At 43.3% G+C, this 144,179-nt stretch overlaps 1 protein-coding gene across 2 annotated transcripts; it reads left to right on the top strand.

The window, feature by feature from the left end:
* The first annotated feature begins 3,292 nt into the window (after positions 1–3,292).
* On the top strand, positions 3,293–95,220 carry LOC126260898 (terminal nucleotidyltransferase 5C). Of its 2 annotated transcripts, none has more exons than XM_049958350.1 (2): positions 3,293–3,592; positions 91,160–95,220. In XM_049958350.1, exon 2 carries the CDS (start codon positions 91,205–91,207, stop codon positions 92,474–92,476), a length of 1,272 nt encoding a protein of 423 aa, XP_049814307.1. In that variant the 5' UTR covers positions 3,293–3,592; positions 91,160–91,204; the 3' UTR covers positions 92,477–95,220. The 2 variants fall into 2 exon arrangements, with proteins under 2 accessions (XP_049814307.1, XP_049814308.1); XM_049958351.1 differs by lacking the exon at positions 3,293–3,592 and adding an exon at positions 87,252–87,538.
* The last annotated feature ends 48,959 nt before the right edge of the window (positions 95,221–144,179 follow it).

Raw genomic sequence — 144,179 nt, forward strand, 5'->3', positions numbered from 1 at the left:
GTATGATGCAGATGCTACAAGAATATTAGCATTTTTCGTCTCATTGGAAGTAAATTGAATAGACACACCTTCAAACAAAATAATTAATCGCACGACAAGTGCAGTAATTATTATGAAGTATTTTCCCTTGGATTACAGCCATCCGCAGTAAACAAAATTGGACTTCTTTACTACATTAACAGCATGACGGGAGGAATTTATTGTTGATTCTGTTTGATTTTTGCACTTTTGAGAAACGATTCCTCCAGAATGTTTTCGTTTGGCAAGAAGCTATCTGCATACACCTAACATAAATCAGTTAGGGACATAATTAACACATAACAGTACATAACAGAGATTTTCTGATTATCATGTTCGATCGATACATTCCTGTGCCCAACTTAGATGAATGCCGAAAGGGAAGTATATTTTATAAAAGGGAAATATATTTTATTGGAATTCGCGTTTGCGGAACTGTGGTTTGTTCATTTTTGACTGCGGGAGAATCAATATTTCTGAAGTTATTTGTCAGTATAGTGATGCCGTTTCCAAAAGTGTCTCCACATATAAGTGTTCTCTGTTAATGTCTTCAGCCCGATAATAAGTTTTGACTCAAACATTTCTGCTTATTACTGTAGGAATCTTGGTAGGTAAAACTAGTATCCAGCAAAAAAAAAAAAAAAAAAAAAAAAAAAAAAGAGGCTCTGAGCACTATGCGACTTAACTTCTGAGGTCATCAGTCGCCTAGATCTTAGAACTAATTAAACCTAACTAACCTAAGGACATCACACACATCCATGCCCGAGGCAGGATTCGAACCTGCGGCCGTCGCGGTCGCTCGGCTCCAGACTGTAGCGCCTAGAACCGCACGGCCACTCAGGCCGGCAGTATCCAACAATATAAGTCGTTTTTTTACTGATCTCTCCTCTCTATCTGTCTGTTTGTCTGTCTCACTCTCTCTCTCTCTCTCTCTCTCTCTCTCTCTCTCACACACACACACACACACACACACACACACACATCCACACACTTTTTTTTTAAACGGAGACCTGATAGCGTAGACACAGTCTGAAAAAAAACAGCTATTCGGTATTTTTTTATTTATAAACCTCTATAAGTGCGTCCAGAGTCATCCCAGAGTGTAAATTTCGTCTAAATGTCAAATGCTACCAAGTAAAAATGAATATCCATCCAAAAAGGGGGCAAATGAACCCTTTCGGTGTGAATTCCGGGTAAATGACATCATACAGTGATAAGAACATATACGTTGCAATTGTTATGTAGTTCAAAAATTTCGAAATGATCATCACTAACGGTGGAGACAGAGCAACACAGGCTTTTATTTCCATGGACAGATTTTCATGCAATTTAAGTTACGTGTATTATGGCAGGAAATTTGTGAACATGAGCCGTCCGCAATGAGCTGCAGAGATCTCCACAGATAAATATTTAATTTGTTCAGTCTGAAGATGGGGATTCTGCTATTCCCATTTATTTCCACGGTGGCTAAAATTTGACCGTTAATATGGTGAGATGGTGGAAATTTTGATAGCTTCATGTTCAACTATCTTCTCTCTTATGAATGGAGACATTTCAAAGCACGTATGATTATTATTGGATGGAAGATATGCACACTTCAGCTGAAGTCGTCCATATAAACATTAACTTCAACGCTCAGAACGCAGTCTTATCCGTCTGCATAAGAAATACATAATTGTGTGTCACGTTCAGTGGGAAACAGCTCTAACCGAATAAACATAATTTTTAAGTAGCTAAGTAGCTGTTAACTACAAAAAAAGACCTCTTACCTGAAATGCAACAATTTTGGTCTTAACTGCTGACATTTCGCAAGAGTAACTCTCAATTTTGTATGCCTGTCGTGCAGTACGGAGTAACGTGAGCAATAAAGAAAGCACATAACCCACCGTTATGGCATACAGTTAGAAATGAATCTAAAACAGGTGCAGAACCAATTCGACTCAGCACGTGAGCAAAGCTGCGAGGGAGCTATTCGTAATTGCGCGATAAACGACGAAATAGGTCTTACATTTTATGACAAATGACTCTGGATACATGTACTCTTAGGAAATATTCATTGCATGATTCGGATCTCTTCAAGTCGATGCTTAATTCACCCGTACGTGTTTCATGGGGCAGGAAGTTTCTTGGGAGGGAGGGGGGTGAGTCAAAAATGGCTCTGAGCAGTATGGGACGCAACATCTGAGGTCATCAGTCCCCTAGAACTAGAACTACTTAAAACTAACTAACCTAAGGACATCACACACATCCATGCCAGAAGCAGGATTCGAACCTGCGACCGTAGCAGTCACGCGGTTCCGGACTGAAGTGCCTAGAACCGCACGGCCACCTCGGCCGGCAGGGTGTGAGTCACTTACCCCTCCCTGTCTCTCGCTAGGCACGTCCATCATCTATAGACCTCATTTTATTAACCCTCACAGTATCAAGGGGGCGGGAGTACTTTATGCCCACATTTTGAAAATATTGTAATCTCATCAGTTACTTTATGTTTTAAAATTTTGAAAAAAAAAATTATTGTTTCTAATGAATTATTCTACGAGATTCCATATGTGTTTTGAAGTTTTCCTTTAAATTTAACCCAAAAATTTAGGTTTCAATAGCAGGTGTCACTTTCCCCAGTGAATTTCGTATTCAGTATTTCCAGGTTCAGGGCATTACCTACACCTCAAAATCTGTTTACAATTACTTGAGAGTAAAAGTCAACAAGTCAACTAAATCTGATTTAAATTTTTTTTATGGTGGTCATGAAGTCGGTAGTACACTTTACTGGAGGTGCGTTATTGCTTAGAGGTGCTAAAAGATATTTTCACATTCTGGGCCCTATTTACACATCAGTACCTCTTTAAAAAATATGTTGTTAATAAAATTCAGCGACAATTAACTTATTCTGTTTTTAATATTCTTAGGGTGGTCATAAAGTACCCTCTCGGTAATGCGTGTTGTGGAAAAAGCCCTGATTTTGCGAGGGTTTAACCCTACAAACGAAAATGATAGCTTAGTGATAAGACATAATTGTTTGATAGTCTTAAGCGAGTTGAAAAAGATATATTAACTCCTTTCGTCGGATTCTAAACTGATAATTGCACTCGGGAGCTGTTAAGTGTTAACCATCAAACAATCTTTCGAAGCGTTGCGTATCGAGCAGCTTCTGTTTCCAGAGATTGTTTGCGTGCGGATGCGCGCTGTCAGTGCTGCCGCTGGCGGTGCGGAAAGAAAACAAGGCGGCATCTGAGCGTCCCCCTGGTGGGGGCAGGCGCGGCGTGTTGAGTAACAGCGAGCACGACACGACGCCGCAGCGATCGCGTAGCCGCCACACTCCAGTCAGTCCGAACGAGGCTTCGGTTCAGGCACAGCCACATACAGTAAAGTACTCGAGCGCTGGAATCTAGGTGTCGCAGCTTTCGCTCTGTCATTTGCTCGCTGTTGCGGCGGTAACGAGTTGAGTGGTCGCAGCTGTCCAGTCCACAGTGTACGACGGCTGGCGCAGGATTGTGGACACACCCACAGGCATCTTCTTCACTGGCCGTTCGACGCTCTTATGAGGACATAGACGCGCTAGCTCACACGACCAGATGTAAGTGTCGCACGCTGAAAGCGCCCACGGTTGTAGATCTCGTCGCGGTGGTAGATAACTTGGTGTTTGCTCCACATACAGGCTCAAAGATAATTCTTATTACTTGTATTGGTCGCCAGGTAATGCAAGCATCGGAGGTCGTGTTGACGTAGTCTTCATTATGAAAACTCAGATCTGTCGTTATCTGTATCACTTTCACATTAATATTTGCAAACGTACTAATAAACTGATGTCCTCTAAATAAAGCGGTTGATATGTAGGTGGTCATGTTTCTTCAGTAAGTTTACATATAGCATAAATTTTCTTGCGTTGTATTAGAATGTGTTTTGCTCAATGTATTTGGGAAAGACTTCTACTCTATGTCTAGGGCATATGTGACCCAATGAAAGAGTAGGTGCAGCTTACAAATCAGGGTATTTAATTGTTTCAAATTTAAATAACACGTATCAGTGAAAAACAGCTATCTGTGGTCTTTGTAACTTTTTAAGCTTTTTCACTGAGTAAAATTCCTACACAATTTTCGGTTGGTAGCTTAGAGGTTGCTTAATTTAGAATAGTACGGACAGTTCTTTAATAATTCGACAGTTATCCTGGATCATTGGATATGATATGCCGACTAAAGAGGAAACCTAAAGACTAACTCTAAACTGGTATAGCAGTCGGGGCCCATTTTCACAGGCTGCGTTTGCCGATAGGATCTGATTTTCTATTTCACCTGTTGGTTTTCTTGGGTCTTGAAATTACAGCTCAGTGTTTCGAATGGCTTGCTCGTGCGACTAGAACTTTCCATCCGCAAGTTAATGCGTAAAATGCCTACAGAGAACAATACGGTAGGAAGACGGGTTACCAGATTGCGTAGTCTTTGGTGTACACATCGCACATCACAGCGCTGGACTTTGCTGTTGAGAGATGCCTTGTTGCAGACTTAATACAAATTTAAACACTTCTACGACAAAATAACAGCAGTGATGTGACATGTGCCTGTCATTGACACTGGAATAGTTTAAAGCAGGTGTTTAGTAATATAGTGGAAATTTATAATACTACTTAAGATGACGTGCCATTCCACTTGTATTTACTCGTTAGAAGTGTTATGATCCTCGCGGAATAACGTTTCTGGCATTTGAATAGCTGCTGGTAGTAAAGACAGCCCGAAGCGACGGTGATCTAGAATGTGGCAACTTTCTGCACTCCGGCATATTAGTCTGTACGAGAAACTAGATATACGAAAGTGATTATAAATCAGAAGCCTTATTTAAAGTGTTGCATTGAAAAATAATTCTAATTGTAACGATTGAACTAATAGTACAAGTCAGTTTACGAACTGACAGTTCGAAGCGAAATCGGAGCGCTGATCAGTGGGTATGTTAAAACAGATGAAAGCTGTCTTGCAGCATAAATACTTCAGTACTTAAAACTTAATAAGGAACTTGCTTTCCCTTACACAGAAGCGTATTTGTCAATGATTTCCTTAATGTCTTCCCTCGTATCTCTTATTGACGTTATGCTTTGCCTGTCTAATCTCATCCTACTTTATCGCAGTGGTTTCTAACGAGCTAATATTTCGTGTTTGTTAGATGCGATACGTATAAAATCTTCGGTACGATTACTAGTGTGATACGTATGACTGTAGAGTGGATAAGTTACCACCTTTGTCGATTGAAATGTAATGCGTAGTCCGTTTGCTGGCTTCTCCCTGCTGGTTAGAAGGGCAGTAAGGAAGTGTGGGTGTACATGCGGCAGTGGAATGAGCCGACGCTGTCAGCAGCGTCCTTGAGACCTGTCAGCGCTCTGATTACCGCTAGCCTTAAACCTGACAGCTCTGCATCTGTGGGCTGAAGTCTGCACACCGTATATGTAAAGACTCGCCGAACTGCCTTCTACCATTGGACCAATGCGGTCAGAACACGACAGACGAAATCGAAGCAGCTGCAATGAAAGTATTGACACAGAACTTGAGGTGCCAAATATTGAGAAACCATTTATTATATGCCAGATATAGTGCTTGGTGAACCACACCTTTATATTTAGATAAGTCATGCATTATATTTGGATCGCGTAATTCGTGCTCATCTTTAGAATTTGACATTTACTGGTACCATACAATGCAGTATTTTCTCCAGTATGAATGCATCAGTATTATCTGTAGCATTGCTTAATAGTTTCACGTTTAATACTGCCAGAAGATGTCTTTCGAGAGTGTACCGAGAATAACTATCGCTGCTTCTGCCACTGCAGAGATAACGAACTTCCGTGCTTGACTTCCTGTCGTTCGTGTAGGGCCTATCCGAGCTAGTTCCCTCGGTGTTGACGAGATGCTTATTCCAGCAGAAATAAGCTTTATAATATAGCTCACACACTGGTTGCGATTTTCGCAGTAGACTTGAACGTCAGATTGCTGGAAGACGGTCATAATCTTCAATGAACCGACAGTCGCACATAATCTTTGCCTTGACGGGACACGTGTCCTATATGAAGAAAACTTTAGAGGATCTAGTTCTTAAAGTATTTCTTGTCATAGCAGTGAAGTAAGCCTGATTCTTCTGTTCCATTCGTCGTAGAATCTCTTCAGGAAACGAGCTTCCCTTTAATTTCAAGCCGGTCGTAGGTTCATTACGTTAACGATTTCCGGAATAACCTATTATGGCACTTGACTGTTGTAAGATTTTGGCGCAAGTTAAGGCACGAAATATCGACTGTAATAAGGAATCCCAAAGCAGTGTTACTTTAATGCATTTCAGAGTTTGCCTGCATACTGTTGCGAGACTGCAAGCTATCTGTGCATTTAAAGACAAGCCATTGAGGAATATACACCTGATGGGAGCCATCAGCAAATTGTATGAATAGTAGGGTCACCTGGTACTCAGGTACCTTTGTCATGCGAGCTATGATAAAAACGCACAGGGAAGCGCATACAAGAGTCAACGTTCAACGGTAGATGGATGAAATGGGTGTAAGACTAGCTGGTTTGCCTTATTACTGTTCCGCGTATATATCCTATCGTCACATATATATCGAAACTAATAGAAATAGCAGGAATTTTACATATTAGCGCTTCGACTGAGGCTGTTTTGGGTCTAGCATTTTTTCCTAGAGGCGCAAAATTTTAATCCCATGTCATACCGAGTTACCTGTTCCGCAGCTTTCCTGTGTTACTTCAGGTGAACTTCGTGACCGTTCCTTAAATCATAGCTCTTAACTGTGTTAAGAGTGGGTACTTTCTTCCGTATTTTTAAGCCATTTCGAAGTTGTCAGAGGTATCGTGTTAAATGTGCGTGATTGGCGACTATTGACAAACGGAGTGGATGTTTGTTGCAAAGAGCTTTTTAAACTCCTGACGTGGTCGGAGTAAATAACATGCGATGTTGCCGCCGGTGATTAGCTGTTATGGCAACATCGGTGAATCGCCTGCGGTTTTCCTGTGCTCTTCCGAAACAGGAAGAGGCGTCGAGCGGCAGATGCAGGTGTCCGCTTCGTGCTCATCCTGTGCGTAGCTGCTTCGCTGTGTCGTGGCTGGTACGTTTAGTCAGCTGGGGGTAAACTCAGGCGGTTAGGTTAAAAGCTGTCTCCTGAGAAGTATTGGTCGCGGACATTGTACTTGAAGTGGGTAAGGCGTCCGGTCACCAGATTTCACTTACTGGTTGACACAAGTAAGATTTTGCGTTGGTGGTAAACGACGTTATAGCCCACGATTTTAAACACTTGCAGAACAGTGTTCTACGTAACTCATTTAAAGCCGTTGATCAACTGTCTCCAGGTAATTTGTGATTGTATTGCACTAGGACTCGCAAAGTGCGCTGTTAAAATAGCCAAATGCTCCGTGGTTCCACAGAAGACAACTTACTGCTGACTCATTTCAGCGAAGCGTCCTCTCTCTCCGCCGAGAGTAGATACACCCTCCGTCAGTGGTAGTCACTGTTGATGCTGCCTCGGTTTCCAGCCGTATTTTATAAAACTCTTCCAGCAAGAATAGCAGAATCTAAAAACATCAACTAACGTTGGGAGCGTCTTACTAGTATATTTTTATTCAGTAACAAACTAATATCAAGACAGTAATATCTTACTGCGTGCTTAATTTTGATTGACGCTTTTGAATTCCCCGTGAGCTTGTCAGAGGCAGTGGTATGTAGTCCGGTTACTGCAAGAGTAATAGGGATGAGTGGGAATATTGTCTTAAAGTGCTGACGACGCACGACTCTGCGCTAATAGTACCGATCTTCCACTGTGGACTGTCAGACGGAAGTAACATGGATTCGTGAATGCACGTTACGTAGACGGTTATGTGTCGTACATGTCCGTAGCAAGTAAAGTGAAATAAAATTGAGGTTAACATGATGTGATGAGAAGGAGACATTCAAAACATTTAGTAAACACTCTTGATCGTGTTTCATAATTGCAGTTACTGTCACAACGTACATAACCTATGTATGTTCCCAATCGGTAGTAAGATCGGCAGGAGAAGGCGTCCATGGATACTTTCCGATGTGAACAGCGCCACTGGTCGCTGAGAAATGATCAGACGATTTCTGATATACATCGTAATTTTCTGACTGAAAACAACCTGTTTTTAGTAAACTAAGTCGTCTGAAGTAAGATGTCATATTTATTATTCTTAAATCACTTGCACGAAGAGCAACAATTTGTAAAACCACACAACGTCTTTTCGCCTAAAAATTCATTTCATAGTTATTTCAGTTTGAGAGTTTCTTCTATGGATCACTAACGCAGGCATGGTGTCCGACCTGGAAAAAACTCCCGCCACACTACTCGACGGCAAAAAAGGGCAGTGTGTTCTATCTAATAAATTACTGCCTTACATTACGCAAAAATATTAGAGACCACTGACTTTTACTTACGTGTATGTACCCAAAGCTGTCATCCGCCATTCTATCCCTTTGACAATTTTGAATTAATAATGTTAAAATATTTAAAACCGTTCGTTGTACTTGGGCTGATACAAAGGTCTGATTCAAAACGGCGTGCTTCAGTCGCTAGGTCGTTTTACATAGTAAGGTATGAAGATGCCCAGAAAATGTGCCCGGAAATCAACAAAGAAACCATGATATGTTGCGATGTCATTGGCCGTTGTATCCGCTTAGATACAGAAAATTAGTAACTGTGTGTCTCCAGAAAAACGCACGCAGTTCCAATATATTACTTACATCAAATATTTTACTTGAAAGTCATAGCTTAAAATATGTAAATTCAGTGTTTAAGCCATAAGCTTCAGGCAGGAGGTATCGTCCTAAAATGTCAATATTGGCTCTTAATAAAACAGTTTGACGACCATTGCTATAGCTTTAGTGTTCTGTTAAAATGTACCAGGGAAACGCGGATTTCGAAATAATCAGGTAATTAACTATTTTATGATAACTAGGTCGTTTTGGCAAATGACTCGGACCTAGAAGACAGTTGATATAATTAGGGAGCATAAAATACTGCAATTAAAGCAGAAGGTTAGCTTTCTGGAAAGTACTAGACCTAAGTAGTCAGTTTGAAGAAAACTATCTGCAGGGAACTCCATAACACTAAAACCAACATGGATCAGGTTGACAGATGCTAGTTATGTCGGACTCATCGCAGTACCGTGACAGGTTCAGTAGTGGCGGCAGTGTATTGGAATGGGTTAGGTAAAGACAAAAGGAGCAAATGAACTGTAGTCTGATACATGTCTTTTCACGAAATGTATTTAGTATATATTCCACCAGTCGTAATAACGAAGAAGCCATGTAAATACAAAACTTGAAAATGTTCTTGGTACAAGTAGCAGAAACAGAAAAAATTAATAGATTGGTAACTGTTGTAACACATTAAATGAAATACATTGAGACAATACGTGCTAGTGGCTTAAGATGTTAATTGGATTTATCGAGTCGTTACTTCATAACTCTAGAGATACATTACGCAGATACCCAGAGCTCGTTGCAGTCGTGAGTTTACTTAAACCTAGATAAGACCGAGATGCCTTATCCTCCGGACTACGTCCTGTGTGATATCATCCGGACTATGCCCCGCATTTTCGTTAAGGGCTGGAGATGCCCGCTGCGCCCTCGTGCACGCCTGCTCAACAATCACCTTGTCGGCTAGGCTGGTAAGGCGTGGACAGACGGTGGCGGACAGCGTCCGCTGCGGCGACACGTGAGTGCCAATGATCGATAGTTTGCGATCGCCGTCACGTGACCCTGTTGCATGTGATCCTGGCGGATCAGGGCACTGACGTAGGCGGAGGTGCTACCTACGGAAACGTGCGGGAAGCGACCGGGCTTCCGATCTACGGCTGTGTGCGTTTACCGTGAAATTGGGTTAGTGGAGAGTTAAAGCCACGCGCTGGTCCGAAAGTGTAAACAGTAAACAAACGCGTTGCGCCGCAGACCTTGGCGGGAACGGCAATTCTTTGCTGCTATAGAGCTGCTCTGACCAAATGGCTTGATCATCGTACTACAACGATTTTTTAAGCTCCCGTCGTATTTAGAATCCTACAGTTACCTGATATTGTGTACAATGTTTTTAGAAAGATATTTGTAGATAATGTGTAAGCATATTGTGCTGTTACGCGTCCCATATACAGTATGGTATGTCCCAAGACAGAGATGCAGATACAGCTAGATAAATGTGATCGGAAATTCCTTAGATTATCGTTTGCTACTGTATCTATTTGAAAAATTCCTAGAAGCTTCACCGTAAAGCTATTAAATTGAATGAAAGGGTTTAGTTTTTATTTAATCGTGTCAGAAGCATCGTACATAAAATCAGAATGATTAACACATACATATCAAGTATATAACAAATACAAAATAGAATGAAAGTATACAGATATATAAGCAGGGTCAAGTAGTTTATTTTATGAAGTGTTAGACCAGAACCCGGCCACGTCCAGCGCTTCCGGAGTGGCATTCATCAAATCCTTCATGGTGCAGGTGCTGTGTCCAGTCACACAGGGTGGTTTGTGTCCAGTCACACAGCGCCGGTTCATTTGAGGCACAATTTGCGCATATTCTCTTTGGATCGTGTGACACCAGAGCGCAGCCTATTAAGAAATTTCTATGTCGTCCATCCTTCGATATGGCCGGGAGGGAGTTCCTCGTTTGGGACTAACCATTCCCCAAGGTGCGCGTTTTCTTCTCGCCACATTGCCAGCCTCACTTGCTGCGGTGTCCCGATGCTGTTTTCTGCTGTGTGCAGGAAGCTTTTTCTAGATTTTAGTGGAGCAGGCTGGTTGGTGTTTGTACAGCGGGTGGGCAGGTGAGGTCAACGCCTTTCTTTTCCTTCCTGGCCGCTACTTTCCTCCTAATATCTGGGGGGCCACGCCTGCCAGGCAGTACAATTTATCAGTCGGGGTTGGTCTGACAGCCTGTGATGATGCGGCAGGATTCATTAAGCGGTATGTCCACTTGCTTGGCGTGCCTAGAATTGTACCAAACTGGGCACGCGTACTCCGCTGTTGAACAGCACAAAGCAAGAGGTGCAGGGTTCAGTTACTGGCTTATTTTCGTACTGGCATGTTCAGAGGTAGTACAGGGTGTTCCAAAAAGAATATACGCATTACAAAGTATTATTTGGTCCAAACTATCGATCGCTGCACCTCGGCTCGGCTGCTGGAGAAGCAAATACGTAGTCTAGTTTACATTAATAGCCGATAGATGCCAGTTGTCTTCTGTTTTGCTGGTAACCGTCATAAGTTTAAAATAACTCCGCAACAGAAATCATTTTCTGTTCTCGAGTTTGCGACGTGCAATTCCGTGATTCCAGTGCAAAGACGTTTCATGCTTAGGTAACAAATTGATTCTCCGAATGGGTGGAACATTGGCAGATGGTATCGAGTTTCTATATACAGGATGTTTACGTAAGTCCTGGCCGCCCTTGTGTTCCTGAAGACAATGTTGCACGAATTCACTGGTTTCCAACGTAGTCACAGGATTTACACCCTCGGACTTCCCCCTGTGGGGTTTCGTTAAAGACAACGTTAATGTAGCACCACTCCCGCAGAACCTGGAAGAGTTGAAGAACCGGATCCGCACTGCCCTAACATCAGTGACTGACGTGGTTGCCAGAGCATGGGAGGAATTTGAGTATCGATGTGATATTGTTAGTGTCGCTGATGGACATATTGAACATCTGTAATCTGAACTTGAGTTTCGGTTCGTAAATGTCAGGTTTCATATTCGTATGTTTTACAGTTTAATAAATATATGCATTACAAATACGTATATTCTTTTTGAAAGTGTATATTACTGACGCTGATTCTAACCACTTTAGTTTCCCGAAACAGTTACAAAACACTTTCACACACAAATTTTGACGTATGTAGCTGAGCTTATTGACTTAACCAGATACCCCATTGGAACTAGATTCTGTATATTCTGCCCTCCAATAGCTCAGTTCAGTCTCCCAAGTCGGTGTAATTCGCTAGGATTGTTTCACGTCGTGGGTACTGTTACACTTAATACAGATCTAGCATAAATGGAGACTGATGAATAACTGTTTTCCTCAGATACCACGATTTACATTTGTACTGATGAATTTACTGTCATCAGATCCCTTGTCCCAATAGCAAGATATTAAATGGAACTCTGCAGGGACAAAACAGAAAGGAAACTGGCTGTCATTCTGGGAAACAGCGGTAGTCGATTGAACAACATTTTAACGAATGGCACATAGCTATATGGTATATTTCTTCACGAAGGAAGTAGTGAACTTCTACATAGAGGTAGTTCGCAACTGAAACAGCGAGAACAATGCAATACATAGTATCAGATGTATACTTAAAAACACTGGTTTAGTCTTATAAAATAAGACATTTGTCTTGTTAAACTTAGCAACTGTTCCCTGCTGTGTAATTGCATACATGCGTTAATTTCTGCTGACACTGAGGAGACATAATACTCTCGTTGGCCATATCTATGATTGCTCTAATGAACACAAGTATTTCACCCATGTTAACGTTTTATTTAGGGAACGCGTCTGTCAGCAAGAAAAGATACCTTTCTCACTAACATGAGATAATATTCTGACCATTAATTTTGTCTGACTAAACGGTACATAGCGAGTTCTGGTCCTGGGGAGTGCGTTGGAAACTGCCGCCTGGCCATTAACGATGATTCGTAGATTTTTAAAACTTTGGATTAAATGATTAGATTCTAAAAGTCGTCACTCTATCAGCGCCCATATTTGCTAGGGGTTGAGTATGACCGGTTGTTACATTTTCATTCTAAATTTAATCAGTTTGAAATGTACTACAGCAAGCAGGGCAGACAGATCTGCTAAGTGATTAGAAGAGCCAGGATAGTAGTACACGAGGACACGTCATTCAGGTAAGGTGCACATGAGAAATTACAGCAGGCACCTAACGCTACAGAAAGCCTCCTACCTGACACGAGCAAGACGGGCACGGGTACTAGCTAATACTGTTCCTAGGGTTCTTGTCAAGATACTTTTCGAGTCTTCAGACTAGAAAGGAGGCAGTTGCCGTTTGACGTTTGTGTGTGTGTGTGTGTGTGTGTGTGTGTGTGTGTGTGTGTGTGTGTGTGTGTGTGTGTGTGTGTGTGTGTTTGGAGAGAGGGGGGGGGGGCGGCGGAGGCAGGTACTTCGTGCACGCAGGTAAGCTGGTCTGATGTTGCAAGCGGCCAGCAGGTAGCCTGGAGATAATGCAGCGAGTAGACATATGTCTCGTCCAGTCAAGGGCCGCAGATCGCAGGCACTTGGTGCACTTACTAGATATTGCCGAGTAGCACCTGTAAAGTAATGCGGAATGGAGTGTTTATGTATCAGCAAGATGGAAACAAGGGGAGGACTACACGCTCAAAAGTGTACTAACGCAGAACCTGAGGCTGTGTACCTTGGCAGCAAAATGTTTCTGCAGTCTGTCACAAACGTGTCGGTAGTCTCAGAAGTTTCTTAGCAGTGATTTACGAAAAAAGTGTTCTTCTCAAGGCGGCTCGCCAACGTTACGCCCTCTTCCTTCTCCCCATACTTCTCCTTGCTTCTGTCTGATTATATATTGGTTGCAATCGGGCTCCCCTGGATTTCTCTCTTGTATCCTTCTGATGTCCTTACAGTTCGGTATTCAACTCAAGGGGGGGAAAACCTCTTGTTCACTCAAAGGAATGTCATTTGATTTCGCTTATTATCGTAATAATAGCATGTTGATCGAACCTGCTGGTATCAAATTTAGGAGAAATCGCCGGCCGCCGTGGCTGAGCGGTTCTAGGCGCTTCATGCCGGAACAGCGGTGCTGCTACGGTCGCAGGTTCGAATCCTGCCTCGGGCTTGGATGTGTGATGTCCTTAGGTTAGTTAGGTTTAAGTAGTTCTAAGTTGTAGGGGACTGATCTCAGATGTTAAGTCCCATAGTGCTTAGAGCCATTTGAACCATTTAGCAGCAATCATCTGAATTGCTCGTTTTCCTGTAATCAAACCTGGTGGGGATTCCAAACTCAAAAGCGGCTCTCAGAGTACGTCGCCCTAGTGTTACTAATGAAGTCTCCTTTAAAGATCAGCTACACCTTTCTAGAAATCTCCTAGTAAACAGCAGTCATCCTTATCTACAGCCGACTTTACATGGTCCTACGCCTAGGCATTAAATCCCTATGAACAAAGCAGTGCAGCACTAGTGCTGCATTCGAACATTCCCTAAATGAACATTTATCTCGGGGCGCTGTTACAGCCAGAGGAGCCTGACAGACATCGCGCTTACAAGACTTGGTGTTTGTTTCCGTGTTGGGAGGAGGAAATTTGAGCGGGCAGCGCGCAATGTAACAAGTTGGTGGCAGAAACTGAAGCCGGCCCGAGCAGAGGCGCCGTCGCGTCGCAGCGTACGGTTACAGAGCCGTTCACGCTGCCTTTCCTTTGTGGGTCGCCTCTTTGGCCAGCCGACACACCGTGCTGCTTCGTATCTGGTGTCGGGCCAGAGGCAGCGCCCCGCCTAGCTCTTCACTTGTGAGCGGTCTCAGCTTCCTCAGTCCTTACTCTTTCTCAGTATAGTGCGACGTACATAGTTTTGCATATTCATAAAGCTCATTGCAGCACTAACACTCGCCTCAAATCACGAAGCTTATGTGAAGCCGATTTCGCCAATGTTTTGTGTAGGATGCAAACAAACATTTGGAAATAAATTGGTGCAATGTCTTCAGCTCGTAAACTGTTCGAACAGCCTCAGTTAGTAACACAACCACCCAAAGAGCTTCAGCGTAGTACTAAGCAACATAGACCAATCAAAAACTTGAAGTTTGAAAGGTCTAAACAAGTTCGACCCAAAAATAAATGCCTGACTCGGAAAACAATTAACTGCCGAGAAACTTACTGGCAGATTAGAACTGTGTGCCGGACCGAGACTCGAACTCTGGACTTTTGCCTTACGCGGGCAAGTGCTCTACCAACGAGCTACCCAAGTAGGACTCACGCCCCGTCCTTACAGCTTTACTTCTGCCAGTACCTCGTCTTCTACCTTGCCCGCGAAAGGTAAGGTCCCGAGTTCGAGTCTCGGTTCGGCACACAGTTTTAATCTGCCAGGAAGTTTCATATCAGCGCACACTCCGCTGCAGAGTAAAAATATCATTCTGAATTAACTGCCGTTATCTGAAGTGGCTGCACTCGTAAGCAAAATTGGGAAGTTCTGAGCATTTCAAATTTTTTCAGAGGTTAAGGCGACGTAACTGGGAAACACAAATATCGTGATGTATTTTTGTAAGGCAGTGCAACGGCACTAAACATAAGCAGAACAGGTTACTGACGGGAAAAAATGCGAAATACTAAAGCACTCCAAAGTGTTAATGCTAGTTTCGTGAAGATAATATGAAGGGTGAAATGACAAACGTTCTGCACGTGAACTGGTAAACAGTCACGAATTAATACCTTGAAGGTGGCATAATCGGTGGAGAAAACATGATCATAGCGTAGAGCTTAGTAAGAAATTTGGGTTTCTGAGGTTTCTTTTTTAAAGTTACTGGCTTTGTGGCTGTGACCATCCAGCCATCTCCATAGAAATGTAAATTATGAAGATACGAATGTAAGACCATCACAGTCCTGAGGGACAATATCGCCTATCGGCCGGATATCTGACCCGAGCATCTTCGCTTATCAGTCCGCCACGCTAACCCCGTTTCAGGTTGCGTATGGTGATTTTCAATGTGGCAGAGACAATACTTCCACATCTAAATACCCACACAATCCGTCTGACGTCACATCCGTGAGGCACACGGGCAGATAACCGGTATTAGATCTCCGCAGATTTGCACTTGGGACTTAATGAACATACTTCTGTCATGACAGTACGGGGAGGAATTAAACGCACCGGTTTAAACAGCCGACCACCCTAATCAGTATTTTACGGTCACTTCGGATCTGACTTACGTATTTCTTTAAAAACTCTGTTGGGTGCACGGCAGGCTGAAACTTACGAAGCAGCACCTAGGTAATTAGTCGTATTTTATGTACCATATTCAAGAAACTGTTTAGATGCGCCACGTTTACTAGAAAAATGTTGTCTTAAACCCGTTGCTGAATGAAAGCTGTGAACGGCAGAACGATGTCAGTCGAGAATTGACATTGACTTCGTGTGGCACGAAGGATGGCTGGCGCAAGGTCATCCGCAGGTTTTGTCCTTGGTAGTACCTCAAACATTGTGATTCCGCCGACGTGACTTTAAACTGTTACTCGAGTACTCCCAATGCCGGTTGGCGTTCGGACAGGAATGCCAAAGCGTGCTTCTGTGGTTAAACGTCTTCACCGTTCACTTACTGCAAGCACTCGTGTCCACGAAAATACGCACTATTCCATCAAATTTTGACTACCAGCTGTGCTTACTCATACTGTTAACCCCTTTGTCAGGTACTCATAGCAGAAATTGCTATAAAAAGTATGCCTTATCACTTTCTCTAAAGATAGTCTATACTTCATTTTAATTAAGTATCCAGACGCAAACACTGTCATCCTAGGGTACAATATTACTTGTACGTAGATGAATTACAGCACGCGGATTTCACGCAATCTCCAGAAAATCTATATCTAGTGCAATTCAGTTACACGATTGATGCTTAAAATAGCACAGTGAGAGGTACACAAGTTTTAGATTACACAATTTTTCAGTGACATGTGTTCATTACTGCACAGAATTTAGTGTTCGCAGTTTATCATTTGAGTGATGTTTTGCAACATACTCATAAAAATTTAGTGAAACATTCTCTCTTCAGTTCTCTGTACGGTATTGTCCAGACAGTGTGGGCTATTAATGACCTGTAATAGTGTCGGAATTTGCAGCTAAATAGGTGAGCTATTAGTGCAGCACAGTCTCACCTTACAGTAAAAGAAAAACTGGTCACAACCAGTTGTTGGGAACTCTAATGTATTCTGGGACCACGTCTCAGAAACATCGTTCCGAAATGAATCTCACAATCGAAAACGATTAATGTTCATGCTAAAGGACAGTGGAATTAGTTCATTTTTCTGTAGCTATTAATCGTAATATACTTTAATATTCACCACATCCCTTCACGAAGCTTTCGGGTAATTAGTAACTGTCTTGCGCTTCTAGAGATCTATTCGTTACGATGAATACTATATTTTTGTTTGGACGGGAGCAACGACCATACCTTATCTGCTGAACGCCTTCCTTGCTTTGTTACATAACTTTGACCCTCGATGTGCTGTCAAATGTTCTTAGGCATCTTGAATTGCAGTGCTCGAAAAGTAGCAGTAAATGGAATTTGTCATGCTCTGTATTTTCAGAGGAACTTCACAGTTCTGAAAGAGGAAAACGTGGAAATCAGTTCGGCGGCGTTCGGGAATTGTTCTTCTGGTAACCTCACGTACTATCATTTCAGGAAAGTGCACGCGCTAAAATTTTATGTGTATCTATATATTTCACAAAAGTGATAGTTACGAAAGCAGACCCTCAGTTCCACAGATCACGACCCACACTTCTACATCATAAGCAAAAGTACAGAGTTTTATACGGAATTGCCAGACGCCCTTGTTATCCAGCACAGAAACGCTCTAGAGAAAAAATTTTCATCGTACTTGTCATTAGACGGTCGGTTAAACTGCTTAATTTTTGTGTTCGGCTAATACGAATTCCACTGAAATGCGTAAATATAGATGCTGTCTCCTTTAAACACTAGCCTCCGTTTTCCACTGACCTCGGAGATGAACAGTCATCTCTCTTTCGGATTCGTCTCCGGTATTAGACATAAATTGTTGGATGTCTATCTGTATATCTCAGAAATTTTTCGCATAGTACAAAACACACAAATATACTCATAAATATTCGTAAAAATCAGTTCAGTTAAAACGCACACAGATCTGAAGTAAATACGTTTTTAAATATCTAGACACTATCAGAGAAACAACCCTAAAACCCTTAATGGAGTTATCAGTTCACTTCTACTCCGAAAGTCGCCTAACGCTGTGTAAGTGTACTACGTGTAACACTTTAATTTCAATTTCCTTTCCAGTCATGAATGGATTGCGGAAATGACGTTTGTTAGCAGGCGTCCATGAGTGCTGGAGTTTCACAAATTTTATCTTCATGGACTTTCGCGTCATACACGGAGAAAGTAATATATTGACTTGTCTAGGAAAGTATGCACTAGGATCTTGAACAGTAAACCACACCGTGATCTAGAACGCCTTCATTGCAGCGTCTGCCGCTAGGATTCCCTAAGCGTATCTAACGCTTTAGTGCTCATTAAATGAACCTATCTCTACTAATCATGTAATAGTCTCGTTTTAAATATGTGCTACTAGCTGCAGATCGAATCACTCACACTTATAAACTTTCATTAGAGTGAATGAATGATCGGATGGCGTTGTTGGCTAGGAGGCCCCTTTCTGGGGCGTTCGGCCACCGTATTGCAAGTTCTTTTCAGTTGACGCCACTTCGGCGACTTGAGTCAATGATGATGAAAACGGACACACAAGTCTCCTGCCGGGAATCGAACCCGGGCCCCCTGCGTGGTAGACGGTAATGCTACCGCTACGGAGGTGGACTTTTTACAGTATTTACTCCACATAAAAAGTTCTTCAGTTTCGTACTGGGAGGTGTCATTGCACTGTAGCCGCGACCGAAATCTGAGCTATTGATGGGCCCAGTTTGAATTAAGGTCGTGAGCCCTACTTGGACCAGCGAGGAAACGTTAAACATACCACTACAAAACGAATAATTAATGGCCTTTAGCTATCCAGTGGCGTCCAATAAAATGAAAGGAGCTGACCAATGAACTGGAAAACGTAGTTAGCACACATCTGATATCTACTACCTGTAGTCAGTTGACTGCACCAAGATGTAGAGAACAGGGTTATTTAGTCTAAAAGTAAATATACACGTAAAATTTCAGTAGAAAGGAATAGAGTTCTTGGCTTCAATTAGAACTCGCGAAGTCTCTTTCGGTAACCGTCGCCTCTCGTTAGCTAATCGCTCAACTTTTGGATGGAGATCGGCCAGTTGGTCTACTAGGAAAACTAGCCATCCGAAGCAGTGGCGCGAGTACGGGCTGCATTAGAAAGCATGACCGAAGCAGCTGAGAAATGTCTCGCAGAAGCGACGTTGCTGCGCGACTCTCGCTCGGAAGTCTAAACTGCATACCTTGTGTATCGGGCATCTTGCCATCGCTGTATCGTTCTCTTCGGCAACATTCCACTGGTGTCAGTTCTTGCATTTCACACACCTGCAGTACTAAAAGCCTAGTAGTAGGCATGTTCTTGCTTTCTTCTGTTCTATCCCTAACTCTTCAATACAAACTATAGGTTCATCTTCGATCTCTCGTCGCCCATTCCACGACTGTGACGTTTTCAGGTATTTGCGTGTTATAGATTCATGTGGTTAATTTAGCGCTTAATTACTGTTAAAATTCTCTAGCTGAAAGGGATCTCACAGCATACATCGGTTAGCGTATATAACATACTAATGCCTAGAGAACACTGGTGTTCCAACGTACCAGCGTAGTTGTATGGGTCACCACCTAACGAAAACCTTACGTGCACCTGCAGGGTATGTCGGCTCTCTAAAGATAAATTTTTAGCGAATTTGAGAGAATGAACGGTTTACAAACAAATCTTTACTTTACAGTTTGCATTTGGTGCGCACAGTTCTTTGGCTGTGGTCAGCGCTGTGACTGCAGTACTAAACTTTCCTCATACTGGCAGTTAAAATCTACTTCTCTCCTGGCTTCGTGAAAGGAACCGGTAGCACTTGAACTCGTGGATTTAGTGTGCCGTGTGCTTACAGAATTGGGTGATAAAGCGGGAACATGGTCCCAATGTATCTTCCTTCATATCACTTTTGACAGGAGCCTGGAGTATTTTATCCAGTCAGATCCATGTCGATAGTAACGCCGGCAGATAGTCCTAAGTGGCTCATTGCAGTTAAGTCTGAAGCGGATCGCAGTTGAACAGACTGAGGAGATAAAGCGTAGAAACACTGCGAAAATCTTCCACATTCATCTGAAAAGGTACGTGGGAATGCTGCAGAAATGTTCCTCAGTATGTAACCCTTACCACAGCACTGATGCAGGAAGTGGAAAACACCTAAAGAATACGGCGTTTAGTCACTTCCGTTCAGAATGCACGTGAGCTTCACGGTAATACAAAACTTAAGTGGTAGACACTAAACGACAGTCGTTGTGAACCAAGGCTAGCGAAAAGAACACGAAAGTGAAATCAGATTAGCGCTCACGCGCAACGTTAAGTCGTTCTTCCTGCTGCGTCGTCCGAACAACACAGCCAAGATAAACGCACCGCAGTTGCCATGGTGATAGCTGGTGCCATTGCCATAGACAATCGCCACTTGCGCGAGTTCAACCAGCACCACGGGACAATTGAAGGCAGAGTACAACCCACCAATGACCGGACAACGGACAGAACCCTACTCGGAAGATGGAAGACCAGCTCTCGCCCACTTAGCGATAATCATCCAGGCCTGACTTAGAAAGGGCAAGTCGTATAGGGAACTCTTAAGTGAGCAGTTGTTGCAAATTGCACTTGCTGTGTATTGTGAAGTTTACCTACTGTAATTGGTACGGTCATTGAGGGCCCTTTTTGTGTTACATTACATGCAGTGTTGCAGATTTCATTGTTACAGGTCACAAAGATAAGTAAACCTTTGACTCAATTGTATGACTTTGTAACTAATTTGTTGGATTAGATTAGTACTTGTTCCATAGATCATGAATACGACACTTCGTAATGATATGGAACGTGTCAAATTAATAAAAGGTGTCTATACAAGATATTACATTAGACAAAATATTACATGACACTCAATAATTTTTTTTTGTGGAGGTTGGGAAATTATCCACTTACTATATCCAAAAATTCATCTAATGAGTAGGAGTTGCCATTAGGAAATTATTTTAATTTCCTTTTAAATGCTATAAGGCTATGTCAGACTTTCGATGCTATTAGGTAAGTGAACAGACTTTTGTGGCAGCATAATTTACCGCTTCTGAGCCAAAGTTAGATTTAACCTTGAGTAGTGAAGATCATCCTTTCTCCTAGTGTTGTAGCCATGTACAGTGCTATTACTTTTGAATTCGTTCGGATTGTTAATAACAAATTTCTTAAGAGTATATATATATATATATATATATATATATATATATATATATAATTGTGAGGCTACAGTAAAGATTTCTAGCTCTTTAAATAAGTGTCTGCAGGATCTTGGATGAGCTCCAGCAATTATTCTGATTACACGCTTTGGTGCAATGAACACTCTTTTACTCAGTTACCCCAGAATATGATGCCATACGAAAGCAGAGAATGAAAATAGGCGTGGTAAGCTAATTTACTCAGATGTATATCGCCAAAATTAGTAATTACCCTAATAGGATAAGTAGCTGAACTCAAACGTTTCAGTAGACCCTCAGTGTATTTTATCCAGTTCAACCCATCAATGCATAAATCTAGAAATGTTGAATATTCTACCTTAGCTACCGATTTATGATCTTAGTCTACATTTATTAATGGGATCATTCAATTTACTGTGTGGAACTGTATGTACTGTGTTTTGTCAAAGTTTAATGAGAGCCCATTTGCAGAGAACCACTTAATGATTTTCTGAAAAACATAGTTTACAATTTCACCAGTTAATTCTTGTCTGTCGGGTGTGATAGCTATACTTGTATCATCGGCAAAAAGTACCAGCTTTGCATCTTCGTAAATATAGAAGGGCAAGTCATTAATATATATTAAGAACAGCAGAGGTCTCAAGACCAAACCTTGCAGCACCCCATTCTTGATTGTTCACCAGTTCTTTGCAGAACCTTCGTTCTCCTATCCTGTTAGCTGACCCTGAGGCACAGCTGTGTAATAGTGACATGGAGAAATTACTAGCCGTGTACAGCACCAGAAGTCATTTCACGAACTCACAAGCTAGGCTTAACGCAGCAGTGGCAACTAGGCCTCCACAGCAGTAGTGATAAAGGTTTACAAAAGTTCCTGCATACCATTCCAATATGGAACGAGACTGGCACGATAATCAAAGTACCCTCTGCCAGTTACCTACAGAATATAGATGTGCAGGTAGGGATAGAAAAATACTTCATAGCCCATCGTATCCGGTACCGAACTTAACCCGAAAAAGTGTTAGGCGTCGTGACTCTACCTGGAAATTACGAAATGGAACCGTTTACCGTGGGGATTTACGAAAGCGTTCCGGATTGCGCTCGTGTATCGTCTACAGGCAAGGCGCGACCTCGACAAGCAGTGAGATACCAGCGGAGCGGAACTGACCGACGAGAGCGCGTGAAGGCCGTCCGATGCGATGGCCGTAGTTAAAACGACGGGACGGGAAGGGAAACACCGGCGCGCGCGTCATGCGCTCGCGCTCGGCGACGATCGCCAGCGTTCGGCAATCTCCGGCGGCGGCGCTGTATATGGCGACGTCCCGGATGTGGAACCGGTTGCTGGCGGCGTGGCCGTGGGCGGCCGGCCGGTTGCTCTCGCTTTCTGGTGCGGCCCGGACCGCAAAGCCTCTAGTTTTCCCTGTCGACCGCGCCGCGGTCGACCTGGCCCTCGCGCCGATACTCTACCATCGATTTTTTTTGGCTGTTACGAAATACCTTAAGCGGGACATGGCTAGCTCGGACGCTCTGCCGGGTGGCGTGGGCTGTCAGTATAAACACACCGCTTATTCACTTAACCCGTCAGCGCAGTGCGGCTTACGCAGTTCAGTTACGGCTTGCGTTACACACTTCGTCCAATCTAGCACTTGCAGCTGCATTCTCAACAAATTCTTTTCGCACATGGACTTTCGTGAGAATTTTCAGACATTTGCAGTTAACTCCCAATGTTATTCTATTACACAAACATCATTTCAGTGATTTTTATTGAAATTTTTATCCTGGACTCTTAACAAATGTTACTAACGGAGTACGTGAGCCTTGAGTTATGACGGGCATAGGTGCTTTACGTACTGTGCCCTAAGTTTTTCTGTTAGTTGTAAATGAACTTCCGTACGGCCAGTTATAAACCACAGCGTTTCCCACCACGAGAATGAACAAAATACAGATGCCAGTATCAAACTACCTAAAGTCTATCCCCTTTCTGTAGTGGATTTTTAAGCCTTCCTTCTGCTTTGTTTCTCCAATTTTGACTTTCGTTCCCATTGCTGCTGGTTTCCATTTTCGGTTTTTTACTGTTTCCTAAGTCACGGACCGGGCGCTAATGACCATAGCAGTTTTGCGCCCTAAAACCAAAACAAAACAAAACAAAACAAAAATACCTAAAAGTCTAGAGGAAAAAAGTATTCGTAGCGGTCACAGATAGAATCACAGAGCTCTCAATTTAAAGTTACCTCTACTTCCATGCTGAAACTCGTTTACCATGTTTCCGAACCAGAAACAAATGATGCTAGAATAAAATAGCTAGGTAAACAGGTTGAGAGGCAGCATCGCAAAAATTGCAGTATTTCTGCATTAAAACTCTCTACATAAAGGGCGACCCGCAGTTTCTAAACTAGACTAGTGTCTGTGTACAAAGGCAAAAGAACTGGTAGTTAATTAGTTCAGGGGGTTGATAGAAAAAGCGTGAACCCTCAATTAAGAGGTTGTTCACATTTCAGTGAGTTTCGTATGCTTCACTTGGTAGTAATGAGATAAATGTGCACTTCCACAAGGTACTGTCCAATAACCGTAGCATGTTTCTGGTATTTTCCTCGAATGTAACCAGACATAACGTGCATGAATTCCATCTTAAACACTATTCCCCTAAACGGACTTCCAAGAGAAGCAGATTTCACACCTCTGGTAAGAAGTTTAAAATGTATTAGGAAAATATTCCGCATTAATTTTCTCGACGTTGAGGCCGAAACGTCGGCTCTGCACTTCAGTTGTGATGCCCAAATAGAAAGATTATTAACTATGATGGCCAGGTGTCAAGTGTTGAACCTTGGTCAGACACACTTCAAGCTGATGAGAGCTCGATATACCGTTAATGGGCTAAGAACAAATCTGCATTACGTGCTGAAAAGATAGTATACGAAAACTCGTTGCTATGGCTAATATTCATAATCTTCCGATAGGAATTAGGAATTAAGAGTTACAGCGCAACAAGAAAAACGACAAACGGCTTTCATCCAATCCCTTCTAAAGTATCACCAAAAGTTTGGCATTGTAAAGACACCTATGGGTGTAAGAGACGTTTAACAAAAGTGTTAGTTCATCATTGTTTCTCTTTCGGCGAAGGCTGTACATGGAATGTAGAATAGTATTGGACTACGTTTGAAAGTCTTCAGTCTTCATGTCAAGCACAGGACCACAAAGACAAGGTGCTATACGATACACATGGTCCCACATACATTTACTTTAAAATTGAATGACGTGTAATAGATCTACGGAGGAAACTCCTTACGGCTCAGAAAATCATTGCATCATGAAACGGTTTGTCCCTCTCATAATTGCTTCCCTATACAGTATAAGCCCTATCGTAAACCTCCATGCGAAAATCCCGGAAGAACTTCTGCACCTTCCTCGCTACCGCCGTAGAAGTCTAGTAATCGATAGTATTTTGCACTAGAACCTTCCATTACATTCACAAAATAGTGAACTAGAGTTAAGAGCTTCTGCGGTAGCGCTTTTTTATTGTACTAGTAAAGATTAATTTAGAGATTTTCGAGACAGATCTGTACTACCGTTGAAGTTAGTTCTGCATAACAAATAAGGCTGATGTAACTCTTCAACGCCATAGGCAGAACGCAGCAACACGGTCTGTCGATACATTGAGCAGATTGGTATGTACTATTTCGCAAACTTCGGTTAGACGCTTCGCGAGAATCATTTTGTGGAAGATTTTTCAGTAACGTTATTAGCGACTGATAGTAGATCCTAACAAAAATTTCAGTTGGATCACGTTTGAATTCAGCCATTGTGTCGAATTGTTGGCGAATGGTCAGTACAAACAGCATCTAGTTAAACTTTCATCTCGTTCTCTACCAAAAGGCAAAAGCTGAACGATACACACTTATATATTCAGCAAGCTACTACATAGCATTTCGGGTACATCGTTCAAAATCATATATTGCACTTTCGTGTATTGACGGGGGGGGGGGGGGGGGAGGGGGAGGGGGAGGAGGAGGAGGAGGAGGAGGAAATAACGTGTATGGCCGTGAACACGCCCCAATCTCTAATCGTATTCGCACGATCCCTACGCGAGATAAACTGGTGGCAGAGCATACTGATAACGTGTATTTGAGGAAGATACTGCTATCTAGATTTACTCAACGGGGTTTCACGACAACACGTCGTGCTTCTCCCAAGGGTTTCAATTTGTTTACCGACCATTTGTTAAACTTCACTGTGGGCTGAGATTGTACCGGTTATGATCGTGGTAGCGAGTCCGTGAATTCGTTAGCTATTGTCATGAGAAGTTAAGGAATCTATACACCGGACAATACTCCAGTAGAGTTCGCACAAGCGTCTTGCTAATTTACATGTTCTGTACATTTCACCAGAACTCGTCTAGCAACTCCAAAGAACTCCTCACCTTCCCTAATATCAGGACGTTATCGTTCCATTTCATATGTTCTTTATATTACACTTACATACTTCAACGCTATGGTAGGATCAGAATGTTAATGACTGATCCTGTAATCGGATATCATCTCCGTTTCAAGCGCTCTGATCTATTCACGTTCAGACAAAGCAAAAACCAAAGCTCAGCGTTGTCATCCTGATACACCAACCGGGACGGACTGACTGACCGCCTTGTTATCCTCAGTCTATGGCGTCACCTGATTATTGTATGGAACGGCGTGGGATCAACACACCGCCTTCCCGACCCTTCTCGGCTTGGAGCTGTTATTTCTCATTAAAGCAACTCCTCAATGGGCATCACGAGGCTGGATGCACCCCGTACCAATCCTTCCACCAAGGTAGTCCCTGCATGTCTCGTTACATTTCCTTACTATTGTCAAAAGAGGATACTTTCCTTGTAGTATCGTTGGCGGACAACTCTATAGTGCTACTGATGGTAACTGAATCACTTCTATGTACCTGGAAAATATTCTGACGGGTATGATGTAACCCGCTACGAATTCCCTTCTGCGCAAACCTCTTGAGTAGTGCTTGCACCCAACTTCCTTATTTGTTGCATACGTTCCAGTTTAGTTTGTACAGTTTACAGCTACTTCTAATACAATGGAAGTTACTCGACGTCTTAAGGCTTGTCGTTTCTTCCTCTCCTTCTCGACAGTGCTGCCATATGTTCCTTGAAGATGCTGAGAACCTCGTCGTTCCACATCTAACCGTCCACAATCGTCGACATCCTTCCTTGTCGTAACTCAAATGCTTCGATTCTCTTCTTCCCGGTTTTCTAACAATCCATGATTCAGCCATACTTTCTCCATAAGCACAACTTTTAAGATACTATTCTCAAATTGAAAACCATGATTGACAATACTTCTCTTAGCTGGGAATACCCTCTTGGCCAGAAATGTGCTCTTCGCTTGTGATTATGGTTGGTTCGTCCGTTACGTTAGTTCGCTACCGAGACAAATTCCTTCATTCTATGTCGTGGTCACCAGTATAAAGATATTTACTGCTAATCTATTTCCTGTTAGTTTAGATGCTCTTGGGTTTACTGTCTGTACTTAATCGGCACTAAACTGTTCATTCCATTTAACAGGTTTTGTAATTCTGGACTTCATTTTACTCTGGATTTTAATCCGACGATTGAACCTTTATTCCCAGCATTACTTCATCACTGTACAGAGAGTACACTAGAGAAGAAGACGACGTCGTCCCTGTTCTAAACCTTTCTTACCCTGAACAAGATTGTTGTACTGTGTGGGCAAATTAGTGGCCTGAAGAACTGAGTTACAGGGTACAAAGAAACACGGTAGGGGAAAGGAAATAAAATACTAACCTGACTATAGCAGATGTTTAGTGGCCACGTTGGTCACTCTTGGCACTTCGATTTTGGTGAGCAAGCTGCTGAAGGCGGATCGAAGCTGGACTGCTGAAATTGAAGTCTCATCCGAAATGCTCTGCAATTGAAGACTGAGAGGGTTGTTGCTATGCACCTTAGAATTGAGGGTCCCCACACAAAAAAAAAGCTTCACGCGGACAGATCAGGGCAGCCCGTTAGGTTCACGACTAGACTGTGACCTCTAACAGTCAGGCGCGGAGATAGTGTAAACGTGCTCAGTGTCGGCCGGCTCTATGGACAGCTGCTCCATTCCGCTGGCAGTAACTGCAGGTATTCTCCTCTTCCGTTACTGCTGCCGCTCTTCCGGGCCACTTTAATCTGCCCCATCCCGTACATACTGTATATCACTACTTTTCCCTGTAGCTTTCACGAAATTTTCTCAATTCTAAACATCTTCCATTAGTTCATATTGCCGAACGCTTTTCCTTGTTGGACACAGCCAATAGCGTTGATTTCTCTTCAGTACTGTTTCCATTATAAAGCGCAACGTCAAAACGACCTCTGGTTCCTTTACTGTTCATAATGCCAAACATGGTTTAGTAACCGATCCTAAATTTTCTTACCCATCCTTCATATTATTAACTTGAATGCATGAACCGTTGAGTCATTGGTACAGTAATTGTTACTTGCCCTTGATATCTTCAGAATTGTGCGAATATTTTTCAGTGTGTCTTGTCTCACAAATTCTACAAACCGACTCCGGATAATCATTAAACATGCAGTAGTATGTTGCACTGGGACGTTAGCGTTAGTTCAGTTTTTCTGTAACACGGGAGCGTGCAGTATAACTTAATGGGCTCTAGTAGTCACACTCCTCGGGAAAAGACATTTGCGTAGGTAGTCCGTCTGATTGTATCTTCGTTGGAAGTCGGTACTGTGATAGTGCGTAACGGCTTTCGGAAATAGTTTCAAAATGAATATGCGGGTTTAAGGATTTGTATGATTCATTACATTGAGCTTACAATTATAAATACAGCAATTTAGTTTTGCTTGTATATTTGCGCGCAAAGGGACGAGCATTGAACGACAGTGACTGCAGAATGTGTCGAACAGCGCTCACGCGTAGCCGCATGAAATTGTCGGCGGGTTAGTCGTGAATTAGGAATTCGTGACGCATGTGTGGGGACTTACAAGGAGAGGGTTGAAACTGCGTCCTTACCGTTCGGAGTTGTTACAAGCTCTAAAACATACAGGCAACGGCTTATGTGCCAACAACGAAATGTTGCTGCCTGACTCTGGATTGAGTAGTCTTAAGTGATAAATAAACATTTCCCTAAATAGAATTGTAACGCAATTATTTGTGCATCTCGGGTCATCAAACCCCCATGAGATATAATGAAATTTTCACTCTACAACGGAATATGCGCTGATATGAAACTTCCAGGAAGATTAAAACTGTGTGCCGGAGCGAGACTCTAACTCGGGACCTCTGCCTTTCGCGGGCAAGTTCTCTACCAACTGAGCTACCCAAGCACGACTCACGCCCCGTCCTCACAGCTTCACAGAAGCTCTCCTGCGAACCTTGTAGAACTAACACTCCTGGAAGAAAGGATATTGCGGAGACGTGGCTTAGCCACAGACTGGGGTAGCTCCGTTGGTAGAGCACTTGCCCGTGAAAGGCAAAGGTCCCGAGTTCGAGGCTCGGTCCGACACAGTTTTAATCTGCCAGCAAGTCCCCATAAGATAGTTGAAATGACTCTGCTAAAATTGTTTTTCGTGGCATATCGCGGTGGAAAGTTAATCTGAATTTCTTTCTCCGTGAAGTAACTGGTGGTTTTTAAGTCGATATGCTAAAACTCTCTTCCCTTAGTTGGGAAAAGCTAAACCATAAAACTTCATTTGGCAGCAAGATGGTACGCCATCTCCTTGGCATAACTCCATACGTCATTGGTTAAACGACGTCACAGCTGGATTGCTCGCAAGGGGCCGGATGGCAGAGGTTGGTTCGCATGACCTCCGCGTTCACAGACCATACGATGACACAAGATTTTTACTTCAGAGGGTTCATAAGTATCATGGGTATGTACCATCTAATCTACCAGACTTCAGAAATCATTTTCGCAACAATTACCCCAGGCGCACTGATAAAAGTTCGGGAAGAACTCTCCTAAGACTCCATGTGACGAATGATGCTTACACTGAAGACTTGCAAGAAAAAACGGTTGGGTTTGGTCTCTCATTTGATGTATTACTGATGATAGTAGGTCGAGTGCAATAAATGCTACGAGTACATAGCCTTCAAACCTGCAGTCTTTCTCAAATACCGTATACAGTGTGCTACAGTTCATGATGGCGAAAACTTAGTACACCAGCTTAATTTTAGGCAGACAGCGGGACACGGGGAACGCGCGCGGGCTCGGGTTTGGCTGGGCAGCATGCACGGATCCGCCAGCGGCCGTGCCGTGTCCTTGCGTAGGCCACAGCGCGCTGCCTCGCTTCCTCGCCTCCTCGCGTCAGATGCGGTAATCACGCAGCGGCCTCATTGTAAACACGGCACAATGCCGCGCGCTGGCCCGCTCGTAACACCGACCGCATGCCAGCCGCACTTCACATGCCATGCGGTGCTTAAGCAGTCTTACGTATTCCGGCTGCCTGCGGATTTGCCACGTAACTGCCTCTGTGGGTGGTCCGGAAACAGTGCGCCGAAGTGCACGTGTCTTCAGTTAACGGCAGTGTATGGTAGTTAAAACGAGACTGCCCATTAGCATTACAGTAAAGACTTTATCCATGCCGTCAACAGCAGCTGTAAACTGTAGAGCAAACCAAAGACGGCGATTCATTGGCAGAGGACTTAGAAGGTGCAACAGGTCTACTAAAGAGACTGCTTACACGACGCTTGTCCGCCCTATTCTGGAGTATTGCTGTGCGGTGTGGGATCCGCATCAGATGGGACTGACGGATGACATCTAAAATGTACAAAGGAGGACAGCTCGTTTTGTATTATCGCGAAATGGGGAAAATAGTCAGACATGATACGTAAATTGGGGTGGCAATCATTAAAACAAAGGCGATTCTCGTTGCGAAGGGATCTTCTCATGAAATTTCAATCACCAGTTTTCTCTTCAGATTGCGGAAACGTTGCCACCAACCTACATGGGGACAAATTATCACTATAAAATGCTCACACAAAAAAAATTGTACTCTTTTTTCCCGCGTGCCGTTTCAGACTGGAACGATAGACAGCTTGAAGGTGGTTCATTGAACCGTCTTCCAGGCACTTTATTGTGAATAGCAGAGTAATCACGTAGATGTAGAAACTCAAATTTTCTTCCTGCGTTCTTACATTTTCTAATATTTCCATTATGACTACCCGGTGTTGTCCGCGTATGTATTCCCATTCTATTAGTTCCTGTTCTCCTCGCCCCCCTTCCCTGACCGTCTTCTTCTTCCCCCACCACCACCACCCCCCGGCTTTCTTGCTCCTCCACGTTATCACGCTCACGCCAATAGGAGACAGGTAGTTCTCACGTCTATAGTATTTAGTTCCATATTATAATTCTGTATCAAATTTGCAATCGTTCCAACGATGAGCTTTTTACCGTGGTTTTACTCACAATCACACGTCAAATGTTTTTGACATATATTTAACACGTTCCGTTCACGTCTTACACTTTCGCGCTGCATAACTTCAACGCCGCTCATTCTTTCTGACGTATTTCCTGAACCATGTGCTTCACAATGACATAATTTTGTAGCTACAGCCAGTAGTATGTTGCCTGTATGCCAGATACGTTGAGAATAGTTACGACTAAGTAATTAATTAAGCAAATTGTCGTTTCATGCGGCAGTTTTACTGCATGAATAGCGAAAAAGTAGTAAGCGATGAACTCTCATAGTTTTGTTGGTATTCAGCAAGACAGTTTATTAAAGGATTTGAAACTGTGTGAAATTTCTTGCTGGTGTCTCCAAGTTATCACATTGTCAAATATTGGATGACGAAAGTGTAGCTCTTCGCGCGTCATGACATACGCTGCTTTCTCGCCCCAACCCTTTTGTAGGATCAGCGGTTCTTACCTACATGGATTATTTGCAGGCAGTAACCGATTTTCTTGAAATCGGTCCAGTGGTTTAGGAAGAGAATTGGGACGCACGTACATCCATTTTTATAAAGTGTATGGATTTAGCAAATAGTAATTTCGCCTCCAGCAGTACCATGAACGCACGTAACTCCCCTCGTGACTGCCTGACGGACCATTTACCACAGTCAGTAGCCCAAATTTTGGTTGAATGCCCCCTTCTTTTGGCTCTGCGTGCTAAGTACAGACTCCCCCGCACTTCACCTTTGATGTTGGCTGACGATTCCCGGATGGTCGACCTGGTTCTCGGTTTCTTCCGGGAAAGTGGTTTTTATTCTCAGTTTTAAGGATTTTAATCTCTCTGGTGTTGGGGCATCTCCCACTGTAAGCAGTGTTGGGAGATTCCCAACTCCCCTCCCTGCCCGAGATCACCTTTTCTTCCCCTTTTACTGTTTTTATCATTTTTTTAAGGTTTGTTAGTCTCCTTTTCCCATACGCACTTCATCCTAGCGGTTGCACCTTTTAAGTCGCAGGTGGTCTTGCCTCTGCTGCTTCAGAGGTGGGATATTTGCTGCCTCTAGCATAGCGTTGGGGTTCGCTCTCTTGCCGACTTACCTCATTTTGTTTTCACCATTAACATGGCTGCCCTTTTACATTTTTTAGCCTTTCTCATTTTATCGTTCTGACTTTTGTGAGATATCACATTATGGGAATGGACCACATTTGAAACAAGGGACTGATGACTTTGCTGTTTGGTTCCTTCAATCCCAACCAACCATTTACCACGTTCGGCTAGTCGAAAAACCGTGTAGCAGTTAAATACGTCACCTCAGTTCGTTTAGTCGGTCTGCATCGAAGAGACGGTGGCAAACGTCTTTCCGACCGCTGCCACAGTGGAACAGACATTGCGATAGCTATCCAGGGTCTCCGAAGGGTCTTCCAGCGTCTCAAGCACCATCCTTCGAAGAACATTTATCTTCAAGGCAGCTTCACGCTAAGGCTTGCTCTCTAATTAAACACAATATGGCATAATGCAAGCGGCGTTACGTCTCCTCCTTGGGAGCGTACGGCTCCTTATCACAGGTATGGGCCAAAGTTCATAGTTGACTAGGCTGCTATGAAAAAAATGTCGTCCTCCATGATACTCCAGACGGTGCTTCTGTTCTTTCTGAACATTTTACGTCTGTACTCTGGAGACTGTGAAATGAATGGCAGAAGGTACATGCCATTGCATCAGTTAAAAGGGTTTTCTCACGTTCCACTCAGAGTGCGGAAAGAGTCACTGGACAAATGTCTATACATTGTAATTAACCCGATACTGTCCCCATACCTACGGTGGCTTTACGTAGGGATTGTATTGCATTCCTGGATTCATCATTTGGGGCTGATTCTTGAAACTTAAAGTAGTCTTTCTCGCAAAGACTCAGTGTGTGAAAGCTGTTCTTTCAGCAATTGACTCCCATGGGTCAAACCTGTGACCATTCGTGCTTCTGTGTATACGTTCAGTACCCCCGCTAGCCCGATTTGTTATGGATCTCCTGTGTAGGCGGATGACTTTCCTCTAGTATTCCACTTACAAACGAGTCTGCTACCTACTTTACCCATACGACATTTTGTCCCTATCAAGTCACATAGTCTTGTGCACGAGTTCAGATTGCAGTTGTGCTCCACTGATCAATTTAGATATGTTCCTCTTCACTATCTTGCATTTTAACTTCTCTCCCCCTCCTACCCCCTCCTACCCCCTCCTACCCCCTCCTACCCCCTCCTTACTCTCGTGAGTGAATAATAACTTGCTGTTACAACAATTTGTTGTAGTCTGACGGAGGGCAAGAGCTTGCCCAGAAGAGACTAGAGATATGAAGTTGATAAGCTGTCGATCGGTAAGTGTAGGGATGACGATCCAATAGTGTATTCCACAAAGACATAACCATTTCACTATTCTTTACTCGGTCTGGTTTTCACCCGACATACTGATTCCTTTCAATGTGCGTCGTTCTTTGGCGACACTTTCATGAAAATGGTACAGTACTTACTTTATAGGTATTTACAAACGGAGATGCTGACGTGGGATCCTTCATGTTGTTTTGCCAGCACTTAGCAAAACATTCAGATTTTTCCTCTTAATTTGCTAGTATTACACAGTGAAAATAGTGGTAACATTAAGAGCTTCATATAGACGGAGCCACCCATTCTCCACGTTGACGTTACGTGTGATAAGAACCATGATAATCTCCATTCTATTGTAATTTCTGGCGGTTGTGCTTCAAATGCGTTTTCTGGAATTTCGTGTACGGGTACATAGAGCTGGAAAAACCTTCAGATCCCATTTCCCAGATGACGTTACATCCGTTTGGATTATCTCTGGTCAGAATTAAGAAGCTGAGGCATCATGCTCTGTGCATTGTTCCTTGTGATACACGAGAAAACGGTAAAAACGTACAAATTTGTTCTGCCTAGACGAAAAGGTACGAAATAGGAAATCATCCTCGATATGCTGTTGTTAGATGGGCTTGTTGTAGTCATTCCAGAAGGTTAGCTATTAATTTAGTGAAATGAGTTTCCTTAAGCTTTTCCGTTAAGTTTTACCCTGTCACGTTTCGAAGGATTTGGAAGACGCTCATCAAACATTTACAAGCCGGAGATAATCGCCGTAACTCAATCAAAGCATAACTTATCTCGATCACACGAGAACTAAGTAATGCGTTTAGTTCGACTGAATAGAAATATGAAATAAAGTCGGCGAATAACACAGGAGTGGATGACTAAGAGGCGAAGAGTTCATAGTCATCTCAGATACGCTCCGCAGATGCAAATCTGAAACTTCGATGTCAGCTATTCATGTTACTGCTCGCTGTAGTTCATAAAGGTTGGCATGTAGCCAAAAATAGCTTTCCTATTTGTGATTGAGTACTCACGATGAACATTAGTTATTATAGATAACCAATGGTCCGGTCATTTTTGAGCTGTGTAAAATTCGTAGCGCTCAGTTGATCTTGTGGTCCAGTACTGATATGACTGACATATCTTCCACAGGTTCGGACGCCAAAAGATATACATGCACATAGTCTTAATGTGGTAAACAAAACATCATAATCGCTTATTTTCACGAAACACGGCATACTGATGAAGCCGAAGACCAAAATATATGTGAACCGTTAGCAGGCAGTAAGCTCATTTAGTTAAAAGACAATGTCGTAAAATTCCCATTTATTAGACAGATACAGAGGATGAACATCAGGGAAAGGTCAGATGCTTAGAAATACAGACGAGCTATAATTTCAGGCCACTGATCCTAGAGTGATTCGAATAGCGTTGTGATGTGCTGTTAAGGGGGTGGGGATGGGGGGGGGGGCGGCGAGCAAGCTTCGTCACTTCATACTTACGGTACAGAAATACTGTTGTGTATGTAAAACGAAAACAATGACAGCGGAATTTGGTATGAGGTAAAGCTCACGTACCTACATTCAGAAAGTTCTTTCTAGCGTATCTGGCGGTTTGTCAGAGCATCTGAAACGATTGTAAGAGTTACTGACCCATATAATACACTTTCAGACAGCGGTCAACCCCACCCCATCTCCTGAGAAGAACAGCATACTAATGTACGTAGACATTGGTATTGTTTCCCTTCTCAAAATGAAGGGAAGTTAGTCCTCAGCTTCGATGTCATAAAATCTGAGGAAAGAAGTGCAACTAAACATTTCTAGAAAGGTAGGTGTTAAATTTGCTGATGGATCAAACAAAAACTTCCTATGGAAAACTACAGAACCATCACAATCAGGAAGGTTATATTTTTCCCGCGTCGGAGCAAACACAGATAAGCATGAAATAAGGACAGCATAAAATTTCCTCTTGTATCATTAGCCTTGTCCAGTTTCATGTTCCATAAAAGGTTCTCACTTCCTGTGCCAATCTATCGTAATGAAACTTGAAGACTTAAATTCATGTATATATTTAAGTCTTCCTCCTAAAACTTACACCTTCCACTGAATTCTCTAGCAGCACTGGTAACTTCAATGTCACTTTCTCCTGTTCCTGTTTTTCTCCAGAGTTCTCCCATTGCCAATAATGCAAAAAATCATTCAGCTCATCAGTACACTTAATCCTTAGCAATCTACTATAATCTCAAACGCTTAAATTAACTTTCCGTGTCTTTCCAAACGCCGTAATACCCATCTGTAGACGGCTGTGCTAGTTTTTCACCAACACATAACTACGGCGCTATGTTCTTAAGCGAGGATTACTAGTTTCGGTAGGGTTAGTCTGCTTATTATGCCATAGTTGCTTCTCCCACTGAGCATTTTTTCTTAAAAGGTAGAACTCATTTACTTCGTCCACTACGTGGTTCCCGGTTTTGCTCATAGCGGATTTCCGCTGTTCATTGCTTGAGCTCGTCTTTCACGCACAATAGGTACTTGGTAACATTAGACTCTTCTTCAGAGGTCAGTAAAGTCCTCCGCAAATCTCACCATTGACATCATTTCACCCTGAATTTTGTTCCCACTATTGAACATTTATCTCCGTCATTACTTCTTCGACTTATAGATTGAACAGTAGGGGCGAAATACTATCTCCGTCTTACACCATTTCTAATCAGAGCACTTAGTTCTTGCTCTTCTAGTCTTATTGCTCTCTCGGTTCTTTTACAGGTCATATATCAACCGTCTGTTTCTCCAGGTCGAAAAATAACTAGAACGTGTCTAGATGGCGAACGAGGTGTTGCAGTGGTTGGCTCACTGGAATCGTATTCGGGAGGACTACGGTTCAAACCCGCTTCCGGCCATCCTGATTTAGGTTTCCCGTTATTTTCATAAATAGCTTCAGGCAACTGCTGAAACTGTTATTTCGAAAGTGCACTGTCGGCTTCCTTCCCCATCCTTCTCTTAATACGATGGGAACTAGCTGTTCTGTCCTCTGCCTTATATCAATCAACCGTGTCTAGATTTTTCTTGCCTTGCTGTCACTATGAGCGGCAACGTCAGAACTGCCTATAGTGTCATTACCTTTCCTAAGGCCAAACTGATAATGTAATAGACCCTTAATTATCCTTTTCATTCTTATGTACATGATCTTGTCAGAAACTTGTATGTATAACCTGCTGAGTTGATAATGAGAATGCTCGCACTTATCGCACTTCTCGGCACTTCCTATCTTCGGAATTGTGTGGATGATCTGAAAATCTGATGGTATATTGCCAGTCTCGTATTCGATGGACCAACCTGAACAGGTGTTTCCGTGCTGTTTCCCCAGCGATTCTAGCAATCTTAAAAATTATTTTAATCCTGCACTTTTAATTCCATTTCTGAACTTAATTTCCACTTCCTTCAGAGCTTCAAAGTTCAGGTGCAATAGTAGAGAACACGCCGTTTAACACAGTTTTTAGTCCTGGCCAAGACTTACAATTCCAGATGCTCGAAGGCAAGTTAGGTTGGTGGTTGCCCACACGAGGTTCAGTCGTATCAGCTCAGACTAGTAGTATAGTGACTTACGCACTCAGCAGATGTTTTCGTAAAACACTGGCCAGAGTGAGGAAGTGGAGGCAGAGCAGAGCGTCCGCAGCTAATTGGAGGTTGGCCGTGGCGCTCGCAGCCCGCGTTGGCTGCTGTAGGCCGAAGCCCGCGAAGCACCCTCGCTTGCCGGGCTTCCTCCACTGGCGTCACCACAGCACACGGCGCCAGCTGTTACAGACGCTGTCGGTACTGCCAACCTGCCCAACAACTCCTATAACGCATGGAAGCCAAATATATTCCACCCCGTGTAGCCTTGAAAGCATCGTAGTCAAGCGTATTTGCAGACGCGAATAAATGAAGGGCTAACATACTTGGCGAATAGTTTCATGGGTGGGAGGCAGTAGTCAAAGGCTCAGCATTCTGCCTAAAGTTACGTCTAATAATGCTGGGGATGAGACTACAAATACTCAGACGTTAGTTTCAAATTCAAATAAAATCAGAAAGTCTATCTTACCGCTATCCGCGCAAATGCTGCGTCATATCATCAGTTTGGCTTATTGAGGTCGTTTAAATTTCAAACTGCTGAATGACACATTTAACGTGTCACCGATGTTGATTATTTTAATAAGACAGTAAGATACATCAATGTTTTAATATCGCTTTGTCAATGGTTAGCATAGTGATATTGCATTTTTAGGACTAGCTGGCATGACCGCTCCCACCCCATCTCCTTGCATCCACGCTGCGTAATAGACTCTTTAGTTAAGTCAAAGCCGGTTGTTAAATTTCTCTGAACGAAGAGACCTCAACAAACACGCTCTTTAGAAAGAAGCGCTAATTAAATGAACATAAAACGCACAATATAGAATCCGTAAGATCTGTGCGATCAGCAGTTGTTAGTTACGAGCGACTTGAATGTGAACAATGACGTGAGCCATTCCGTGAAGTTAATGTTTTTCATTAAACAGCGAAAAATTTGTTGTGGCGAAGGTGAAAGTGCCTGAAGTTTATGAAAGTAAAGAACATCACTTAATTCCGTGTGATTAAGCCTAAAGTTTATTTTCTCTTAGACTCAAATGCTATAAAAGTATAGGTATGAATGAGGTATATCTCAAAGACCCATTATATTTACAAAAGATGCTGATGAGGACCTTCGTGTCATAAGTTCTTTGCTTGCCAACAATATGGCATGTTCTGCCTACCCTCACCCCTATGGTTAAAGCCAGTCTACAACCGAAACTCGTAACACTGCGGAGAATTTCCTTAACTGTAGGTAATTTGTTCCACATGGTATACCAAACAATTTTATTCTAGCAGTTACAAATTTGGTGTTTCACATCATCGCGGCATTGCCGATGGCTGTGCGCCCTATAGGTGACGCGAATTGGCGCAAGTTAGTAACTGCTATCCTTATGGTGTTCTGATTACTGCATCCGACTGTAAATTGACTAAAAACAGTCCTGAGAATGTTTCCAGCTTCATCAAACGTCTAGTACAAGAACTTGACACTGCTAACTGGTACTTCCACGACTTTCCTGAGGTCTGGTCTCCTCTCGCGTGTGGAGAAAACGGTCACTGCATCGACTGCCGATTGTACCTGTTGGAAATATTTTCATTTCCAGTGAAGACGGAAAAAAATTAAATGTAAATCATGTACTGATCAAGAAATGTCCCTCGACTTTTTCGTGATCACATGTCAGTGTTTGGCACAAATCTTGCCTAGACTAACTACGGAAAATTGCATAAACGTTAAATAATTGTTGGGAACTTAACATTTATCCAGCTGCTCTTCGTTAAACCTAAGGCTGCCTTCACTTCATACATCCAAATGTAAATGTATATCCTTGGTTGTCCTGTCAATCACGAAATAATCAATAAGTTACGAATTATAAATTTCTGTAACCGCTTAGGCTACTATGGGTATTAATATCTGAACTACAGGCCTACTTCAGCTGTACAGAAATTAAGTTGTCGGTAACTGAACATTTTACTAATGGTGGCTGTCTAGCTGCGATAGGCCTATAGTTCAAATAATTCTCCCAGCAGCATTTCTGGTTAGAAAAATTCATTATGTCCTTCAAAGTCGTGCATTACGCGCGGGCACAGAGGATTACAAAGTTAAGAAGGCATTTAACGTTAATACTCGATCGGAAAAACTGCAATTAGCACTCCACTCGATTGATTCCGCATAAATTTTACATGGTCACAAATAAGAGGATTGAAGAATACTTCCATGTTATTGCACAGCATATTTGTAGCCAGTATGCCCTTACGTTTGAGACCTACATCATTTTCCACTTAAGCCAATGTACATATATTACAATAGCTTCACTGACGAAAATAACTTCATATTCTCCTGTTCTGTTTGCGTTTTGTTCTTCTATCACACAGCTGAAGTTCCCTCTTCACACATTCTATACATTCCAAAACAAGATGGCCCAGCGTCCAACGTAAACGAAGGAATTGGTGTATTTAGCTACAGAAATCTGACGAAGAGCATAAAGCGACTACTTCAGCTACGTAACGAGCATTAATATACCTAAACTGTAAAGTGAGAGCGCCCACCGGACTAAGGATTGGAAAATTTCTCCGTAAAGTTTTAGCGTGTAACGTCTGCACATATCGCCATGGAAGTAACGAAATGAGTGCTTCGGTTCTAAATTTAACTTTTTTGCAAATAATTGTTGGGTTAATCAGCTGAAAGAAATGTGGGGTATTTGACATGAAATGGGAATATGCCTCTTCAATCACAAGCGTTTGGAAGAAGTAACTAGCTTCCCGTGTTAAAAGAATTTTTGCGTGTTACAGCATCTTCTTAGAGTTCAGTCCCGAATTGTGCCTACTACGTGTATCACGAACGCCTATACGGCCAGGGCACCGTAAAGAATACGTAGTCACCATTACGTGGTGGAACTAGGCGGAAAACCGCACGGTCTGAACACGACGTGTCAGCTCGTAGACAAACAAGCGGTCCTTGGGAGGAGTCTCTAAAATTATCTTTGCGGTCAAGGCCGTCGCGCCGGGCAGAGCGGTCCAGAGGCGTTCTGCAGGGGCTGAGCGGCTACCCGCAGCGCACACGCACAAGGACGACCGGCCACGCCTGCTATTCCGCCTATAGCACCAGCGCTCGCCACTTTCTGCTTAACTGTGCGACTGCGCCGGGGAAAGGAAAGGCGCACAGCAACTCGCCAAGGAACGCGCCGCTGTCCCGTTAAAGCTAGTTATCGCACATTAACATCTCGAAAGAGTAAGTAGGTAGCGATCAACGCTACAAGTGTTTCCGTGGAAACTTCAATCGGTTAGTCAAATATGTTCTTAAAATTGTTGTAGACGTAAGTCTTCCGAAAATGTGACAGATTTGTTACAGGCGTCACATAACGGAAACTCTAAGCATATCAGGCCAGCATGTGCAGCCAACAAAGTAGAGCAGGGCCCAAATCTACTGGATTCCGTAACACGCCCACCAATGACGAAACACCGCTCTTGGCTTCATTCTACACAATGGCGTAACATGCTTGAAAATTGTTACTGTTCCCATTTGAAGACTCAGTTGGTCTGTCATTGTGGCTCGTACGTTGATGGCAGATCGCGCTTGGGGCCTACAAATAACGTATTTCAGCCTACGTGGCCAGCGCATACCACTTCTCAATTATATCAGCTATGATTTTCATAACACGCTGATAGGGGACCTGTCAAATACTATTGTGACGGCTATATAGCTGCTGCACTAAGGAGTCACGAGCCACGTTAGACTGGACCGCCAATTATTCGATCTGCACGAGCGAATCCATAGCGGCTGCGCGCACGTGAGGGTGGGACTGTTTCCCACGAACACCTGCAACTCTGAGCCCGCCCACCACTGTCTACAGCCGGACAATGGCGGGCAAATACTGCTCCACACTGCCGTCTACCTATAACGGGTGCGTCGTGGCTAGCAAACCCACCGTACAGGTCTACTGTACGTTACCTATGGCCGGATGTTTTTGCTAGCTCAAGTCATTCTTGAAAGTGTCACTGATTTGCTGGGAGCAGCTCCGTCCCATTTGCATTGTCCATGCAGATACAGGTATCCCGAAATTACCTGAAATAGCATAAGGCGAATATCGGGATGGTTTTTTAAAGGGCAATGGCGATTGTCGTCCTAGTATCGCAGACAAGACGTTGTCCTAATCTTGCTTTTCTATACATACTGAACTGCTAGATTTTCACTTAAGATTACATCCAAGAATTGCTCTTCAGTGGAGAGAGAACATAGGAAATGGACACAGTGCCAAAACATCGTAATTGCCCACTGCGAGGTTGAATGCCTCCGGCTGGTGGTACGGGCATGTGAAGAAAGCAAAGAAAGCACTCAATCGGAAGAGACACGAATGGGCAGTCATTACAGCAAAGATACGGTCCGAAAATGCGGAAATGCACTGATAAGCGGTTTTGACAGAGGGCACATTGTTGGGGTGCTGCGGCTGGAAACGAGAATGTAGGAATGGCGACGCTGGTCACCTGTTGGCGTGCTAAGGAAACAGGTTGAAGGAAGGCGAAATAACGAGTATGGCACATGGTATTGGATCACCACGTCTCATCACAAAACGTGGTCGGAGGATCCCCGCTGTGTAACCTAGGATAGGCAGTGATATATGGCAGATCAAACGACACAGTAAAATGCTGGTGCAGGCAAGTGTTTCGGAGCACACCGTTCAAAGGCCATTGTTGAATTTGCAGCTCCATACGACCGCCACATGTTACTGTGTTGACCCAACATCGTAAGTTTCGGTTGCAGTGGGCATCGTCTTCAACGTGGGTCAATAGAAACGTATCGCCTGTCGAATAGCATTTTTGTTACACTAGATAGACGATTGGGCTCCTTACACGGCATTATCCAGACGAATGGCTACACGAAACTTCCATCACGCCACATATTGAGACCGGTGAGATCGAATTACGCTATGATGTACACTGAATTGAGTTTCCATGGGATCTGTGGTGGTAATCGAAGGAATCATAACAGTGAACTACGTGAGCATTACTGTGCACCAAATGCATCGTTTCATGCTTGAAGTCTCCCCCCTATAGCGATGACGTCTTCCAGCAGCATAACTGTGTTCCAAAGCTGCAATCGTGCTACAGTGGTTCGCAGGGCATTATAGTGAACTCAAATTGTCTTGACCAGCGAATGTGCCTGATCTGTACCACTGTAAAACACATCGGGCGTCAGGTGCGTGCTCGTAAACAACCATTCCGCAATTTACGGGAATTGCTTCACCTGTGCATAGATATCTGGTGTCGCACTTCAAGACTCCACAAAGGTCTTGCCGAATCCATACAAAGCAGAATCGCTCCTATATTGTTCGCGTAGTGCACCACTGTATGGAACCACTCTGAGAAATTAAACACCTTCCAACGTCTTGGACGGCTTACTCTAGCCTCTCTCGTCGCTAGGAGATACGCTGCGTATTGGGAACAGTCAGTTGTCAGTCATAAAAGTGGAGACCCCGAATCGCTCTGCGCGTACTGCAACCAACCATTGATAGTGCCCCATTTTCTGACTTAACGCAGTTGAGGTTTGTGTATGTTTGCAGTCTTAATTACCGGATTTTAGCAGATACAGAAAGAGCTGTAGATCGCTTTATACGTTTTATTCGTCGTACTAATACAAGGGAAATTTTTCAACCGTTTGAGCAGCCTCATTGGACGGGCTGCATCGTTTTTAGGCTCTGAGTATTGTAGACCACAAGTTCCTTCCATAATTGACCTTAAGTTACTACACGAGCTCTTACGTCCTCAGCACCAACGAAAAAACAAATCTCCTAGCTCCCCATCAGCACCGAACGCTGGGTTTGTGCCTGCTGGAAGCAAATTGGCACACATTGTGTCAAGCAGAATTTGCTGCATCCAGAAAATCAACGTAACACCAAAATTTGCCACAAACGCCAGTTCGGTCACACATTAGTAGATATCAGAGACGGCAAGGTAACTGTTAATTGGAAGATTCCTTTTCAGACGGCCAAGAGTATGTGAAGAAAAGAGATAACTCAGTTCCAAATAGGCGACGACATTGTTTGCTTATAAATGAAGCAGAATTGAAACGGCTAGTGGTATATCCGTACATTGTACAAAATCATTTAAACAGAAGTTCTGACCATTGTTGTGGTACGCCGATCGTTGGCGCGAAGCGTGTTACAACGCTCCACTTGAATAATACAGCGAGGGCCATTGAACGCAGCCCCGGTTTAGGTGTAAACGCGACAGCGTCGAGGAAACCAGCCGCTGGTTCGGGCGTCGTGACGTTTACGTTGCTGCGCAGTTGCAACGGCGCACCGCCAGTGCCCGCGTGGCGATCGCAACGCCATCGCGCGCCGCGCTCCTCCAAACTCTCCTCAACCTGCGCGTTCCCTCTCGCCTATTCACGCCCCCAGCCCGTGGGTGGCGACGTGTGACTCACAGGTCCCTCGGGTTTTCCTTCAGTCTGTAGTATGCTAGTTTCTTCACGACACTCATATTTGGTACCTTGCAAGTACTTCGTATTCCACGTGCTCATGTATTAGGCATGCAGTGCAGCAGGCAACAAAGGCGTAACGCCGCAACTTTGCGTAACCGTGAGGAGAAAAGCAGATGCCGTAGCACAGCAGAAATGTCCGTGATGTAAGCCAGATAGTATTTAGGACCCATGTAACGCGTTAAAATACTTCATACATTCAAGAAGTGCGTTCTAGGAAAGCGGTAACATAAAAACGTAACTTGCAGCGTGTATGTAAACACCCAGCCACTAAGATAAACGTACAGAAACGAAGGTACGTAAAGTTACACATAAATTTTAAGCAGCCAATCCCCTTGCGTTATTTCACGTTGAAGTTCCGTACGCTCAACAATGTAGACTAAATTTTAATGCCGGGTCGGACGTGAAGCGCAACAACTCGGCAGAACATAAACTCAACACTTCGTTGAAGTCCCCTGCAGAAATAGTGAGCCATGCTGCCTATACAGCCGTCCATAGTGTTACTGGCGTAGGTCGTTGTGCACGCACCGACGTCCCGATTGCGCCCCATAAATTTTCGGTGGGATTGATGTTAGATGATCTGTGCAGCCAGATAATTCTCTCGAATTGTCAATGTTCTCCAAAGCAATCGTGGCCCGATGTCATCGGCATTGTCATTGATTAAAATTCCATTGTTGGGAAACATGAAATCCATGAAAGGCTGCAAATTTCAAAGTAGCCTAACATTACCATTTCGGTTGAGTTGGACCAGATTCTGTGAACGCCGCCCACATCATTCTGGAGCTACCTCCAGCTTGCACAGTGCCTTGTTGACAACTTGGGGCACAGTTTCATGGCGGTGTGCACCACACTCGAACCCTACCATTAGCTCTTACCAACTGACATCTATATTCACCTGACACGTGGACTCACCTTAAGACCACTGTTTTCCAGACGTCTATGGTCCAACTGATACGGTCACGAACCTTGTAGAGGTTCGGCAGGTGACGTCGTGCTGTCAAAAAGGCAGTAGGATCGGGCGTCTGCTGCCATAGTCCACTAACGTCAAATATCGCCGCACTGCCCTAATGAAGACGTTCGTCGTACGTCCCACATTTAATTCTACGGTTATTTCACGCATTGTTGCTGGTATCTTGGCACTGACTAAAGCAAACGCCAGTTGCCGTAAGCCACTGCGATGTCCTTGGGGAGGGGTAATGCCTGAAATTTCTCAGCGCCCTCAAGACACTGGATCTCGGAAAACTGTTTCCTAACCATTTCCGAAATGGAGTGTTCCATCTGTTTAGCTCCAGCTACCATTCCGCCTTAAAGGTTTGTTAATAACATTCGTGCTGCCATAATCATGTCGGAAACCTTTTCGTCTTAGTACCAATGACAGCTTTTCCTATACACCATCGTTTTAAACGTTATGTACGCGATATTACCCCCATCTGTGTCAATATCACTATCCCAAGAGTTTTCACCTCAGTGTAAAAAGCTGTATGCAGTAGCTCCATGTTAGTCACTTGTTTCATTGAACATAGATGGTCCACTTCAGTCAACAAGCACAGTAGTAAGATTGTAGTTATTCGCAGAGAATGATCCATAGTTAATAATCTTGAGCTAGAGTTTGATCACTGCGTCTTGACAGTTACATTTGGCATTCTTAGTCCAGAAAGAGGACGCGACTACGCCAGTACAATGTGGGTGTTCCTGTAGCACCTGTGGTTGAACGTGAAGGCTATAAAGTTCTTCGTCCCAGAATTTATTTACCGCTACCGGTTTTATGCCGTCGTACTCCCTGCCTATGTATTTCGGTGTCGCTTCCGTTCCTGGGTTAACTAGTAATCAGAAAGCAGACAAACAGCTCTCATCAGAAATGCTAATTTGATTAGATTCTCTTCGCCATGAATTGTTCACATTGTTGTGTAATATTGTATTGTATTGAAGTAGCTCAAGTCTATGCGTTACCCTAAATTCAGGTCGTAATAATCTGATCGCCCACATTTCGGCGTGAAGAATCGCTCACTGTATACCAATAAACTCTGGTACAATTAGCTTCCTTCAGAAGCTCGTCCTGGATGGTGCGATGTTAAACACGCCGGATTGATAATCGGAAGGACGCTGGGGCAAATCTTCGTCGTGGTATTCGTACTAAGGATTTCTGTGACTTCTAACTCGTTTCAGCGCCAAGGTGGTTTCTGTGAAGGACATTGCTAATTTCCTTCGATAATATGCTGAGAAAACGGACACCTAGGCTTAGAGTATTACGAAAACGTTTCCATCAGAACTTACTCTGCTTGCAGGAAAATGTCCTCGCATGTTCCTCAAAGAAGTGTTGTTAGCTGTAGCTTCACTTTATGGTAGACGCTCACATCGTTTTGGAAGTACTTTATTCAGTCTGGGAAACAATATAGAGGGTACAGGATATGAATGCCAAAATACTACATAATCTAAAGATCGCTCGACGGTCATAAGTGTGAAGAACTTCAGTATAGACCCTGCGGGGTTAAGACTTCGTCGGCCCAACGCTAACAAGTGTCACTGAATGAAGAGATTATGCAGCCTGACCATGGAAACATTGGACTTACACTGCTTCCACGTGTGAATAAAGCATTCGCTATAACACTCATTCATCTTACGTTTAATCTTAAAATAGGTATGTAGGTGAACAAGCAAGGCAGTCAGTCATCACAAAGGGAAGAGCCCATATTCATCTCCTTAACTGCAATGTATTCTGCATTAAAGATTAACGAAGAACAGCAAATGCATTTTAAGCACTGAAATCGGGAAGAGAGCGCTGTCCAGTATAAAATTTACATTTTACCAAGCACTAAACACAGTTAGGAAAACGTAATCAGTGAAGCCCCTGTAACGGAGAAGAGAAATCCTAGCAGTGAGGGGCAACAATGGAGTCTCACGGCGCGTTACCTAGCCTAAAGGAGGCGGCTGGCTGTTGTCCACAAAGTCCTCTGTGATGGACGCGGGTGTTACTTGATGACTGTTTCAGGACACCGGCAATAAGGCGGAGTGAGGTTGCAGCGTCTTAGACTCGATACCAGCAAGAAAACAGCGGATTGTCAAGCTAGACACTGTTCTGTTACCTTAACAGGTTGTTGCTGCAAAAGCCATGTCTAACCAGCAGTTTCTGAGGAAACACTCCAGATCTGTTAGTTTGCCATTACCTGCACAGTCATAACAGCCAACTACCTCCAAGGAATGTATCCCAGCTTTCCTGGCGTCATCATTCGAACCAAAGCGCTTCTGTCACTGCTGTCTCGGTGTCTACCAATAAGTTCAATTGGAAAGGTGTTAGTTGAAAATTAACCTGCTTCAAAGCAACTCTTTAACAGAGGAATAATGCTACGTAATTTTAGTCTTATTTTCGTGTCACGGACAGTGCAAGAGGCAGTTTTTTATTCCAATTCCCTAAAATGTAATATCACAACATCCTGCAAAAGAGCAGTATTCTTCGCTGTGTGTTAAAGACTCACGAACCTCTCGCAACGTAGTTATCTCCGCACTCACATGAGCATATAGAGGACGTTGTATCATAATTCATATAATAGAAGGGCACATCATGCTGACAGTAGTAGAAAAAACATCGTTTCAGTCCATTTTGTTAGTGTGGGTTACCTACATCAGGGGTAGGGATGCACTTAAGGGTAAACCTATTCTCCTTAGATTGACAGGCGCTTAGTCTATTCTTCCCCCACCCCCTCCCAATTCCCTTCCCCCTCAAGTAACCTCCATCCTCACTGCTACAGGTATACTTTCAGGTCTGATTTATTGTAACAGTTCCTCACTCTTATCAATTTGACTGATTAAATTGATCAATTAACCTCTCACCCAGTTGTAGACCCTCTCCCCTCCTCCCCAGAAAATGGCGGGAAGTTCAAATTCCATCAGGAAAATGCAACACCACAGCTACCTCCACTAACCTAAGAAAATGGCGGTCAGATTACTTAAGTTATTGGAGGTATTGAAAGTGCCCTTTCCCCTGCCATTTTCTTAGGTTAGTGGAGGTAGCTGTGATGTGTCGTATTCTCCTGATGGAATTCTAACTTCCCGCCATTTTCTGGGGAGGGGAGGGTGTTCACCAGTGGGTGAGAGGTTAACTGATTGATCAATTTCAGTAGTAAATCAAATTGATCAGTGAGAGGAGCTATTACAATAACTCAGACCTGAAAGTGTACCTGTATCAGTGAGGGAGAGGTTTCCTGAGGGGAGGGAGTAGAACAATAAGTAGCTGTCAAAGGAGAAAGAGGTTTGCCCCCTTAGTGCAGGTTGCCTACGTCAGGAGCAGGTATGCACTAACAAAATGGACTGAAACAAAGTTCGTACTACTACTGCTACTGCTACTGATGTACCACTTTTGGATGTACCCCTACCTCAAATGCTAGCTGATGATGCGAAGCGAGTCGTGTGGTTGTATAAGTGACCCGAACAAATACAGCTACAGAGGACCAATGGACATATTCATTACCATAGTTTCAACACTGCATGTTTTAAACTCTCCACTGTAAGAACTGTCAATTGTTTTATTTCCAATGAAACATTCTCACTTAAATTCTTCCATTGCAAATATAAATTCTTAATTAGGTACTGATTTCTTTACAAAATAATGTTAAATAGTTAAATCATTTTAGAGCTTAATGGGTTTTACGCTTTATGGTAATGCTCGTCAACCAAGGGTCTTTCTTCAAAGAATTATCAGCCAAGAGTGGAACCCAGGCCACCCGAAAACAGGCTAGCAAGTGTCCACCACAGAGCTGTGTCGCCAACGAAATACCGAAATACGATGGTTGCCCAGAAAGTAATGCACCGCACTTTTCCTTCAATTCTTTGAGTATGAGAATTACACACAGGAAACAATAGTATTTTATCTACACATCCTATTGTCTCTCCTCCAGTGCGAAACAAGGGCGTGTATACCCTCTCGGTAACAATTCTTGTCCTGGTGACGGAGCCAGTGCTTCACTGTGCGAATCACCCCCTCCCCCCCAATCGTTCTCCAAACGTCTTTCACAAATGGCATCTTCAATGTATGACAAATCAGCTCGCTGCAACATGTTCAGTGTCAAAGCCATGCACGGTCTCCAAGACCGCTGGCAATCGGCGAGTTCCGCCGAACCGCCTTGTCAGTCACCCTCAGTGCCCAGAGACAGAACTACAGTCAGTCAACAGCTGATGCTCCATAGACTGTGCACAAGCGTTCGTGAATATTCCCCACAGTTTCTCTGCAGTGAGAAATTCAATGACGGCACGTTGCTTGTAGCGCACATCACCTACAGACGCCATTCTGAAACTGTCCTGCAGCAACGCTCTGTCGGAAGTGAAGGAAACTTGACGTACTCAGTCGGGAGACTTCAGATAATACGTACTTCACGTTTCGCATTCGTAGCACTGTTTTCGGTTGATAAAAAAATGGGGTGCATTACTTTCTGGGCAACCCTCGTAGATTCAGCTAATTAAAGGTGCCCGGAAAAATAGTCGAATTGCAACGAACAGCTTTGTCATAGTGACAGAAGCTCTGAACCCCATGGTCCAGAAATGGTCATAGCTGGACCTCTGATCCTTAACCCTGTGGACAGCTGTTAATGGTCGCTTTTTGGCATTTTCAGTCAGTCCTGAGGCTGCAAACACAGTTCATTGCAGTGCACACTCCCTACTGGTGTTGTCCTGCATGCATTTGCAGTCTCGAGACTGACTGAAAACGCCACAAAATTGACCATTAAAAGTTGTCCACTGCAATGAAATTCATGCACCACATGGTTAAATGAGAACCACAATTTAGCACTGAAAGATGAATGTACGGATTTAAACGGTGATGCAGGTTAGCTTGATCCATTAACCGACAAAGCGCTGGCCGGGCCAGTGGGCAGAGTGAGAATCCGCGGTGCAGAAAGGCACGGGGCACAGCAGCTGGACGCGAGGAATGGGGGTGCGGGCGAAACCGTGTCCGTCCGTCCGCGGTGCGGTGCTGCAACGCGCGCCCAGGCTGGCTGGCTGGCTGGCTGGCGGAACGGAATGCCTCGCCGGCCGAGCTTCGCCTGCACTGTTGGGATGGTGGTTACCTCAGCCAGCCCACGCCGGCCTAGGATCGGCGCAGAGAGCTTTCTAGAGCTCCGGGGGTGTCGCAGTGGGACAAGAAATACCTCGTGCCCGCCTGCCTGACCGCCGCGCAGGCGTCTGGCGCTATGCGGCGCTCCCTTAGAACACTTCACCGGGACATCCGTTACGCGAAAGTGCGAGGCGTGCAAATTATTACCGCACGATCACCAAACCATCGCGTAGCTCTTCGCGTGTTCATTGTTAATCATTACGACCTCTCTGTGATAAGGAACGAATAAATTTCAGTAATAGTAAAATTTTTGAGTGAGAAATGACATGGCTATTTGATTGTCTTAAGCTTGACTTGATTGCGTGAACATGCTAACCACTGGTTATCCGTGTGGGGGTCCTAGAACACGTCGAATTTCCCAAAAACCGTCGGCGACAGACCTAACGACCTGCATCAAAGCAGATAGTGTCTACATGCAGTCGAGATGTGAAGACGGCCTATTTCAGCCGAAATCGGTAATAAAGATTCGCACTTCTGTTCGTGACTTTCTCCCCTCAGTGCAAGAGGTCATCCAACATAGCTACGCACTCGGAACTTGTTACAATGAATAGTACACAAATTTTGGAAACTTTTCAAAACTTTCCACCTTGCGTATCTTTCTGCGACAGATCCTGTTTCCCGTATATCCGGCTTTTATTTTGGAGGGAGAGTGAGAAAACGGCTGGTAAATATACAATTAATAGTAACACCTTCAGTCGTGTGTTAAATGCTATTGATTTAAATGAAACATATTTCGGTGATACATTGCACCTCCATCAGGCCCATCCATTCGCAAAAACTGGACATGTAACTAATTCGAATACTGTCATAACGGGTATTAAAATCAAACTAGCAGTTCAGACATGCTCATACATGAAGTAGCCGCTACACAACTGATAGGTCAAAGTGCTGTAACACTGCTAGAAGTTGCCTGTAACGGGAATTTAATGTATGAGCACGTTACAGACACGTTCTTATAGACCATTGTGGCAGTGTGGGAAGTTCCTTATAGGTCTAGTGTTTGCCAATAGACGGGCCTGAAGGTGCACAGTGTAACCAAAAGCGGTCGCGTCTGAATAACTTCAGTACAAGACACGGCTGCCTGTGTTAAGATTCCCAAATCTTATGTCATTGGTACATTTGGAGTCAGGTGCTTAGACGCAGTCTTCCTTGAATTTTCCACCACAGTATGAGGTTTGGTATTAGTCCTATTCCATTCATGAAATTCCTGCTCCTCAAGATTCATAATAGAAATGACCGTGCTTCCATTAACAATTATTAATTACTCAATTTTTATTTTCTTGTTTTCTAAACTGGACCACATGCATCAAAAACTTACAATTCTATGTGCAGATCATCCAGATCATTTTCAATAAAATTGTAAAATTCCTCGGTGCCAACTCCGTCTCTCAGCCATCTCATAGAACACTCAACTGTTACTTCAGATAGAAACGGTTAAAGCCAGAACATGGAAATGTTACAGAGAATAACGATGAACGATTCAAAATAAAGTGCAGACTGAGAGTGAAACAGTATACAAAACGGAAGAAAGTAATTTGTTGGTCTAGAGGAACGTATCCAGTCGTAACAATTGAAATCCCTACACCGGAGTAGCGTACCATTGTGCCAGAGGAGCGAAGACAAAATAGCGCTGATAACCTCGCCTTTGAGCACCTGTAAACTGAAAAAACAGCAAGTCCCATGTCCACTTTACCAAAGGGCTGCGCAGTTTTATTACGGATCATCTACCGCTGTGCGAAGACGAGGGGTTTCAAGAGTACAAAGACTGTAGACACTATGCAGCAAGCAAAATAAGTTCTTGACTTTCTTCAGAGCTGATTCAGTTTTTCTACTGAACCCCCAGTTTCGTGGGAGAAAAAGACCAGAACTGAAAGCCCATGGTTTTTGTTTGGTTATTGAAGTACACACTCTTCACGCGCAAATATGAAGTTCAGTCTCAGAATAAAATCGGACCGATCATGGAAAAGTGTCGGAGCGTTTGAAAGGTACGACTACAATCCGCACACATTCAGCATTTCGGTTAGGGCTTGGCGTGTGAAGTGGAAAATTTCATTTCACTCACCACGTCAGTGTTGTACAGGCGACGGGCTTGTGACTTCTGGCTTCTGTCTGCTTTTGCGTCGGACGACGGGCAAGCTTTAAGCAGCCTGTGAGACTTACTTGCTTTTTCCTAGCGTAACCTGAAAGGTAATCGATAACGTGCTTTGACATAAGTATTAGGTGGAATGGCAGGCTTCACAAAATCAGAGTACTCTCCATGTCGTGCTGACTTCCATAAACGTAAGTTATTACTAAATAGTTTTTTAGTGGCTCACAGTAATTTATCTTGGGTATTATACCAAAGCACGCTCTAGGCATTTTACTTAAAGCTTAATCTAATCGTCCTCGACCTGTTGTAGTCGGCTTGTTCTGAGACGAAACTGTACTAACTAAAAGTTATTCTCCTGGTTCTCATATTACTTGGTCAGTCAGGAGGTAAGACTCCTTCCACTGATATTGGGCTCTATGCTAGTCTTTACGGTTTCGGTTGTCAGCATTCTCAGCTTACCATTGAACTAATGTGAACTACTCGGCTGGTCAAGACTAGTCTGCCGGAATATTTGGTTCGGTGTTCTCCAATCCACAGCAGCACGGTGTTCGGGGCGTCAATTGCACGTTACGTAAATCTGATTCTGTGCACTGCCACCTCTTTCATTTAAGGTGGTTTTACGATGGTTGTGGTCGAAGATGCTCCCCGGCACAGAGCAGAGATGGCACCACCTGCCACAGACAGCGGTGTGTCTTGTACCACAACAAAAGCTAAACTAGTTGTATCGTGTCTCACATTAAAAGGCTGCACGGAATACTTAATGTCTATTTATACTGCTACACTTCACATAAAAACATTGTACCTGCAGAGAAACGGTCCATCGTGAACGCTGATTTAACAGAACAGTACCTTCAGGCAGTTACTATTAAATGTATCTGAATATGAAACTGACGATGAAATAAGTGAATGGCCAAAGCATTATTCGTAACGGATGTAAGGTCAGCTGCTGTGAAGTGCACCAATAGGAAAATTCTTAGACATGACGAAACTCCATTTGCCGGAGGAAATAGTACAAACACACAAAGCGTCATTCGTAAAGCAGATCATGGCCCTTTACTTCATCTTTTACATTTTCCACTTAGATCGCTTGCCTACCAATGCAGCAGTGTTTAAACTGCTTACACAGGTTCTTTCGAATCAATTGATCACTGAACCACGGCTCGGCTGCTGCAACGAATACATTATCCAGGTTATTCATTGCCACTAGATGTCGTAGGTCTGCTTGCTTGGTTACCGTCACAGGTTGCAAAATGGCTTCTCTGCAGCAGAGATCATTTTCTGCTCTAGAGTGCGAAGTGCAATTGCAGGTTGAGGTACCAAACAGATCCTCAAAATGGATGGTACATCCACTGATACCTACAGTTAAGACACAGCATATGTACATAGAGGAAAGAGACATGGTGGCCCTCGTCAAGACTACAATGTCGTAAGAATTCAAACCGCTTTCCAGCCTAGTTCCATAAAATCAACTCTTCATTCCAGTCGAGAATTAAAACTGCCTACAATAATTTGGAGTATTCTTATTCAGTTGGTTACAAAACCAAAATAGTTGAATACCAAATGCTCTACGTTATGGCTGGCCGCTGTGGCCGAGCGGTTCTAGGCGCTTCAGTTCGGAAACGCGCGACTGACACGGTCGCAGGTTCGAATCCTGCCTCGGGCAGGGATGTGTGTGAAGTCCTTACGTTATTTAGGTTTAAGTAGTTCTAAGTCTAGGTGACTGATGACGTCAGGTGTTAAGTCCCATAGTGCTCGGAGCCATTTCAATCTGTCATGGCTACAAACGCAAACATGGGGTATTTTCTGAAAAGCGGCAGAATACTATTGGCAAGAAAACCTCCACCAACGCATCGTGTTAAATGAAGTAACTTTGAACCTTAGTGGAGAAGTAAACAAAATTTCGACTTCGGGACTACAGAACCCACTTGCACACACTGAACACGTAAGAGATTAACCCAGACTGTATCTTTCGTGCGATTTGCCGCCCATCTATTCACGGGCCATCCTTCGATTGAAACACGTTTAACGGTCAGCAGTAGTTATTTAGTTGGGTATTTCGGAGGCTGAACGAGGGAAGTAATTTTTTGAATAACGCGGCACCCTATCCCTAAAGTCGTAAAAGTGCGTGAATATCTAAATGGAGCTCTACAGAGCCGTAGACCTAAACATCCGACGACTTAGCACTTCCCATCTACATCTACATCCATACTCCGCAAGCCACCTGACGGTGTGTGGCGGAGGGTACCCTGAGTACCTCTATCGGTTCTCCCTTCTATTCCAGTCTCGTATCGTTCGTGGAAAGGATTGTCGATATGCCTCTGTGTGGGCTCTAATCTCTGATTTTATCCTCATGGTCTCTTCGAGATATACGTAGGAGGAAGCAATATACTGCTTGACTCCTCGGTGAAGATATGTTCTCGAAACTTCAACAAAAGCCCGTACCGAGCTACTGAGCGTCTCTCCTGCAGAGTCTTCCACTGGAGTTTATCATCTCAGTAACGCTTTCGCGATTACTAAATGATCCTGTAACGAAGCGCGCTGCTCTCCGTTGGATCTTCTCTCTCTCTCTCTCTCTCTCTCTCTCTCTCTCTCTCTCTCTCTCTCTCTCTCTCTCTCTATCAACCCTACCTGGTTCGGATCCCACACTGCTGAGCAGTATTCAAGCAGTGGGCGAACAAGCGTACTGTAACCTACTTCCTTTGTTTTCGGATTGCATTTCCTTAGGATTCTTCCAGTGAATCTGTCTGGCATCTGTTTTACCGACGATCAACTTTATATGATCATTCCATTTTAAATCACTCCCAATGCGTACTCCCAGATAACTCATGGAATTAACTCCTTCCAGTTGCTGACCTGCTATTTTGTAGCTAAATAAGGGATCTATCTTTCTATGTATTCGCAGCACATTACACTTGTCTACATTGAGATTCAATTGCCATTCCCTGCACCATGCGTCAATTCGCTGCAAATCCTCCTGCATTTCAGTAAAATTTTCCATTGTTACAACATCTCGATACACCACAGCATCATCTGCAAAAAGCCTCAGGTCATTCATGTATATTGTGAATAGCAACGGTCCTATGACACTACCCTGCGGCACACCTGAAATCACTCTTACTTCGGAAAACTTCTCTCCATTGAGAATGACATGCTGTGTTCTGTTATCTAGGAACCCTTCAATCCAATCACACAATTGGTCTGATAGTCCATAAGCTCTTGCTTTGTTCATTAAACGACTGTGGGGAACTGTATCGAACGCCTTGCGGAAGTCAAGAAACACGGCATCTACCTGTGAACCCGTGTCTATGGCCCTCTGAGTCTCGTGGACGAAGAGCGCGAGCTGGGTTTCACACGATCGTCTTTTTCGAAACCCATGCTGATTCCTACAGAGTAGATTTCTAGTCTCCAGGACAGTCATTATACTCGAACATAATACGTGTTCCAAAATTCTACAACTGAACGATTTTAGAGATATAGGTCTATAGTTCTGCACATCTGTTCGATGTCCCTTCTTGAAAACGGGCATGACCTGTGCCCTTTTCCAATCCTTTGGAACGCTACGCTCTTCTAGAGACCTACGGTACACCGCTGCAAGAAGGGGGGCAAGTTCCTTCGCGTACTCTGTGTAAAATCGAACTGGTGTCCCATCAGGTCCAGCGGCCTTTCCTCTTTTGAGCGATTTTAATTGTTTCTCTATCCCTCTGTCGTCTGTTTCGATATCTACCATTTTGTCACCTGTGCGACAATCTAGAGAAGGAACTACAGTGCAGTCTTCTTCTGTGAAACAGCTTTGGAAAAAGACATTTAGTATTTCGGCCTTATGTCTGTCATCCTCTGTTTCAGTACCATTTTGGTCACAATGTGTCTGGACATTTTGTTTTGATCCACCTACCGCTTTGACAAAAGACCAAACTTTCGTAGGATTTTCTGCCAAGTCAGTACATAGAACTTTACTTTCGAAGTCATGGAACGCCTCTCGCAGAGCCCTCCTCACACTACATTTCGCTTCGCGTAATTTTTGTCTGCCAGGCTTTGGCTATGTTTATGTTTGCTGTGAAGTTCCCTTTGCTTCCGCGGCAGTTTTCTAACACGGTTGTTGTACCACGGTGGCTCTTTTCCATCTCTTACGATCTTGCTTGGCACATACTCATCTAACGCATATTGTACGATGGTTTTGAACTTTGTCCACTGATCCTCAACACTATTTGTACTTGAGATAAAACTTTTGTGTTGAGCCGTCAGGTACTCTGTAATCTTTTGTCACTTTTGCTGAACAGAAAAATCTTCCTACCTTTTTAATATTTCTATTACGGCTGAAATCATCGATGCCGTAACCGCTTTATGATCGCTGATTCCCTGTTCTGCGTTAACTGTTTCAAATAATTCGGGTCTGTTTGTCACCAGAAGGTCTAATATGTTATCGCCACGAGTCGGTTCTCTGTTTAACTGCTCAAGGTAGTTTTCAGATAAAGCACTTAAAAAAATTTCACTGGATTCTTTGTCCCTGCCACCCGTTATGAACGTTTGAGCCTCCCAGTCTATATCCGGCAAATTAAAATCTCCACCCAGAACTATAACATGGTGGGGAAATCTACTCGAAATATTTTTCAAATTAATCTTCAGGTGCTCAGCCACAACAGCTGCTGAGCCAGGGGGCCTATAGAGACATCCAATTACCATTTCTGAGACGGCTTTAACCGTGACCTTCACCCAAATCATTTCACATTTCGAATCTCCGTAAATTTCCTTAGATGCTATTGCACTACTTATCGCTGTAAACACACCTCCCCCTTCACTGTCCAGCCTGTCTCTGCGATATACATTCCAATCTGAGTTAACGATTTCATTACTGTTTACATCTGGTTTCAGCCGATTTTCTGTCCCTAGTACTATATGGGCGTTGTGACCGCTTATTAATGAGAGCAGTTCTGGGACCTTTCTATAGACGCTCCTGCAGTTTACTATTAGCACATTAATATTGTTATTCCCTGTTGCATTTTGCCTACTCCTACCTTGCCGCGTCTCAGGAGGCGTCTTGACGGGCCTAGGGAGGGAATTCTCTAACCTAAAAAACCCCCATGTGCACTCCACACGTACTCCGCTACCCTTGTAGCCGCTTCCGGCGTGTAGTGCACGCCTGACCTATTCAGGGGGACCCTACATTTCTCCACCCGATAGCGGAGGTCGAGAAATTTGCACCCCAGATCTCCGCAGAATCGTCTGAGCCTCTGGTTTAAGGCTTCCACTCTTCTCCAAACCAGAGGACCGCGTTCGGTTCTGGGAACGATACTACAAATCGTTAGCTCTGATTCCACCCCGCGAGCGAGGCTTTCCGCCTTCACCAATTCCGCCAACCGCCTGTACGAACTGAGGATGAGCTCTGAACCCAGACGGCAGGAGTCATTGGTGCCGGCATGAGCAACAATTTGCAGTCGGGTGCACCCAGTGCTCTCTATCGCCGCCGGTAGGGCCTCCTCCACATCTCGGATGAGACCCCCCGGCAAGCAGACAGTGAACACTGGCCTTCTTCCCCGAACTTTCCGCTATTTCCACGGGCATAGCAATTCACGCCCTGTGGCTACTTGTGGCGTTGCATGAAGGACAGCGTTTAATGCACCAGCACCACCACAGAACATAGAAGAGATGAGAAACCGGATCCGTGCTGCCATAACGTGGACACATTTAAAATAATGTTCCGGTTCGAATTGAAAGTAAATTCCAGCTCATCTTTCACTTCCACTTATGATCCCAACTTCCCTTTTACATTGAGGTTTTCATTTGCGTATTTTGGAATATTCGTTCTGGCGTCCTTAGAATATGTTTATTCCATTTCTTTCTTATCTTAGAATGAGAATTTGAGTATTGACGAGATACTGTTCGTGTCGCTGGTGGTTGACATACTGAACATGTGTAACCTAAGCTCGAAAGATTCCTGTGTGTCCCAAGTTTGTGTCATATAAATTTAATAAATTTGTGCGTTAAAAATACAAATTTTTTCTCCAACACTTTATATAATGAAATTATTTTCAGCTTCCATGCACATTGTACACTTTTTCTTCGTCCACATACTCTCACATTCTTCGTTCTGAGATGCCTAGCTCCTGTTGTGGAAGACCAGCCATGTAGCAGTAAAATACAACAATGTAACAGCCGTTATTTTGATATTTTTTCCACTAAATTAAACTTCAGGGTAGTTTAACGAATGATACAAAGTACCACTCGTGCATGTATAACACAAGGGACCAATATTCGTATCTGATACCATAGATATCTGACCTTCACAAGCATAAATGCTCTTCGCAGCATAAAAGCTTATGAAGTTCGGATATCTGTTCCACGAGATATAAATATTGGTGCCTTGTCTTCGACAATGAGTGGCACTTCGTGTCAATCGCGCAACTGGCCTGAGACTGAAGTGGGTGGAACGTGCAAGCCGGTTGCTAATGAAAACAAAAGTAACAGTTGTTGGTAAAGTAAATCGCATAGCTTCGACCAGCCACTGTCTCAAGCTACTGAATCGCAGATAAAGCTAAATTTATGTGCCAGTAAAGTCCCTTAAAATTCCTCATCATTCATACGAAAATACTCCTAATATTAGTGATTAAAATTCTTCTGGGTATTGTGCCGCGTCATTACTAAAAAGAACAAACTAAAACCGACGTTTCGGCCCAACTGCAACGGCGTTGCAGTTCGGCCGAAACGTCGGTTTTAGTTTGTTCTTTTTAGTAATGACGCGGCACAATACCCAGAAGAATTTTAATCAGTATGACAGCGGCCGCGGAAGCCCACGTTCTCAAATCCTAATATTGCCTGTGTAATGTGACAAAATGAGATCGGTTGCAACAAGTGTGTGTTGACCTCGGGAGCGTCTCGTAGCCAGCCTGGAACAGTGGAGACACGTGGGTAGCTGGAGAACCGTCCTAGGCGGCAGGCGGTTTCCTTTTAGTGCGCGGGACGGCCCTGTGAGGTAACGGCGTTAGGGTGACCATAGCAGAGCGACCTGCAGGAAATCTGGACGGAAGGAGCAGCGCAGTGCCACGCTGGGCCCTGCCGTTCCCGCTGTGGCAACGGCGGGCGCCGGAGAGAGCGGCGTATTGCATAACGCAGCAGCGCCGCAGCCGCCGCCGCCGCAGATTTACAACATAAACACGGCCGGGCTTTATTCAGCAGCGGCCTGGCGCCGGTTACACGCTCGTTAATCACTTTCGTCGGCGCTGGCCGCGCGGAAAGGCACGGCTTTCGCGCCGGCCTCAGCTTTTTGTGCGCTCCTCTAGGACGCCACGCTGTCTCCCCATTGGCTGCTGTCGGCGAGTAGCGGGCCGTTAGACACCCGCTAAAAACTCCTTCCTCCGTGCTCGAGTTGAAGGAAAATGTGAAGCCTGTCCTGAGTGACAAGGAGTGACTGCTAAGAAATCGGTCCAAAAGTTTGCTCGTCGTGGGTCATCCTCGGTCGGAGGTTAAGTGGGCCGTTCTTCCGAGATGAAATCTGTAAAAGGGTATGCATTAAGTTCAGTGCGCGATTTGCAGGGGGGTGGGGATGGGGGGATTTCCCCCCCCCCCTCCTCTGGTTTATGCATCCCAACCTGGGATGTTTATTTCCCACGCACTGGAGTAAAACTTTACGTATAATTTAAATTTGCGGGGCAGAACACTGAAAGTTCTAAATACAGTCTAACTATTAATACTATTAATACTATTAATACTATTAATACTATTAATACTATTAATACTATTAATACTATTAATACTATTAATACTATTAATACTATTAATGTTTGCTTATTAATTTTGAATAAGTGTTATGTAGTAGATAAGCATTTCAAAACATTAAGAACTAAATGACAAGACGACGCACGCCACATTTCTGTAACATGCTATAATGTTGCAAGACGTCGCCCCAGCGTAAACGAGGCTTTTAGAGCCAGGTCTGTATTGTATGGTGGATGTGATGTGTTGCGTACGAAACTAAAACCTGCAATCAGATCCAAACGTCGTGGAGAACTGTGAAGAGGTGTCATCCTGCAGCAACATAACGATCGCCCACATTCTGCCAAACGGACAGCCGACGCAATAAAGGAGTTGAGATTCGAGGTGCTGGAACATCCACCATGCAGTCCAGACCTGAGTCCAAGCGATTTTCACATGTTTGGACCCTTAACGGAAGCACTACAGGGAAGAAGATTTGAAAGTGAAGAAGTCATTGCTGCGGTGCAAAATTGGTTACAGATGCAACCGATAAACGTATTTTCTGATGAAATAAAAAAACTCGTAAAACTTCGGGAAAACTGCATTGAAGTCGAGGGATGTTACGTAGTAAAATAACGCATGTTTCAGTTTCCTATCATCAGAATAAGTACAGCTTTTCACAATAGTACCTTTACTTTTTGGATTCCCCTCGTATACCTGTGTGTAGATTTTGTAAATAAGCTTCACCTGTAATGTACTTTTAAAGATATAACAAGGGATGGCTTTTCTGATAGTGCATACATGTCAATAGTGGGTTTCGGCATTAACATCTATTTATAAATAACCGTTCAACCTATAACCCGTATTCGAAGAGGTGTTAAAGTGGCATTGCACTAGTTTGGATTAGTGACATCGTTACGGGTGCGGGTGGAAGAGCACTGGAGAAGCTTACTGCATATGTACAGCAATCTCGCGAACTTCATCACCAGGCGCTCAAGGAGACGAGTGCTGGGACGATGTCAGGTCCGACAGTCTTCAGTGCTTACCCAGTAGAGATGTCGTCAGCATCTGGGCCAAGGAATCTGACGATGGGTCTGCGTAAAGTAGTGTACTGGAGTGTGGCACCTACACCACGAGGCTGATGATGGTCGGAACTGATTGAGTCCAGTGGGTCTGCCCTAGTAGTGGGCAGCGCAGCATCATCGCAGTATCATCGCGTATCACGCGGCTGATCAGGTTTCGCGGCGGCCGCTCCCCGCGGATGCCCTGGCAACAGCAAGTCAGTAACAGTAAAAGTAACAGAATCCGAACCGGTTCCCGCAGGCGGCGCGGCCGGCCGCTAAACGGCCTTGACACAAGAGAAATGAAACAGCCTTGCCTCGCCGCGGCTCGCAGGTCCCCTTCTAAGCTGTACCAGGAGCGGCCAACCGCGCGTTTCCACCGCGCCGGCCCGATCGCGCGCAGATTGTGCCGCCCGAGCTGCCAATAGGGGCGCGGCCCTGCTCACGGGGCTTCTGGTTCCTTCTGTAAACGACTGGGCCCGTGTTCACGAATAACGACTCGATCACGCAAAGTGAATGACCACAGTGAATCTTCTCCGTACATAGATGAAGAATCCTGTATGTGCTGAACAAAGTAACACCAAACTACACGAAAAAACGGGTAAGGAACACCGCTTGTGACTCTCTTCGAAGAGCGATCCAGCGGCCTTCTGCTATAAAAATCCACATCCGTACTGTGAACCAACTTCGGAGGGTATGGGTTGGTTCTTGATGCACCACTGTTATTTAGCCCTTCCTGCGGCAGTTGAGAATGGTGTGCGAGATAAACCATTATTGGTAAGTCAGTCTGCTCTAGAATACCTTGCTATCTTAGCTTTTGAGGATAAGATACCTGAACGTCCATTACAGGCAGTCAGCTTCTACCCGTGACGTCAGAGATCCCAGACGCCGCTACTTCACCCTTACGGAATGTGGTGACAATGACGTCACACATTCTGGACGCAGACCAGAAAAACTGCATTAAGGTGAATGCAATCTAAACAATTAGAACATGAAATTAAATGGACAACGCCGGGAACCGAGGAATTTTGGGCGTGGGCCAGACACCACCTCCAGTATAAAATAGGGAAGGCTGCTATCAATGGATCACCTAAATAACATTTGTAATAAATATCTTCAGATATTGCATTCCAAATTCCTTTTTCACTGTAAGTTGAAAAGGATCTTTTGGATTCACTGTAGTGGACACAGAAATCATAATCACTGTTAATGATTAATTTGAAAAACAAATTAATCGGCTCAATCAAGGGAACTGGTATTGTCAATTCGGCCAAGCAGTGTCCGTGAATGGGTTACATCGTAATAGTTGATAAATACTCAACACATCTGTGTTTATACTCATTTTATTTTTTCTAGTCTCTTTTTGGCATCTGAAACAGAGGAACATGCATTTTAAACCAAAGACACTAAAAATAGAAAGGTCTTCGTCAAAGGTTGACATTTGGTCAAATGTCAAAAGTTGGACTACTAGAAAACATCCAATGAAATCTAATAGTTCAATCTGCTTCATAGTGACCTCGGGTCTAACATAGGACAAAATTCGAGGTGGCCCATAAAAAGCAACTCACACTGGCTTGCTAAAGCTAGTTTCCGTGGATACCATGTTCTCTACATAGGAAATATGACAAAACATACAATTTGCTTATACTTAAAATCGTGGCAGCAGTAAACTGGTCACTACTACCATATCACTAAGACATTTCGATCATTAATACTAGTCATTTAAAAAGAGTACAAATTTCAACTTTCTTCACTGTGTCTCTGTGGGAAAAGTCTAACGGCTCCTGTTTGCTGATATCCACAGAGGAAAGGAGCCGGTTCACCCATGGCAACCTAACCATTACCCAAACAAAAGTCCAGTAAGCCAACATTACACTATAAAACTAACCTTAAAGCACATTAAACATTAGAGCGATGCCAATACCACACGTCGTCTCATTGAAACACCGTCCATTGCAAATACGGAGAGCAACCATTATAACACGTATCGCAAGTTGTGCGAGGAGTTAAAAGCCGACGACCGATAACGCACTTGCAGGTGAACCTGGAAATAAAAGTAGGGGGAAGCGATGTATTCGTTGACTTTCCTAGTGGCACCTCAAACTTTTAAGGCCTCCGCGATCACTTAATCAGAGGTAAACATTTTGCCTCCCAGGTCGATGGTAGGCGGAACGGTGAGTCAAATTCCGCGAACGCTGAGCAGTAGTGGTAGTGTGGGCGGGACCGTTGGCCAGAGAGCGTATGTTTCTTGGAATGGTGGGAGTAAGTGTCCCGTGATGCCTCGGCTGTGTCCCGACCGCCACGGGTTGACACTTAGTGAAACATTATGCTGAATCGCGAAAAGCGATATTACTGAAGATTGTTCAAAGATCACAGATTGCCAAAAATAATCCATCGCGTCAACCGTGCCGGCCACAAATTTGTTGGAAATGACTGTCTACCAATTTTCAGTGTGTGATGGTCTACATCTACCTGATTGCTATTCACAATAAAATCACTGGCAGTGTTCAATGAACCACCTTTAAGCGGTCTCTCTCTACTGTTCCAATTGAAACAACCCCTTTGGAAAATTGACTGTGCTGGTAAACTACGTTATTTGATGCACAGACAGCTGAGTAAATCTCAACGTACTCGCAGTTCTCTTTACTTCGCCTGATCACTAAACTGACATAATATTTTTTAGCGCAACGCAATCTGACTTCAAAGAAGCCCTACAAGAGAATGGCCATGACTAACAATAACCTATCTCTTTCATGAATCACTTACCTCACAAAAATCTGTTACTCGAAGTACTGCAATACAGCCATCGCCAATACTGCCAGTTACATAAAAGATTCTAACTACTGAAGGCACTAACTACTGATAGGCATAGTTAGCAGATGAAATATTTTGATAATCTATTTACCTTAATATTGTTCAAAAGTCATCACATCACATTACATGATACCCAGTGTTAAGAATTTACTGTCTCTCTCTTCTCCTCTCCTCTCTCTCTCTCTCTCTCTCTCTCTCTCTCCTCTCCTCTCCTCTCCTCTCCTCTCTCTCTCTCTCTCTCTCTCTCTCTCTCTCTCTCTCTCCTCTTTTTCTTTCTCTCTCTCTCTTTCTTTCTCTCTCTCTCTTTCTTTCTCTCTCTCTCTCTCTCTCTCTCTCTCTCTCTCTCTCTCTCTCTTTTTCTCCACACATCCACCAATGCTGGTGGCTCACCAACAGCCCAACGCTACGTGCTGTTCACATCCCACTGCCCAACACTACAATAGCGAATATTCCAACAATGAGTCTAGCCAGCCACAGACTGCACACACCACAGTCAGTGATTTTCATACAGAGCGCTACGTGGCGTTACCAACATAAAAACCTAAACAGCCTACTCACACACTCGAACGGCTCACAGGAAATCGAGCACTTGAATTTTTCTGTGCGAGGCTGGATTTCTTACTTTATCATATTTTCTCCCTATTTAAGTGGGTGCCAACAATGTTTTCGCAATCGGAGGAGAAAACTGGTGATGGAAATTTCGTGAGAAGATCCCGCCGCAACGAAAAACGCATTTCTTTTAATGATTGCCATTCCAATTCACGTATCATGTCTGACACTCTATTTCGCAATAATACAAAACGAGCCGCCGTTCTTAGACGTCATCAGTCAGTCCCACCTGACGCGGATCCCATATCGCATAGCAATATTCCAGAATAGGACGGACAAGCGTGGTGTAAGCACTCTTTAGTGGACCTGTTGTACCTTCTAAGTGTTCTGCCAATGAATCGGTATTTGCTTTGCTCTACCCACATTATCTATGTGATCGTTCCAATTTAGGTTATTTGTAATTGTAATCCCTAAGTATTGGTATTTTGCAACCTTCAGGTTTGGGTGACTTACCTCGTAATCGAAATTCAGCTGATTTCTTTTAGTACCAATGTGAAGAACTTCCACATGGTATACCGAAGTATTGAAACATGTTGAAATCGGCCATAACCAGAAATGAGGCGAAAGTCGTCGGCCTCATTGTGCCTAACGATAATATACTGCTCATATAGTGTAAAATATCCTGACACAGAGCATTGAAAACCTCTCCATAGCGTTTAACGTCGTTCAGCAGTACTATTATGTTGTATAAAACATACTCAGCACCATTCTGATTAGAAACGACTCAAGGCAGCTAAAATAGGTTATCACTTATCTATAACGTGTCGGTCACATGAAAATCACATCTCGGGCAGCTGCTTGGTTACTAATAATAGACAAAATTAAATAAAGAGTGTCTGAGGTTATCGCAGAGGTGCAGGAAACTATGCATGCCTTACTCGCCAACAAATATGGCAAAACCACGAAACGTCAAGAACACTAAAATATTTGCTAAAATTGGGGATACGTGCTTCAGAGTTTGACACCTTGCTTTCAGTGAGAACGCAACTGGTCAGAGACTGGTTTCTAATAATTATCATAAAGCTCGTCGCTTGCACCGATGTTGCGATGTGTGGCGCCACAGGGCGCAACTCGCGCGGCGGACGTCGGCTGGCGCGCCATGTGCTCCGCAACAGGTCTGGCAGGCGGTCAGCCGGAGGCGCGAATATCTGCCGCTTTCGTCAGCGCTCGCGCGCATGCGCGCCGGCAGATGAGACGTTACGAAATACCGAGCTAGCCGCCCCCTGCCAGCGGCGCCCAGTTCGCTCTGCGGCGTCCTCACCGGCGTTAATCACAGCCTGCCTACTACGGCCACGCTGGATTGCTTTAAAAACTAGGTGCCGGCAGCTGCCCGGGGACTCTCTCTCTCTCTCTCTCTCTCTCTCTCTCATATCCAAGGGGATTATCCCCATATCATGGTCCACTTTATTTATATGCTAATGTAAATTTCGTTTAATGAAACCATGTATAGGGTGGTTGTAATTAAAGTGCAGCTACTCGCAGAGGTCCAATCTGGGCTGTAATTATGGTACGGCAGCGAAACTCCAATGCGTAAACGCTGGACCAGATTACGCTGAAAAAAATGTTTTAGCCAGCCGGTGCGAATCTGGTGCTGTACATCTAATAGACGTCCCCGCTGCTCATACTGAACGAATTCTGCAACATTATCAACACTACGGGTTTCTCACTCGTTCGATCTTTCCTGACCGTGTCATGCTCTGTCCATTACATATGGAAACGCTTCCATACGTCTTTCTTTCTTTCTTTCTTTCCTTCCTTCACAACTCCAGATTTGCACATGGTGGCTGAAATGGGAGTAACTTTTTTCACCGTACATGTTCCGCATCAACGTATTAAAATATGTGAGAAGTTCCGCTGCCATACTGAAATTAAAGTTCCCGCTGTACTTCTGAAAAAGCTGTACTTAGATTGTAACCTTTACATTCTCATGTAGAACTCTTTGCAGTATTGCAGCTGTAACAAATGTGTAGTTCGCTCTTAACTTAAATAGGTTATAAATTTCGAAACGTTTCTTAGTCTCGTCAGCAAATCTGTCTTAGCTGGGTATCTATGCACGTTCAGCGTGCGAGACAATGCGAAGTACTAATGCGAATATTAACATTTCCGGGCAGATGCGGATGAGTTCTCTGCGGCATTAAACGTACTTTCCATTCCCTACCTGTAAAGATAAAGCCAGTTCATGACCCACTGGAGAGCCAGGGGCTTCACAGGCAAATGCTAGAAGACCAGGTATTGGGGCAAAGGAAATACGGGTTTATAGTCTGTAAGACATCCACTGGAACCATTTCTCACTACCGAGGGAAATGTTCCGGAAACCTTCGTCGCAACTGGTGGATTAGAAAAATTTCAGAGATCAGACTAAGAGTAGAAAAACCCACATTAAACTGATCACCACAACTGTGGTGACTAATTCATTAAATTTCAGAGGAAACCATTCTTACACAGTCAAACTGGAGCAAACAGTCTCTGATACTGTCACCTCAAGCCAGCTAATTGCTCCGTGCTCTGATCAACCTCCTGCTGAAGAAGTGAACGGTGACACTAAACTAAAAAACGAGATGACTGCGAGTAATTCCACACCTGCAGCCAAGAACTCAGTTCAGGATTTTAGATTTTTGGTATTGGACAAGTAATGCAACGAATGACTAATTCCAAACTTAAAAAGTGGTAAACACTTAAATACAGCTCATCTGCCACAAAAGGCACAAGACTTAACTCCAGCACTAGAAAGATGCCTGGCTCCTGTCAACCCCCCCCCCCCCCCCCCCCCCCAGTCATAGGATGCCGGAGCAGGCTCCGCCATCCTGAATAACAAAATGCATGATCCTATGTCTACTAGGCCAAGAATAACGAAAGAACAGGTGATGCAGGGTAGCTTTCTCCCCCTTCACCAATGTTAAGTGTGCTGCACGTTTGCCTCTGCAAAACACGTAACATAAGTGGTAAGCCTGCCTACATCGATTAGACGTATTGGAGTAATCCAGTGGTGGGTACAAATCGGAACACACACACAACTCGTGTGGAAGGTGAACCGAAGGAATTTATAGGGAGAATTGGAAAGTGTAGCGCATCTACAAAGACGGCGAACAGTTACTGGTACTCTGTAGTACTACCGTTAATGAAATCGTATAGGCCAGCTGAAAACAAGAGGTACTTCTAAATGCTAATTATGCTAATTACTACCACGAAGAAAATGTGATTTCGGTCTGTTTGAAATAAAAGCCCATAGCATGTCATTAAAGGGGCCCGAAATAAAACACCGCAGACTACTGATAAATCGGAGTATTCTGCAGTAATTAGTTCTCGGCAGCAACGGAAATGGGACAGCTGTCCTGTCAATCTGATCACTTAAACTGCTGTTAGGACTGCGTGACAGATGCCAGATTTTCACTGCTGCAGGAAATGTATTACCGCAGAGTACTCAAATTTATCAATTGTCAGTTATTTTGTATCGGCTTCTGGGAACGTGCTATAGTAATACGACGCGGGGTTCCCAGTGTACAGTGACTCTGCAAATCAGTAAATACAAAGAAATTGAAGACGTGCCTTCTTTAAAGGTGATCACCTGCCTGACGTAGGTTAGAGTAACTAAGACAAATATTTACTGGTTTGTATAATGCATCAGCTGCGCCCTTCTGGGAGGGTAACCACAAAGTCCTGAAAGGTATTCACTGATTCCGATGGGAATGACTAAAGGATATAGCCGTCTCATTATATGGCACAGCTTCAGGCACTCGTTATTGTGAAACTTCTAAATAAAATGAGGCTGGAGCAAACGAGACTCAATTTCTATACCGAAGTTACAGTAAAATAACACTTTAAAAGAGACAAAATATGCTTAAAAGCTGCTGTAAATAAGCTTGGAATATTGAGAGAAGTAGAGGATACTGGCTATTCGGGGTTTTGAGTTGTACACAGGTGCTGAAGTTAACTTCCTAAACTTAAAAGCACATTTCACATTGAAGCATCAAATTTTCCGCATAACTAACATCGCCATACCGAAGTACAGGATGTAAAATGACGAATAAGTGTCCCTGCCTGTCTCGAGATTTACTGGGGCTGGCTTTCTCTCCCTGTGCGCATTAGTGGCCCCAGTGCAAAATTGTGGAGGCACATGCAGTAGTAAAGGCTGTACCGTGTATGGATGTAGTGAAGCTGCTATCTTCCGAAAAGGTGTTCAGTACATTAACTGGAAAATACGTGTAGGATCAGTGCATGTTAAGAGTTGAGCTTACATTATAAACACTGCAGTTTTCACCAACAGATTACCTTAAGCCCGTCAAATGTGAAAGGAATGTCCCCAGTTCGATGACGGATTTGCCAGAACGCGGAAATATAAAGCCTTTATTAAATATGTGAATCCGTAACGCTTAAGACTGTCTTGCTGACATGTAAGAATGGTGGATTCGTAAGTGTGCAACCTAGTGCACGTCTGTATTATGTAGAAATTATTTCAATCGAAAAAAATACGTTCTTCTTAACCTAGAAAAGTGCTTAAGGTGATAACTGTTTGAGAGTGACGTCAGAGGGAACTACCCCTTTAGTTAAGAGTTAGTGAATGAGCGAGCAGGCACGCCATTAGTAATCCAGAAAATACTGAGAGGGCATACTTACCGGTAGTTCCAAAGACAGGTATACATCTTGGTAAGGTTTGTATTACAGTTTCTCATTTGTCCATGAACTTAATACTCCTAATACTCCTTAATACTTCTCATCAAGCAGCGTGCCCATGGGCTATCATCTCACTTGTGCGACTGGATTCGTGATTACCTGTCAGGAAGGTCGCAGTTCGTAGTAACAGACGGCAAATCATCGAGTAAAACTGAAGTGATATCAGGTGTTCTCCAGGGAAGCGTCCTGGGACCTCTGCTGTTCCTGATCTATATAAATGACCTGGGTGACAATCTGAGTAGTTCTCTTAGGTTGTTCGCAGATGATGCTGTAATTTACCGTCTAGTAAGGTCATTCGAAGACCAGTATCAGTTGCAAAGCGATTTAGAAAAGATTGCTGTATGGTGTGGCAGGTGGCAGTTGACGCTAAATAACGAAAAGTGTGAGGTGATCCACATGAGTTCCAAAAGAAATCCATTCGAATTCGATTACTCGATAAATAGTACAATTCTCAAGGCTGTCAATTCAACTAAGTACCTGGGTGTTAAAATTACGAACAACTTCAGTTGGAAAGACCACATAGATAATATTGTGGGGAAGGCGAGCCATAGGTTGCGTTTCATTGCCAGGACACTTAGAAGATGCAACAAGTCCACTAAAGAGACAGCTTACACTACACTCGTTCGTCCTCTGTTACAATATCGCTGCGCGGTGTGGGATCCTTACCAGGTGGGATTGACGGAGGACATCGAAAGGGTGCAAAAAGGGCAGCTCGTTTTGTATTATCACGTAATAGGGGAGAGAGTGTGGCAGATATGATACGCGAGTTGGGATGGAAGTCATTAAAGCAAAGACGTTTTTCGTCGCGGCGAGATCTATTTACGAAATTTCAGTCACCAACTTTCTCTTCCGAACGCGAAAATATTTTGTTGAGCCCAATCTACATAGGTAGGAATGATCATCAAAATAAAATAAGAGAAATCAGAGCTCGAACAGAAAGGTTTAGGTGTTAGATTTTCCCGCGCGCTGTTCGGGAGTGGAATGGTAGAGAGATAGTGATTGTGGTTCGATGAACCCTCTGCCAAGCACTTAAATGTGAATTGCAGAGAAGTCGTGTAGATGTAGATTACAAAATACAGGATTGAACGGAGGCACTTTTCTAACGCAGTTGAGGTGTCAGTAGTAAAGACCCTTTTAGTCAAGTTACGGACCAAACTTCTCCTCTCCCCAATCCTCTCCAATACCTCCTCGTTATTTATGTGATCCACCCATCTAATCTTCAGCATTCTTCTGTAGCACCACATTTCCAAAGCTCCTATTGTCTTCTTGTCCAAACTATTTATCGTCCATGTTTCACTTCCATACATGGCTACACTCCACACAAATACTGTCAGAAACGACTTCCTGACACTTAAATCTATACTCGATGTTAACAAATTCCTCTTCAGAAACGCTTTCCTTTCCATTGCCAGTCTACATTTTATATCCTCTACTTCGACCATCATCTAGCTGGAAAATAAGATACTACTTTCATTGAGTAAATTGTCGCTGCTTTAACGCCCGAAAAGCTAGACTGAGCCTGCCTACTGCTACATCCATCGCAAGAATAAATCTATTTTCAGCCGCTGACATCGTATGGTTTATTTCAGGAGGCATTGCATGCGTAACAATGCCGCCTCCTATAGCCACGCAATGTCAAAGGCGCTTCCGTGCCGCTGTGCGTGCGCTCAAATGTCTGCAGCCGGATTCCTCACCCTAAGCGAAGCATTACTCCATCGCTAGTGATGGCTTACTTCCTCGGTGGATAAGGATAAACACTACTCTGCATGTTAGTGAAACGGTTCTTGACAAGTACTACCAACTCCGTATTGACAGGGGAAGGCTAAACGGCCACACGTAGCTATGAAGTACCAGCGTGTAGCAAAGAGCGTACGCCTCTTCATCCCCACGCTACGCCTGCAAACTCCGTTACTAGCACTTTGGCAGCACGATAATTTGCATGCTGATTTCTAGCTGGCACGTTTCTCAGCCCCGTCTACACCTAATAACGAAGAATTAGGCACAACAGTAACGGAACTGATGAGTCGCTTTCGGATACTAAAAATTAGGAAGGTTACCATGATGCAACAGTTGCGGTCACGAAAGCTTGCTGGACTGTCACTAGTGGTCGTATGTGGGTACTGTCAATGCAACCCATCACAAAGCTGCAATGAATAGTTCTACAATTTGCATAACAGAACCGTAACAGTTCAGATTTTTACGAACTTTATACCTTTACTGTATAATCAAGGAAACTAAAACTTGCATTGTCCTGTGCTGAAGCAACACCATTGTTTTGCTTCACTACAGCACAATGTAACGTAAGATACTTTCGTGCTTACACTGTACGTGTATGACCTGCTCTTAATGTAAAGACTCTAAAGCTTCTTTTGTGCTAATTGCTTGAATATTGATTGTACCTTCATGTACAGTTACACGTTGCACCGTAGATTCCACTACAAAATGGCTTAAATATGAGGCGAAGTGGAATTAAACTAAATTTTAGCGACTGGAATGGTTATTTGTGAATTACACACACCTGCAGAGCAGCAGGACTTTCCACACACGAAGAAAATTTGTCAGATCGTTCAGTATTTTATATGAACGTTTATACCTTCCTCATTTTTTGTGTGTTCTTTCGTCATTTCATTTTCTATGGTCTTCGCGAAATGTGTCTAACAAGAATTAAGTTAAGTAAAGAAAACTGCTTCTGCGACTCTATCCTCGAAGAGGTGGCTTCTTGTTAAGCTTTTATACGTTAAACCGTTTGGGTCCCAACAATACGAAAACAAATTTAACATTAAATATTTTGACGAAAGTAACATTCTCATAAGAGTAAGCAACAAATAAAAGAAATTGGCGAAAAGTAAAGAATTGTTCTAAGAACGCCGCTTTCATTTTGGAACCGCAGGGACATCGTCTTCAAGCACCCATCATTTCATGTGCTCAATTCTGCAAGGACTGTTAATGCCTAAAACAAAGGAGTCGTAAATTAGCAAAAATGGACTTACTGATATCAAGTTCTGTCAAATTTGCGTTTTGCCGCAGAAATGTTTGAAACCAATCATAAAAGCAGTCGTGCGAGCACCAATTTCCGTTACAATAGCTCTAGACGTGCTTCCTTTCACTGTCAATGATCTCAATATGGCCGCTAAAAAACTTTTTAACTCTGCCCACTTAAGTCTCGACGTCGACTGTTGACTTGGAAGCTAGTACTGTGCCATTGCCTAAGTGTAGCACTAGCCGTCTGTCTTGCTGCAGCTGCAGCAGCAGCAGCAGCAGCAGCAACATCACTGATTCCATGCTACAGGCACTGGCACTTACAAAGTAGTTTCAGGCAGAAACCGAGCGTTAACTTCAGCTGTCGGCAACTGGATTGAAGGTAAAAGCACAGTGTTCAGATGTGGTTGGTAAGATCATTAGGGAACTTCCAGGTACGATTCGGCGGTGTTAAGTAAGTTCCCTCCTTAACAAGGGTGTGCAAAAGAACACGAGGGTGTCGCGGAGCGAAGTCGGGAGCTACCGACACTGTAACACGAGCGACAGAGACGAGCCTGGAAGTTCCGCATTTGTTGGACTGCCGGCAGCTGGCGGTTGCGTGAGGATGGGGCCGATGCGGCGCGGTTATCGCATCCGCGAGCCGGCTTTAAGGCGTCAGCCGAACTGCGTGTGAAAGTGAGCTGAGGTGCATTCCTGGGCGGTTGCGCCGCCGCGGCGGCGGCCTTGCCCGGGTCGGGTCCCGTTACCCGCAGACCGCCGGCCTGTCTGCGCAAGGCCGAGGGTGCGCGCCGTGGCCAATTGCCGCTGCACCCCCGTCAGCCGGGTTACTGTCACACGCCGGACACTGGCGGCTTCATCACGTGCTCCGCGGAGACGCGCGTGGTCTGTCAATGCAGTCACAACAAAGTCACGGATGTCGCCCTCCCCTCCCCTCCCCTCCCCTCCCCTCGCCCACTTCATCCGTGAAGCCCGTGGCGTGTCTCCTTGCCTGTTTCAAAGTGCTTGCGGCGGAGTCTAGTTTAAAGAGCACAGATGAGTTTGTCAGTGACGAATACTCCCTCACGTAATCTTTCCTATACATCCCAGTGTAATACGTTAAGTATACAGTTGTTCTGTAAAGCGCTCTCGGTAAGTGCAATAATAAACACTTCGTTGTTAATATAGTTAGTGCAAAACCATCAACGTTGCGTAATCTAAAGACAAATTTGCATAAGTGCAGTAGGCTAAATTGAACTATGCTGTACCTGAAAAGCATAGACCTTGCTGAAAAATTTCTTCAGCTGGGTTCCAGAAATGCCATCGAACTGTAGTCTATTAACTTATGAGCGAGCAGCTGTCTCGGTGGGTGAAGTGGCTTTTTCCGGGAGAACGGTGCAACGGTGCAACTGGGCTTACAGGGGCGCCAAAGTGAGCTGCCCGTTACGTGTTTAGGACTGTAGGCGTGCAGTGACCCACGAAGATTGTGTTCGTGGGATCTTTAATAGCGTCGGCCAGTTGACTTTGTATAGTTACTGACAGTTATTCAGAAGTGGTGGATAGTGGCTCTGCGTTGGAAGCAAATGTGGAGAATACAAAGAGCAAAGAGTTAGATCATCTCTAACGCAATTACAGACACAAAAAACTGTTGGCTATGTCGCTAGTCCCACAGGGAGGCAAGTTGTACGGATGTCAGTCTTGTCATAATACGACGTTCCAGAAACTAACGTGCAATTAAACCACAACGTCCAATCGAACGGCTAACGAGTACTAAGAATTTCCTGTCCATAACAACCGATAGAGCTATAATACATATGTAATTCTACAAACGGACTTACACATGAATTAAAAACAGTGACAATGTTACGAACATTTATTCCAATCAAACTAAACGCCACTTCCCTTGGCAGAAGGTTGCTTGGCACAAGACACTGTAGGAAATGTTATTCCTCTGGAAGAGATCTGTAAGTCAAATACTTCGGTAAAAAGAACTGACGTTAACTGTCGATGCGAATATGTCATAAAAATAAGGAAATTAAGGGGGCAAAGTGGGAAGTTAATTTAACATGGTGCTGACAGTTCCTGATACTCCCCTGTACACTTGTTGCCTTTGTGTACAGACGCCGTCAAGCCCTCTTATTTTTCAACCTTAAAACTCTCCTGCTTCACGAAATCAATACTTCTTACTCCTCAAATAGACTTAAGTCACTGGATGACTGCATTCTTTACGTTAAGTGTTGAAGGTGCTTCAGAGTAAGTTGTCCATGTGGTTACTTCAACTATCAGTATTTCCGAACAAAGTAACAGTGCTGGGGTAGAATCAGTTACTAAATAGGGGAATACAAAAGTAAAACATGGGCAATATTTACTTAGCAAAACTGGGCATTAAGGCTTTATGTAAGACTTCACTAATATGCAGGTGGTACTCCTTCAGCAAACGCACACCTACAAAAGAGCCTCTGACAGGAAGGCAGATATATGTTCATAGATCAGCATTTCTGTAAACAGAACGCGATCACCACTTGCTGAAGCGTCGAACATTAGCATGCTGTAGTTCCGTTCTCAAGTAACAAATAAATGTGCTAAATAACACTCCGATGATGATAATTTCATTTATTCCGTAATTAGAAACTAGTTTCGCCATTAATGTCGACACATCGGAATAGTGAACTTCAGAAACACGTCTCTGCGAAAAGTATAAACGTTACATGACCTGCGGTTCAGAATCTTTAAAGTTGTTGACGTAAAACACGTGTGAAATGGATTTTGGAAGAGAATTTTCCACAGGGAAAAATGACAGTGCTTTGAGTCTCATTCAGGCGTAGCTGTAAGGCCTGTCGAAACTGTTTTCCTGAAGGTGCCGCAGAAACGTTTGCTTTTGATTGGCAGTGAAAGAAAGGTTTTTAAAGCCAGTCGCCAGCATTTTACGCATCTGACTCACGAAGGCGACTTAATCTTCCGAACGTAAATAGCGTCTTTCCATACTGAAGAATGTGATGCAGAAGTTCAGGCACTCGGGAGAGACTGGGGAATCATTACTTGCTGTTACCTTGTAATATCAAACGAACGCCGGGGTCGTTTCTTGGGAACGAGTGCTGCCGATTTTCTTCTTCCAACGTAAACCTTAAGATTCTGCTTTCAACAAGAATTAAACTCGTACTTCATCGTTAGTAACATACGGTAACAGATCGAAGGAAGACTTCGCCAACAGAATACATCAAAGCGCAATGCTACCAAAGAGTAATGCCGACATTTAATTAAACAGATACTTTTATACGCACTTATTATCAAAGTACATACAGGAAACGTGATTCTAAGTAAGTCTAAGCTAGGGAAGATGTTGGACAAATGCTTAGTGTTGCTGAATAAATGTAGCTGATCATCTCGCCAGATGTACTGTCATTTAAGTTCTGTTTTCACGTATTAACCCCCATTACTCCAACGACGGGCTTCGTCCTTAAAAACTGACTAGTACATGAAGTTGCACAAAAGCATAGTTTAGTCCAGTGTTGTATTCTTAGTGAAATTTGAACCTAAACTTTCGAACTGTTCATATAAAATGTATTTCTTCTTTCCTTGGACATGATTATTTCCTACACGTTGATCCATTAGCATTTTCGTACAATAATTTCTGCAAATGGGGATGTCCTTTAAGTGCCACAAAACAACTGCATGTTCTTTGCTGCAGCTATTTAGACTACATTGAAATTTCAATCTTACTACATATACAGTTGAATTTATTAATCTTTAACACCTTCAAAAAATCTTCCGTTCTCGAGTTGTCTGAACTGCTTATGGCCCATCTTTCTTCCATAAGAATAACAAAAGATACCTTGACAGGACTTCCCAACACTTAAATTTCTGTTAAATGCTAAGAAGCGATTCTTCTTATGAAACTCTTTTCTTTCCTAGTCTACGTTTATAATGGCTGCTTCGGTAGTCAACAGGTATTTCGCTACCCAAGTAGCAAACTCGCCTAATTTGTCTCAACTCCTAAACTGATTGGCTCAGTAGGGCCTGATCTCATTATTAAATCCGTTACCCTTGTTTCATTATCTTAAAACTTCCTTTCGGGACCGTATTCATTTTGCCCTCCAGTCGTCTGCCGTCTGCCGTCTGAGACATAACTATGATACTGTAGTTTTCAGACATTTTTCTTTTCCCTGAACTTAAAAGAAAAAATCGCGGGGCAGGTACTTCCCTTAATCTTCGCTTAATGCACAGATCGAGACACGGGGTGGATGGAATGCAATTGTCTCATTCCCTTTTCATCTATTGCTTCCTTTCGATATCGTTACTGTTACAAATAGTCCGGTTTTTGTGCAAGTTGGGGAGAGTTCCTCTCTCCCTATATGCTGCGCGCAGTACATTTAGAATTAGTGCATTCAAATCAACATTATCTACATAGGTGTAAGTTTCTTCAGTGCTTCTTCCAAACAAGTCGTAGGGTCAGTATATTCTCATGTGTTCCTACATTTTGTCCGGAGTAGTTTATCTACTCACTATCGTTCGAGGGCGCAAGGGCTGCAACTAACGTCTGGTAAGTCCGCGGGCAGAATCGCGGTTTCTGGGTCTTGGTTCCTCCATTCGAACGTCTTCCTGTACTCAAGTCACAGTATATTCAGCAAGATTTGAACGACGAATCTGAGTTGTCACCCAGTCACATTACGCTAATAGATTTTCCTTCCGCAACAGATTGTAATTAGTATCAAATTAATGCTCAGCTAATGGCACTATTTCTATGTGCACCGTTCTGATTTTACGTACCAAAAAACTTTTTCAGGGAGTTTCTACGCGTGCCACTTCTATACTTACAACTCCTCCGAATCGGTTCAAATTTTCTAAGAGCGTGGACAAACACATGTACTTAATGGTCGTTCTGTTCTGTGAAGGCTCAATCCGTTTGGATGATGTAAGCAGAAAGGTTCGAAACACAATAAATGACCCTATACGTGTTCGTTCGTCACCAGTCAACAAAGATGTACGTTGGATGTCAAGCTTGGGCGGTCTAATGTCAATCACGGTAGGGTGATAGTTACCAGAACGAAAAATGCTATCGAGTTAGAGATGTAAAAGAAGGAACTAGGTTTTCGACTTGGCAGCTTGAAAGATCCTTTAAGTAAAAACATGTTGACATACGTGCGCTTTTTTACGAGTTCTACTCCCCCAGCAAAATGACCCCTCTTACTCACACCCTATTAAATATATGGTGAGCGATGCGAGAACAAACATTTCTGCTTCTACTGGGATGCGCCTACAATAGGAAGTATCACAGTGGGGACGCATGCATCCTAAACTCTCGCCTTGTCATACTGCGTGAGATGACGAACGACATTGGATGACGTGGCATGACATGTCACGTTACAAGAAGTGACAAAAGAGCGTGCAAAAATCTAACAGCACATAGAGAGCGCTCGACTGAACACTTGAGGTAGGAATCTTGGGTCGTAGAAGCCAGCTTAAGAAGATAACAGAAATCACTTCACTTCGTACTTTATTTAGGTCAGTTACAGTTCACTGCAAATAGCGTCACTGACACGGTGAAGGTACAAATTTTACTGTCCTTACAAAATGTGCTGGAACTGAAGGCCATCAACCTCAATGCAAGCATGATATCGGCGAACAAGATTCCGACGCATCCTGACAAATATCCCTGGTGTGTCTCGAATAATATCACTGGCAGTGACAATTCTGGCAACTAATTCCACCTCCGTATCCACTGGGGCCTCATACAAAAGTAACTTCAGATATCCCCACAGGAAATAACCAGGGCGATTCAGGTCAGGTGACCTCGCAGGCCATGGGATAGGATCTCCTTTCAATCCAGCGACCAGGAATTAAAGCAATGAGATGGTTTCGCAAATCAGCACTGAAGTGAGGCGGTGAACCGTCATGTTACATCGTATTTACATCGTCCCCTAACAGAATGTGCTATAAATTAACGATAAGAGGGCCCCTTATGGAGATACAAACAAAACCTGCTTCAGATTCCTAATAATCGGGTTCGTCCTCCCTTTTTCGTTGCAAGAGATACCGCACATGCAAACAGAGTGCGTGAATCTGTAAGTATGTTAGTTGTAAAAAAGCTGACTAACAGTAACGCTAAATGAAGCGGTAGATGAGTTTACTTCCATACCTTTTTCAGCTGCCTTCTCCGACCACAGATGCCCTACCTCAACTTGTTCACACGAATTAAGTGGCGTTCTGATGGCACTAGTGTTAAGACATTCCCGTAAAAGGCTTGTCTGTTAAGACTCGCTTAGTGCACTGCAAGCGCATAAAGAAATGTATGCAGTAGAACAGCTGATTCAGCTCATCCAGGACTAGTTTCAGCGGCTCCAACACAGTGGCGAGTCGGTGCTACTTCGCTAGGTACCTGGCCACATCGGGAAATAGGGAAACATGGCCGACATAGCTGCCAAAGAAGTATGTCGGCATGGTGCTATCCATGAATGCCCCATCCCGTTGCACGCCATCTCATATTTTGACACACATGCATTATTGGGAGACTGAATGGTTGCAGGTCACAGGAAACGATTTGCGGTCGCCGAAATCGACCATAGTTATGGGGACTTCATGCCACCGTCAACTGGAAGGTTGATTAGCTTATCCGCTGCGCATCGGACATAGCCCTTCAACACATGGCTTCCTTCTCCGGCGGGGGGAACCACCACTCAAAAGTTCGTGGCTTGTCACTGTCACTTCAGCATATTCTGGCAACGTGAGTACTATATACTGACACTAAGGCAGCCCTCAGTCTCGATGGAGATCTGCCCGCTACCTCGCAAATATTGATTCCAGTGTTAAGAGTGGCGAAGTTTTGTGGACTGTCAGGCCGCCTCCTGAAATTTGATGGGAAGGGGGGCAGACTTACTCCTCCGTATGTGGGGGGCCATGATATCAGCATGCTGACATTTCGTGAGAGCGCTGATGACCATGACACTGAGCGGGCCTGTCACTTCAAATCGGTTATTCCGTGGAGCATTCTTTGTACTGTTACATTTTTGCACGCTCTTAGGGAACACCCTGTATATTGCTACTTTACTCGACACGATGCATTACACGTGGCACGCGTACGAATACTGACGAGTAAAAGAGCGTAAATATGTCGACACGTTTTGATGTAAGTCTCCGAAGCTACCAGATAGTCTGTACCCAAGGCACATGCGCCTTTTGTACTACGGTACGAGCATATTTCATTCTGGTCTCACTACTGGCCGAAGCGATTGTTTCGCGTTCCTGCGTTCAGAAGACTCCGTCACAGTCGCTGTGACAGCTGTCCACAGTTGGGCCGTGCTTCGCTCGAGACGCGTTCGCGACACCAACCGGCACGCCGCGCCGGCTGTGCGCGACGGCGCGCTTTGGCGATGCTGTAAGTGGAACGAGTGCAGCGGCGCAGCTGCAGGCGGAGCGAGAGCGCGGGTTGCGCAAGCGCACAGGTACAGTTAGGCCGCCCGGCCAGCCGCTCACAGCCCGCCCCGCCGCCGCTGCTGAGGATACACTCGCCCACCGGCCACTTAACCGCGTACTCTGCTCTCCGCGACTGTTCATACATCCCACTCCCACGCCAAAAAACACTAATATACACTACAGTCTTTGAAATTCGAAGCTACACATTTTCGGTAAATCAATCCGCTAACATAGGTAGGGACTGCAGCGAGTAGAAAGTAGTAGGCCAGCCCAGTGCCAGGGGCAAGCTCACTGGGATTAGCGCAGTGAGCAGGCCAATTAAGTAGGTTTGTATTCCATCTGGCACACCTGTAACGCTGCAGATTAGTTAGCAAGATTAGAATAACAAGAGTAGCAAGTAGTTAGATTAACCCTGCCCATAGTAAGTGCCATAAATTAAGTAGTAAAAGCTGCTGTTTAGTATAATATTTGGACCCACTAATTAGATAAGGTGGTGGGTTAGTGCGTAGCATACAATGTTTGTTGTTTTGAACATTTTTTGTGTCATAATATTTTCTCATTGTTTGTTTATAATATTGTTGTTGTATCAATAAAGGAATTTAAAAAAAAAAAAAATCAATCCGCTCCCTTTGAAAGAACCTCCACAAATATAACATCGAGTATTTGGCGCACATAACACGAAACGAATGGCATTACATACTGCCCACACACAAATTACGCGAAGTCATCTGGCTAAAGACTTCGCTGAGTCCCGTAACTCACCTGCAATGTAACAGCCATCTAGCAGCAGTTCGAAAACTGGGCAGGTCCGACTGTCCGGTATAATCTGCTCCCTTTCGTGAAACATTGTAGCTGTGTGTTCCGTAGTAGACTTCCCAGGTCCTTTGTGCACGCAGGTAAGCTGGTTGACTGTTGTAAGCGGCCAGCAAGTACCTCGAAGACGGCAGCGACCAGATGTAGGTCTCCCCCAGCCAAGGACCTCAGCTCCCGGGAACCTTGTGTACTTATACTGCTGAATAGCCCCTGTAAAGTAATACGGAATGAAATGTTTATACATCAAAGGTTGTCCAAGAATGGCTCTGAGCACTATGGGACTTAACTTCTGAGGTCATCAGTCGCCCAGAACTTACAACTAATTAAACCTAACTAACCTAAGGACATCACACACATCCATGCCCGAGGCAGGATTCGAACCTGCAACCGTAGCGGTCGCCCGGTTCCAGACTGTAGCGCCTAGAACCGCACGGCCACTCCGGCCGGCAAAAAAAGGTCTTCGGTCGAATTAGTGTCAGTGGAAACAAGGGGAGCACAGTGTATCCTCTCGCACTATTTGCTCAAAACTTACATGTACTATCGCAGGACCAGAGACTTCCAAGAGAACTGCGTACAGACTTCGTAATTATGATCGAAAGGAAATGCACTTTGAATGCTATTGTACATTGAAATTCATCGTTGGTGAAAGTTTAGAATGTGTGCCAAACAGACTGGAACACGGTACGTCTTTGACGATATGTTCTTCGTGTAATTACCTTGCCTTCTGATGAAGTCGCCCTTAGAGGTGACGAAACCTCGTCAAGGTATATAGAAAATCTATGCAACCGATTAATAAGTCACAGCTGCAAAATACTAACGCGAATTCTTTACAGACGAATGGAAAAACTGGTAGAAGCGGACCTCGGGGAAGATCAGTTTGGATTCCGTAGAAATGTTGGAACACGTGAGGCAATACTAACCTTAAGACTTATCTTAGAAGAAAGATTAAGAAAAGGCAAACCTACGTTTCTAGCATTTGTAGACTTAGAGAAAGCTTTTGACAACGTTAACTGGAATACTCTCTTTCAAATTCTAAAGGTGGCAGGGGTAAAATACAGGGAGCGAAAGGCTATTTACAATTTGTACGGAAACCAGATGGCAGTTATAAGATCCGAGGGGCATGAAAGGGAAGCAGTGGTTGGGAAGGGAGTGAGACAGGGTTGTAGCCTCTCCACGATGTTATTCAATCCGCATATTGAGCAAGCAGTAAAGGAAACAAAAGTAAAATTCGGAGTAGGTATTAAAATCCATGAAGAAGAAATAAAAACTTTGAGGTTCGCCGATGACATTGTAATTGTCAGAGACAGCAAAGGACTTGGAAGAGCAGTTGAACGGAATGGACAGTGTCTTGAAAGGAGGATATAAGATGAACATCAACAAAAGCAAAACGAGGATAATGGAATGTAGTGGAACTAAATCGGGTGATGCTGAGGGGATTAGATTAGGAAATGAGACACGTAAAGTAGTAAAGGAGTTTTGCTATTTAGGGAGTAAAATAACTGATGATGGTCGAAGTAGAGAGGATATAAAATGTAGACTGGCAATGGCAAGGAAATCGTTTCTGAACAAGAGAAATTTGTTAACATCGAGTATAGATTTAAGTTTCAGGAAGTCGTTTCTAAAAGTATTTGTATGGAGTGTAGCCATGTATGGAAGTGAAACATGGACGATAACCAGTTTGGACAAGAAGAGACTAGAAGCTTTCGAAATGTGGTGCTACAGAAGAATGCTGAAGATAAGGTGGGTAGACCACGTAACTAATGAGGTATTGAATAGGATTGGGGAGATGAGAAGTTTGTGGCACAACTTGACTAGAAGAAGGGATCGGTTGGTAGGACATGTTTTGAGGCATCAAGGGATCACAAATTTAGCATGGAGGCAGCGTGGAGGGTAAAAATCGTAGAGGGAGACCAAGAGATGAATACACTAAGCAGATTCAGAAGGATGTAGGTTGCAGTAGGTACTGGGAGGAGAAGCAGCGTGCACAGGATAGAGTAGCATGGAGAGCTGCATCAAACCAGTCTCAGGACTGAAGACCACAACAACAACATGCAACCAATTGGCAGATTTTTACATATTCCTCTATCTTGAACGGTCGAAGTGTTAGCCTTGGTCATCCGGTTACGGTCTCTGGTACTCAAATCTCCAAACAACCACCAACCACCACACACTAGTGCCCCAGTGCCCCTGCCCCTATACCTTAAGTAATGGCAGTTATTCGCCAATTACTTTACTTACTTCGTGCATATGATCATTATGCTGCCCCGTCCTAGGTTAGAATTCTGTGATCTTGTCGGACGTGCCTGACAAAATGCAACATTTCTGATTCAGCAGCCTTCAGCTATTATATGAAAAATAGACGCGACATATGTATAACGAGGGCGAGAAGGCGCAATGATCCATTCAGTGCAAGTGTACGAACACGCTTGACCTCTTACGGAATCAGCAATTTCCTGCGAGTGACAAGGTGAATGGGCAGAAGCACTGCGCCAGTACTGTATGGATAGTTAGGAAATTTGAGTGTCAGGGACCGTGTCCAGATGGCAGAGGCGGTAAAGGCCATCGGTCACAAAAATAGGAAAATACGGGTTAGAGTCCCGATTTGGCACACGTTTCCACCTTTACCGGTTGATGTATTTCAGTGCCCAGTAGCAGCTAATGTCGTTTTATCTGGGTCATTATATAACATTATTTCGGACATGGCGGAAAACACACCATACATACAACTTCGTAATGAGTTAGTTCATTCAGATCATGGGTTGAACTGCAAAGTACTAACGTTCACTTACGTAGTTTTGAAATTCGTATTTGCGTATGGTATGTTCAAAAGCGGCAAAAATATTTTTCTTCCAGTTGCAGCTATTAATTTCTGCTCGGATTTGTAAACTACTACCAATGCTTCAAAAGTACACTCTCAATTCTATTTTTTGTGTTTTACCTTTACTTAGGCTTCCTCTTCATTTGTTACTCGTCTTTTTCGTGAAATCTAACTGTACATTCGAAATTTTTGAAGGCTTTAGAACGTCGAATTATCAAGTCGACTGTTATCAGTTCGTTGCCCATGTTTAGTTTCCCCAGTAAGTGTGAAACTACACATTTTTGTACATTTTCATCTCAACTCGACAAACGACCTTTGGGTGTCGGCCAGAGAGAATTCCTGGCACCTTCGTACGATTTTCGGTCGGCACGTGGGAACGGTTGCCTAACTTCAGAAGGAGTCTACTTTCTCAGAATTTTTGTCGTCGTCAACGCGCAACTGTTCATTCCAGCGCCTGCCTTCGGAGTTTGGGCATACGCAGTGTTCGTCCTTGCTACGCAATCCAGAGACGAAATTTGCTGTTTCGTTTGAGCTTAGCTCTTCTTTCTTAAAGCAGCTTTGCAAAGGTGTCAGATCCTTAGGGCAATACTCACAAATATGATGAACATGCCTCCTAAGCAACCGTTCTCGTGGATGAATTAAATCTCCTTAATTACATTCTGATGACTTCCGGACTGGCATCGCTTCCCAATGTTTTATCATAGAGGTTTACAGGGATCCACGAATTGTACGGTAATGTATCTCTTCGCCGAAGATAAACTGCCAGCAGTCAAGCGTAGCTTTGCGGAGCTCCACATGTTGTCCAGTGGAGCACAAATATGGTAACAACGCTGTACCTCACCTGAGTAAACTATCGTAGTTAAATTCGTCTGTCGATTTGGTTCCGTCAAAACGAGAAATTGTGACAGGTCACATTCTTAGAGGTGATATCACTCCTGTGCGTACGGCGTTCGTAATTGCTTTTGATATATTCGAAAGGAGCAATTTCCTTTCCATGCTATCCACTTAGTGTTGAGTTCATAATGAACTGTGCGAAGACATTTCTAACACGATCTTACCAAAATTTCAGCAAATACAAGGACTCATTTATTTTCCGCAAAATAGTGGTACTCTGTATGTGAGACCTTCCTGTTGAATTCCCAGTTATAAAACCAGCGTCTCTAACCCAACATTTCAGTTCCTGGTCACAACGCTATATAAATACAGCGGTTCATTCTGCAGCTCTGTATTAGTATTTCTGGGTAATAAGACATAAAATGAAGAACTAAAAGACTTCGGAAGGTTCCGAATGTCCATCTTCCTCCATCCTTCAGGAAGTCACACAAATGAGCAATAGAAATCAAAAGCAATGTACGTGGTATCCCAGGAAGAATGTTCAGTAGTCACGAATATGAGAGGATCATTCAAAGCAAAAAGTTTGGTACACATACGATCTGAAACGCATACTTCACAATCTCTGAGCTCTCCATTGTTCTCCATACTGTGAAACACAGATTCTGATGGAAACAGTGCTCATCTCTTCAGGTGTGCATTTTCGAGCGCATGTCCACTACATTACTTTTCTTCGAATGACAGTTACTGTTAAATAGTTGAATATTGATAATCCCTCCCAGGATACCCTGACGAGGCAGACTAGAATTCAGACGTTCGTTGAAAGTATTTTAGTATGCGTGTTCATGAAAAGCTAAGCACAATCTAGAAAAACATAGTTCAAATAATACATTGAAGTATGAACAACATTTACTGGTTACATCGTTACTACCGAGAATAGCGTATATGTAGATTGCAGCACACGAAAACTGAAATTAGGAAAGAGATAATTCAGCATTCTCTAAACTTTCTGCTTCATAATACGCAGTGCGGGAATGTTTGTCATTTCATAAATTAAGTAACGTACCATTGATACAGCAGTCAGAAAATTTGTCCTCCGTGTGTTGAATCTTAGTCCTGTGGGCTATAAATGAGCAGAAATACGCTGATACCCTCTCTAGCATAAAAGAGGCGGTGATGTAAGTATTTCGTAAACATTCAGAAATGGTCTTAAGAGATCAGGGAGCAAACCTTCGTCAGATATAAACTGAAATGAGTTCAGAAAAATGTGGTTAAATGCGGGCTGCCGGTGCAACCACGTTTACGTATTTAACTAGTGTTTAGAAGCTCTCTAGCACCACGGAACGTGCCTTGAAAGTCTTGCAGATGCAGCATGAAGAGTCAAATGGCAGATTTGCAAATTGAGCTGTATGCGGAGAGGCGAGTGGATTATCTGCGATAAGGGTCCGTTGGCCCTTCTCGTTGCCAACTGAAGCAGAATCAGTGGAGAGTTAGCCAGAGCAGTGACAGATAACCGTTAGGGTTATCTCAACAGCAGGCAGGCGAAGGTCTGCCGTTGAATCACTTTTACGTTCATACAGTGGCCTTTCAAGAACGGCTGCTAGTTTTATCTCCCGCCAGCTTGCTAGTCTTCCACCTAAGTTACGCTGCTGATTAATCATTTAGGGGTTGCCTGGTCATTCAAATTTTCCCTAAATTCAGTTCATTTATATTCAGCACATGAACAGTTTTGTTAATCTGCTTATATAGAAATATTAGGGTGTTAACTAACAAAGTACTAGCATTTGGGGACAAACAACCCCCCTTCTATAGTGGTTTTTAAGCTTTCCTTCTGTTTTGTTTCCCCACTTTGAGTTTCGTTCTCATTACTGCTGGTTTCGTTTCGTTTTTTTACCTTTTCCTAAGTCACAGACCGGGCGCCAATCACCGAAGCAATTTTGCGCCCTAAAACCATAAAATAAAATAAAATAAAAACAAAAACAAAGTACCACGAGCAGATCAGAAATGGGCTGAGCACCAGTAAAGTGATTTTATCCCCAATCTTGATTTTACTTCATTGTGTTGAGAACAAATAAACAGGACTAGGTAGAATATTTTAGTTACGGCCGCTCGTCCAGAGGACGAAAAGTGTGAAATTGTAGCTGCTGTCGACTATGGGTTCTCACATCGAATAGTAAAGCAGCAGCGTCAGACACCTAAAAGGCCAAAATTAAGTCCAACCCATTAAAGGCTTAATAATGAGTATTAGTAAAATGAAATTTCTCGCACAGCTGCCAAGTGAGCAAATAAGTAAAGTTTTGGTCATTCTTATGACAGCATGTTAACTGCAAGCAGACTTCCGCGTATTTCGTCACAAGTGCGTTGTTGAATAAACGGCTCTTCAGCTTCCAGACATGCACATTAATCATCGTACCATAGGAAATGTAAGATAAAAGTATCTTAGTGCTGCGGGAAGTTTCCATGGAGAGAGCAGACGAGCTGCTTATCAGATAAAAATTGGAGTCTTGGGTGATAGACTTATCGGACGTCACGCTGTCTGCATATGTTTGAACTTCATTAGACATAAGTTACATGCTTGCATACAGAAATTTTGCAAAAATATTTCCCGAACAGAAAAGTATGTCGTAAGCTGGTACCTCTAAACCCTGTTCGCCGTACCCAGTATCTCAGCGACGGTACAAATATTGCACAAAATATATTGATTCTTCACAGGGGGTACGTGGAAACTGCTGCATCGGCACGGGTGAAAAATACTGAAAAACCCATGAGAATTCTTGCTTTGCATGCAAAGTGTTCGGGAAAATACTCTCCACTGATGGCTTGATGGCACTGAATGAACTTAGAACAGTTTACCGGTTTCAGTCCTAATACCAGAAATAAGATGCAGAAGAGTAATCGGAAACTGACCTGAGATTACTGACGACGCTGGTATTACTTGTCCGAACAAGCTCGCGGACTGCTTTAAAAGGGAAACAAATCATAGGTAGTACCATGATAGACTTCAAATGGTAAGAGGACTGGATTGATAAAACTGAGCTGCTACAGCCTTCTGAACTTGGTATCGCGTTATTGTGGTAAAGCCAGAACCGTCAAACAAGAAAATGACAAATGTCAGTATTGCCGCCAGTGTTCGCTATCTGCGGGCAGGCATTTTTCCTTTACTGTGTTCAGTTCTGAAGGCCCATTAGAGACGAATGAGGTGAATAGGATGAAGGCAATTTAGAAAAAATTTTAATCACTGTGCTGGTAAACCCCTTGCGTTACTCGATTTTCAAACAGATGAGCAAAAGTGAACGTACTCAGACATTTCGCTCTTTACTTATTCTGATCAACACTGAACTGACACACAATATTTTTAGCGCAACACAATCTGACTTTTAATAATCACTACAAAAGAGTGGCCCTGACTAACAATAACCTATACCTTTCATCAATCGCTTACCTCAAAAATCTTCGTCACTCGAACTACAGCAATATAGGCGAGCGGCAATACTGCCAGCTAAATAAAGGATTCTAACTACTGATAAGCATAGTTAGCAAATGAAAGATTTTGATAGAGAACAATCAATGTGTTTACCTTAAGTGTTCAAAAGGTTACACAATATTAGTTCATGACATCCAAACTTACAAATTTCGTTTTTCTGACGGACACACATCCAGATCGTCCGCTCTCAAAACTGCTCTCTTCCCACATCCACCACTGCTGGCGGCTCACCTCAAACTGCGCAACGCTACGCGCTGTTCCCATCTAACTGCCCAACACTACAATAGCAAATAATCCAACAATGCAAACCAGCCACAGACTGCACACAGCACAGCCAGTGATTTTCATACAGAGCGCTACGTGGCGTTACCAACATAAAAACCTAAATAGTCTTACATAGTGAATATACAAGCAGTCGTCAATGTTTGGAACTAGATGACACGCTTGACGCTGCATTCCGCTGGACGAAATTGATTGTACAGTTCTTTGCGGGGTCGCTAATTACGACGAACGAAATGCTCCTGCATTTTTGTATAGGAAAAATGCAGTGAAAGGAAGTCATGCCACTTCAGGTACTGTCCAGCGTGCTTGTCTCGTGTTACCACTGGGAGTCATCTTTAAAGCCTTCCGTGTCGTCCTTTACGGCTGCGGCTGTTGCGACGCCTCCGCAGAAGGCAGTGACGTCAGAAGGGAGTTTCGGGGGAGGGGAGGGGGGTGTGAGGCACCGCGCCGCTGCACCGCTGAAGAGTCCTTGCTCCGGTCTACTCTACGCCGCGGGCAGCGGCCGGACGCCATGTTGAGTGACGTCAGGCGGCCGTCCTTTCACTGTCCGCGGCGTTGCCTGGCAACGGGCCTGCCGTGGCGCGGCGGCGGTGGCGGCGCGGTGGTGGGGAGCGCGCGGCCCCTCTGCCTCCACACCTGCGGCAGCAGCCAGTCACCGCCGGCCGCTCGTCGACGTCTGTTGACGGCTGGTTGCGCTCTTCGTGTGTCCCGTCGCGCGGTTCGCCGCTGTCCGCCGACTCGGCTGCTTCGCGCGCCTCACAACCACTGCTGCGCCCGCGCTCCCTTTCGGCTTCCACGTTGCCCGCGACAACGCCGGAGCTGGGATACGTACGAAGGCACTCCGTTCCGTCCTACGGCGTCTAGTTCAGTAGACGCTGGTCTGTGCATGGAACTGGCACGCTGCTGCTCCAGCTGACAGTCGCCTTGCGAGCAGTTCACTAAACACGGTACATACCTCATTCATCTTCCTGACTCGTGTGCTCAATTTTTTGGTGCATAGAGCTTCTGTGACGCAACGTTAAAATTTTTTAGAAATTTATTCCCGAGTCTTCATCGGTTAAGCAACACTGCTCCTAATACTATTGTTGTAACGCTGTACATAATCGCGGTACTTACTTTAGCCTCTGCTAGTGCAGACAAGCTTCTCGTCACCGTAAAAATGTTGTCCGCGTCCATGGACTTTCTCGTTGATAAGTGCTCATCGGTACACTCGTGCTACTTCGTGTTAGTGCATAACATCGTTAGTACAGTACTCCTAAGAGCGCTGTACGTGGTGCGGCGTGCTTTTCACTTTTTCATGAGCCATCTGTTAGAGGATTGCGCGCGCCGCGGTGGGCCCGTAGCCGCGCTGTTACGTAACAGTGCTGCTAGCCTGGACTGTGATTCACGCCGCTATTGCTGCATGGCTGACGACTCACACTCTACATTTAAGCTGAGTTTCTCTTCATTTCCTACAGATCAAAACAAGTCTTACAGAAACTCGTCGAGAAGACGTCTGAAACTTGTCACTCGTTTACTAAATGGAGAAATTGACGTTGATCGTGTCACAGTGCAGCAGAAACGAGACAGTAAATTCATGTGGACAATGGGTCTGAACACACTACAGCTTTAGTTAGTGACTGAGTGCGCTGTGGATGTGCGAAAACGACTTCAAAACATCCCTAGAGCTGTCTGCCGTCAGCTGTTACCACAGCTCGGATTCAATTTTTAGAGACAGTTGCAGAAATAACCAGGACTTTATGAAACGCATGTTACACGATCTTGCTATCTCGCACGATTCGTAATGTTACCGTTATCTTCGCATTGTGGTTGGAGATCTGCATATACTGCCAGTCCAGTACCCAAGAGAAAGGCAGTAATACAATCACGGCATTGTGCGAAGATAACTTTCGTAGTTGTTGACTCTGTAAATTGTAATACGGGTCAGTAGGTTTCCATTCACTTTAATCAGCTAAGTAGTCTGTTAAATAGTCGGTTTCTTAAAGGGACTGAGACAGTAATTGCATTTGTAATGTTTGCCACTTCATTTTGCGAGCAAAACAGTGTTTGGTTTAGAGTACTGTAGTGTCTAAACGTTCACAGGTTAGCAAGCTGCAGTGGATGAAAACTTGTACTCCATCGTACGACAACGTTCATAAAAAATCGCTAAGGTTTCATTATATTGTTAAGCATCAAACTGAGAATGGTTTTAAAATTTCCAGTAGGATTGTACATTTGTAGTGACAGCATATCAAGCAAATTTAATAATGACTCTAAAACATTTTTCAGACAAAAGGACAGTTGTGCATGCAGTTCCTTATCGACCTTTATTTCTTTAATTTTTTGCTGACGTTATGGGCAGCCAGAAAATGTAACAAAGATCAATGTTCGCATTACAATCTTCCAGGAGTATTACCTTTGCGTGTGGTTTCACTAGTGTTAACCTTACTGCCTTAGTTTTTATTTAAGCAGTTTTGTTGGGCAAAGTGCTCAGTTCGACAAAGTTCGTAGTCTGAAATGGACTACCGATGACTCGAACGTGTTCGGAGTGTAGTTACCATTTCTACATTTGTTACCATTTTTTGTTTGATTACGTCTAGAATTACTAGGTTTCTAACATCGTACGCATAAGCTGCAGTCTAGATTGCACTGGGCTGTGGACGTCCTGAGATCAGTTACCTGATGGTTTAAAACGTCAAATATGGTCGTTGAGGATATTTCGCCTAAGGGACCAGTCACCAATCTGATGAGTATTTCAGAGTTTCGAACACGTCTGCACCTCGGCAATGGTCAGATCAGTAAATGAATCTAAAGCTGTCAACTAGTTGCAACTAAAGGTGATTTTTATTCCACCTCTGCCATAGTTTCGCCGCATGTAAACCCATATTCAGAAATTCATGCAACTAAAATTTCAGATTGGAAAAATGACATGTGGTTTATTTCTAGATTGTAACTAGTCCTGTATGACAAGGCCTTAACATAGGGGCCAGCATGTTTAATAATATATGCAATGAAGCGCGCTGACAGCATATTTTCATCGAACAAATATTGATAACTTTTATTAGGTGTTTCGCAGTGTGAAATTTTACTTAAATTTGTTTCTGAATTCTGGCTTACATCTGTCAAAGCCTTGGTCAAAGATTCAAACCGGCTGAGTGCTCTGCATTCATTTACTAATCTGAATTTTAGATCATGACATGATGAGTCAGATACGTCAAATGAAACAACATAATTTCATGACTAAAGGAAACTACCAATATCTGTGCCGGAATCAAATATAGTATCGTGATCGCGAAATAGCATTAATAGAGAAATTGCGTTTGTATTGGTCACATGGAGAGCGTGTTCGATGTTACACGCCAGCTGGGCTGTCAGTAGCCTCCAAAGCTAGGTACTGTCCTCAGATACGCGCTATGCAATATAGCATTTGACAACTAAAATATTATGGATCCTTTAAGATATTTTAAATCAGCCCAAGCAAATGATGAAAATGTTTATATTTTACATTCTTTCGTTTTAAGAGTTCCTTGGTTGGGGTGGTAGTCGAAAACGCTTTAGACATCATAGCTACTTGGCTCTTTCGACCATTCTTAAAATCTTGTACTGCAGATTCCGTCTTAAGCTACGTCCAAGTGGATCATCGTGAACTTGTTTCACCACCTTTGTGTGTCAAATCTTATGGGAGTTACCTGCTAAGGTCATCAGTTCCTAAGCTTACACACTACTTAAGCTAAATTATCCTAAGGACACACACACATACACACACACGCGCGCGCGCGTGCGCGCGCGCGCCTCCGACGGGACCAGCCGCACATCACCACATTTCAGACGTAGAAAAATTGCCAGATACATGACATAAAGACGTGACACACAGACATGGTACTTCCAAATTTCGACTTGTGGTAAAGCACGAAAATGGTAGACAACGCTACAGAGACAAAAGTGGAAACCCACCATGTTGTTTTCCAAGTGTATGTTGCATTTTGTTTCGTCATCTGTGGGTAAAGCGTTCATGCACGCTTTACATGTATCCACCTTTCTGTGAGGTATTCCTATGTTTTTACTCATTCTCAAGCGATAGTCGTGCTTTCGACATTCAAAGACCATCTTCAGATTCAATAGCAAGCATTTGATGTTACCGATTGACTTACTGCAAGGTATTTTGCTCCATTTTTTATGGTTCAGCCAAGTTTCGGCAACGGAAATGTTTTTCCCAAAATCTCCCGAAACTAGCTTCTTCGCTCTATTGTGACTCTGACGTGCAGTGCGGCCGGTGTGACGGAGTCTGGAACCGCGCGACCGCTACGGTCGCAGGTTCGAATCCTGCCTCGGGCATGGATGTGTGATGCCCTTACGTTAGTTAGGTTTAAGTAGTTCTAAGTCTAGGGGACTGATGAGCTCAGATGTTGTCCCATAGTGCTTACAGCCATTTTCTTTTTACATGCAGCACTAACGTGAATGGCAGCGAAATATTGTACTGCCATTGGACGTTTATGTCGCAAACACTTGCTGTAGGTTACGGGCGTCCGCAGCGCTAGTAAGCACTGTCTCCTGTAGCGATGCTGACGAGTGTTTTCTGTCGGTTGCAGTGTGGCTCCTTGGAGATCGGCGAGGAGCGTCGTCGGCGCGTCAACATGATGGAGACCCTGAGCCAGGTCAGCGAGAACTCGACCGGCGGCAGCGGTAGCGGCGGCCAGCAGCGGCTGGCGGTGCTCAGCTACGAGCAGGTGCGCCGCCTCAACGACGTCATGGACGAGGTGGTGTCGATCCACGGGCGCGGCAACTTCCCCACGCTGGAGGTGCGCCTGCGCGACCTGGTGACGGTGGTGCGCGCCAAGCTGGAGGCGGAGACGGGCGTCCGCGTGCGCGACATCCGCCTCAACGGCGGCGCCGCGTCGCACGTGCTCGCCACAGAGTCGCAGCCCTACAACGACCTCGACCTCATCTTCGCCGTCGAGCTGTCGGGCGGGCGCAACTTCGACCGCGTCAAGACGGCCGTGCTGGGCTCGCTGTTCGACCTGCTGCCCGAGGGCGTCAGCCGCAAGCGCATCACCACGTGCAGCCTCAAGGAGGCGTACGTCTCGAAGATGGTGAAGGTGAACCACGACGGCGACCGCTGGTCGCTCATCTCGCTCGGCAACTCGCGCGGCCACAAGAACGTGGAGCTCAAGTTCGTGGACTCGATGCGGCGCCAGTTCGAGTTCTCCGTCGACTCGTTCCAGATCGTGCTCGACTCGCTGCTGCTCTTCTACGAGTGCAGCGAGCTGCCCATCGGCGAGAACTTCTACCCGACCGTCGTCGGCGAGTCGGTGTACGGCGACTTCCAGGAGGCGCTCTACCACCTGCACAAGAAGCTGATCGCGACCAGGCACCCGGAGGAGATCCGCGGCGGCGGCCTGCTCAAGTACTGCTACCTGCTCGTAAAGAACTACCGGCCGGCGCAGCCCGACTACATCAAGACGCTCGAGCGCTACATGTGCTCGCGCTTCTTCATAGACTTCTCGGACATCAACCAGCAGCGGGCCAAGCTGGAGAACTACCTGTGGAACCACTTCGTCGACGCGGACGAGGAGCAACTGAAGTACCAGTACCTGATGCTGCTGCACAGCGTCGTCGAGGAGTCGACCGTGTGCCTGATGGGCCACGAGCGGCGGCAGACGCTCGCCCTCATCGAGGAGCTGGCCTACCGCGTGCTGTTCGCCGAGCAGAGCCGGCTGCTGGCGGCGCACCACCAGGCGGCCGCCCCCGCGGCCACCGCCCCCGCCGCCCCCGCGCCCACCGCCACGCTGCTCTACACGACGGGGCACGGCCACGTGTTCTACGCGCCCGTCATCCCCACGTGCACGTGCGCCGGCGGCGCCGCCGCGGCGTGGATGGCCGCAGCTGCCGCCGCCTGCTCCTCGTGATGTTCGCGCTCGCGTTCGCAGCTGCGCGTTCGCGTCCACTGCCGCCCGGAGGCGGTCGCAGCCGCAGCGGCGGAGCTCTTCTGCAAGCTGTGAATGCGGCGGCCGCCGTCCGCCCCCGCACTCCGCCGGCTGAGGTGCTGGCCGCTTACCGCCTCGTACCCAGAAACTGTGCGACGGGAAGCAAAAAAACAAACCCATAAACTGTTTGCCGAGTTCGTCGTGACCGTGACTACACGTCGCGTTGCGGCACTGAAACTACTGTTGAGTCATAAAAAAAGAGAAAAATATTTTCTAAAAGCATGAATGCACGAAAAATGACGAAAAAAGTGGACAAAACGGACTTAACAGGAAAAACACTACGCTAAAAAATAATTGCGACCAAACCATTCCGAGATACACAACTCGTTTAAATTGATTTGGTGTGTGGCTGTGAAAAAAAGCTCCAAAAGAAATAAATGAAATTTCTGGTTGTGCTGTTTTGAATTACTAGGAGGATAAGTTTCAATTTTCTTTTTCATGAATAAGGTAGAATGCAGCCTGAAGTTACAATATGCAGTATGTTTAATGCTTTTATCTGGTAACTTGGTTGAAGATTTTTGAAGTAATGGAAAGTTTTCTTGAAAATTGTTGGTAAGAGGTTTGAAATCATAGTTTCTTGCAGATATTTTAGATTAGGTTTTGTATAGTAGTAGTAGCAAGAGCAGCAGACAAGCGTTGAGTATTCCAAAGTAAACGGAGTTATCATACGTTACGCCCCTTAATGCTCATGTTTGTTTCCGTATGAAATTACTTGCTGACAAAGGTTACTTACAGCGTCCCCGAACAGTTCAGGGACATAAACTTCAGCACGGTGTCCGAAGGAGAGAGTCAAGTTTTACTTACCATCTCTCTTCTGCCAGTTACAATAGTGGAGACGTTAGTTTTTTTTTTTTGTGAAAAGTCCATACTTGGGAATGCACAACTTTCGTCTGTTTACATAACCGCCTCTTTGTGTGGCTGTCAAGATGGTTCCGTATTGCTCGGTTAAACGTGCCAGTTGACCTCGCTGAGGCGAGCAAATTCGCTCGCGAGGAGAAAGGGAAACCGGCCTGTGCTTGCAGGAAGTGCACAAAAGCTTCGTGATTGAGGGATCCGTTTCCAGGACGACGACTCGACGCGAAGTGACCATACGAAGCCAGAGGCGGGACGTAATACGTTCGGTGCAACTTTGAACGGGTACTGTAGAGTGTGTTCAGAATTTCTTTAAAAATGTCGAAAGTAATATTTATAGATATAGTTCGATCAAATCACAAAAACAGCTGATTGTTTTTACAGACTACCTGAGTAATTTGGAAACATTTTAAATTTTTAAGGAAACATGAGAAACACGAATTTTTATCGTTTTAGAGTTAACGAACAATAGACATTAGAATTGATCTTAAAAAGGTAGAGGCACACTCTCCGTTAGTTCGGTGTTCGGCAATTTTTTTATTTCTTGCCCAAGTGTGAGCACTTTAAGCATAGATGAATTTAGATTTGCAAGTACTGTTTCGTAAGACTGTCAACGTTTGTCTCCACAGTGAAATTATGCCCAAACTGTGAGACTCGTATTTTTTTTGAGCATTGCACATTAATTCTCCTAATTCGTTAGCACTTCTCTTGCGTGACTGGAAGTTTTAGGAATTTTTATTATGTATGTGTGATTGCTAGTTGCGTGGCTTTACCAGGAATGACAGAAAAATGTGCAGAATATTGCTTTTTTGTTGTTTATATTCCAAATATTAGATCTCAGTAACATTTCTTTATGACCGTCGGATAAGTTTTGGGAGTGATTAAGCATAAGATTTTTTCTTTGCATGACGTGAAGTTATAGGTTGTCGTTAGGTTTATTACGCATGGTATTGACTTTAAAGTAATAAAACTTTCAAACAGCATTTCTTATCACTAGTGATTAAGTAAAAACATTTAATTGTATCGATGTGTATATATCAATATTACCTATTTAAAGAGAAAAGGCGTATCTTCAAAGTTCGCTTGTAATGTGCTCTGGCTTCGAAGCCAGATGTGTTTAAACTGACACTGGCTCGTGATTTGCACTAGCTCGCGACCATCCCCCTTTCAACGTATTACAAATGATTATATCGGGTGCCAAAGGTTTAAAAGATCTTGCTCAAAAGAACGTCAGTGAGAAAGAAATGAAGGAAATTAGTGTGCTGTACTGCCAATTGTCGTTACTCGTGACTGTTAATGTTCACACCATATCTGGAGCACATTGCACGGCTTTGTGAGCGTGTAACATTATTCAGTAGAGTAAGCACGTAGATTGGTAGAACTTCAGGCTGCAATCCCTCTAAAGTGGCATTTAGGCAGTATGGAATAGGCAATAAGAAGATAGTTATTTTAATTAAAAATTTCTTACAAGAGATGTATTTTGTTTGCAGATAGCAAAGAAATGTTTTGCCATACTGGTAATTTGCTTAACTATTAAGAGCCTTTGGCTATGAGAATACTATAGTATTTTGCTTAAAGGTTGAACTGTCTGATTTAAGAAAAGTTTTCATCTTCTGTATTAAGGTCCTTTTGGCAAGTGTACTTGTCTGTTGTTTCATAACATGCTGGAACAATTTCGACTGACACTAATGTTACTCCCTGCATTCCCCAATGTCTGCTTAATTATTTTGTTACCAAATAATTTAGGTAAGCATGAACTTGGTGGGGAATTACATTTTGATGAAAAAAGTTCATTAAAGTACATAAAAACCTGACTTTGTAAGCATATTTATTGTTCACCTACCTGACTTCCTTCCTTCCTTCTCTCTCTCTCTCTCTCTCTCTCTCTCTCTCTCTCTCTCTCTCTCTCTCTCATTGAATCTTGCATGACGAAGCTTGAAGGGCAGTGCCTAATAAACAGGGATACTTGCCAGAAATCCCAGCAGACTTTAAAACCAGTCTTGTGAAACAACATTATGACTTCCATAAAGCATGAATCTAATTTTGATAACGTGAAAGTTCCTCACTAGAATTAAGTTACAAACTTTGAAAATAATAAAAAGCAGTTGTTTAGATAGCTTATATTCGATGTGAACTAAATTTCAAGAGATTGTGGTAAGGAGCAACAGCTGCTGGATAAAACAGGTGGATGGCTAAAACTTGTGAAGCCACTAAGCTATTTACAAAAAGCATGCTCTAAAATTGGCCATCAATGATGGTTTACTTGAAGACCGACGGTGTTGTAAGTTCTGTACTGAGAAGTGTGCGTGTAGAGAAATGTAGTTCTCAACCGCTGGGCGAGGATTACGTTGCGTAATGGCACCGATAACGTATTTCGAAATAACTCCGCCGCTGTCAAAGCGTTTCATGCTAATCATCCTGTTGCTTGGTAGCGAAGCTATCTGGACGTGTGTGGAACCGCCATACTACGGAATACTTAAGATAACATAGTAAATCTTTACACTTTGTCACCCACAGAAACAAGAAAATAAAGGTAGCACGTAAAAACGAATAGCTCTTACGATGCTCGTATTGAGGTTACTGGCGTTCAGTGAGCTTCTCTATCGGTGGGTTTGTTATTAAGTCCTTACGGTGGCATTGCGCATTACATCAAACTAATTTTTCGATACTTAATTACCTGAATGTAATTAAGCGCAAGGCTGGGGAGGGAGCAAAAAGATAACGTTGACGTAAAAGTGGTATTCTTCACTATCGTTCATTTAGGTCTGCTGTAGTACCAATTTCCAAATTACGGTTTCAACACAATGGAGTGTTTAACGAAATGTGTTCCTGGTTCTGGTACCTAACGTGACGTTAATGTCTGAACATAAAGGCTTTCTAGATTCTACCAGCTTAAAAAAAAAGTTGACGCCACATATAAAACTTCCAAATGGCGAGCTAATAGATTATACATAGTTTTAGATGTGAATATGCTGAAGCAGTGTTGCACTTGACACTGAAGACTGCTGCATGCTTCGAATTAAAGCATCCGGACGACTTGAACACAGGTAGGTCGGTACCACATTACAATTCCACAGGGGAAAGTGAAGAAGCCAGTAATGTAAATCAGTTCTGAATCGGCGATGCCTTGTAAATATCTTCAGATAACGATGTAATCTCATGTGATACGGAGAGATTGCGCAAGTGTTCTACTGTGTACGCTAAGAGAAAGGTGGAAAGTCTCAAGAAATTGTGTATGAAACACTCCGATTTAACAGAGTTAAATACAACTGCAGGAATTCTTGGTTTCGGATTTCTTGGGAGTTTCATAGGCATTGAAAGGAAAACATGGACAGCTTTCGAAGACAGTATTTCCACTGGATCTTATTTGGTCTAGATATTTGTCAGTATTTCTAAACCACTTACATTGCCATGACGCAAAGAGGTGACGGACGGAAGGAAAACATTCTCTACACTTCCACTGTTCATGCACATAATTTTCTTACCTTAATAATACGAACACGGCGTGCGCAGTCTCGTAATATACACTGAGGTTTCATTGCTCGTTCGCACCATGCAAAATGCAATAAAACTTTAAAAAAATGTTGCAAAATACTTCAGATTTTAACCAGTCCTCAGTACCTTTTATTTACAGACTCTCAGTGAATCACTTAAAATTATCTGTACACAAGGCTAGCATTCAGAGCTTGATTGTGTGTATTAATGAAAAACTAATCTTTCTTCAAGCTGTAATTAGATTACTAAATACAGGGATGTATCAACATCTGTAATCGTGGTACACAATAGCACAAACTATGAAAGACTAATCTCAAGAGTATCACAATTTGTTACTCTCCATATAGGTAATGACTCGGAGAATGAAAAGATGGGTATTTTGAGCCGAAGGTAAGTCTGAACTAGATGCTGTTAACTCAAAATCTATGCAACAAGGTAGTTTTAAGTTTCTGAATGTTAGCTTCTCTCAGCAAATTTATTATCCAATAAAATCTCGAACAGTCACGGCTTAGTATTTCCTTAGTATTTCCTTAGTATTTCCTTAGTATTTCCTTAGTATTTCCTTAGTATTTCCTTAGTATTTCCTTAGTATTTCCTTAGTATTTCCTTAGTATTTCCTTAGTATTTCCTTAGTATTTCCTTAGTATTTCCTTAGTATTTCCTTAGTATTTCCTTAGTATTTCCTTGAGTGTTACTACATGAAAATACATTGAATACCTTGGGTGAAACTTTCGTCCATAAAGGATGAAGCTATATCACAGCATGAAATACCTCACAACACACAACTTGTGTAAAGGAAAGATTTTTCTTCATTGAAACAGAAGAGGTCGCTAACGGAAATAATCGGGCATTAATATATCTGATCTTGGTCAGTAATTGCTACATATTCACACTTAAGACCACCACTGCTAGGTCAGGTAACATGTCTAGGTTACGTATAATTACACTGTTCTTACGAAATCACTGAAAACCAACGTATTCTCTCATGGTAGATACCCCAATGGATACATAAAGCAAGACGTAATATTTTCATATCCGATGTAAAGTTTTAATGAAATTAAATTAAAAATATTAAAATGAAATATGAATTTATTTATGTTGGGGGATGAAAATGTTGCTTTATATATTTTTATTTTATTTTTTTTCAGTACGAACTTTGTTGTAGAACCCCTTATTTACGTGTGGTAATAAAAATTAATTTAGACAGAATTAAGCACATTTAAAATTACGTGAACTTAGTCAACCCTCACATGCTGATAAATTCATATTAACAGATTAAGAACATTTAGTTGAAAATTGTATAAATTAAATTTTTTTACGCATTTCGGCCTTGGCACACATTTTCTAAATGCAGTGGTTTTTTAAATATTTACTGAATTCTTTCCCGGCGTTAGCTATGGAACACAAGACTGTCTGTTAACAGAAAATGGTTAAATATTGCCAAGCCGACATGAACGTTTAATTATCATTGATAAAAACACACTTCACTATAAGTTTATTTGCTTTAGAAATTGAAAGAACCAACAGATTGTTAAACTTCAACGTTAACTATCCGCCTATGAATGCACAAATGTGAAACCAGCAATAAATTCCGTCAGTCTCAGGATTGCTGTAAAAGAAAAATATTTCGTAATTCACTGCTAATTTTATCTGCTCCCGATTTACGGGTTTGGTTAATTTTTCTTAGCGGAACAATTTTTTAAATGTGCCGCCGCTGCAAATCGTTCGGTCGCGGCACAGCCCAGCAACACCAACGATAATCGCTAAAAATGCTGAAAATTCTTTAAAGAAATATTATAGATGACATGGGCAAGCTAATTTACATTAGTAATACACAATTTTGATAAATTATAATGTATTCAGATCACAACAATAATTCACCTTACATTAGTTTGTAATTTCTCCTCTAATGGCGGCTAAATAAAGATTCAGACAAAAGAAGTCTGCTCATTCATAAAATGCTACGTCACAGGTTCCTCTGTCAGCTCTCGAGGAATACGACAAAGAATGCACACTATGTATTCCTATTTATACCACTCCCGACCCTTAATGTCTCTTTGCAATCTGCGGCTGTATTTCACATTTTTCTTCTCGCAGATATTGACATATTTCGTAATTACGTTATGAGTATAGAAATATTACAATGAAAAATACATCGAGAATATTATTACAGAAAATATTATAATAACGAATGTCGTTTATACAAAATAAAATAATTTTTTTGTTAAACAATTACAGTATATACAAATTGCTTCATAGCGGCGTACATAATACAATTAAATTTTAGTTTATTAATAGTGTGTGTGCTGCCAGGGAACGTTACAAAGTGTAAGGAGACCAGAATCTATGAAAAATAACTATGTACAATATGTTCCACATACTTATCGATTACTCACCATTTGCGTCTTGTACTCAACATCATGAGGTTACGTAAAACACATACAAATAGTTACAAGCTACAGAGTCACCGTCTGTGCCAAAACTCTTTCACAGGGTGACAATTAGTGAACAATATGAAATAAAATCTTCATAACTCGTGAAAAATTTGCGTTAGGACCTTTAAACTGCACGGTTGGCCGCGGGGCATGATGGGATTTCGTATGCGCTGTATGGTTCGGTTTAGCGACGAAGCCCACTTTCATTTGGATGGGTTCGTAAATAAGAAAAATTGCATTTTTTTTTGGGGGGGGGGGGGGGCGGTGGTGGCGGCGGCGGCGGCTGAGAATACGCATTTCGTGGTAGTCCTTTCACCCTCAACGGGTGAATCTGTGGTGTCCAATTCCAGTCACTGAATAATCGGTGCGATATACATTGGTGGTATGGTGACTAACGAATGGTACGTGAAGGTTTTGGAAAATTTCATCCACATTGACCATTATTTCGACAACATGTGGTTCATCCAAGACAGAGCTCGACCTCAACGAAGCAGGAGTGTGGTTGATGTCCTGGAGGAGCACATCGGGGGCTTCATTCTGGTTCCGTGGTACGCAGTGGCCCTCTGGCATGGACCTTTATTGGCCGCCGTATTCTCTGGATCTGAACACGTGCGACTCCTTTTTTGTGCGGTTATATTAAAAAAGACGTATACAGCAATAATTCAAAATCCATTCCAGAGCTGAAAACAGGCATTTAGTAAGACAGCATTGATGTTCCGACACTTCAGTGGGTCATCCAGAATTTCGCTATTCGCCTGCGCCACATCATCGCCAATGATGGCAGGCATATCGAGTATGTCATAACCTAAATCCGAAAATCTGTAGTGATGATTTACATGTTCAGTCAAGTATCTGCACGCTGTAGTTTGTGACAAAGTTCTTTCTTATAGTTGAATAATTGTCATACTTTAGGTTCCAGACAGCCGCGTACTCAATTCTAAAGTAACAATTCTTTAATACTCGACAGTGATATCAGAAAATGGGTATCGAAGTGATACTAAGATCACACGATAAATAATCTCAACGGGTTGTGAAAATTTGAGCAACAGAGGTAGGGAATTTACTTTAAAGCACTGAATTTGGAGTTTCCATTCGTGTACTTGGTGTGGCAGAAAGAGATTTAGCAAAGAACTCCGTATCGTGGCGTGACGCAGTGGCGTTGTACGAGCAATTTCCTGTAGGTATTCGTTCGTACAGTGTGCTAGACGGCGTAAGCGACGGACTGTGTGCAGTCTCTCACAAAACGGCATGCAGAGTATTTCTCAGCGGTGGAAGTAACAGATACATGCGTTTATTCAAGTCCTACTTCGAAAGCGACCACCAGTAAGTGAATGTTTCCTAACCTCTCAACAGTACCGTTAGTTCACTACTTATTTGTGATGAGGGTGAAGTTAGTGGTAACTTAAACGTTGTGAACATTTTCGATGTGGCACAAATGGAAAACAGTGCAAGAAGAGTATGAGAGTTCATCTTAAGTCTTAAACCATGTACAGCCCTCCGATAATTACGGCCGGCTAATGAAACTAAACAGACTTGATAAGTCCCACAAAACTGCACGCCTAAACATCTCCGAACGTAACGTCAGTACTTTTTGTAGGGAATTGCCAAATTAAACCTCGAAGGGTAGATGGAAAACAATTTGGAAACGAATTTCTAAGTTCTGCATTGTTTAAATTAATTTTTGAGGCAACATTTCAAAAACTCTGCTATAGCAAGTCTAAGAAAAATAGATTGGTTAAGGACGGGCATTACAAAGTTCAACACATTTAGATTCCTCATTCCTTATCAAAAGAACTAGTCTAATCCAGACCAGAGGTTGATATCACAGGTCAGATACACAGGAAGGTAATGGTAGATGCGAAAAAATTTAGTGGCCAAATATACAGTACAGAAAATACCAAGGGCTGTCATAAAATGTGAACTTGTAAGGCAGACAAAAATGTGACGTACAGAGATTGAAAAACTCTCAAAAATTGGCAAACTTTGTAAATTCTAAGGTATCGCGGAGAAGGAGCAACAAAATCTTCCTGAAACACATGTCGCACCTACAACGAATGTAAATACTAAGTACAAAGTTTCCGAAACAGGGCTTGGAGTTTGGAAGCTACTACAGTAATGACTTAATGTCAGCAGGTAGAGACGGAGCACCAGTCCGCCTTTCAGCGCATGGATAGCATACGAACATCATTGACGAACGTAAGTCCTTTCGTTCAGATATTTTTCAAGTGTCTCAAGTGCGCGAGAATTGTGCGTTAACTGACAATGGGTGATGTATCGGATGCAGAAAACTAAAAGCCAGTTTCATTACTGCAAGCCATTCTCAGAAATAGTAAGGAAATAGTCTGTTACCGGTACGTGAATAACATTTTGAACATAGCACTTTCTGCTTTCCAAACTGGAAGGAGGACAATATCGGCCATGATAGAATTCGCAGAAAAGGTCCTTGTAGTTTTGGTCAAGGATGATTATTACAGGTAACGTCTTCAACTTTTGACCAGTGGGTGTCCATAGCGTGTGCAGTGATACGCCTTGGTTTATAAGCCACTGGGTGCAAATGGTGTATAATCAAAAATCGTACAACAGCGATCATCGGAATGACGCATGCAGTTTATATTCGTGTTAATGGAGTTTGCTCTGTCCGGTCATCGTAATTCAGGTTTTCCCAAGTCACGTAAGGCAAGGGACAGATTCTTCAGCAATGCCACAAATAACACTCCCACCCTCGTAAAGTCACAGGGTGTAAACAACGTACTGCAGAAGTATGGGGTAAGCCAGGACGAACATCACACACTTGCAGTCTATGAATCAGGGAAATAGCGTCGAATTGATGTAAGAAACCACCGGCAACTAAATTTAGTATGATGAACTGGTTTCCAGCTGACGTCGACCGCTTGAATGTGGCGCGAACTTAAATTAGGCTACGCTGCGGCTCAGTCTGTTACCATGACCCGTACGTTTGACATTCGCATTCATATGGTTCGCAAACTCTCAGAAATAAATATAGGGTGTTCAAAAAAGTGTCTAACTCTTTGAGAGGTGGTAATAATCATCGAAAGAAGAAAAATAGGTCGACTAAACATGGGTCGGAAAATGCATACCTTCCGAAATAAACACCGGTTTATAGGAAGGGCTGCGCGACGCTTAGTTCCGGATATTAGCACAGTCGTTGTACAGGCGCTGCCTCAAATGTGTCGGCTGGATATTATGTCGTCTTACTCACCGTACTCTATCTACGATTGGGTAAGCCACGTGGTTCGAGTCGTGTTGTAGGCCACGTCAGGTTTCGTTGCGTTTGTGTGCTTTATTGTACAGTACTGTCAACCCTTGATACGTATCGTGGTGTTTTACCTTCTTCCACACGCGGATTCACTTACTTGTTTACTGTTGTTTCGCGTTTTCTGCGTACAGATGGTGTAGCAAATTTGCATTTTCTCTCCTCCACCACTTGTTAGCAATGGAAGTCTTACTCGATAAGTGAAATGGCGGATGTGATATTCTGCTAGGGTTTAGCAAGCGGACGTAAGCCGGGAGCCCGTGCCCTCTACGCCGAAAAATATTCACAGCGCAGAGTGCTCTGTGATAAGCTTTTAGGCAAGCTTTTGCAGCGTCTGAGAGACACAGATACCCCTGCACCTCACAAGATGGACAGTGGAAGGCCCACACGGTCCGCACGCCTGACATGGGGGAGCGTGTTCTACGTAGCTGGAAGAAACCCTTGGACAAGTGTGCGACGATTAGCAGCAGCATAAGGCTTGTATTACTCTTATCTGGTGGCGCGTTCAGGCCCTAAGGCCACAGGATCATAACTGCAGGCGGCGGTTCTGTCAATGGCAGTTGCAGAAGTGTGCCGTAGATCAACTGTTCACATCCAATATTTTATTTACCAATGAAGCAGTGTTCACAAGAGATGGAGGGCTAGTTTCCACAACCAGCACGAAAGGGCGGATGTAAATCCCCAAGCAATTAACGAAAGAGGGCATCAACACCGATTCTCAGGGCATACATGGCGATAGACTAATAGGGCTGTAAGTGGTACCACAAAGGTGCGCTTCCTCATTGACGTATTTCGAACATTGCTGGAGGCTGTGCCTTTGCAGCAACGAATAGAAACATGGTTCATGCATGATGCCACACCGGCACACTTTCGTCACAGTGTGCGCGAACATCTGACGCAGACACCAAACAGCGGTGTGCAGACATTATAGGTTCGCGTCTTCAATCCGTGCGAGCAGGTACAACAATCGGATGTACTTCGAAGGGTGCGTCATTCATTATGCCGGAGGGCAAATTTGAGCACTGTCATGAATGGACGCCACTTTGAACGCCTCCTGTAAACACCTGTTTATCGCAGAGAGCATGTATTTCCGCACCCATGTTTAGCGGATTTACTTTTTTTTGTTTCGATGAGTGCTATCACTTCTCAAAGTATTCGACACTGTGTTTTGAACACCCTATATAAAACATACGCCACTCTCCATACGCCCAAGAACACCTCTTATCAAACTTCTCGTAGACAAAATGGAAAACTTTCCTGAAATCTGTCACAGAGAAAAAAAGCGGCAAAAGTGCTAAAGTCTCTCTGATTATTCATCACAATGTATCTTTAATAAAGCTATCATTGTAACTGTCTGATGTCACAACTGCAATACGTAGCTCTGCTATCGTGATCTTTTAAAACGGAAGCATGAACGTTTGTGTTAGTGCCGTGTCTATAACAATTACGGTCAGACGTAACAAACTTTGTAGTGAGGGAATACACGACATCCTTCTTAACATATTCAAGTGTCCATAAATGGGATCGTATCTCGTCTAGTAATTAATGGATACTATTGAAACAAGTAATTCGATAATGTGTGTGTCACAACTCCCTAAACTGCGTTTATGAGAAACTCAAGATGATGGAAACCTGAGAGTCTAGAACAACTTGAAAATAACCTGATGTTGAAGCAGACCGAATCTAGATTTGTACTTGGTGACTGGTTTGTCGTACAACTTTATTAAGGAAAAAGCCTACAGTGAGGTGGAAATGCTACCATCGTCGGTAAAATAACACCACCTACAATGCCGTCAGTTGTGACTTGTAACAAGTATTTTACTTCACACAGGTTACTGGGACCTAGTAGAAGGTGATTCTTCACCGATGCTGTGACCCCACGACCATGGGCATTTTGGTTTTAAGGATGATTACATAACCGAAACCATTCGTTAAATAAAAACAGCTACTTGCATTGCTTTAAATTCAGTGTGTGGTAATTCGTCGCTGCTGTTCTATAACCAAAATGAATAAAATAACTGAAAAGATGACAATTTTTAATGCTTGAAGGCGAAGCACAAACATTGATGACACACAGAGCACAAAATTCCAAACTAAACGGTACTTCAAATGCCGGAGTATTAGCGTTCTTGAGGATATCTATTGAGATTTCCATTTGGACATCTGTATAGTTCGTGTCACCGTTGAGAAGACCTGAATAAATGTCATGCCGGCCGTTGTGCCGGCGCTTCTAGGCGCTTCAGTCTGGAACCGCGCGACCACTACGGTCGCAGGTTCGAATCCTGCCTCCTGCATGGATGTGTGTGATGTCCTTAGGTTACTGCTCAGAGCCATTTTTGAAATGCCATGTGGCTGCTAATCTCGAATGGAATGAGTAGACGAATCGGTAGCAGCCGTGTCATATCACTGTGCTTTGCGAGATTCTGATGCGGGGATTGAATTATTCTCTGGCCAGTCAATAATTGTCATAGTAGAACCTAATATTTGCCTGTAAGATGGCTCCATTCCGGAGGATGGCAAATAACATGTGCAGCTGCGGTAGAAACATTGAGTCTACGCTATAAAATTTCATCATGATTATGATCAACGGATTATGTAACAGTAGAAAAGGCTACATTCAAACTCCAGCTCCGTCACCATGAGTCACTTCTTTCAGAATCAACTGTATGACGCTAGCTCGTTGTCGGGATGATTATCCACCGCCACTACCAGCAACACCACGACTGTCACCTAAAAGAAACTTTCTACCATCTTCGTAAGCGTCGTCATTGTCAGTCTGAAGATAATTTTATAGACCTCTCCGCGTTGCTCTACCTCGAGCAAGCTTCATCTCCGAACAGCTACTGCAACCTACATACTGTTGAACCTGGCCATGTTGCACATCTGGTTTCCCTCTCCAATTTTTATCACCTAAATTTTCGTAAAATGCCAAATTGATGATTCTTTGACGTCTGAGAATGTCTTATCAACCGATCCCTTCGTTTAATCCAATTTCCCACAAATTACTCTTCTCCCAAATACAACTCACTACTTCATCAGTTACACCATCCGTCCATCTAATCTTCAGCAGTCTTTTGTAACACTGCCTTTCAAAGGCTTCTATTCTCTTCCTGTGCAAAATGCTTATCGTCCACGTTTCACTTCCTGTGAGACTACACACCAGACAAAAACCTTCAGAACAATCCCTGTAGCACTTCAAATTTTTAGTCGTTGTTAACAAATTTCTCTTCTTCAGAAACGCTTAACCTGACATTCCATTGCTATTGACTCTCTATTTCGGCCACGGTAAATTACTTCACTGCAGAATTGCAAAACTCACCTGTTACTTTTAGTGTCCCATTTCCTAATCTAAAACCCCTCAGCAACGTCTGCTTTACACTACATTCCATGACCCTTGTTTTGTTTTGCTAATGTTCATCTTACATCTTCCTTTGAAGACACTGTCATTTTCGTTTAACTACTCTTCCAAGTCCATTGCTCTCTCTGACGAATTACAGTGTCATCGGCAAACAACGATGTTTTAATTTTTACTTCATGGACTTCAATTCCTTCTCCAAATTTCTCATCGGTTTCCCTTGCTGCTCGTTCAGTGTACAGATTCAATAACATCGGCGATAGGCTGCAACCCTGTCTCACTCACTTCTCAACCGCTGCTTCCCTTTCTTAGCCCTCGCCTCTAAGAACTGCCTTCTGTTTTCTGGACAGGTTGTAAGTAACGCTCCTCTCCCTGTATTTTACCCTTGCTATCTTCCAGTATTCCCTGGCGTGTTCCTACATTTCTCCAAAACTGAAACTGAACTTCCCTGAACTTGGCTTCTATCAGCTTTTCCGTTCTTCTGTAAACAGCTCCGTGTCACTGTTTTAGAACCACGACCTATTACACTGATAATTTGGCAACATTCACACCTGTCAACATCTGATATGTTCCAATTTGGAATTATTACATTCTTTTGAAATGTCAAGATCTTTCCCCTGTGATGCACCAGGTGGAACAGTTTCAGCGCGGATGACTCTCCCAAGGGTATCAGTAGGTCTGTTATCCTAAGGACAAACACACACCCCCATGCCCAAGGGAGGACTCGAACCTCCGCCGGGGCCAGCCGCACAGTCCATGACTGCAGCACCTCAGACCACTCGTCTAATCCCGTGCGGCCCTTGTTTCAAGCGTAGCTTTTTCAGTGTTCTGCCAAATTGTTCTCGCAGTATTATACCTCCCATCTCACTTTCATCTGCTTCTTCTTACCTTCATTTCCCTTGTGTAGTCCTTCCACATTTCCCTTACATCTTTCTCCTCTTTACGTAGTACTGATTTGCCATCGGAGTTCTTGATATTCATATAGCTGTCGCATCAATGTATACTTGCATTCCAGTAAATGACACAGTCAGCATCATCATACAAAGACTAAAACAACAAGTAACAAACAAGACTCACACATTAATGAATAGCAATAACAGCACAGAACTACTTTATATTCAACAGAGAATTTTACTCCCAACATCAAGGATTGCTAATGGGATCAACAATTAGTGGCTTCCTGGTTAACATATTCCTGAACAACTTAGAGAACAAGATCTTCACATACATAATAAAAGCAAGAAACTACGAGTTTATATACTGGTACCGTTATGTCTGTGACATAATATTACCGATCGATGAAATACACACACACACACACACACAGACACAGACACAGACACACACACACACACACACACACACACACACACACACACACACACACACACACACACACACACACAACAAAATGGCACATACTCACTCACAATAACAAAATTGCCCACAGAATAGGCAAAATATTGAAGAAACAGGGACTTCAAATAGGATACAGGACAGACAACACAACACAGAAAAAAAAACTCGGAACACAAGAGACAGCCGGCCGCGGTGGTCTCGCGGTTCTAGGCGCGCATTCAGGAACCGTGCGACTGCTACGGTCGCAGGTTCGAATTCTGCCTCGGGCATGGATGTGTGTGATGTCCTTAGGTTAGTTAGGTTTAAGTAGTTCTAAGTTCTAGGGGACTAATGACCACAGCAGTTGAGTCCCATAGTGCTCAGAGCCATTTTTTTGAACCACAAGAGACAACCACAGATAAATTCAACACATCAGGAACATATGAACTCACATTCAACACTTTCCAATCAGTATACATAGGACAAACCTGCAGGAACTTTAAAACAAGGTTCTAAAAACAACTCACAACCCTACAATGTAACAGCATCTACAGCACATTTGCTGACCACCTAGTAGCCCGTAACCACCATCCAACTACAATAGCAGCAGATTTAGAAATAATGAAATACAGTCACAGCCTATGCAGCAAACTAAGAACAGAAGAAAACTTCCACATACAGAAGGCAATGGCGGAAGGCAAACAAGTTTTAAATGAATACACTGCACTCTGTAAAGGCATAAAAAAGTAAACAAAATTCAAATTCCGCCTCAAACTCATTGGGGAACAAAGGAACGCCGATGTGGCTATGAGGCACAACTCCGTGTACACCACGTAGGGCGAAGTGAATAGGCGATTTCAGAACCGAAAATACGCAAAGTACATTTAATGTGTGTGTGCAGTGCCCTCGGAACGGGAAAGAAGTAGTATTAGTTAAAACAAAACGTGAGCGATAACAAATAAGTACACAAAACATGTTGCCACAAAGAAGTCACGTTTTCTTCAAAGATCAAGGAATAGGTTAACTCGCTGATAAAATTCACAATTACATCGTTTGGTTTGCAGATGACAAGCTATCAGTGCAGGACGACATGCAGATAGTCCTGCAAAACTATATATTGTAAAATCAAGGTAAGAACAAGACGAACAAAAACTGGCTTTAGGCCTCGATATGCTAGATCAGTTAAAGCCTAAAAGGTCTTCAATTTCACTGTTGTCCAATAAGCAAAACGCAATGACGATGGCACTGAGGTTCTGGTACATGTTTGGGTAACAGTATTCTGTCCCCAACTGGCATGTATCTACTTCCCCTTCGGTTTCTTAATGCTTTCAAGTTCGTTTAATTTGTAAAGACCCTCGATATATTTCTTCACTTTTCAGCTTTTCCATCTTTGCTTAGTGCGGTTTTATCTTCCGAGCTGTTAATATTCTGACAGGTGCTTCACTTTCCTCCAAAGATCTCCTTAATATTTGTTTGGGCGACACCTTTCTTTCCCTTGGCATGCATGCGTCAACAGCATTACATTTAGTGTCTAGCCATACCTGCTTTTGCGTGTTTTATTTTCTCCATTTTCATGTTTTATCCCTTCATCGGTTAGTTTAAAGTCATGTTGTGGCATCCAAAGATTTTTGCTCCACCTTGGTTTCTTCCCCATTTGATCCTCTGCTGCGTTCACTATTCCTTATAGAAGCTACCCATTCATCTTTCCTCCTATTCCCTTCCCCCGTTTCAATGAATCATTGCCCAATGCTAACGTTGAAACTGTTAAGAATTTCCGGCTCTATTAATTTATCTATGTCACATCTCCTCAATTTCCTACCTTTCTGCAGTTTCTTCACTTTTAATCTGCAATTCTTAACCAGATGAATGTGGTCAGAATCCATATACCTTCCTGGCAACTTTTTGCAGTTTAAAAACTGGTTTCTAAATCTGTCTTGCTGTAGTATATTCTGTCTGAAACTTACCGTTGTCTCCTGTTCTTTTCCATGTGTACAACCTTCTTTAATTATATTAAACAAAGTGTTAGCAGTGATTAAACTAGGCCTTATTCCACAAGGTGTGCTTTCATTCCTTTCCGTCAGTCCACATTCTGCTACTACTTTCCTCTTCAAACTGTGGCAATCAGAATTAAATTTTCATTTCCCTTAATTATCTGAATAGTTTCTTTTATCACATCATGCACTCCTTTAATGTCTTCGTTTGTGGAGTTAACTGACGTATAAACTTCTGCTACTTTACTCTGTTCACTGCGCTGTCTGTAGTAGCTTTATAGCATTGCTATTTTCTTATTGATGATTAGACCTGTCCCTGCACTGCCTCAATTTGATTTTCTATTGATAACCCTGTACTGACGTGACCAAAAGTCCTGATCTCCATGCAGTCGCACTTCACTAATTCCCATAATATTAGACTTCAGGCTATATATTGCCATTTTTAAATTCTCTAATCTACATAACCACTTAAGTATAAAACATACAACATTCCACTTTCTGACCCTTAGAATGACAGTTTTGCTTTTCCTCGTGATAATGTCCAACATAAGAAGGGAATTTCGGCTCATTTTGCGAATCATACAGACCGGTGGTCCGCAGCTACTGAATAGGCTTCTGTCCAGTTTCAGGAATCACAGTTCACCTGGTCTCTTCAGATTCCCTTCGGTTTACGCGATCGAATCACATGTGAACACCTGACAGAATGGCGGCCGGAGTGGCCGAGCGGTTCTAGGCGCTACAGTTTGGAACCGCGCGACCGCTACGGTAGCAGGTTCGAATCCTGCCTTGGGCATGGATGTATGTGATGTCCTTAGGCTACTTAGGTTTAAGTAGTTCTAAGTTCTAGGGGACTGATGATCTCAGCAGTTAAGTCCCATAGTGCTCAGAGCCATTTTGAACCTGCCAGAATCCTGAATAACATCATCTTGCACCACAGACTACTGCAAGACGTGCAGGAAGAGAATTCCTGAGGTTCTGGAAAGTACTGTGTCCAGCTGCGCTAGATTTTTCGATTGAAGATCCATGGAACCAACAACCTCATTGAGGTGGTCCCACAGGCCATCGAATAAGGCTACATCCGCGGAGCTTCATGGCCAGGGGAGTACGGTAAATTCATCCTGGTGCTTTTTGAACCATGAACGTATACTGCTGATAGATACAATCCTACCAAGGAAATGAAAAACTACGTTTAGGGTTGGACATGATCCCTAACGAAAGATGCATGCTTGTGTTGTTCCATTATTTTTTCGAGAATGACGAGATCACCGAGGAAATGCACGAAAATATTCCCCAGACCATAACGCTCCCTCATGGTTGCCTGGTTTTTGCTTTCGCCAACGGCCATCTGTCCGATGGAGTATAAAATGTGATTTATCTGGAAAGGAGAAAATATAAAAATGCGGTAAATGAAGCAAGCACGAAGCAATACAAACGTCTCAAAAATGAGATCGACAGGAAGTACAAAACAGCTAAGCAGGGATGGCTAGAGGACAAATGTAAGGATGTAGAGGCTTATCGCACTAGGGGTAAGATAGATGCTGCCACAGACTTCAAGAAGAATATAATAATTCCAATCCCAAAGAAATCACATGTTGACAGATGTGAAAATTACTGAACTACCAGTTTAATAAGCCACGCCTGCAAAATACTAACGCGAATTCTTTACAGACGAATACAAAAACTAGTAAATGCCGACCTCGGGGAAGATCAGTTTGGATTCCGTAGAAATATTGGAACACGCGAGGCAATACTGACCCTACGACTTATCTTAGAAGAAAGATTAAGGAAAGGCAAACCTACGTTTCTGGCATTTGTAGACTTAGAGAAAGCTTTTGACAATGTTGACCGGAAGACTCTTTCAAATTCTGAAGGTGGCAGGGATAAAATACAGGGAGTGAAAGGCTATTTACAATTTGTACAGAAACCAGATGGCAGTTATAAGAGTCGAGCGGCATGAAAGGGAAACAGAGGTTGGGAAGTGAGTGAGGCAGGATTGTAGCCTCTCCCAGATGTTATTCAATTTGTATATTGAGTAAGCAGTAAAGGAAACAAAATAAAAATTCGGAGTAGGTATTGAAATCCATGGAGAAGAAATAAAAACTTTGAGGTTCGCCGATGACATTGTAATTGTGTCAGACAGCAAAGGACTTGGAAGAGCAGTTGAACGGAATGGACAGTGTCTTGAAAGGAGGATATAAGGTGAACATCAACAGAAGCAAAACGAGGATAATGGAATGTAGTCGAATTAAATAGGGTGATGCTGCCGGAATTAGATTAGGAAATGAGACACTTAAAGTAGTAAAGGAGTTTTGCTATTTGGGGAGCAAAGTAACTGATGATGGTCGAAGTAGAGAGGATATAAAATGTAGACTGGCAATGGCAAGGAAAGCATTTCTGAAGAAGAGAAATTTGTTAACATCGAGTATAGATTTAAATGTCAGGAAGTTGTTTCTAAAAGTATTTGTATGGAGTGTAGCCATGTATGGAAGTGAAACATGGACGATAACCAGTTTGGACAAGAATAGAAGCTTTTGAAATGTGGTGCTACAGAAGAATGCTGAAGATTAGATGGGTAGATGACATAACTAATGAGGAGGTATTGAATAGAATTGGGGAGAAGAGGATCTTGTGGCACAACTTGACTAGAAGATGGGATCGGTTGGTAGGACATGTTTTGAGGCAACAAGGGATCACCAATTTAGTATTGGAGGGCAGCATGGAGGGTAAAAATCGCAGAGGGAGACCAAGAGATGAATACACTAAGCAGATTCAGAAGGATGTAGGTTGCATTAGGTACGGGGAGATAAAGAAGCTTGCACGGGATGGAGTAGCATGGAGAGCTGCATCAAACCAGTCTCAGGACGGAAGACCACAACAACAACAACTGGAAAAGCAACCTGACACCGCTCTGTGGACGTCCAATTGTGGTACTGGCGTGCAAATTACAGCCTTCTTCACGGATGAACAGCAGTCAGCATGAATACATGAACCAAGCGCCTACCGTGAAGGCCCCTTATGCAACAACATTCGCTGAACGGTCGTTGTGAAAACACTGTTGCTAGCCTCTTGGTTCATCTGGACGGTTAGTTGGTCAACAATTGCACGTCTGTACGTCTAATCTCCCTTACACATGTCTGTAGCCGTCGTTCACCCCTGTATCTATGTCCTGTGGTGCACCTCACACGCCTTAGCGCCTGTTTTTGATAGCACGATTTTGCCGTGCACGATATAATTCAAGTACAGCAGCACAGGAACGCTTTGCAAACTTAGCTGTTCCGGAAATTCTTCTAGCCTTGGCCCGAAAGCCAATGATCACGCCTGTTTGGACGTTAGATAAATAGCTCCACTTCCGCGTCACGACAACTACACCGTTTCCCGCGTCCCTCTGGCGTGGTTTATATACTCTCCACAACTAGTACTGGCACATTTCTCCTGCGCGTCGATTTGTAATTGTACCAATAGTGTGGCTATTTGTATGATAGGAACACACATGCCACCGCACTAATGCAAGGTCCATGGTTCGTGCGGTGTGATGATGCTGATGATGATGATGATGATGACCTCAAAATGTAACATCAATACAAATCAGGAAGAGGTTCCTGCAAGTGTGTGTTTGGAATATGGCATTGTATGGCTGTGAGACGTAAACTGCGAGGACTGAGATAAGGGAATGCCTCAATTGACATGAGTTGTTAAGAGGTGCTTACTGATATTCGAGCCGGCCGCGGTGGTCTCGCGGTTCTAGGCGCTCAGTCCGGAACCGCGCGACTGCTACGGTCGCAGGTTCGAATCCTGTCTGGGGCATGGATGTGTGTGATGTGCTTAGGTTAGTTAGGTTTAAGTAGTTCTAAGTTCTAGGGGACTGATGACCACAGATGTTAAGTCCCATAGTGCTCAGAGCCATTTGAACCATTTGGACTGATATTCGAAATGGACTGACGAGGTAGTTAAAAGAGTGGAAGAGCCAATTATGGAACACAATCGAAAAAACTTGAGATTATTGGTCATCTATTGATACTTTTTTGTTTGGTCATCAGTCTACTGACTGGTTTGATGCGGCCCGCCACGAATTCCTTTCCTGTGCTAACCTCTTCATCTCAGAGTAGCACCTGCAACCTACGTCCTCAATTATTTGCTTGACGTACTCCAATCTCTGTCTTCCTCTACAGTTTTTGCCCTCTACAGCTCCCTCTAGTACCATGGAAGTCATTCCCTCATGTCTTAGCGGATGTCCTATCATCCTGTCCCTTCTCCTTATCAGTGTTTTCCACATATTCCTTTCCTCTCCGATTCTGCGTAGAACCTCCTCATTCCTTACCTTATCAGTCCACCTAATTTTCAACATTCGTCTATAGCACCACATCTCAAATGCTTCGATTCTCTTCTGTTCCGGTTTTCCCACAGTCCATGTTTCACTACCATACAATGCTGTACTCCAGACGTACATCCTCCGAAATTCCTTCCTCAAATTAAGGCCGGTATTTGATATTAGTAGACTTCTCTTGGCCAGAAATGCCTTTTTTGCCATAGCGAGTCTGCTTTTGATGTCCTCCTGGCTCCGTCCTTCATTGGTTATTTTACTGCCTAGGTAGCAGAATTCCTTAACTTCATTGACTTCGTGACCATCAATCCTGATGTTAAGTTTCTCACTGTTCTCATTTCTACTACTTCTCATTAACTTCGTCTTTCTCCGATTTACTCTCAAACCATACTTTGAACTCATTAGACTGTTCATTCAGTTCAGCAGATCATTTAATTCTTCTTCACTTTCCCTCAGGATAGCAATGTCATCAGCGAATCGTATCATTGATATCCTTTCACCTTGTATTTTAATTCCACTCCTGAACCTTTCTTTTATTTCCATCATTACTTCCTCGACGTATAGATTGAAGAGTAGGGGCGAAAGGCTACAGCCTTGTCTTACACCCTTCTTAATACGAGCACTTCGTTCTTGATCGTCCACTCTTATTATTCCCTCTTGGTTGTTGTACATATTGTATATGACCCGTTTCTCCCTATAGCTTACCCCTACTTTTTTCAGAATCTCGAACAGCTTGCACCATTTTATATTGTCGAACGCTTTTTCCAGGTCGACAAATCCTATGAAAGTGTCTTGATTTTTCTTTAGCCTTGCTTCCGTTATTAGCCGTAACGTCAGAATTGCCTCTCTCGTCCCTTTACTTTTCCTAAAGCCAAACTGATCGTCACGTAGCGCATTCTCAATTTTCTTTTCCATTCTTCTGTATATTATTCTTGTAAGCAGCTTCGATGCATGAGCTGTTAAGCTGGTTGTGCGATAATTCTCGCACTTGTCAGCTCTTGCCGTCTTCGGAACTGTGTGGATGATGCTTTTCCAAAGTCAGATGGTATGTCGCCAGACTCATATATTCTACACACCAACGTGAATAGTCGTTTTGTTTGCCACTTCCCCCAATGATTTTAGAAATTCTGATGGAATGTTATCTATCCCTTCTGCCTTATTTAACCGTAAGTCCTGCAAAGCTCTTTTAAATTCCGATTCTAATACTGGATCCTCTATCTCTTCTAAATCGACTCCTGTTTCTTCTTCTATCACATCAGACACATCTTCACCCTCATAGAGGCTTTCAATGTATTCTTTCCACCTATCTGCTCTCTCCTCTGCATTTAACAGTGGAATTCCCGTTGCACTCTTAATGTTACCACCGTTGCTTTTAATGTCACCAAAGGTTGTTTTGACTTTCCTGTATGCTGAGTCTGTCCTTCCGACAGTCATATCTTTTTCGATGTCTTCACATTTTTCCTGCAGCCATTTCGTCTTAGCTTCCCTGCACTTCCTATTTATTTCATTCCTCAGCGACTTATATTTCTGTATTCTTGATTTTCCCGGAACATGTTTGTACTTCCTCCTTTCATCAATCAAGTGAAGTATTTCTTCTGTTACCCATGGTTTCTTCGCAGCTACCTTCTTTGTACCTATGTTTTCCTTCCCAACTTCTGTGATGGCCCTTTTTAGAGATGTCCATTCCTCTTCAACTGTACTGCCTACTGCGCTATTCCTTATTGCTGTATCTATAGCGTTAGAGAACTTGAAACGTATCTCGTCATTCATTAGTACTTCCGTATCCCACTTCTTTGCGTATTGATCTTCCTGACTAATGTCTTGAACTTCAGCCTACTCTTCATCACTACTATATTGTGATCTGAGTCTATATCTGCTCCTGGGTACGCCTTACAATCCAGTATCTGATTTCGGAATCTCTGTCTGACCATGATGTAATCTAATTGAAATCTTCCCGTATCTCCCGGCCTTTTCCAAGCATACCTCCTCCTCTTGTGATTCTTGAACAGGGTATTCGCCATTACTAGCTGAAACTTGTTACAGAACTCAATTAGTCTTTCTCCTCTTTCATTCCTCGTCCCAAGCCCATATTCTCCTGTAACCTTTTCTTCTACTCCTTCCCCTACAACTGCATTCCAGTCGCCCATGACTATTAGATTTTCGTCCCCCTTTACATACTGCATTACCCTTTCAATATCCTCATACACTTTCTCTATCTGTTCATCTTCAGTTTGCGACGTCGGCATGTATACCTGAACTATCGTTGTTGGTGTTGGTCTGCTGTCGATTCTGATTAGAACAACCCAGTCACTGAACTGTTCACAGTAACACACCCTCTGCCCTACCTTCCTATTCATAACGAATCCTAAACCTGTTATACCATTTTCTGCTGCTGTTGATATTACCCAATACTCATCTGACCAGAAATCCTTGTCTTCCTTCCACTTCACTTCACTGACCCCTACTATATCTAGATTGAGCCTTTGCATTTCCCTTTTCAGATTTTCTAGTTTCCCTACCACGTTCAAGCTTCTGACATTCCACGCCCCGACTCGTAGAACGTTATCCTTTCGTTGATTATTCAATCTTTTTCTCATGGTAACCTCCCCCTTGGCAGTCCCCTCCCGGGGATCCGAATGGGGGACTATTCCGGAATCTTTTGCCAATGGAGAAATCATCATGACACTTCTTCAATTACAGGCCACATGTACTGTGGATACACGTTACGTATCTTTAATGCAGTGGTTTCCATTGCCTTCTGCATCCTCATGTCGTTGATCATTGCTGTTTCTTCTGCCTTTAGGGGCAATTTCCCACCCCTAGGACAAGAGAGTGCCCTGAACCTCTATTCGCTCCTCCGCCCTCTTTGACAAGGCCGTTGGCAGAATGAGGCTGATTTCTTATGCCGGAAGTCTTCGGCCGCCAATGCTGATTATTTATCAAAATTTAGGGAGTGGCGGGGATCGAACCCGGCACCGAAAACATTTTGATTATGAATCAAAGACGCAACCCCCTTTTTTTTTAAATCTCATTTTGTTCGCTTTTGTTCTTTGTATCTGCTCAGGGCGGACGCCGTAAGACATCCGATTAATTTCGTTGATGATGGATTAACTCAGTTTTTTTATTACAAAGGGTACGTAACCCTCTGACCGAACCCGCTGAGCTGCCGTGCCGGCTGCCCCTAGACCACTATTGAGACGTTAGGGACTCCTAAAACCTATAATAGGGACCTGTATATGGAAACGAACTAGAGAAAAACAATAACTGAAATACATATATAAAATTGCAAATGGCGTCTGCTGTAACTCCTACGCAGAAATGATGCAGCCAGAAAGACGTGAAGATTGCAGATGTACTTGTAAGCTGACGCAGCTAAAGAGTCCTCGGTTTGATGGCTGGCGGAAAGATAAAGTAATAACAGCAAAAGAATACTATGTTAATGAAAATACTCTACTGGCCATTAAAATTGTTACACCACGAAGATGACGTGCTACAGATGCGAAATTTAACCAACAGGAAGAAGATGCTGTGATGTGCAAATGATTAGCTTTTCAGGGCAGTCACACAAGGTTGGCACCGGTGTAAACACCTACAACGTGCTGACATGAGGAAAGTTTCCAACCCTTTTCTCATACACAAACAGCAGTTGACCGGCGTTGCCTAGTGAACCATTGTTGTGATAACTCGTGCAAGGAGGAGAAATGCGTACCATTACGTTTCCGACTTTCATAAGGGTCGGATTGTAGCCTGTCACGATTGCGGTTTATCGTATCACGACATTACTGCTCGCGTTGGTCGAGATTCAATGACTGTTACCAGAATATGGAATCGGTGGGTTCAGGAGGGTAATACGGAACGCCGTGCTGGATCTCAACGGCCTCGTATGAGTAGCAGTCGAGATGACAGACATCTTATCCGTATGGCTGTAACGGATCGTGCAGCCACGTCTCGATCCCTGAGTCAACAGAAGGGGACGTTTGCAAGACAACAACCATCTGCGCGAACAGTTCGACGACGTTTGCAGCAGCATGGAATATCAGCTCGGAGAACATGGCTGCGGTTACCCTTGACGCTGCATCACAGACAGCAGCGGCTGTGATGGTGTACTCAACGACGAACCTGGGTATGGCAAAACGTTATTTTTTCGGATGAATCCAGGTTCTGTTTACAGCATAATGATGGTCGCATCCTGGATACAAAAAATGTTCGACTGCTGCCCTGGCCAGCACATTCTCCAGATCTCTTACCAATTGAAAATGTCTTGTCAATGGTGGCCGAGCAACTGGATCGTCACAATAAGCCAGTCACTACTCTTGATGAACAGTGGTATTGTGTTGAAGCTGCATGGGCAGCTGTACCTGTACACGCCATCCAAGCTCTGTTTGACTCAATGCCCAGGCGTATCAAGGCCATTATTACGGCCAGAGGTGGTTGTTCTCGGTACTGATTTCTCAGGATCTATGCACCCAAATTGCGTGAAAATGTAATCCCATGTCAGTTCTAGTATAATTTGTCCAATGAATACCCGTTTATCATCTGCATTTCTTTTCGGTGTAGCAATTTTAATGGCCAGTAGTGTATGTATTTGACGTTTGTGTGGTACATCACTGGACAGACACTATACACTGTACGCTCTAGATCTTAGGACTAAGGATTTGTTACCAGCTTCTGCAGAACTTTTGTAGATTAATTTCTGACTGCCCTTGTCCCACGTGTTTGTAGTCATATACTTGTTTTGTTAGTTCAGTTGTATGTTGTTGTTGTTGTTGTTGTTGTGGTCTTCAGTCCTGAGACTGGTTTGATGCAGCTCTCCATGCTACTCTATCCTGTGCAAGCTTCTTCATCTCCCAGTACCTACTGCAACCTACATCCTTCTGAATCTGCTTAGTGTATCCATCTCTTAGTCTCCCCCTATGATTTTTACCCTCCACGCTGCCCTCCAATACTAAATTGGTGATCTCTTGATGCCTCAGAACATGTCCTACCAACCGATCCCTTCTTCTGGTCCAGTTGTGCCACAAACTCCTCTTCTCCCCAATCCGATTCAGTACCTCCTCATTAGTTATGTGATCTACCCATCTAATCTTCAGCATTCTTCTGTAGCACCACATTTCAAAAGCTTCTATTCTCTTCTTGTCCAAACTATTTACCGTCCATGTTTCACTTCCATACATGGCTACACTCCATACAAATACTTTCAGAAATGACTTCCTGACACTTAAATCTATACTCGATGTTAACAAATTTGTCTTCTTCAGAAACGCTTTCCTTGCCATTGCCAGTCTACATTTTATATCCTCTCTACTTCGACCATCATTAGTTATTTTGCTCCCCAAATAGCAAAACTCCTTTACTACTTTAAGTGTGTCATTTCCTAATCTAATACCCTCAACATCACCCGACATAATTCGACTACATTCCATTATCCTCGTTTTGCTTTTGTTGATGTTCATCTTATACCACCCTTTCAAGATATTGTCCATTCCGTTCAACTGCTCTTCCAAGTCCTTTGCTGTCTCTGACAGAATTACAATGTCATCGGCGAACCTCAAAGCTTTTATTTCTTCTCCATGGATTTTAATACCTACTCCGAATTTTTCTTTTGTTTCCTTTACTGCTTGCTCAATATACAGATTGAATAACATCGGGGAGAGGCTACAACCCTGACTCACTCCCTTCCCAACCACTGCTCCCCTTTCATGTCCCTCGACTCTTATAACTGCCATCTGGTTTCTGTACAAATTGTAAATAGCCTTTCGCTCCCTGTATTTTACCCCTGCCACCTTTAGAATTTGAAAGAGAGTATTCCAGTCAACATTGTCAAAAGCTTTCTCTAAGTCTACAAATGCTAGAAACGTAGGTTTGCCTTTCCTTAATCTTTCTTCTAAGATAAGTCGTAAGGTCAGTAATGCCTCACGTGTTCCAGTATTTCTACGGAATCCAAACTGATCTCCCCCGAGGTCGGCTTCTACTAGTTTTTCCATTCGTCTGTAAAGAATTCGTGTTAGTATTTTGCAGCTGTGGCTTATTAAACTGATTGTTCGGTAATTCTCACATCTGTCAACACCTGCTTTCTTTGGGATTGGAATTATTATATTCTTCTTGAAGTCTGAGGGTATTTCCCCCGTTTCATACATCTTGCTCACCAGATGGTAGAGTTTTGTCAGGACTGGCTCTCCCAAGGCCGTCAGTAGTTCCAATGGAATGTTGTCTACTCCGGGGGCCTTGTTTCGACTCAGGTCTTTCAGTGCTCTGTCAAAGTCTTCACGCAGTATCGTATTTCCCATTTCATCTTCATCTACATCCTCTTCCATTTCCATAATATTGTCCTCAAGTACATCGCCCTTGTATAGACCCTCTATATACTCCTTCCACCTTTCTGGTTTCCCTTCTTTGCTTAGAACTGGGTTTCCATCTGAGCTCTTGATGTTCATACAAGTAGTTCTCTTATCTCCAAAGGTCTCTTTAATTTTCCTGTAGGCAGTATCTATCTTACCCCTCGTGAGATAAGCCTCTATATCCTTACATTTGTCCTCTAGCCATCCCTGCTTAGCCATTTTGCACTTCCTGTCGATCTCATTTTTGAGACGTTTATATTCCTTTTTGCCTGCTTCATTTACTGCATTTTTATATTTTCTCCTTTCATCAATTAAATTCAATATTTCTTCTGTTACCCAAGGATTTCTACTAGCCCTCGTCTTTTTACCTACTTGATCCTCTGCTGCCTTCACTACTTCATCCCTCAAAGCTACCCATTCTTCTTCTACTGTATTTCTTTCCCCCATTCCTGTCAATTGTTCCCTTATGCTCTCCCTGAAACTCTGTACAACCTCTGGTTCTTTCAGTTTATCCAGGTCCCATCTCCTTAAATTCCCACCTTTTTGCAGTTTCTTCAGTTTTAATCTACAGGTCATAACCAATAGATTGTGGTCAGAGTCCACATCTGCCCCTGGAAATGTCTTACAATTTAAAACCTGGTTCCTAAATCTCTGTCTTACCATTATATAATCTATCTGATACCTTTTAGTATCTCCAGGGTTCTTCCATGTATACAACCTTCTATCATGATTCTTAAACCAAGTGTTAGCTATGATTAAGTTGTGCTCTGTGCAAAATTCTACCAGGCGGCTTCCTCTTTCACTTCTTAGCCCCAATCCATATTCACCTACTACGTTTCCTTCTCTCCCTTTTCCTACACTCGAATTCCAGTCACCCATGACTATTAAATTTTCGTCTCCCTTCACTATCTGAATAATTTCTTTTATTTCATCATACATTTCTTCAATTTCTTCGTCATCTGCAGAGCTAGTTGGCATATAAACTTGTACTACTGTAGTAGGTGTGGGCTTCGTATCTATCTTGGCCACAATAATGCGTTCACTAAGCTGTTTGTAGTAGCTTACCCGCATTCCTATTTTCCTATTCATTATTAAACCTACTCCTGCATTACCGCTATTTGACTTTGTGTTTATAACCCTGTATTCACCTGACCAGAAGTCTTGTTCCTCCCGCCACCGAACTTCACTAATTCCCACTATATCTAACTTTAACCTATCCATTTCCCTTTTCAAATTTTCTAACCTACCAGCCCGATTAAGGGACCTGACATTCCACGCTCCGATCCGTAGAACGCCAGTTTTCTTTCTCCTGATAACGACATCCTCTTGAGTAGTCCCCGCCCGGAGATCCGAATGGGGGACTATTTTACCTCCGGAATATTTTACCCAAGAGGACGCCATCATCATTTAATCATACAGTAAAGCTGCATGCCCTCGGGAAAAATTATGGCCGTAGTTTCCCCTTGCTTTCAGCCGTTCGCAGTACCAGCACAGCAAGGCCGTTTTGGTTATTGTTACAAGGCCAGATCAGTCAGTCATCCAGACTGTTGACCTTGCAACTACTGAAAAGGCTGCTGCCCCTCTTCAGGAACCACACGTTTGTCTGGCCTCTCAACAGATACCCCTCCGTTGTGGTTGTACCTACGGTACGGCTATCTGTATCGCTGAGGCACGCAAGCCTCCCCACCAACGGCAAGGTCCATGGTTCATGGTTCGTGGTTCATGGGGGTTGTATGTTAATTACACAATATTAAAGAATTCGTCATAATTTATCCATAACGTATAAGGAAAAAAGATTTAAAAAAAGACTTACAATATCAAACTCTGGTAAACATATGTCTACGAACTTTGTAGAAACAGAATAACTATAATGTGTGGTGAAAAATATCATATTACTGCATGTACCCAGTCCACCACTCTTGAAAGGGATGCAAGCAGGCTTTCGAGCTTTGTAGTGTCTGCTCAATAAAGCAAGTAGGACCGAATAGGAGATGCTCAAAGCATCTGTAATCTGATGTTAAGAGTAAACAGAAATTGGCAACCATAAATATTAATTCCCTCTGCAAAGATGGGAAACTCACACAAATTATAAACTTTTTGAACGGCAACAACATCCTGCTAGCAGTCATCCAGCTGGTAACCAAATAATAGATAGTGAGAAACATAGAATTTTTGTACCTTCGCTACCAGTTAGACTTTACAAATCATTGCTGGATCATAATATTTTAGGAACAGCTTTCACAGTTCAGAAAAAGTATAATAAGCACATCAAAAAAAGTTTTGCATCACCTCGGTTCCGAGAGTTCCGGAACCTGTACAGAAAATTGGAATAGAGATCAACATATACATCATTTCGGCCCTTTTTATTGCTCACGAAAACCACACATTGCATGTTGTACCACCATACAGCGAGACGTTCAGAGGTGGTGGTCAGATTGCTGTACACACCGGTACCTCTAATACCCAGTAGCACGTCCTCTTGCATTGGTGCATGCCTGTATTCATCGTGGCATACTATCCACAAGTTCATCAAAGCACTGTTGGTCCAGATTGTCCCACTCCTTAACGGCGATTCGGCGTAGATCCTTCAGAGTGGTTGGTGGGTCACGTGGTCCATAAACAGCCCTTTTAAATCTATCCTAGGCATGTTCGATAGGGTTCATGCTTGGAGAACATGATGGCTACTCTAGTGGAGCGATGTCGTTATCCTGAAGGAAGTCATTCACAAGATGTGTGAGATTGTGGCGCGAATTGTTGTCCAAGGAGACGAATGCTCCACCAGTACGCTGCCGATATGGTTGTACTGTCGGTCGGAGGATGACAGTACGTATCGTACAGCCGTTACGGCGCCTTCCATGAGCACCACCGGCGTACGTCGGCCCCACATAATGCCATCTCAAAACGGCTGCGAACCTCCACCTTGCTGTACTCGCTGGAAAGTTCAGCCTGACAGGTTTGCCTCCAAACACGTCTCCGACGAATGTCTGATTGAAGGCATATGCGACACTCATCGATGAAGAGAGTGTGATGCCAATCGTGAGCGGTCCATTCGGCATATTGCTGGGACCATCTGTACTACGCTGCAAGGTGTCGTAGTTGCAAAGATGGACCTCGACATGGACGTCAGAAGTGAAGCTGCGCATAATGCAGGCTATTACGCAAAATTTGAATCGTAACATGTCGTCCTGTGGCTGCACGAAAAGCACTATTCCAAATGGTGGCGTTGCTGTCAGAGTTCCTTCGAGGTAGGTATCGGTCATCCACTTCATTAGTAGCCCTTGGGCGCCCTGAGCGAGGTATGGCATCGACAGTTCCTGCCTCTCTGTATCTCCTCCATTTCCGAACAACATCGCTTTGGTTTACTCCGAGACGACTGGACACTTCCCTTGTTGAGAGCCCTTCCTGGCACAAAGTAACAATGCGAAAACAGGTGCCTTGTTTCGCAGGAGAGCTTCTGTGTTTTGAAGGTTGGAGACGAGGTATTGGCTGAAGTATAGCTGTGAAGACGGGGTGTGAGTCGTGCTTGGGTTGCTCAGATGGTTGAGCACTTGCCTGTGAAAGGCAAAGGTCCCGAGTTCGAGTCTCGGCCCGGCACAAGTTTTAATCTGCCAGGAAGTTTCATATCAGTGCACACTCCGCTGCAGAGTGAAAATCTCATTCTGAAAATATTGTTGACTTTGAATCCTTTGGTGAAAGATTCTCGGTTGTAACACCCAAATCCTAGAATGAATATTACTCAGGATTCAAGTGTCATCTACCAAAAAATGAAGACAACAAGAAGAACTGAGCCAAAGTAGAAAAAGTTTGAGAAAATATTAAAAAGAGGTCGCCAAAAGTTCACCAGAGCGATACGATTATTATGAAAGCCTAGGTAAGGAGAAATCAATATGAAAAGTTATTGAAAGTGTCTAGATCACGAAAGAAAAGGGCCTTGCCGCAGTCGTAACACTGTTTCCCGTCAGATCACCGAAGATAAGCGCTGTCAGACTGGGGTAGCACTTGGATGGGTGACCATCCGGTCTGCCGAGCGCTGTTTGCAAGCGGGGTGCACTCACCCCTTGTCATGCAAACTGAGGAGCTCCTTGGTTGAGAAGTAGCGGCTCCGGTCTCGTAAACTGACATACTGCCGGGAGAGCGGCGTGCTGACCACATGACCCTCCATACCCGCAGCCAGTGACGCCTGTGGGCTGAGGATGACACGGCTGCCGGTCGGCACCGTTGGGCCTTCGAAGGCCTGTTCGGACGGAGGGTAGTTTTTAGTTCAGTCCAGCTCACAAGAGAACTAAAACAACAGGCTCAAATTTAGCAATATATGTAAATCTTATGGTCTTAAAATCATGAAAACACTCGTTATGAAAGCAACTAGGGATAAGGAAAACCGCAACTTCGGAGACTTCCTAACTGACAATGTCCCCATCTCCAGATAAAACTACTGAGAAGATTAGACTTAAGATGAAAATTTATTCAGATCTCTGCGGCCCACCTGAGATTTATTCCAAAATATAAAATCAAGAAATAAACTATTCTTACTAAGAGAATTAATAACGAAGCGTTGAAGGGAAAGGAATTTTGTTTTCAAAAAATATTGACAACAACTTTGCAGTAAACATACTGTGTATGAAATAGCTCCAGAGAATTAGAAAAGGAAGCACAGATAATTGAATAACATACATGAAGAAGCACACAGCCAAAGAAAAACCTTGGAACAACTGGTATAGCACGAAAAGAAGCAGTAATTGAAAAATCTATCAGATTGATGAGGAACAAGAAGACGAAATTATTAGGGCACGGAAGCGGTGCTCAGAAAAGGAGCACCTCAGACACTTAAAAAAAAATGTAGCACAAGACACTACAAAACATTCAAGAATAGAACAGCGAACTGACCAAAGTCATGGGATAGCCATATGCACGTATAGGAACGGTGGTAATATCTGTACACAGGTATAAAGGGGCAGTACATTGCCGCAGCTGTCACACGTTGGGAATTGACTGACTTTGAACGCAGAATGGTAGTTGGAGCTAGACGAATAGGACATTACATTTCGTAAATATTTAGGGAATTCAATTGTTTATGATCCAGTGTCAAGAGTGTGCCGAGAAGACCAAATTTCAGGCATTAACTCTCACCACGGACAACGCAGAGGTCGACGGCATTCACTTAATGACCGAGATTAGGTTAGATTAGATGCAAGCCTACTTTTCGCACCAATTGATCCATGGTCATCAGATCCTCTGGGATGTGAAACATGTCAGAAAATGAGAATACACAATAAATATTTACAAAATAAGAACAGATACGCTAATGTACCTTCCAGAGAAACCAAATGAAATTGCTCTCGTGGATGTGAACTAAGTGGGTGTACAGTCGTTAGCACACTGGACTCGCTTTCGGGAGGATGACGGTTCAAATCCGCGTCCAGCCATTCTGTTTAGGTTTTCCGTAACTTCCCTAAATCGCTTAAGGCAAATGCGGATCTGGTTCCTTTGAAAGGGCATGGCCGATTTCCTTCTCCATCTTTCCATAATCCGAGCTTGTGCTCCGTCTCTGATGAACTCGTTTTCGATGGGGCGTTGAACACATGTCTCCTCCCACTCCTTGTGGATTCTGAATCGGTCAAAAAATTCTTAAACATATTTTCATTTAAAAAGATATAAAACTTGTCACCAAATATTAAATTTTCAATACACTTAGGTGCATATGATAATTCTTAGACTACTGTAGCCACGTATCAAAAAAAAAAAAAAAATAAAAATAAAAATAAAAACGTTTAACAGCGCTTACTTACAAAGATGGCATTACCGCACAAAATTTGTACAGCACTCAGACTGTACGCAGTATTCACATTGTGTGATATTATTAATAACAGACGATGGTTGGAACTTTAATAGTGGCAACTATTTATTTACAGCTCGTACAAAATAGATACATGTTTCAAAGTTTTACTGACCTCCAAAGTAGTCACCAGCATAGTGTATAACCCGTTGCCAGCGATGTGGATGTCGTAGGATACTCTCAGCAGTGCCAGTTGTGTTGACAGTTGGAGCGGCGCGGTCTATTGCCCGACGAATTTGTAGCAGGTCTGAAGCGAATGCCGTGAAGTGTTACCTTCAGTTTAGAAATCGAGTTGAACTTACGAGGGCTTAGGTCAGGGGAGTGCAGTAAGTGGCCTAGCACTTAACAGCCATATCAGTCAAACAAATCAGTAACAGCTTACACTGTACGTGCTTGAGCATTGTCCTGCAAAACGATGGTCTGGTCCTGCAGAAAGTGTCGTCACTTCTGTCTCTATGCTGTTCATTTTTGGAACACAACCGACGACCAGCTTAGAGACAAAAGTGATGACCAAACAACTGGAATTCCATGATATTTCAAACGAAAATATAAAATTGCTGGTAAACCTTTCGGGATGTTATTTCGTGGTCCAAGAAATTATTCTGTTCCTGACGTTTCGTCCAGGACTGCGCTGGACATCCTTAGAGGCACCCCTCCTCTGAGTATTACTTCGACCACGCCCCCTTTCGTACAGTATATCTGTCGCTCTCGGACTTCCGACCAGTCAGTCGGCAAGACTGCGTTGAGGAGTGCCTCTGAAGATGTCCAGCGCAGTCCTGGACGAAGCGTCAGAAACAGAAGAGTTTCTTGGGCCACGACCTCACATCCCCAAAGGTTTACCAGCAGCTATGTCATCCGGTCGTGAAAGCCTTCATTCCATGAAAATTCAAAAATCACCGAACATCGATATGATTAAAACGCAACAAAGTCCCACATGAAGTTGGCCTCACAACATAAATTCTAAAGCCTAATAAAGATCTATGCACCACAATTATAAAAGGAAATCTAAATAAGAGCTGAGACACTGAAACAATTCCAGAAAACTAAAAGATTGCACTAATAACATTCACTTCATAAAAAGAAGACAAAGAAGATATCAATAATTTGAGATGGGTTTCCAGAATGAAATTTTCACTCTGCAGCGGAGTGTGCGCTGATATGAAACTTCCTGGCAGATTAAAACTGTGTGCCGGACCGAGACTCGAACTCGGGACCTTTGCCTTTCGCGGGCGAGTACTTACCCGCGAAAGGCAAAGGTCCCGAGTTCGAGTCTCGGTCCAGCACACAGTTTTAATCTGCCAGGATGTTTTAGAGATGAGTTTAATTACTATCCTTAGAATATAAAATCTAATCGAAAGTTCGTCTGGAGGTATTAAATCATCAAACAAATATAAGAAATGAAGATCATGAAGCTGCATTTAGGTGTAGCTTGAAGTCCTAGAAAATAAATCTACATATAATGGTACTATTTTTTGGTATATGATAATATCAAAAATAACACTAATAAATTTACATTTTAAAAATGCTTATGTTTCGATAGAGAGAGGTCTCCTCCTCAAAACCGCGAACAAATTTGCAATAGATAGGAAAACCCTGGAAATATGTAAGCGAACCTACAACTGCACCCCGCAATGTATGAAGTTAAATTTCTTGACACAGTTTCCATTCCTTCCAAGATGTGTCAGGACTGAGACAGGGAGATTACTAAAATTCAGTTGTGTGCTGGAAGAAGTTACAAGAAAGGGAAATGAGACGAAGAATAACAAATAGTTAATGACTGCCTGAGCGAATCGAAAGAAGCAAGAAATTATTTATCCTTTGCGGACGATCTCGTAATAATAGATGGCACCTTAGAGAGAGAGAAACAGACAGACAGACAGACAGACAGAGAGAAAAAAAAGATAATTTAACTTCTGAACGTATTTAAATACCTGGGTGAAAATATAAGCATAAGAAGTGAAAAGACACAGTTAGAGCTATAACTGAACAAATCAAAAGAGCATACACGAATATATGAAATCTGAGCACTTGAAAATGTTTTTCTGAAGATATTAAATTAAGGTACTGTAATGCAGCTATAAAATCAGAGGTCCTCTATGCGTCGGAGACACTAATTTTGTATACATGAAATTTATTCGCAGCTGCGAATATGGACAACCATCAGCTGTATAATGGAATGAAAACTGTGAAAATTTGTGCCTGACCGGGACTCGAACCCTCATTTTCCGCTTATTGCGACGGGTCGCCTTGCTATTTAGGCTGTCCGAGCACGACTCACGGCCACACTCAGACTTCCTTACATCGCCAACCATGTGTCTGCAACCATCACTAGTAAATTCATTATATAGTGTATATTCCGAGTCGGCAGATAAATACGATATTTCAGCGCCTGTGTTGTTGAGAGATACGATGCCATGGTCATTGGGACATACCTGCTTGTCTGAAGGAACAGGCACTGCAGTGACTACAAGAGTTATGTAATACACACGAGATCAGGAAAATGCTTGCTACACTTTTGGAACGAATAAAGCCAAATTTACTAAGAAAATCCACACATCCTTCAGAAATAGTAAAACAGGTAAAGAAAATGGGTGGGCAAGCAAGGCAATAAAGGGCTTCGAAATAAATGCTGGCTGAACAGGTGGTTCTACTCAACAGAGACAAATACAGACTGGGAGCCACGAAATTTAAGGGTTTTCACAAAGATAAAGCTTAGAAAAACTATTGGAATGAGATGAGAGGGATAGGATTCATTGTGAGAAAATGAAAGAATTTTAAAATTTTTTTTAGGAGGACGAAGGTGTGGGTTCCTGTAGTCATGTCCTAGTTCATGAACCACGGACAACGTATGAGTGGCCAAGTAAGTGGTCCCGACAGTCGGGATACCAGTTAGTTTGGAATAAGGCTGGGCATCTCGGACATATTCTGAGTCGTGGTCACCTTTGTGCTCATACGGCAAAGACTACCAAATCCACCGGTTAGTCCCTCAACCGTTAGGGGTAAAACCCAATGGGACTCGGGGCAAGTAAGGCTAGCAACCTGCTTCCCTGGTACTTTAAATATGATGCTGGCAACAATCAGAGCAAAATGCTTCGGACCTTTGGAGGTGACGGAGTCCCACCTCTAACTGACAAACCAGGGATTCCTAAGATACGACTTGGCAAACAAATGGTAATGAGATGGGGAGCTATGAATATCAATGGGGGCTACTCTGGGAAGAAGGTAGAGCTGGCAGAGGCTGCAAGTAAGATGGGGCTGGACGTTTTAGCTGTTAGTGAGATTCGGGTAAGGGGTGAGAAAGAAGAGGAAGTGGGAGAATACAAGGTCTACCTGTCAGGAGTCAAAGCAGGAATAGCGCAATGGGGTGTGTAGGGCTTTACATCAGGGAAGAAATGGAACCCAGCGTAGTTGCAATAAGGTATGTAAACGAACAACTGATGTGGATAGATTTCACAGTGTCTAGCAAGAAAATTAGGATTGTGTCAGTATATTCGCATTGTGAAGGGACAGATCAAGATGGATAGTTTTTATGATGCACTCAGTGATGTAGTTGTCAGAGTAAAGGACAAAGACAGTGTTCTTCTCATGGGTGATTTTAATGCCGGGATTGGAAATCGAACAGAAGGGTATGAAAAGGTTATGGGTAAATTTGGAGAGGATATGGAGGCCAAAAGGAACGGGAAACAAGTCTTGGATTTCTGTGCCAGTATGGGCTTAGTAATCACAAACTCCTTTTTTTTTTAAACATAAGAACATTCACCGGTATACTTGGGAAGGCAGGGGAACCAGATCTGTCACTGACTATATAATAACAGATCAGGAATTCAGGAAGGCTGTGAGGGACACACGTGTATTCAGGGGATTCTTTGATGACACTGATCACTATTTAATCTGCAGTGAAGTTGGTATTGTGAGTCCGAAAGTGCAGGAGGTCAGGTCCATGTGTAGGAGAATAAGAGTGGAGGAACTTCAGGATAAGGAAATCAGGCACAAGTACATAACAGCGATCTCAGAAAGGTACCAGTTAGTTGAATGTAGTCAATTGCAGTCACTGGAAAAGGAATGGACGAGGTACAGGGACACAGTACTAGAAGTGCCTAAGCATTTCTTGGAACAGTAGTGTGTAAAAGTAGGATGAAGCAAACAGCTTGGTGGAATGACACAGCCAAGGCAGCCTGTAAAAGGAAAAAGAAGGCGTATCAAAAATGGCTACATACTAGAACTCAGGTAGACAGAGAAAGTTATGTTGAAGAAAGAAACAAAGCCAAACAGATAATTGCAGCATCCAAGAAGAAATCTTGGGAAGACTTTGGAAACAGGTTGGAGACTATGGGTCAAGCTGCTGGAAAACCATTCTGGAGTGTAATTAGCAGTCTTCGAAAGGGAGGTAATAAGGAAATGACAAGTATTTTGGACAGTTCAGGAAAACTGCTGGTGAATCCTGTGGATACCTTGGGCAGATGGAGGGAATATTTTGAAGAGTTGCTCAATGTAGGTGAAAATACGATCATTAATGTTTCAGATTTCGAGGTAGAATGGGATACGAATGATGATGGGAGTAGGATCACATTTGAGGAAGTGGAGAAAATGGTCAATAGATTGCAGTGCAATAAAGCAGCTGTGGTGGGTGAAATTAAGTCGGAACTCATCAAATACAGTGGAATGTCAGGTCTTAAATGCCTACACAGGATAACTGAAATGGCCTGGGAGTCGGGACAGGTTCCATCAGACTGGACAAAAGCAGTAATCACACCAATCTTTAAACATGGAAACAGGAAAGATTGTAACAACTACAGAGGTATCTCTTTAATCAGCGTTGTGGGTAAAATCTTCTCAGGTATTGTTGAAAGGAAAGTGCGAGTATTAGTTGAGGACCAATTGGATGAAAATCAGTGTGAGTTTAGGCCTCTTAGAGGTTGTCAGGACCAGATCTTTAGCTTACGGCAAATAATGGAGAAGTGTTATGAGTGGAACAGGAAATTGTATCTATGCTTTATAGATCTAGAAAAGGCATATGACAGGGTTCCTAGGAGGAAGTTATTGTCTGTTCTACGAGATTATGGAATAGGAGGCAAACTTTTGCAAGCAATTAAAGGTCTTTACATGGATAGTCAGGCAGCAGTTAGAGTTGACGGTAAATTGAGTTCATGGTTCAGAGTAGTTTCAGGAGTAAAACAAGGCTGCAACCTGTCTCCACTGTTGTTCATATTATTTATGGATCATATGTTGAAAACAATAGACTGGTTGGGTGAGATTAAGACATGTGAACACAAAATAAGCAGTCTTGCATATGCGGATGACTTAGTTGTGATGGCAGATTCGATTGAAAGTTTGCAAAGTAATATTTCAGAGCTAGATCAGAAATGTAAGGAATATGGTATGAAGATTAGCATCTCCAAAACGAAAGTAATGTCAGTGGGAAAGAAATATAAACGGATTGAGTGCCAAATAGGAGGAACAAAGTTAGAACAGGTGGACGGTTTCAAGTTCTTAGGATGCATATTCTCACAGGATGGCAACATAGTGAAAGAACTGGAAGCGAGGTGTAGCAAAGCTAATGCAGTGAGCGCTCAGCTACGATCTACTCTCTTCTGCAAGAAGGAAGTCAGTACCAAGACTAAGTTATCTGTGCACCGTTCAATCTTTCGACCAACTTTGTTGTATGGGAGTGAAAGCTGGGTGGATTCAGGTTACCTTATCAACAAGGTTGAGGTTACGGATATGAAAGTAGCTAGGATGATTGCAGGTACTAGTAGATGGGAACAATGGCAGGAGGGTGTCCACAATGAGGAAATCGAAGAAAAACTGGGAATGAACTCTACAGATGTAGCAGTCAGGACGAACAGACTAGATGGTGGGGTCATGTTACACTCATGGGAGAAGCAAGGTTACCCAAGAGACTCATGGGTTCAGCAGTAGAGGGTAGGAGGAGTGGGGGTAGACCAAGGAGAAGGTACCTGGATTCGGTTAAGTATGATTTTGAAGTAATAGGCTTAACATCAGAAGAGGCACCAATGTTAGCACTGAATAGGGGATCATGGAGGAATTTTGTAAGGGGGCTATGCTCCAGACTGAACGCTGAAAGGCATAATGTCTTAAATGATGATGATGATGAGGACGAAGGAAGGGAGAAATAAGTAGTTTTCTTGATGTGGCCCGAAACAAAACTATTTAAGTATACCTCTTCCTCTTGCACTTACACTTCCTGAGGTAAATATAATTGAATTTCTGTTTACTTCTGTTTGGTGATCTACTTTGGGATCGGACAATGACAACGTCAAGTTGATGGAACACAGTTTTAATTCATACACTGCTTATTACTGAAGAATCACATATATAAAAATACATGTAGAATATTACAGTGTGCCACAATTACGCTGTAACATTGTTGAAGTAAAGGGAAACTAAAACCTCATAACGAGGTCATGTCTCACACAAGTAGCGCGTTTTGCCTCTTTGTTTGCTCAGGTATCACCAGAGGGGCACGTAGTCAGCACACCGCTTTCCGGTCGTTGTCAGTTTTCGTGAACGGCGCAGCTACTTCTCAATCAAGTAACTGCTCAGTTGACTTCACAAGGGCTGAGTGCACCCCACTTGCCAACAGCACTCGGCAGACCCGGACGGTGACCCAGCCAAGTGCTGGCCACAGCGCTTAACTTCGGTGATCTGATGGGAACCGGTGTACCACTGCGGCATCGTCGTTGGCTTCCTTTACATCCAGTGAATTATATTCTTCAGTGTAATTATTCGGGAGCAGTTATTCAGTAGGGTTTTCAACCTGTGGAAGAGGAGTTAAGGTGAACGGAAGGTGAATCGTCATTCTGCTATGGTGACGCCCCGGTGCGAATCACTGGTAATACACTTAATCTACAACTGTTGGTCAGTGCAACAGAACACCGTAAATCGATGTGGTACCAAAATCAGTACCAAAACATGAAACCTACGATCATCTCACAAAACTGGAATTCATTTCAAAACTTTAGCATGTCACTTAATGCAATGCCTACATTACTAGGCGCCAAATTTATATGTTTGGCCACATGACTCGGAAGATACTGAAGACAATAAAGTAAAATGAATCAGTGAATAATCTCAATACCAATACCAAGGTTTGGCAGATGTAAAGTACTTCATTGTTCCTTTACGCTGTAGGGAGTTGAACATTAAAAGTAAGTACCATTAAGAATGTAGATGCTTTCGAGTTTCGATTTACACTGGAAAACACATGATATCGCTGATGGCGAAAAGCCCGCATCTCGTGGTCGTGCGGTAGCGTTCTCGCTTCCCACGCCCGGGTTCCCGGGTTCGATTCCCTGCGGGGTCAGGGATTTTCTCTGCCTCGTGATGGCTGGGTGTTGTGTGATGTCCTTAGGTTAGTTAGGTTTAAGTAGTTCTAAGTTCTAGGGGACTGATGACCATAGATGTTAAGTCCCATAGTGCTCAGAGCCATTTGAACCATTTTTTTGATGGTGAAAAGAAGAGGAGAAGTCCGTAACACGGCGACTACAGCGAGGTCGCCAGTGAACTCCACAGAGGTTCTTGCCTGATGCCGTATGCCCGCCGGCGGCCAAAAGGTTCACTACATTTAGCGCGGCGTATTTTTCGATGGTCTGTAAAGTAGACATTTTACCTGATTTTCGGACTCAGTCAGGAAATACAAATTAATACACACGTGAATGTAAACAATAACTCTTTACACATACATCAATTCTCCATAAGCCATCCAATGGTACGTCGTTGGGGGTATTGGTTCCATCTTCCCTTTTCCACTGGCGAAAGGCCCGTGGGAAGAATGATTGCCAGTAAGCCTCTGTTTCGGCTCTGTTGATCGACTTTTCTCTTTGTTATCATGACGAGATACGCTTGAAGTTCTATCAGCTTACAGAAACATCAATAAGGAATAGCTCAATAGGCAGTATAGTTGAAGAGGAATAGAGATCCCAAAAAAGGCAATCACTGAATTTGGAAAGAAAAACATAGGTACAAAGAAGGTAATTACAAAGAAACAACAGGTAACAGAAGAAATGCTTCACTTGATCGACGAAAGAAGGAAGTTCAAAAATGTTCAGGGGAATTCCGGAATGCAGAAATACAAGTCGCTGAGGAATGAAATGAATAGGAGGTTCATGGATAGATAACATTCCACCGTAATTTCTAACATCATTGGGGAAAGTGGCAACAAACCGACTACTCAAGTTAGCGACTAGAATGTATGAATCTGGCAATATACCATCTGACTTTTGAAAAAATAGCATCGACCCAATTCCGAAGGCTGCAAGAGTTGACAAGTGCGAAAATTATCGCACAATCAGCTTAACGGCTCATGCATCCAAGTTACTTCCAAGAATGATACAGAGACGACCGGAAAAGAAAACTGAGCATGTGTTAGATGACGATCAGTTTGGCTTTGCGGAAGATAAAGAAAGGAGAGACGTTGCGGCTGATAATGAAAGCAAGGCTAGATAAAAATCAAGAGACGTTCATAGGATTTGTCGACCAGCAAAAGGCGTTCGACAATGTAAAATAGTGCAAGATGTTCGAAATTCTGAGAAAATTGGGGGAAGCTATAGGGAGAGAGGGGTAATACACAACATTTATAAGAGCCAACATGGAAGAATTGTAGCGGAAGACCAAGAACGAAGTGCTCAGTTTAAAAAAGATGTAAGACCCAGACGTAGTCTTCACCCCTACTGTTCAATCTATACCTTGAATAAACAATGAAGGAAATAAAAGAAAGCTTCAGGAGTAGAACTACAATTCAATATGAAAGGAGAACAATGATACGATTCACTTATGACATTGCTGTCGTGAGTGAAAGTGAAGAAGAATTATATGATCTGCTGAATGGAATCAAAAGTCTAATGAATACAGAATATTGATTGAGAGTAAACCGAAGAAAGACGAAAGTAATGAGAAGTAGCAGAAACGAGAACAGCGAGAAACTTAACATCAGCATTGATGGTCACGAAGTAGGTGAAATTAAAGAATTCTGTTACCTAGGCAGCAAAATAACCAATGACGGATGGAGTAAGGAGGGCATCAAGAGCAGACTAGCACTGGCAAAAAGGGCATTTGAAGTCTACTAGTACCAAACATACGCCTTAATTTCAGGAAGAAATTTCTAAGAATGTACGTTTGGAGAACAGCATTGCATGTCAATGAAACACGAACTGTGGAAAAACCGGAACAGAAGAGAATCGAAGCATTTGAGAACGAACGAATGTTGAAAATCAGGTGGTCTGACAAGGTAAGGAATGAGGAGGTTTTGCGCAGAATCGCAGAGGAAATGAATATTGGAAAATCCTGACAAGAAGAAGGGACAGTATGATGGTACACCTGTTAAAACATCAGGGACTGACTTCCATGGTACGCGGTGTACCGTAGGTCTCTAGAAGAGCGTAGCGTTCCAAAGGTTTGGAAAAAGGCACAGGTCATCCCCGTTTTCAAGAGGGGACGTCGAACAGATGTGCAGAACTATAGACCTATATCTCTAAAATCGTTCAGTTGTAGAATTTTGGAACACGTATTATGTTCGAGTATAATAACTTTTCTGGAGACTAGAAATCTACTCTGTAGGAATCAGCATGGGTTTCGAAAAAGACGATCGTGTGAAACGCAGCTCGCGCTATTCGTCCACGAGACTCAGAGGGCCATAGACACGAGTTCCCAGGTAGATGCCGTGTTTCTTGACTTCGGCAAGGCGTTCGATACAGTTCCCCACAGTCGTTTAATGAACAAAGTAAGAGCATATGGACTGTCAGAGTTGAAGAGTTCCTAGATAACAGAACGCAGCATGTCATTCTCGATGGAGAGAAGTCTTCCGAAGGAAGAGTGATTTCAGGTGTGCGTCAGGGGATTGTCGTAGGACCGTTGCTATTCACAATATACATAAATGATCTTGTGGATAACATCGGAAGTTCACTGAGGCTTTTTGCGGATGATGCTGTAGTACATCGAGAGGTTGTAACAATGGAAAATTGTACTGAAAAGCAGGAGGATCTGCAACGAATTGACGTATGGTGCAGGGAATGGCAATTGAATCTCAATGTAGAGAAGTGTAATGTGCTGCGAATACGTAGAAAGAAATATCCTTTATCATTTAGCTATAATATAGCAGGTCAGCAACTGGAAGGAGTTAATTCCATAAATTATCTGGGAGTAGGCATTAGGGGTGATTTAAAATGGAATGATCATATAAAGTTGATCGTCGGTAAAGCAGATGCCAGACTGAGATTCATTGGGAGAATCCTAAGGAAATGCAATCCGAAAACAAAGGAAGTAGATTACAGTACAGCAGTACACTTGTTCGCCCACTGCTTGAATATTGCTCACCAGTGTGGGATCCGTACCAGGTGGCGTTGATAGAGGAGATAGAGAAGATCCAACGGAGAGCAGCTCGCTTCGTTACAGAATCATTTAGTAATTGCGAAAGCGTTACGGAGATGATAGATAAACTCCAGTGGAAGACTGCAGGAGACACGCTCAGTAGCTCGGTACGGGCTTTTGTTGAAGTTTCGAGAACACATCTTCACCGAGGAGTCAAGCAGTATATTGCTCCCTCCTACGTATATCTCGCGAAGAGACCTTGAGGATAAAATCAGAGAGATTAGAACTCACACAGAGACATACCGACAATGTTTCTTTCCACGAACAATACGAGACTGGAATAGAAGGGAGAACCGATAGAGGTACTCAAAGTACCCTCCGTCACACACCGTCAGGTGGCTTGCGGATTATGGATGTAGATGTAGACACTTGCGGTCTATCAAACTGGGGAACAAATTCAAATCGCTGCTGGTAAACCTTTCGGGGTATAAAGTCGTCGTCCTCGAAACTTCTGTTCCTACCGTTCTGGACGTCTTATGAGGCGTTGCTCATCCGTTGAGTCTTGCCGACTGACTGGTCGGTCGACTGCGAGCGACATATAGCACACTAGCAAGAAATAAATGAATAAATGCAGATGCAGGAACTTACAGTCTGACTGATTTTGAGAAACTCTCCCCGTAGAGGCTTCTGATGATAGAGAATTTCTCAAAATCAGTCAGACAGCAAGTTAATGTAACTCCATTTATTGCTTTCTAGTAAGGTATAGTATATATTTCGCTCTCAGACGCCCGACCCGCCAGTCGGCAAGACAGCAGAGGAGCACCGCCTCTGAGGATGTCCGGCGCAGTTCTGGACGAAACGTTAGGAACAGAAGGGTTTCGTGGACCACGACCTTATACCCCTAAAGGTTAACCAGCAACAGTGTCATCCGGTCGTGAAAGCCTTCATTCTATTATCAAACCCAAATCGTCCCACGAATACTACCCCACGAATGCTGCCTAAGTTACAGTGCATGTGCTCCAGGCCAGATTTTCAGTATCCTCTCGCCCTCTTGGGGGCGCCACCGCCTCAGTTGGCTATTTGGCTAATAATACTAATTTGAAATTTCCCATGAGAGAAAAGAAAAAAAACAAGACTAATTAAATGTCAGGGAAAAGGAAATTGCGTTTACAATTCTATCTAAATTTAACCCTTACAAGCACGGTAGGTTTCATAGTAAGAAGCCCAGACAAACAAAAGATTTAATTTTTAATTTTATACTGCTAATGTTATCAATATTTTGAGGTAAAATTTACACAGACACAGATTTTATGTTTTGTAGGTTTAAGAACAATGGTTTTGTAGATTTAAGAGAAATTGTTAATCGACGTTTTCAGCCAAACCCTCGCTCGGCACCCGCGCGCAGTAGGCCAATTTGAGGCTGTTTCCTGGCTTCATAGACCACAAGTGTCCGAGACAAAGTATCTCGTCTGGGCATCACCTACACCACTGTGGTACGTTGTACGCAGTTACCGTTTACATCCGGTTTGCTGTACTGAATGTGCTGGCGTGTTAAGTTGTCAGCAGAGATTGAGAACTTTTAGCACGATTATGAGACAGTATTTAGGACGCATCACGTGGAACGAAAAATACATGTTATTCCAGTTGATAATTAAAGCCAGTGCAGTAATCGGAAGAAACATGACATTTTGGTTACGAACCATTAGGCTATGGACGAACAGCGTGATATTCGATCACTGACACGTACCGCAGGAAACCAGAAGCTACGGAAAATGTGATGGTGAATTTCATCAACGGATCTGAATTGGATGAAGTCGTTAACGTGGGGTTGATAACGTGCCATTGATCATTTGCAGCCAACTCTTCCGAACTCTCTTAAAACGGCTCGTTTCAAGGTGTTGCTATATCGGGAGATATATCGGGAGATAGCCCTCTATATAAAGATCGTGTGTGTATTTGTGTACTTTGATTATGTGCTGTGTACTGAATAGATATGTTTCTTAAAATATCGAACTTTGGGTAGACATCTCAATCGCGACATAATGTTGTGCTTTCTTAAACAATTTTTCCCTAATACAGGGGCCTTTCTGAGGTGTTGGCAGATACACAAGGTCTAACTGATCTGCAGTGTGATTGTAAGTAAAACACTGTATTAACCGGTAAAACGCGATCCTGAAAGAAAATGTTACGCTAGTAATCAAGTTTGTAGATAATGTAGGGTGCACAAATCTTTTACAATTATACTTTGTTCATCATCGTAACCACATGAACCATTACGCTGCATTCCAAGCTCTGCAACTTGGGGCAGCCACAGGTATGCAATTGAATGTCTTCATCCATTGGAGCAGTTCAGCGTCATTTTCTTCCAGACGGTTTCCTAAACGTGCAGCTATCCAGTACGACTTGTTGCTGCGGATTAAATGGATGAACTGGAAGGGGTTGATATCTGGTGTTTAAGTAAATTAGTTAAAAATGATTTGATAGGTTCCAAAATTCTAGAATGAAATTTCTTTCTCCACTGATGTGAACACTGATTTGAACCGCCTGGCAGATCAAAACACTTTGCTTCAGCAAAATTCGAATCTGAGACCTTTCCGTTTGTTGGCAAGTTCAAATGTTTCAAATTGCACTAATCACTGTGGGACTTGACATCTGAAGTCATCAGTCCCTGAGACTTAGAAGTACTTAAACCGACTAAGGACATCACACACATCCATACCTGAGGCAGAATTCCAACATGCGACCGTAGCAGCAGCGCGGTTCAGGACTGAAGCGCTTAGAACCGGTCGGCCATAGCGGCCGGATTTTGGAAGGTGCTTTACAAAATGAGCTATCTAGTTTTTCCGGATTTTCAGTGTTATAAAATAGTTCTTAAAGTTTTAAAATATGACGTCGGGGCTGATAGGCTGAAGAGAGTCGTAATGGGGGAATGAGATCAGCAAAAAAAAAAAAAAAGTTTGATAAGAATTTGATGGTGCATTCCAAAGTCTCCTGACGCATCCGCCTGATCGACTGTTTATTTTTCGTCTTCGCTGCTAGTGTAATGGGAGAGTGTATTCGCCTTTTGATATTTTCGGATTGCCTGGTTTAATATATTTTTGTATTGAGAGTCAACTTAGGATTATCTCAGTGTTATCTCGTACGAACGTGGACACCTTTCGTCTAGAATGATTCCTTTGAACGTTCAGTTTGTAAGCGAGATCTGGTGCCGCTGAAGAATTTTATTACGTTTACTGAAATACAGTTTGAATACGTTCCATCAGTATTTGATTCTACGTCTTTAAAAGAAAATTCCACGTGGCGTTTACCATTTTCTGGACGGATTGTATTTGTTAAATGTTGAAAGTGAGGAAAGAGAGTAATTGCATGGCTGGACACGGAAAAAGAAAACAGCATATTCAGAGTGACCTGTCAGTACTTCTCAGCTTACAAGATGTATTTCAAGAAGTGTGAAACGATGCATAACAAGATTGGGTTATTTCGCAAGGCAACGGTCTTATCTGCTACATTCATCGCAGTTGGTCGCCTATGTCCTGTCTTACCCGTAACGTACCAATTGAAACGTCATCGTGCGCCAGGCACAAGATTACTATCGGCAATCGGCGGCGTTCGATTGCTTGTACCTCGATTTTCTGTGGATTCCCTAATTCCGGGATATTACGACCGCTTTCCTGGCCCACTCTCCCCCAACGGAACATGCACAATTCGCTAGTGACCTTGGTATTAACGGATGCCGAAGTTATACTTCTTCCTTCGTTACTCCCAGTAAACTGGGTGAACTGCTGAGATCGTTGCCATGTAACCGCGATTACACTCGCCTTTGTTACTGAGAGGCCGCACGGAGCGCTTGCAGTTCTTTCCACACTGAGAGAGGATCGTTACGATCGACCAGCTCCGGAAAACGTACTCAGTAATGATGCAATTACAGATCTACGTCTGCGCCGTCGATGTAATACCAGACTGTTGCTGTGGCCGGGGTCATGGCCTCACAGCTAATCGAAAAGTTCTCTCCAGGACCTTGCTGCGCCTTCTGGAACACAGTTATGACTTCTTAAAATGCTTCGATCGCCCGAGTGACCTCAAAGGCGGAACGTCGCTGAATTGTAGGGTTGTTAGGCGCTCATCAAAATATGGCCCTTTTCTAGTTGAAATTTCTCAGCAATTGCTCCGCAGTAATATACTATTTTCTGAATTTTTGTTGCTAGTGGTCCGATTGTCAGTAATCTATAACAATCAGTACTTGTGTTGAATGCAAAAGAGGTAAATGTTGCTTATAAATACTGAAGTGTACAATGGCTTAATTGTGATTGTTCATAGGGTAGCTGCATTAAAAAAGTGTTATTCATTAACAATGTAAGCATCCCCTAGTTCTCATTGAAGAACGTATACCAGTAGGAGTGACGTACATCTGAAGTAACTGCAAGTACAATTAATTCTTCAGTACTATTGTTCAGTAACTGTAAGATAAGATGGCGAACTATGTACTACAACATACAGTATATTATTTTGTTGTTAATTTTCATGATATCACACAATATCATTACAAATTATTATAAAAAATGGATGTACACTGCTAGCCATTGAGTTTGCAAGACTTGAGAAAGAAATCGAAATTTTACTTTTGGTGAACGTACAGGAAAATAGAAAATGCATTATTAAACTTGCAGCTGATTTGGCGATATATAGTATCGCTCAAAAGTATTCTGTAGTTGAAATAGTAGGTTAGTAAGTGTGTTTATCTATGGTGGTAGGCGTGTTTATGTTTACACGGGATCAAAACAAACCGCTTGTTGAGACAGAAGACTGCTTGACCTCGCCGCAGTTACACGTATTGGTTACTGAGTGCAGATAAGTATGGAATTTAAGCGTAAACAGCGTTTCCAAGGGGTTCATAATTATTTTGTAGAATGGGTAGACTGCGACAAACGTCTGTACATAAAATTAATCTAATTGTAATATATTTATTTACTTACAGCAGCGCCTAAAACTAAAGAATATTCAGCAGATTTCAGACAAGCTGTCCTAACAGCAATGAGTTAAGGCCAAACTCAGTCCTTCGTCACAACAGCTTATGAGCGTCTGGGCCCGATAGAGAACAATGCACGAAATGTTCGGCCCAAAATATCACTGAAAAAGAGGATAGAATCATCCGAAGGCAATCGATGGCTGATTCTTAAAAATACATGACGGATACGTGACGGATCTACGGGTGAAACACATGCAGAAGATCCATGCCTCGACGGTTAATCGTGGCTTATAAGCTATGGATCTGAATGGCTGGCTAAAACCTATGTTAAGTGCGAAAAATAGGAAGTCCATACTGTAGTTTGCTAAGAAGTACGCATCATGAACCACTGAAGACAGGTCAAAAATTCTATAGAGTAATGACACGAAGTGTAATCTCTTCTCCTCAGATGGGATACAGTACGTTCGACAGCCGAAAAACAAGAAGAATGACAGAAAGTACCAAGTACCCACAACGAAGAGGTGGAGGAGGTGGGGGATGTGGGGCTCTATCTCACGACGTGGTGTAGATCATCTCGTCGAAGTTCATGTGGCAATGGGTAGACTGAACAACGGTGAAATATTGACAGACTGTATGATACCTCCTAATTGGTAATTCCAGCACGACAACGATCCGATTCACACTTCTGGGCTGGTCCCGGCGGAGTTCGAGTCCTCCCTCGGGCATGGCTGTGCGTGTTTGTCCTTAGGATAATTGAGGTTAAGCAGTGCGTAAGCTTAGGGACTGATGACCTTAGCTGTTAAGTCCCATAAGATTTCACACACATTTGAGCATTTTTTCACACTTCTGGCCATGTAAAGGCAGTTCTGAAGCTGCAAAAAGGGCAGGTATTCGAATGGCCGAGCCATACTCCAGACTTTAAATCCCATAGAACATGTCTGTGGCGATTTGGATAGACGTGTTGGCCAACAGTACTGCACCAACAAGAAGGCTTTCTGGAAACAATTGTGTGAGCAATGGAACAAGATTCCTCAGACGCCAAAGGCCAAATTTGTGGATTCTATGCCATCCAGGTGTGGCTGCAGTAACACACATAGAGGCCGTGCAAATATGTGTTAAGCCAAGAACATCATGGATCAAGACTTCATTAATGTTCTTCTTATGTTTAGATTCAACAAAATACTTTTGAGGCTATGTTATTTGTTCTTTTGTGTTTTCTTATTGGTGAAAAGGTTAGAATTGTGTAATACGTGTATGAAAATATAGTACACCTTATAAAGACTTGGTAATTAACTTCTTTTATATAAATTTTCTGCTAAAGAATTCGTTTTTCCGAATTAATTATCTCTAAAAAATACTTTTGAGCAATAGTGTGTATGGTGTGATATTCAGTACTCAGAGTTCTCAACTCTGGCAGCTACTGTGGCTCGAAGTCTGTTGGGCATCAATTGAACTGAGTTTGGATTGCAGATAACGGTATGTCAATTAATGCTGCTTCAGATAAATCCCAGATTTCATGAGTTATAGTTATTGGCGTGGCATGCCAGTTTCTCTGCAGCCTATCATTAATTGTTTTCCGTGGGTGAGAGAGCCAGAGACTGTACTGGCTGTGGCAACAGTCGAACACTCTCTGTATCGAGGTACGACAACACAGTGCTGGCAACATGTGGTTTTTTGATCTCTTGTTGAAAGATAACGCCACAGTAACTTCGATGACAGGGACGAGCCACTGGCCTTAAGATTGCAGAAATTTGATGGGCAATGTACAAATTACTGTCAGTCCGAAAAAGGCGAGGTTATGTCATTTGTCGAATGACACCCCATACCAGCACGTCAGATGACGGACCCGTACGGCGCCGACGAATGCATGCCCATAACGTTCATCCTCCTCAGTGCCTCTACACTCTGATAAGTACATCGTGGTCCTGTATGCAGAACCACGACTCAAGGCGACTTGGTGCCACTACTGTGTCTGGCCGGACCACTGTCGGAGCACCTGTCTCTAATGCCACATGAAGCAACAGCAATGATTGTTGTCAGTCCGTGCTGCCCCAGGCGTCGTTGCACTGTCCTTGTGAAGACTTGTTGTGCTGCAAAGCGTACCAGTTACTTACGCAAGGTACGTGACCTTTCTGTATGATCCTGCACGACAGAGCGAAGAATATGGCTGTCCTCTCGGGCGCTAGTCGCGTGGATCCGTGGAGATCCCGCGTGTCATTGAATGTGCCACAGGATCCCGAGCAACGGAAGCTGCAGTGTCGCATAACGATAATCCACAGCGTCGGTAAGCCACAAATCTGCTGCTGTCGAAACCTGAAACGTACTTCTTAGAGTCTTATGCGATTCGTAGCACGACCTTCTCACAAACAAATAACATTCAGTTGCGCTTACAGTACAGAAACCCGTTGCGTCAACTTTCTTGTGTATAGACAGTAGATAGAGTTACACCTACCCACTTCCTGTGGTTGCTTTGCAATGCTAATCACTTGTCTATCCAAGCGCGTAGTAACACGTCATGCCAGTCTAACCTTTATTGGATGCCGTCTTGTCGGATTAGCGGTTTCAGTGATCAGCCGTCTGTATGTAAATGTCGCATCGTAGCGCTGGAACGGCTGGAGCAGTTCCAACCATACTTTGTACACAAGAATGACATAGTAGCTATAGTCAGTCCGTGATCGATTCTCAAAGGTCTCGGGCCACCCTCGAGGTCGTGCTACCCTGTCGCCCCGCTAGGAGGTGACAGAGCCGCGACTCTGCAAAGTACTGGAGCACTCGCGGCCCTCCGAGGCTCACGAGGTCCCGTCTGCGAGCAGGGCTTGTATTTGACGCCTTACGAGTAGTGTCTGCACCGCCGGGTCCGTTGTTGCTACGGTGTGAGGGAATATCTTGTGTGGCTGTGAGGTGGCGCTCCGGGAGTAGAATGCGTATTGTGGTTCCTTGACCGACGTAGTGTACCTGGCAGTGGAGTAACCATTTTAGCCGTAATGAACGGTTGCTGGTAGGAACGTTTATATATTTTAAAATATCAACATGCCGAAGTATCAGTATTTAAGAAAGCAATCATTATCGGTGCCTGATATCGAAAAATTATCCCAATATCG

This window comes from Schistocerca nitens, chromosome 5, assembly GCF_023898315.1.
Source record: "Schistocerca nitens isolate TAMUIC-IGC-003100 chromosome 5, iqSchNite1.1, whole genome shotgun sequence".
Lineage (NCBI taxonomy): Eukaryota > Metazoa > Arthropoda > Insecta > Orthoptera > Acrididae > Schistocerca > Schistocerca nitens.

What these genes read in the sequence shown, in the direction of transcription:
- LOC126260898 (XM_049958350.1), top strand. Translation starts at nt 91,205, where the DNA reads ATGATGGAGACCCTGAGCCAGGTCAGCGAGAACTCGACCGGCGGCAGC.